Source organism: Vigna umbellata, chromosome 1 (assembly GCF_029865625.1).
Source record: "Vigna umbellata cultivar VRB3 chromosome 1, Vumbellata_1.0, whole genome shotgun sequence".
NCBI lineage: Eukaryota > Viridiplantae > Streptophyta > Magnoliopsida > Fabales > Fabaceae > Vigna > Vigna umbellata.
Genome location: NC_142165.1, coordinates 99535856 through 99677053, shown reverse-complemented (window position 1 = coordinate 99677053; position 141198 = coordinate 99535856). Strand labels below are relative to the sequence as shown.

Genomic DNA, 141198 nt, shown 5'->3' with positions numbered 1-141198 from the left:
TTTATATTTTATTATAATTCTTTTATATTTTATCATTTTGTTTACTTCACAGTGGTTGTAGAGCTAGATTAGTAGGTTATTAGTTATAATAATAACTTTTCATAAGCTTAAAGAATAATTACATAACCTTATTTGGGAGCTTAAAGAATAATTATTATGTTTTACAACATTATTGTCATATTTTAATAATTGCATTTCTTTTGAATATATATATATATATATATATATATATATATATATATATATATATATAAAAACATTTTCTTAAATAATTTATACACTGAATTTTGTAAATCCATATTAATGTATATGGATATTTGGTTTGGTGGTGGTAAACAAAAGGTAAAGTAAAAGTTTTCAAATTTGACTGAAAAAAATTATAAATAAGATTATTTGACTTTTCTCTTATTTTTTTATTTATTTTCAAATAAACTATTATACATGTGGAGTACATATATATGCAAAAAAATGGACATAGGTACAAAGGCAGGAGTTGTCCCATTTGTAAATATGACTGTAGTTAAAGCTTCAGTTTCTTTTTTTCACAGATAATATTTTATAAAATAGTAATATTTTTTAAATTTACAAAATTTATAGTGTAGAATTATTAAATAAAATAAATTCAAATAAGATTATTTGACTTTTCTCTTATTCTTTTTATTTTCAAATAAACTATTATACATGTAGAGTACATATATATGCAAAAAATGGACATAGGTACAAAGGCAGGAGTTGTCCCATTTGTAAATATCACTGTAGTTAAACCTTCAGTATCTTTTTTTCACAGATAATATTTTATAAAATAGTAATATTTTTTAAATTTACAAAATTTATAGTGTAGAATTATTAAATAAACTAAAGTGGAATAGAGTTTGAAAATTTTAATTTTATTTATTATACTTTATATATTGCTCTTAATTTTACTTATTATTTACAAATACATTTTTTATTTATTTTATTATTATGTATATATTTTTAATTTTTCTATATCCTATTAATTTTCTAAAACTAACTAATCTTAATTTATAGCATAGGGGGAAGGCCAGTCACTTCTTTGGATTTTTTTTATCAGTTATCTTAGATGTTTGAAGATTTAAGAAACATATTTTTGTAGAGTTTTGTGTTTTTCATTTTAGTGTAAAAAAGAAAAATAGAATTTTAAGTTTCTAGCAATGTATGTGGAATTGTCACTTTATCAATGCATTTCTAAATTTACATTCATTTTAATAATAGTAACAAGTCTATACTCCTTTTTAGTGTATATTTTATACACAGGTTTTCCTCAGAATGTTCTTCTGCTCAGCCTGTAACAACTTTACCAGCATGGACTAATCTTTCTCTAATGTTACTCTGGTATTGTTTTTAACTTGTTCAGTTTTCAAATTAGTCTTTCCTTTTCAATCGATTTGATTAATTCCCTTTGTGTCCGACCTATTGGAATTTGCATTCATGGTCATGTTATAATAGTTTTGCTGAATTCAAAACTGGTAATGTCAGATTTCGCATATCATGGCCAGTTTAACCTTAGGCATATCACTTGTAGTCTCAGTATCATCCTTCTTCTTGCTAGACTCTTTTTCAAAATAAACTTTCCACAAGATATCACACACAAACTACACAAAACAAAACCATCTAATTAAGAATGACATCAAATAGGAAAACTATACACAAAAGATGCAGTTCAATATGATAGCATCTTCTTCATTCCTGCCTTTTGCTCTGATGTCAACTTTGCTGGGAATTTGATGTTGAATTTGATTCTAAGATTACCCTTCTTTGAAGGATCTTTTGAAATTGGCATCCCTTCCCTTGGGACAACCTCTTCATAGTTTGGATGAATAACATTGTTAATGGTAATGTTTAGAGCCCTTCCATCCAGTGTTGTAAGATGAACAGTGTAACCCGTAAGAGCTTCTGCAAGTGACACTTTTTGTGTCATAACCAAATCGTTACCATCTCTAGTAAACACTGGGTGAGGTTTCTCATCAATAACAAACACAAGATCAGAAGCAATCATATTTGGAAGCTCATTCCCTTTTTCTGTGAATGTGATCTTTGTCCCCTTCTTCCACCCTGCTTTAATTTCCAAGGTCAATATTTCCTCCACAGGTAAAGTTTTCCTGCAAACAAGAAAAATAATGATAGTCTACATGGTTTATGCTTGATTTCTCTTGTTTTTATCTGATGTTATGATCACATTATTGTGATCATTACCCTGTTTGCCCAACTACCAAATGATTGTGACTTACCAATTATGCAAGCAAACTACCCTTGAGAAGAACACACCCCACACAAATCCCATAACACAAGTATCCATTAACTTTTTTAACATATACCAGACAAAGGTAACCATATCAGAGGTTCTTCACTTATTATTACTACATTTGTAAATTGCAACAATACATAAAGAAGAAGACTTACCCACTTGCATCAGCAATCTCCCTTGAGATCTTCATTTTTTTGGTAGTGCCCTTATAGAGCTCTTCAAGGGTGCAAGGCAACCTCTTCTCTATAGGAGGTGCCTTGCGTGGACCCTGATTCATTGGCCTTCCTTCTGCAAATGGACCAAACATACCATTGCCAAAAACTCCACCGAAGGAACCACCCCTCATGCCATCACCACCACCACCAAATGGGCTTGGGCTTGAAAACCCGAAAAACTCAGAAAAGATGTCATTTGCGTTTCTTGGATTGAACCTGAATGCTGTTGGACCATCCCCAGTCTGGAAGAACGTTGCTCCACCAGCATCTGAAGGTGGTACTTGCCCTTTAAGCCCTTCTTCTCCGTACTGATCATAAATGGCTCTCTTCTGGGGATCACTCAAAACCTTCACCAAACCAATACACCAGCTTAGATTCTATATTAGTAGACAAAACCATTTTGCTCATAAATATGAAAAGTGACATCTATATTACCCTATTTTTTATGTTAGCTAATCCCCCTCAAAAAATAAATCATTCCAATACTCTGGATTTCCATAAACTAAAGTTTAAGAATTCTTTTATAAAAGACAAGGGTGAGAAAAAGCTATTTATTTTTACAGTACACAAAAGATAAATTATCTTATTTAGAAGACTGCAAAAGTTTAACCTAAATAAACAAACTAATCTACAGTCCCTGTTCGAAGAGAACACACATCCATGATCACAAATTGAACAGAGGAAGTTTAAGGAAGGAAAAGATAAGCAACCTCGTAGGCTTCAGATATCTGCTTGAACTTAGTCTCAGCCTCTTTCTTATTGGTTGCATTCTTGTCAGGGTGCCATTTCATTGCAAGCTTTCTGTAAGCTTTCTTCAAATCTTCATCCGTGGCATTCTTGTCGACCTGCAAAATCTTATAGTAGTCCACACCCATACTCCTTCACTCTGGAAACAATGGGGTTTTTGAGAATGACCTTCAAAGTTCAAGCTTCTTAACTATCTTGTTAATGGAATCTGTTATAGGTATCTTCTGCCAAATTGGGTTACATTGAATACAATATTAGAAGAGGATGAGAATGAAAAAGATTATTCTAGAAAGAACCAACAATACCAGAGGAGTGTAGAATCTTCTAGCTTTATAAGCACGTGCCACCTTTAGTTTATTTTCTAATGGACCTACACAAATACTTGCTTATTTTAGTTGTATTAGCCCACTCTAATATAAATTTAATATCACTTCATAAAAATATTGCGTAGTATTTATTAAATCATAAATCCTATTATTAGTAAATAATGGATAAATTTTATGATTTGAAATAATATGTAATAAGGGATTGGGTTAAAATTAAAATACTTCAACTTGGTTGCTGATTTCATGGCAAGGTCAACTGAAGAGGAGCCCACATGGGCCGAGGTTTGACCAAATTCCCAAGCTCACTGTCAACATCATGCTCATTTCACGTCTCGAGCATAAACCAACTTAGGTCCCACAAATCCCATGTTGCAGAGTGATTCCAGCAAGAATAAATAAAGTAAGAGTAATTCCAGAACTATAACCCTTTTCCACGAGATAACTGAACAAGTTATTGAAGACCGAAATCACCAATGCATATCAGGTAGAAGATTATGATCCATGATCACAACTCTATCGCACTCATTTAATATTTCTTTAGATTCAGAACGTTCAAGTTCACATTCATTGCCATGGATTATAAATGCGACACAAATATGCAGATGCAAGGTCCCTTGAGCATCCATCCAGCAAGATAGAAATCAGAAGAAAATAAAATATATTGAGAAATCAAAATATGAGAATTAAAGATGTATATCAAAAATTTCAAAATCATTTTTGTTTTCATCTCAAACAAGCAGATCAGCGTAACTTCAAGAAACTGGACGTGAACTATACTAATGACAAACTCATTTAAACTAAATAAAAATATGAGCAAGGACATCTATAACTATCAATGACAGGTAAATGAACAAAATCGATTTCATTTAGTGTACACAGTACTAGAAAAAATGACACTGCATTATTTTTCTTCAGATCCCTTAGGCAACATACGCCTCTCTGTTACATTGTGGAGATTTTCTTCATGTTTAAATACTTGCTGTCGGTAGAAACCATGCATACGATCAAAAAGCCGCTTCTTCAATGACTCAAAAGCCAGATCGAATCTTTCTAGTTGCTCCATGGCATTTGCATTATACAAGAACAATCCATAGTACAGATCAAAACTATCTCCAGCAGTATTTTCCACCAAACTCAACAATGTCTCGTAACCCTTTGTGTCAATTGGCGTTGCCTCCAACGTTAGTTTTTCTAAAAATCTTCCAGTAGTATGCGTGATAAATTGTGATCCAGCAGCATGCCAGTCATGTTCTGCACATGACATTTCAACCATTCGGCATCCTTCACTAGAAAAAATGTCCAGAAACAGATCACATCGTGAAGTTCTTGATTCATCTGCTCCTATTCTAACCTTATCATAAACAAAAGCAAGACCGTTCCACCCGTTTTTTCCACTCTCTGGCCCGAACATAGGATGCGTGCAGAGAATATCAAAATCATGTGACAAATGTTGAAGAAACAAATTTCTAGGAAATTCTTTGACAGAAAGCACATCAACAAATAAAGTATTTCTCTTCAATCTCTGCACAGGCAATGATTTAAGAACTTTCTCCGTGGAAAGGATTGAAGTGCAAAGTAAAATCACTTCTGGATGTTGTTCAAAAAGATCATCAACATTATTAAAATATGAAGCCCCCATTTCCTCAGCCACATGAGAGTAGTCCGATCTAGAGTATGCTAACACTTGATGACCATGACGCACAATAGCTTTTGCAAGAAACTGACCAAAGTTGCCGAAGCCAATAATTGCAATCTTGAGCTTTGCGCTGCCTTCAGATTGGCTTGAAATATTTGGCTTGAATTTGTTGAGTTCGGTAACATCACCAGATCTGATGATTAGCATAAAACGTAAATATAAATTAGACTTGATAGACTAACCCCAAATAAAACAAAAATAGTGACAACTTCAATCTTTCCAAAAAATGGTCATTATTTATCATCAATTGCATGCAAAAACAGTCTCTGACCCTGTTCCATCAGGTAAACATTAAGCCAATTCAAAACCAAAGAAAACAAAAATCAAAGAAAGCAAAATTTCTCTTACATCCCCGAATATAAAATTACAAAATCCAAATTCAAGCCCCCTTAATGTCCTAACCAACATTGAGATTTGGGTAAAATAGTTTATACATTGTGTCATTTAATCACACTATCATTCAATAACAAATTATCATATATAGTAAGTTTAGCTTTTTTTTTTCAGAACCATCATGAAAGTCAACCATGATTTTAACCTAGCAATGCATAAACATTAAAAACGAGGTTACAATAAACCTTTAAACAAATATACACCTAAGTTCTTTGGAGATGAGTGATAGTACTGGTGCAAATCCATTTAGAGCATTCATTGAGTTGTCTGCAGACTGACTTGAATAATTTGTCTGGCATTTGTCAAGTTTAGCAACATCATCGGATCTGAAGATTAGCATAGGATTTAACTATAAATTAGACTTGATCGGAAAGACCAAATATAGTAACAATCTCAATCCTCCCTACAAATGGTCATTATTTATTATCAATTTCAAAACAAAAAAAAAAAAAAATAGCAGAAACCATAGCAACAAAGCTAACCTGCCCTTAGATCCCCCGATAAATGAACCAAACTCATGTCCCAATAATGTACTAAACAACACCATAATTCAATCACACATCATATTTGTTAACTCTTACCATAACCATCTTAAAAGTCAAGTCATATGTATCATGATCATCTTAAAATTACCATGATCTGTGATTGCAAAACATTGCAAACAAACGAGGCATATAAATTATAGTATGTCTTTGAAAAACAAAGGAACACCTGTGTTCTTTGGAGGGTAGTGACAGCGTAGGTACCGATCCATTTTGACCCTTCTTGAGCAGTTTATACCCATAGTCATCTGGTAAACTATGCCCCTTTCCAATCCCAGCATTATCAAACAGCTGCTCCCTCACAACACCGTGCAACCGCCCCATTAGCTGTTTCCGCAAATCCTCGAACGCGAAATCTAACCGCTCCAACATCTCCAGCGAATTCTTATTAAACATAAACAACCCGTAGTAGAGATCAAAACTATCTCCAGCAGTGTTCTCCACCAAATTGATCAAAGTCTCGTAACCTTTGGTGTTAATCGGAGTGGACTCCAACATCAGCATCTCCAAAACCCTCCCAACGGTGTGCGTGATGAACTGCGACTCCGCGGCGAACATATCGTGATCGGCGCAACACATTTCCACCATTCGGCACCCTTCCCTTGCGAAGATGTTGAGGAACTTCTCGCACCGTTCGATTCGGCTGTTGTCGTCGCCTATTCGAACCTTCTCGAAGACGAAGGGGAGGCCGGTCCACGCGCGAGGGGCGCTTTGTGGACCGAACATTGGGTGCGTGCATAGGATATCGAAATCGGAGGGGAGCGCGTGAAGCAAGAGGTTTTTGGGGAACTCCTTGACGGAAAGAACGTCGACGAAGAGTGTACTGCGTTTGAGGCTGTGGAGTGGGAGAGTGTGGAGCACGAGCTGTGTTGAGATGATGGAGGAGCAGAGGAGGATGACTTCGGGGTGCTCCTCGCAGAGGTCATGCGGGTTGTGGAAAAACGTGACGCCGAGTTTGCGGGCCTCGTCGGTGTAATCGGAACGGGAATGGGCCAGTACGGTGTGGCCCTGCCGGACGAGGGTTCGGGCCAGGAACTGGCCGAAGTTGCCGAAGCCCACGATGGCGATCTTCAGCCTCTGGGCGTCGTGGAACTGTTGGGCCACTCTGGACTCGTAGTCAAAGGGCTGGGCCGCATCGATGGCGCGAATGCGGAGGGGCCTGTGGACGCGAACGCGTGAAGAGAACGCACTGGAAGAGGAGAATGGAAGAGCGTTAGGTTTGAGATTTCGGCGAGTAGTTGTTGAAGGCAATGAAGTTGACGGCTTAAGTGATGACGACGCCTGAAAGGTTGAAACAGCCACCATTGTTTATGGGAATGAATCCACGGGAAGAGATACCAACCTTAAAATTTAGCGGCGACAAGTGGCTCTCGACCACCACCTTAAAAGTTATGTCTTTTTTTTTTTAATGTTATGCACATGGTGCACATTTGTTAGCTTATGAGAAACAAACATTAATTTTGTGTAGAACTTTAAAGAACATCCCTAGCTAGTGTATTTAAAATGTATAATTATGTTAAATATTCATATCAAGAGACATTTTCGTAATTATTTTTCTTTAATATGACCTTAATGAAAAAAAAATGTTTCAATTTTTACTTCTTAATTAAAAAGATTTTACATTTTTTAGTTTCTAAATAAATACTCATTCTTTTTTGTCCTTTTAATAAAGCGCAGTTAACTTTCTTTACTTTATTTAATAATTACCAGATTGACTAAAACTTAAATCAAATATATTTGTCTATTATATATTTTTAAAATAAAACTTAAGAAAACTAAACAAAATGAGAATCAAAGGTAACTTCTAAAATATTATATATCGAAAAATACTTTAATAATTATACATCATATGAATACTAACATTATATTTTACTATTTAAAAAATAATAATGAATTATTTTACATTAGACTTATATATGTTTCAGTCTTCTTAAAATGAACAACTTTGTTCTCATTGCAGAGACTATTCTATTGGTTTATTCATTTTAAAGTTAATTATTTTGTTATCTTAATGAGACTTATTAACCATTTATGTGTGAAGTAATTGGTCAAATGATCATATAACAAGGAAAGCATCTAATACCTTTGAAAATAATTTAAAACATACAAGTAACTATCATTTATTTTTTAAAATAAAAGTAAACAAAAAATAATGATTTTAAATTTGAAGGGACCAATTCTTTTTTCTTGGAAACTATACAAATTATGTATGTATGTATATATTGAAAGGATTATAATACTTTGCAATTTAATTTAATATAAAAGTATATATATATATATATATATATATATATATATATATTAATATTATTATAAAGAGAGAGTGTGTGGTAGAACTTCAAAAATATTTGAAAAAGCGATATAATTAAAAATATTTTTATTTATGTATTAATTTTTACATATAAAAAAGTTTGAAAGGGCAAGGCCTTCTCAACTCCGGGTCCATCATTATATAAATCATAATATTTTAATTCAATTATTAATAAAATATTATGCATATACATAATTTTTTATTTAATATTTAATAATATATGTATATATTAAAAGATATAGGAAAATGATAGTTTAAGATTTTAAGTAGATACGATTAGATGTAGTGAATTCTATTTTATTGAACATTGTGGTTAATATAAACAATATAAAATGGGAATTTCAATCTTTTAAGATACTTATTTACAATTAATTAATGGAAAATGATCTTAAAATATTTTTCTTCAATTATTTATTTATTTATTTTTGTATACATGATTTGTTTTTAGCCTTTTTTTTATAAAACTTAACTACTATACAATAGTTTTATATATTTATTATTTAATTTTATTCAACTCTTAAATATTATTATAGATATTGTAATAATTATTATTATCATATTTATTATAAAAAATTAGGTTTGAAATACAAATGTTTTTATTAATTACTATTTTAACTTATTGAAATTTTTAATGCAGAAGTTGCTTTTATTTTTCATTCACAATTATTCAAAATTATTAATCAGGACCTTCAATTTTTTTACCTAAAATATAATATTTTTATACAAGAATATTTGGGAACTTTCTTATAAGACAAAAATATTGTTATGATGAATAAATACAAAAGAATATATTTTCAATTTGAATAAGAGTTCACTTTTTGTCACCACAATTTTAGCACCCCCACCCAATTGGTATCCTAATTCTAACATTTTATCCTTCTCATCTTCATCTTTTACATTCTTAATAATTCCACATCAAAGTTATAAATCACTTGATTTTTCACTTTTAAGTGATAATTTGAGCTTAATAATTCCACCATAAATCACCTTAATTTTAACCTATTAATCCAATTTTTAATCCAATTTAGCAACAGAAACTCAATTATACTGATTTTTTATTTGAAAAAAATCATTTATTTGAAAAAGTCCAACATAATTATGAACTATGATTAAATCTATTTTTAAATATTGAATTTATTGGAAAAGTTGAATTATTCATTATGAAAAAATTATTGAAAACAATATATAATTAATGTACATAAATAATTTATTTTGTTTAATCACTTCCAAACTTATCACATTCTCAAAATATGATAAATCAAGTAACAAAATCGTAGCGCCAAGTGGGTTTCATAAACAAAATTGTTTGTTGTCAAAAGCACCTGATGAACAATTGTTTGCAGGACAGTCATTGGGTTGGCATGAGCTAATTTTGCAACCATCCGACCCAGCTGCTTCAAATTTTCCTTTGCCAGCCTTTTCAAAATACGTCTAGTGTCCAACTGTACAGAAAGAGTAAAGAAAATGAGAATAACAAAGAATCAAGCCATGAACATTGGACGTAAATTTGTAATAGGTCATGTGTTTGACACTGGTTTAATATCTCCAGTCACTGACAAAGTTCCAAATATGCTGTCTCGTGGTCCAGTTCAAAAACCTTCGGAAGAAAGTTATGACATTTCTGTCATGTGACTCTATGGTATAAGTTATCCGTATGCAAGATAACATCTTCAAGGGTATCCCATTTGGCCTCACTTCAAGGGTATCTCATTTTTGTTGGTTTGAAGTCCTCTCCCTCTTCGATATCCAACTGAACCCAATTTCACATTGAACAAAACATTAATTGGACAAACAACAGATGAAACTACAACTCAATTTACAAATTATCAGAGAAAGAAATTAATCCGATCACTGTATGAATAAAATGAGAAAGTACTAGCATAGGTATATAATAATTTACCTTGGGAGCTTGAAAAACTCGTGTTTCAACTTTAGTAAAGCCAATACTGTTAGACATACAGAGCATATGTTCAGAACCATTATTGCTTCGACAAAAAATACCTGTACATCAAAATAATAAGAATCAAGCATCAACCAACCACAATTTAACAGCCTCTTGTCATAGATATATATTAACAACACCAATTGCATCTTCATGATAATCGAACCACAATGACAAGTAGTGAAATATCTGAAACAAAGGACATCTATACCTTAAGGTTTTCCTTCCGTTTGTGCATCAAATCCTCTTCTTGAAACATGATTTTCCATGAAATTTGTAAAATAATTGATTCATAATTTTGACAAAAATATTTATAGAGCAAAAGCATGTAAGCAAAATTTAAAAATAAAACATCAACAACAACAAAACCATCTAGCAAAAGCAAAAATAACTTCAAGAAGAAATATGAACTCAAGTCCCACTATAACTATTTCCTAAGCTTTATGACCTAAGTCATAAGTCCTAGTACTCCTATACCCTAACCTTACTTTGACCAAAGCCTTTAACGTTCACTAAGCCCTCCTATGTCCTCTGTCTTATGCCCAATGTACTATTTCCTATCCTCTCTGCACTATGCCCTATACCCTCTGCCCTCTGTCCTATGCCCTATGCCCTATGCCCTATGACTACTAGACTTGATGGAATAGTTTGTCTTGGGGAGCTCATACGCGCATCAATGCCAATGATCAGGGTAGGAGCATCAGAAACAAATTGGACGGAAAGAAAACCTTCTCTTGGTAATATTGAATTCAATCCATCAAACTGCACCATTAATAAAGACAACGATAAGATCAAGAATCTTCCATCAAAAACAACAAATACAAAAAATTATACAACTAATTAAATATAATATCGTACCTTAACATTGATCTTCATCCAAACATTTGATAAATATTGATCGTTGATAGTTAATGGTAGAGGCAACACTCGACAATAGTCCCTATTTCAGCAAGTACCTTATTCTTTAAAGAACCCAATCAAGTTTAGTTAATTTTTAACAATAATGAATTTGAAATTTTTATTTTATGCAAAAGATAAATAAAATAACTCACCAATTCTTTCTGTCAAGAAAGAGAAATACAACGAATTGCAGAATCCAAGAAACTTTAGCATCCACGAGGCACACTCTGAGATTAGGTGGAACATATTTATTGCAAAGATCTTCACAAGGTGTTTAAATCACTTGTAAGAAAAATAATAGAAAAACATAGCAAGATTATTATGGTTCAAATCACCTTAAATTTTGAAACTTACAATTGTTTTAATTTCACTGCACTTGAAAAGATCTCCTACAAATCCTTGTGTAGCACATCAGGCAGAAGACATAAGCTCTATCTTTGTTTGATTGAATAGGGTTCGGAAAACAAGTCAGGTTGATAACAAAACTGATCATTTCTAAATAAGAACACCGAAATTTGGATTAGAAGTTCCACCTCCCATTTCTTGGTTTGAAGTTCTCCCCTCTCCGATCTCCAACTGAACATAGTTTCACATTGAACAAAACATTAATTGGACAAACAACAGATGAAACTATAACTCAGTTTACAACTTATCTTAAAGAAAGAAATTATGTCAAACAGTGCATGATAAAAATGTGAAAGTACTAAAATAAGTATATAATAATTTACCTCGAAAGCTTGTAAAACTTGTGTTTCTACTTGAGTATAGCCATTACTGTTAAACATAAGTAGCATATGTTAAAAACCATAATTGCTTCGACAAACGAATGCCTGTAATGTCAGAATAATAAGAATCAAGCATCAACCACCCACAATTTAAGACCCTGTTGGCATAGAATGATATTAAGAACACTAATTGCATCATGATGATAATCGAACGATAATGGCAAGTAATGAAATATCCGACACAAAGGACATCTTTACCTTAAAGTTTTGGTTCTGTTTGTGCATCAAATCCTCTTCTCGAAATCCTTGTGCAGCACATCAGGCAGAAGACATAAGTTTTATCTTTGTTTGATTGAATACGGTTCGGAAAACAAGTCAGGTTGATAACAAAACTGATAATTTCTAAATAACAACACCGAAATTTAGATAAGAAGTTCCACCTCCCGTTTCTTGGTTTGAATTTCTCCCATCTCCGATCTCCAACTGAACATAATTTCACATTCAACAAAACATTAATTGGACAAACAACAAATGAAACTATAACTCAGTTTAAAACTTATCTTAAAGAAAGAAATGAAGCCAAACAGTGCATGAGAAAAATGTGAAAGTACTAACATAAGAATATAATAATTTACCTTGGAAGCTTGTAAAACTTGTGTTTCTACTTGAGTATAGCTATTACTGTTAAACATAAGTAGCATATGTTAAAAACCCTAATTGCTTTGACAAACGAATGCCTGTAATGTCAGAATAATAAGAATCAAGCATCAAGCATCAACCACCCACAATTTAAGACCATGTTGTCATAGAATGATATTAAGAACACTAACTGCATCATGATGATAATCAAACGATAATGGCAAGTAGTGAAATATCCGAAGCAAAGGACATCTTTACCTTAAAGTTTTGGTTTTGTTTGTGCATCAAATCCTCTTCTTGAAACATGATTTTCCATTTCGATGAAATCTGTAAAATATTTGATCCATAGATTTTGACAGAAATATTTATAGAGCAAAAATGTGTAAGTAATTTTAATAATAAAACAACAGCAAAACAATCTAGCAAAAGAATAATAACTTCGAGAAGAAATTTGAACTCAAGTCCCACTATAAATAAGTCCTAAGGTTTATGACCCAAGTCATAAGTCCTAGTACTCTAAAGCCTATACCCTAACCTTACTTTGACCTAAGCCTCTAATGTCAACTAAGCTCTCCCTATGTCCTATGACCTATGCCTTAGCCCTATATACTACGTTCTATGAACTATTCCCTATGTCCTATACCTTAAGCCCTATGTATTTTGTCCTATACCCTATGCACTATGTCCTATGCCTTGTGCACTATAACCACTACACTTGAAGGAATACTTTCTCCTGGGGAGTGCAAAGAGGAATCAATGCCAATGATCATTGTAGTAGCATCAAAAACAGATAGGACTGAAAGAAAATATCTTCTTGGTAATATTGAATTTAATCCTCCAAGCTGCACCATTAGTAAAGACAACGATAAGACAAAGAATCTTCCATCATAAACAACAAATACATCATATACAACAAATTATACAGCTAATCAAATATAAAATCGTACCTTAACATTGATCTTCAACGAAATATTTGTCAAATATTGATCGTTGACGGTTAATAGTGCAGCCAAGCACTAGCTAACAGTTCCCATTTCAGCAAGTGCCTTATTCTTCAACAATCCCAATCAAGTTTAGTTACTTTTCAACAATAATGAACTTGAACAATTTCGCTATGTGAAAGATAAATAAAATAACTCACCAATTCTTTCTGTCAAGAAAGAGAGATACAACGAATTGCAGAATCCAAGAAACTTTAGCATCCACGAGGCGCACTCTGAGATTAGGTGGAACATATTTATTGCAAAGATCTTCAGAAGGTGTTTAAATCACTTGTAAGAAAAATAATAGAAAAATATAGCAAGATTATTATGGTTTAGATCAGCTTGAATTTTGAAACTTACAATTGTTTTAATTTCACTGCACTCGAAAAGATCTCCTACAAATCCTTGTCCAGCACATCAGGCAGAAGACATAAGCTCTATCTTTGTTTGATTGAATAGGGTTCGGAAAACAAGTCAGGTTGATAACAAACCTGATAATTTCTAAATAAGAAAACTGACAATTAGATAACAAGTTCCACCTCCCGTTTCTTGGTTTGAAGTTCTCTCCTCTCCGATCTCCAACTGAACATAATTTCACATTGAACAAAACATTAATTGGACAAAAAATAGATGAAACTATAACTCAATTTACAACTTATCTTAAAGAAAGAAATGATACCAAACAGTGCATGAGAAAAATGTGAAAGTACTAAAATAAGTATATAATAATTTACCTTGGAAGCTTGTAAAACTTGTGTTTCTACTTGAGTATAGCCATTACTGTTAAACATACGGAGCATATGTTCAGAACCATAATTGTTTCGACAAAAAAATGCCTATAATATAGAATGGTAAGAATCAGGCATCAACCACCCACAATTTAAGACCCTGTTGTCATAGAATGATATTAAGAACACTAATTGCATCATGATCATAATCGAACGACAATAGCAAGTAGTGAAATATGAGAAACAAAGGACATCTTTACCTTAAAGTTTTGGTTTTGTTTGTGCATCAAATCCTCTTCTTGAAACATGTTTTCCATTTCGATGAAATCTGTAAAATATTTTATCCATAGATTTTGATAGATATTTTTATAGAGCTAAGACATGTAAGTAATTTTAAAAATAAAACAACAGCAAAACAATCTAGCAAAAGCAATAATAACTTCGAGAAGAAATATGAACTCAAGTCCTCTATAACTAAGTCGTAAGGTTTATGACCTAAGTCATAAGTCCTAGTACTCTAAGGCCTATACCCTAACCTTACTTTGACCTAAGCCTCTACGTCCACTAAGCCCTCCCTATGTTCTATGCTCTATGCCCTAGCCTTATACACTACGTTCTATGAACTAGTCCGTTTGTCCTATACCTTATGCCCAATGTACTTTGTCCTATGCACTATATGCTATAACCACTACACTTGAAGGAATACTTTCTCCTGGGGAGCCCACAGAGGAATCAACACCAATGATCATTGTAGGAGCATCGGAAACAGATAGGACTGAAAGAAAATCTCTTCTTGGTAATATTGAATTCAATCCTCCAAGCTGCACCACTAATAAAGAGTATGATAAGACAAAGAATCTTGCATCATAAACAATAAATACATCATACACAACAAATTATACAACTAATCAAATATAAAATTGTACCTTAACATTGATCTTCAACGAAATATTTGTTAAATATTGATCGTTGACAGTTAATAGTGCAGCCAAGCACTAGCTAACAGTTCCCATCTCAGCAAGTGCCTTATTCTTCAACAATCCCAATCAAGTTTAGTTACTTTTCAACAATAATGAACTTGAACAATTTCGTTATGTGAAAGATAAATAAAATAACTCACCAATTCTTTCTGTCAAGAAAGAGAAATACAACGAACTGCAGAATCCAAGAAACTTTAGCATCCAGGAGGCCCACTATGAGATTAGGTGGAACATATTTATTGCAAAGATCTTCACAAGGTGTTTAAATCACTTGTAAGAAAAATAATAGAAAAAGATAGCAAGATTATTATGGTTCAAATCACCTTAAATTTTGGAACTTACAATTGTTTTAATTTCACTGCACTTGAAAAGATCTACAAATCCTTGTGTAGCACATCAGGCAGAAGACATAAGCTCTATCTTTGTTTGATTGAATAGGGTTTGGAAAACAAGTCAGGTTGATAACAAAACTGATCATTTCTAAATAAGAACACCGAAATTTAGATAAGAAGTTCCACCTCCAGTTTCTTGGTTTGAAGTTCTCCCCTCTCCGATCTCCAACTGAACATAGTTTCACATTGAACAAAACATTAATTGGACAAACAACAGATGAAACTATAACTCAGTTTACAACTTATCTTAAAGAAAGAAATGATGTCAAACAGTGCATGAGAAAAATGTGAAAGTACTGAAATAAGTATATAATAATTTACCTTGGAAGCTTGTAAAACTTGTGTTTCTAGTTGAGTATAGCCATTACTGTTAAACATACGAAGCATATGTTCAGAACCATAATTGCTTCGACAAAAAAATGCCTGTAATATCAGAATAATAAGAATCAATCATCAACCACCCACAATTGAAGAATTGTTGTCATAGAATGATATTAAGAACACTAATTGCATCATGATGATAATCAAACGACAATGGCAAGTAATGAAATATCCGACACAAAGGACATCTTTACCTTAGAGTTTTGGTTCTGTTTGTGCATCAAATCCTTTTCTCGAAAACTGATGTTCCATTTCGATGAAATCTGTAAAATATTTGATCCATAGATTTTGACAGAAATATTTATAGAGCTAAAACATGTAAGTAATTTTAAAAAAAAAATAACTCACTAATTTTTTCGATCAAGTAAGAGAGAGACAACGAATTGAAAAATACAAGAAAGTTTAGCATCCACAAGGTACAATACTTTCCCCACTCTTAGAAGAGGTAGAATATATTTATTGCAAAGATCTTCACAAGGTGTTTAAATCACATGTAAGAAAACAAATAGAAAAACATAAAAACATTATTATGGTCTAAGTCAACTTGAATTTTGAAACTTACAATAGTTTTCGTTGCACTACACTTGAAAAGATCTACAAATCCTTGTGCATCACATCAGAAAACCTAATCTCCATCTTTGTTTGATTGAATAGGGTTCGGAGAACGAGTCAGGTCGATAACAAAATTGATAATTCCTAGATAAGAACACCAAAATTTAGATAAGAAGTTTAATTACACATCTTATTTGTGAGGTTCCACCTCTCATTTTTCTTGGTTTGAAGTCCTCTCCCTCTTTGATCTCCAACTGAACACAATTCCACATTGAACAAAACATTAATTAGACAAACAGAGGAAATTACAACTTAGTTCACAACTTATCATAGAGAAAGAAATTAATTCGATCAGTGTATGAATAAAATGAGAAAGTACTACCATAAGTATATAACAATTTACCTTGGAAGCTTGAAAAACTCGTGTTTCTACTTTTGTAAAGCCAATACTATTAGACATACAGAGCATATGTTCAAAACCATAATTGCTTCGACAAAAAATACCTGTAATATCAGAATAATAAGAATCAAGCATCAACCACCCACAATTTAACAGCGTGTTGTCATAGAATTAGATCAAGAACACTAATTGAATCTTGATGATAATTGAACGACAATGGCAAGTAGTGAAATATATAAAACAAAGGACATCTTTACTTTAAAGATTTGGTTCTGTTTGTGCATCAAATCCTCTTCTTGAAACATGATTTTCCATTTCAAAGAAATCTGTAAAAAACTTGATTCATAAATTTTTACAAAAATATTTATAGAGCCAAAACAAGTAATTTTAAAAGTAAAACCTCAACAACAACAAAACCATCTGGCAGAAGCAAAAAATAACTTCGAGAAGAAATTTGAACTCAAGTCCCACTGTAACAAAGTCCTTTGCTTTATGACCTAAGTCATAAGTCAGGTTTAAAAAACATAAGCTTTATCTCTGTTTGATTGAATAGGGTTCGGAAAACAAGTTAGGTTGATAACAAAACTGATAATTTCTAAATAAGAACACCAAAATTTAGATAGGAAGTTCCACCTCCCATTTCTTGGTTTGAAGTTCTCCCCTCTCCGATCTCCAACTGAACATAATTTCACATTGAACAAAACATTAATTGGACAAACAACATATGAAACTACAACTCAGTTTACAACTTATCTTAAAGAAAGAAATTAATCCGAAAAGTGCATGAGAAAAATGAGAAAGTACTAAAATAAGTATATAATAATTTACCTTGGAAGCTTGTAAAACTTGTGTTTCTACTTGAGTATAGCCATTACTGTTAAACATACGGAGCATATGTTCAGAACCATAATTGCTTCGACAAAAAATGTCTGTAATAACAGAATAATAAGAATCAAGCATCAACCACCCACAATTTAAGACCCTGTTGTCATAGAATGATATTAAGAACACCAATTCCTTCTTGATGATAATCAAACGACAATGGCAAGTAGTGAAATATTTGAAACAGAGGACATCTTTACCTTAAAGTTTTGGTTCTGTTTGTGCATCAAATCCTCTTCTTGAAACATGATTTTCAATTGCAATGAATCTGTAAAATATTTTATTCATAAATTTTGACAGAAATATTTAGAGAGCCAAAACATTAAAGCAATTTTAAAAATAAAACTACAACAACAACAACAAAACCATCTATCAGAAGCAATTATATTTTGAGAACAAATTTGAACTTAAGTCCTGTTATAACTAAGTCCTAAGCTTTATGGCCTAAGTCATAAGTTGTAGTACTAAGTCCTAAATCCTAACCTCACTTTGACCTAAGCATTTAACGTCCATTAAGCCCTCCCTATGACTTATTCCCTTTGCCTTATGTACCACGTTCTATGCCCTATGTCCTGTGCACTATGCCCTAGACTCTATGCACTATGTCCTATGCATTAGCACCTATGCTTTATGCTCTATGCACTATGTACTATGTCGTATGCCTTGTACCCTATGACTACTACAATTGAAAGAATAGTTTGTTCTCAGGAGCCCACGGACGCATCAATGCCAATGATCAGGGTAGGAGCATTAGAAATATATTGGACGGAAAGAAAATCTTTTGTTGGTAATATTGAACTCAATCCTCCAAGCTGCAACTCATAGAAAATATCCTAAAAATTCCAGATATTGGTGACTATGATTATACCAGCTTTGTATAACCCTCAGAGAAGGTTGAATTTGGTTTGCTGATAGAGAAGTCGGGTATTAACTCTGACCCGAAATCAGCAGAACAAATTAATTGAATAGAATTGAATTGAAATTCAAGGTGATACATGATTATTGATGTTTGATGCAAGCAACATAAAGTACCAAATACATATAAACTTAAGATCAACTATGTCGGTGCATTTTATGCAATTAGATGCCTTACTTGCACCTATATATATATGGCTTTTCCTTATTGCTCTCCTCAGCTGGGTTATGAGAATTTTGATCAAGTCAGCCTCCCCCAAGAATTCTTCCTACAAATGCACAACACATATAAATAATATTTTGCAAATGCAAGAAACTTAAGTTACCAATGCACTAAATATTTTCTGCCTACGCTCATTTTCTCACAAACTAAACAGAAGCCATAACTGGAACCATTTCAGAAGATACGTGGAGCCAACCTCACAACGTTCTTGAAGTAGCCTAACTGGAACCATTTCAGATTCCACAAGCCATCTTGCATGAAGAAATGAAAATCTTAAAATCAATAGTAAATTATAAAGGAAAGAAAGACATAATGTTTACTCCAAAAAGATGAAAATTTACAAATTAAGGTTTATATCAAATAAAGTATACAAGACCAGCTTGATGAGACAGTAACACATAATTACAATAAATGGGTTTACTACAAATAATACAGTAATAAATCATCGGTCACTAGAAATTGAAACAGTATTCATTGTCTCCCTCCAATCACAAATGACACGGTGATAATACATATAAAGAGAGAAAAAGACTCCACAAGAAGACGATCTTGTTGTTGATACAAGAGATACTGAGGATTGAAAAAAAGGGAGGCAGTGTGGTATCAGTGATATGAACGGTGGGATTGAAGAATCATCCAAGAAGTGTCCAAGATTCAAACCTTGGACGGTGCCAAAGAAGAAAATTATCTTATGAAGAGAAAAGGCATTTTTTTTTAATGCAATGGCGGTATCAGTGATATAAGACATTTCATATTGTTAAATGTAGCTATTTTTTTTTAAATGTATATATAATATGTAAATATGTATAGAATTATTAGTTATGGCGTCTTTTTAAAAATTTAGAAGGAAAATGATAATGAATACACATATTGGAAATCAAATAATATATATAAAAAAAATAAGAAATATGAGAGGAAAAAAATGAAACAAAAAAACATATAATTAAAGTTATTTAATTGTTTAAACTAGAAAAGAAACATGATAAAAAGTTCATCAATAAATTACCGATAAGAATCCATTAACAAACATGGGAAAGAATGGTAATGTAATAAATTAAGTCTCTTTAATAAAGTAAAGAATTAAATTTTTTAAATAACAGAAAAAGTATAAAAGGAGGAAAATCATATTAATATGTTAAAGAAATACCCACTTCTCACTTTTTAAAAGAAATGTCTTATATCAGATAATTATTTCTTCCTCTCTCCATTTTTCTTTTTTATCTAAAACTGTGCTTCTGTCGATATATTGTATCGACGGATAAATTTGTGGGCAATTTGCTCAAGCATTTGAAGATGATTACAAACGATGATTTTTGAAAAAAAAAAGTGATTTTTATCTCTGCATGTTAAAGGAGAACCAAGGTGATTTACTGTTAATGTTCATGTAAAATGAAAAGAACATGTTGCCCTATTTATTTATGGGTTTTGGAAAGAAGAAGAAAAGTAAGGGGGATTGATTTTGTCCATCATAGAATCGATTATGCCAGAAGAAAAAGGCCTTAATCAATTCTATTGCATTTTCAATAAACTAGAATCGATTTTGTGTTACTGAAATCGATTCTGGATAAATATAAAGAAAAATAATTCTGGATGTGTTTCTTAGACAATAGAATCAACTATGGTAGTGTTGGAATCTATTATAAGTGTGTTTGTGATGGTTTGGAATTGAGTATAGAAAAGTCCGTCTTAATTTAATTCTATTATCTTGGACGTAGAGAATTATTATAACATGACAAGTTATGCAAGTGTGGGCCAATGGATTAACTGACCTTCACTGAATTGGGAACTAATCCCTTGTATAATGCTCCAAATCCTTCATGTTGCAAAGTTTTTCTGAATGCACCCACCATGCCGGTAAGCCACATGCAAGCCTTGTTGTCACACTTAACTCAGAGTTTGGCCAACAGTTCAACCAGTCTTTCAGAGACTCGTATACGGAAAAATTAAGACCCACATTTGGTATTTGCAGACACAAGCATGATATGTTCATGCAAAAACGAAATGGGATATCTCAAAGGGCAGTCTTATTACCACCAATTCACTCTTAGCATAACCTGCCACAACTAAAAAGACATGGTTCCAACAAAATGGAACACTATGATCAGAGGCCAGTATTTAAATTTTAGATTATAGGGTCTGTTCATTGTAAACCTAGTCAAATGAGATAATAAAATATCTTGTAATAAAGATGTGACCTAGTGTATTGCTGGATTTTGCTTTTCATAGCTGAAAAGTGAAAAGTCTTGATTTCTAAAAGTGCTGCCATGCTGGATTTCATTTTCATCATATAAAGTTTCTTGTTTCAGGTTCTTATCATTGATTGTATTATCAGAGGGGCTATAGGGATTCAACCTCAGAGTATTCGTTGATTCAACACTTGTGTGATATTTTGCAGGTGCAAAACTACTGGTAAGGATTTCCCATGTAATTCTCTAAACTCTGGAGTTTGCTTATTTGATCTCCTTACATACTACTCTAAATAGATGCCATTAAGACAACTCATTTTTCATGTTCTCTAGGAATTTGAATCCATTTTTTTGAATCTCCATTTTCTATGTAGTGATTTATGCTACTCTTTGTTGCTTCTGTCTCCTCTTTTCCTTGTCAGGTGTGCCTTATCTTTAAACCATGGGGTGTTTTTCTTCAAAAGTGATAGCAAGATCAATTAGTTTCCATGAAGAGAGAAAGAAGAGATCACAGAGAGCAAGTAATGGCATTCCACTGTTGGAAGATCTAATAATCTCCTCTGGTGGCAGTGATCAGTACCTAGCTCTTGTCTGTGCAGCTAACACAGTATCCAACAATCTTAGTTCTAACACATCCTCAAAACTTTTCAAGAATCAAGTGTTATTTACTTACAAGTAATGGCCTTCTTCCCTTAAGACTGTTGAAAGAATCAAGTGTTTTACTTTTCAAGATGCTTCTGTCTACATAAGCATTGAAAATTTAAGCAAGTGATTCAACGAACCAACTCCATCTTTCCACAGATAACACTTCTAGAAGCTAATCCAAATAAACCAAAATTCAAAAACAACTTTCTTTACAATACCTGAACGGTTAGCCTTCGTCGTACCATGTCCATTGGATAAGTGGCAGACATGGCAATGATTCCCGCACAAGCTCCAGCTCCAAGACGCAGGATGGGAGTGAGTTGAGCTTCTTCTGCCAAAAAAAAATGATGGTTTGAGGAATGAAATCAACAATCAACCACAAAGCATGATCAAATGATGAATTGAGCTTCTTAAGACTGTTTTTAGTTTGATCTGTTACTTTCCTTTTCTTTATATACTCTCTTGTATTCTCCGTTTTCATAATAAAAAAATCACAGACGTTTTCATTGCCTTTCTCCCTAGCTTTTCTCTCTGGTTTTTCCTTTTTCCTGTTTTGCCATTTCATAATCCTATGATGGTATCAGATGAAAAACTCATTGACTTACGAAGCTACTTTTTTTCTTCGCTACTATTTATTCCTCCTCTTTCACAATTTCTTTATTAATATAAGCAACAACCTATTATAAGGAGTCTAGGACTGTTTCTGTGCTATATTTGACCATCTAAGACAAATAGTGTTTTGGAGAAGTGTTTTGGTTGTACCATTTCCAGGTTGCTGCTCATAAAGCCATAAAATACCCCTGCATTAGTATTAGCACAATTAGAGATATTAAGGCTGATATTGAATTAACAAAAGTAAAACAGATTAATGAAATAGAATTCAGAAAACAAATGTGGAGAACATACTTCAAAGCTTGCTCATAGCTAAAGAACTTTACAGCTGAATTTGGGACAATACGAGCACAGTTAGTTCCGTTTGCTTTATACAATCCTCTAAAACCCTCAGTTTGTTTATCAGCAATTAAAGACAATTTGTTTATCAGCAATTAAAGAAACCATCTATATACTTCTTACTCCTTCGTCATTTATTTTTCACCATTAACTAATGTAATAAACCATCCACACAGTCGCTCTCGTGCAATAAAGAAACAGCTTTTTAATTAGAAAAAGAAAAAGAGCCTATGAGACTAGACATGATATACAAGAAAAAATTATGATTGCAACATTAATAAGTAGGATTTAGTTGTAATAAATTTAATGGCAATAACCTGCAGCAGAATTTTCAATCTCTAAATACATTATGCTTCACTATGTAAGCAGATCAAAAGTCAAAACGCATTTGACACATGCCTAATAGTACAAGGCAAAATTATTTGATTATTTTGAATATTAATTTATAGTATCTACCCATAATATGCATTATCTTGTTTTGTTATATTTTTCACAAATAGTCAAATACCAAATAAATTTAGTAGTAGTCAAATACCAAATAAATATGTTATCTTTATCATCAACCATTTTATCTAACACGTTTCGATTTCTTTGCAATCTTTGTATCTCTATCTTTGCTGATTATTTTTATATAACAAAGTTGAACTCTTTCTTTTTTTCTCATGCAACAAGATTTGACAGTTTTTATACAAATATCTGATTTTTTTTCTGGCTTATTGAAATGTCACACAATGTTCGTCATATATAAGATGACATGCAAGAAAGAAAACAAGAAACATGCAAGAAAGAAAACAAGAAACATGCAAGAAAGAAAACAAGAAACTTCAGATTGAATCATCATAGCATAGCGATTTAAAGAGTTTGAACATGCATGATTAAGAAGTAAGGGCATCACTTCATTCTAAAAGCAATGAAAAAATAAATAAAAGAAGTAATGCAGAGTGAAACTCACACTCGTCCGGCGACTCCACCGACGATGAGAGACTTGCAGATGTTGAGAAGCCGGTAGGTTTGGCAGCCTCACCGGCAGGCTTTGCTTCGAAAGTCATAGCTTTGGTAAGAGATCGATTTTGAACAGAATGAGAAGAGGAAGAAAAATAAACGGTAACAGAATCGGTAGGAAAATTTCCTCCTTAAAGGGTTTCGCTTTCGCAAAGCTTCTATCATATATATATATATATATATATATATATATATATATATATATATGAAGAAGAAAAATAAACGGTAACAGAATCGGTAGGAAAATTTCCTCCTTAAAGGGTTTCGCTTTCGCAAAGCTTCTATCATATATATATATATATATATATATATATATATATATATATATATATATATATATATTCATGTGCGCGTATACGTAACATTTCTATTTATTTATTTATTTTAGTTGAGTTTTATAACAATATTGTGAACATAATAAATGTATTCAATGTTTAACTCGCTTGTTGTTTAAGTACATTATATATACTTACTAATGTGTCTCAATGTGGTGGTTATCATATTTTTGTTAGATATCTTTTAATTTTTTTATCATACTATATCCACACTTTATTATTATTATTATTATTATTATTAGGGTTAAATATATTTTGAGTATCTTAACTATCAAGGAATTTTGGGTTTAGTCTTTATTCAAAAGTTTTGTTCATTTTAGTCATCTTAGTTTTGAAACTCTTATAATTAGTTCTTAAAATTTAACGGAGTTAACTTTAGTTTGATGTGGCAAACGGCAAGCCCACGTCTGATGCCAGCTTCACTTGTATGTGTGTGTCACGTTGCTTTTTTTTTTTTTAAATGTCACCAACCCAGAACCGCCTACCTTCTCCAAACTCCAAAAACCCTAATCCTCCTCTGTCGTCAGCTATGCCATCGCAAGGTCGCCATCGCAAGGTCGCCATTGCCAAAAAGCTGCCATCAACACCACGAATCCTTCAAGCTCACATTGAACCACCACCACCATGAGCAACCATTCGCTGCCGTCGCGAGTCTCTACAGCCTCCATCATCAGATCGCGCAAGCAACCCCCAAGTTGCCGCGAATTCAGAGCGCGAGCATCCTCCTGCGTGAGCCATCCTTCATCGTCCTTCACCCAGAGCTCCTTCTTCGCGTCGCAACCTATAAAAAGCCACCAACATCATAAAAAAATCAGTCAGCCATCAAGCCACAATATGAAAAACATGCTGGTTAAACGGGTGCGCGTTAACAGATATTCATGAACCAATCCACAGAACAAACACTTTAAACATCAATAAAATCAGAACATAATTTCCTCACATTCAGAATCAGACAAATAGATCCTTTTAACAGATAAAACCAAAACAGTTCCTCCACTTGACACATAACAGCACAAGTACATCACAACATAACCAAAACACAACAAGATAATTAACCAGCCAAGACCTCAGACTGCACCAGAAAGGTGAACCCCATCCCATATTATCCAAGAACAAAACCTTAAGACCAATTTTAGCAAGAAGAGATACCATATATCTACATCCCTAGCAAAGCTACATGCAAAGTAGGATCCAATTAGTGAAGCAGAACAGTCTAGGAACACCAACAAGACAAGAATAAACCAAAAAACACAAAAAAAAAATCAAAGAAGAAAAGCACAGGGTTGAACTTAAAAGACCAAGAGAAGAGTAAAGTAAAAAGGTCAAATTTGCCGGCAAAAATGGGGAAGCATATTTTGGAGATGATCCTGAGAGATTGTGAGAGAATTGTATAAAAAATGGATCTTGAAGAGGAAAAGTGGAATCTGAAGCAGATCGGAAGGAGAGACTTTATCAGCAGTGGAGACTTTATCGGAGGCAGTGGTCGAAGCTGCTCCATTGAAGGGTAGTAAAAGAGAAAGAAAAAAAGAGAAACGTGGCAAGGAAAACTGGCATCATACGTGGGCTCGTCATTTGCCACATCATACAAAAGTTAACGTCGTTCAATTTTGAGGACTAACTATAAAAGTTTCAAAACTAAGAGGACTAAAATGAACAAAACTTTCAAATAGGGACTAAATCCAAAATCGCTTGATAGTTAAGGGACTAAAAACATATTTAACCCTTATTATTATTATAAGTTTAATTATTTTCATAATTCCTATTTATGTTGCGTTTTTTTAAATAGATTTTTTTTCTCAATTAGATTCCTAAAAGTACAAAATCAGTGGAATTGGGTCTCTGTCGTTAAATTGGGTTAACGATGTTAAAAATTAAGCTGAGTTGTCACTATGATGTAGAATCATTAATTGATGTGTGCAGGTTACGTGGAATATGTGTAATTAAAAAATGAAAAAGAAATGTTTCTAAGAATAGAATTAGGGGATCACAAAATTAAGGTTCATATAAACGAAATTAGGGTTCGTCATCTTCAACATTTTCCCCAAATTACAAACCTTAGTGATTCTACCTACAATTCTATTTCGATTGCTTGATTTCTTTTTGCTGGTTTGATGCTCAGGGAAGAAGATGAAGCTCACGATGAAGGGAATTGATTTCGCAGGTTAGCGATTGGGTTTGGAAGCGCGATGGCAGCGCGATTCGAAGGGGTTTTGGTTGGTTCTGTGTTTGACTTTCCTTGTAGGTTTTGGTTCAAGATGAATGCGTGACGGCAACCTCATGGTGAGGGAAGAAGAAGCAACTTGCAATACGCGTTTGAACAAGATGAAGGGTTGAGGCCTCTATGCGAAGAAGATTATGCAATCTGGGTGCTTCTGCGTTTTGGATGCTTATGAGTTTCTAGATTGAAGGAGATTGACTTGAGTTTCTACAGGTCTAAAATTTGGGATTTGCGCGAGAAGGGAGAAGAGAACTCATCCAGTGATAATGCAATTGAGGGTTCTGAATTGGAGATTTTTCTAAATTTTTGCAGGTTCATACTCGTTGTAGAGCTCTCGTGGTGCTTGCGATTTTGGTTGCTTCATGACGTGAGGATGAAGAGAATACGAACCTACAGTGATGGTGCACGGACCTTGGCTGGCCATAATGGTTCTGTTGTTGCTTCGCGGGTTTTTGTGATTGTGCGAGGAAGACAAACATGATTTTGCGATAGTGGTAGTTGTATAGCGGCGCATGGAGACTATGGTGGTGTTTTTCGTTGGTTGCCACGGACTGCTAGGGTTTCTGATTTGGGGAAAGGTTGAAGATGATGATGTGACATAATGGAGTGACAACTCAGCTTAATGATTCCATCTCACAGTTACAAATCACCTTAATTTTAACTTCGTTAACCCAATTTAAGGATCCAATTGCACTCATTTTTCATCTTTAGGAATCTAATTAAGGGAAAAAAAGGATCTATTTGAAGGGACTATTAGAATAATTAAACGAGTAATTAATTTATTAAGCATCTAAACGTAAAGTTCATCACTAATCATTTGTAACATTAGAATATTAAATTTAACGTGAACGTATAATAAAAATTGCTAAGGGTTTTTATTAAAATTCACGTATCACTCTAGAAAAACGGATAGAAAAGATGCTTAGTCTATACACGATATTTTATCCGTGGGAGTTGATTCCAATGGTAGCTTCCATCAAAGAAAATGTAAGATTTGAATAAGTTATCAAAGAGAGAAAGCATTGCGTTTTTTGTTTTCTGAGATAAGCTATCCTTGTTTTAAAAGAAAAAGTGGCTTTACAGAAATTATGACGATGCATGAGAATTTAGAATATGATTGTTCGAATGATAATGATACAACAAGATTAATAATAAGATTTATTGATGATGTAATGCAACTCAAATAAGATAGTCCTTAAATTAGAAAACAAATTCACCTAAGTGGGATGTGTTTGCTTGAACAATGTCTTTGTGATATAGTGACCTTTTATAAGTACATGATAAGATATCCAAGACCATATTGTAGATCCAAGACTTCTAATATTAACCACGATACTCATTGTTGAAAAAATAATAATAATATTTTACATATTTTAGTAATGATTTCGTCCTATTAACACATTAAATGATGAAAAGCTAAAAGAATATATATATTATACTACCAAACAATTAACACGTAATGTTGTTATAAGAGAAGTGGATGAAGTATCTTGACACATAATGTTAAGAATAATTTCTTTTCTGTATGACATGCTATATATGAATATTCTAAAAAGTGTGTTGAGTATAATAAATTATAATGTTTTATAAAAGTATAATTGATGATTCCTATATTTTAATAAAAGTGATTTAATTATAATTTATTTAAAATGTGTGTGTGTGTATATATATATATATATATATATATATATATATATATATATATATATATATATATCATTATTATTTTTAAATAATTAGTTTGCCTAATAAATATAATTAAATTGATAGGGAATCAAATGTTATCAGGCGAAAGAATGGAGATTCATGAAAGTGAACTTGAATTACAATATAACTCAAAAGGTTGAATGTCTTCCCTATGAAACTCAAATTCAAACTTCCATTACTCTGTTTGAGTTGTATCACTCATTTTGAATTACAATATAGCGGCCATTACATATCGTTGACTTTCAAGTTCACAAAGGAACGAAAGAAATATAAATAAAAAGAAAATAAAAAGGTAATAAATAAATAAATGAACAAAATAAGCTGTTTTGTTAGAAAAAATAGAAAAAAAATGTGAATAGCTGTTTGTTGTTAATATAATAAAAAAGCCACAGGCGAAAAGCTACAGTAGATTGTTAAGACAGATTAATTATTTATTTTACTACAAATAATTGATTGTGTTGGAATTTTATACTTTTCATTGTGTGAAAATTAGACTTTATGTAAAGGAATATATGTAATACTTAACATATTAAATCAATATTAATTTTTTAATTAAAAATGTGAATAATTATTTTTAAATTTTAATTAAAAAAGGCATATGTCCCTGTCGCATTTTCCTACTCGAACATAACAAATTAGGTTAATCGGAGGATTAGTAAAAATTAAGTGATTTTATTGAGGTTAATGTAAATAAAGCCTTACAGGAATTAAAATAATATAAGAAAAATGATACTTTTATATACATAATTCTTTTACAATCATTTGATATTATCTTTCTTTATATTTATTTTTTTTAAAATTATAAATATTTATTTTTTTTATGTTTACTTTTATTAAATATGTTAAATGAATGTTAATGTATGTTATGCTACTCTTACTCGTGATATAAACTATAAAATAGTCCTTAAATCAAATATTAAGTCATGCAATACAAATACATAAGTCTTTTACTCCTAATATAAACTATAAAATAGTCATGCAATACAAATACAGAAGTCGAGATCGAAAGATATAAAAGCTTTAAGACAATAAATAAAAAATATTGAACAGAAAAAGTATAAGATGAACAAGAAAATTTAATTAAAACTTAACTAAAAATAAAAAGAAAAATTGAAAGAAATCTCATATAAATTTATTGAGATTATAAAATATAGTTATTGAGTTCACTCCCCTTTTACCGTAATGAAACACTTGGTGGGAATAGTGGCGAAACTTTCGGAGAAGGAAGTGAAGCTTTCAGAATGCTAATTAGAATTATTTTATCAACTTGTTTATTCCCAATCAAAATAAAATATTTCTTATGGATTATTAAATTCTACACGTGCCATTTTTTGTGATAATACTCTTCTGACCATAAAATAATTTAATTTGAAATTTTATAATTATTCGATAATAAAAAGGATTTTCAAATTGTAACTTGTAAGATCTCAGTTTTATAAAAATAAATTCCAGTGAGTGAAGGGTAGAAAATCTATAAATAAAATATTTGAATTTTAAAAATATATTCTTATCAGATTATATTTATGAAGAGAAAGTAAGTTGATGATCAAATTTGACTCATTAAGTTCTTAATATAAGTGTAAAAAATCTCTCTCTAGTAAGGATAGTATCTCTTTTTTTGTGTTTTATAAAGGTAAAATAATGTTAGGATTAGGTTTGATATTTTGAGGTTTACCAATAGTTAGATAAGATTTGTTATCTAGTTAAGGGGTTTAATTGTTACCATCAAAAAATTCTAACCATAATAAAATAAAATGTTGGTGTTTCTATCTAATATAATAGATATACTAAAAAGTAAAATCCAATAAAAAAAATTTAATTTTTTATTTTATTTTAGAGCCGTTCAAACCTATTTTTTTTAAACAATATTATAATTAATTTTGACAATTTAATATTATGATTATTATTTGTGATAGATATATTAATAATACCATATTAATAATATTATTACTGTATATTTAAAATAAGTATCATTTTGTAAGGACCTGAAAAATGGGTCAAGAGCAGTTGGGCCTTATGTTGAGGCAGCCAGACCCGTAAAACTAAGGACATCATGACTTTAGAAGGGACCTTTCAAAATATGAGTTTATTAGTCAACTTTCCCTTCTCTCTCTAGAACTCTTATTTTCCCTAACCTTGCTCTGCCTTCTCTCTATCATTCCCTCACATTCAGTCATTGCATGTTGGATTAGGTGGTGCTCAAGTGATCGCGGCGCAGTGAGCTTCGCAACCATCCGATTAGATTTTCCTTCTTTAGCGAGGTTTGGTCGGGTCCTTGCTATGTGAGGCACTGTTAGAGCATTCTAGTGGGCTGTACTGCTCAACTCCAAGGTAAGGAGAGCTAGATATTGTTTTCAATTTGCTTGCAGTATTTGTATGTATGTTAAATTCCTTAATGAAGGAGAGCTAGATATTGTTTTCAATTTGCTTGCAGTATTTGTATGTATGTTAAATTCCTTAATGAGTGTGCTGTTTGGTTTGCTTGTTTAAGCTCTAAAGTAAGTGGGTCATACATGTTGATGCGTGTGATGTATGAAATTGTAGCATGAGGTCTGTAAACTGAATTGGTTGAATCTAGCTGCTGTAATTGGGTGTGTTGGAAGTGCTTGGAGTGATAAATCTTTTATAGCTTGAATGAAATGGAATGTTAAGTGAAATTATGGAGTTTTAGAGCAAATTGGGGGAAGTGAGGTAGTGATTTTGGGCATTTGGGGCCTAAAGCGCAATTGGGTTGTTGGGGCAGTCTTAGCTAGTGTATTGTGACTTGTTTGAGTCACTAAATTGATCAAAATAGGTGCAAAGAAGTAGGATTGGGTTTTGGATCCCTAAGTTGGGAAAATTGGTGTTTTAGAGTTGAAATTGAGTCTTAATCACTTTCAAATGGTAGTAGGAATGCTTAGAATCATTTAGATAAGTTTAATTAAGTATAAAACAAGAATTAAAGGTGTCAGAAGTTAGTAAAAATGGTTAGGAATGGTTATGTTAGGTGTTGTTCATAATTGTGCAGAAATTCTGTAGAATTATGCAGTTTCACCGAAAGTGAACTGATAACCGTTCGACCATGCGCTGTTGAGCGTTCGGTCTTAGTGGGTAGTCTTGGTAGTGTTTGGTCTTAGTGCTCGGTCTTAAGTAGCATTCGGTCTTAGTTTCGGTCTTAGGTAGTGTTCGGTCTTGATAGTGCTCGGTCTCAGGTAGCGTTCGGTCTCTTCGGTAGCGTTTGGTCTTGATAGTGCTCGGTCTGAAGTAGCATTCGGTCTTAGTGCTCGGTCTTAAGTAGCGTTCGGTCTTAGTGCTCGGTCTTAGGTAGCGTTCGGTCTTGATAGTGCTCGGTCTCAGGTAGCGTTCGGTCTCTTCGGTAGCGTTCGGTCTCTCAAGTAGCTTTCAGTCGTAGTAGCGTTCGGTCTTAGTGGGTGGTCTTAAGTAGCGTTCGGTCTTAGTGGGTGGTCTTGGTAGCGTTCGGTCTTAGTGGATGACCTTAAATAGTGTTCGACCACTTCTTCAGTCTTACCTTTTATGGACCGTTCGGTCCTGTCCTTTGGGAAGTGAGATACCGTTCGGTCTCCACCATTCACAGGGTGTTCGGTCCTGCTCATTATGTGTTGATGTTTTTCGTTCGGCCTATATTCCTATTTATTCCAGTATGCTATTTTACTTAATTGTTTCAGTTACTTTAAGGACTTATGTGTGCATTATCATGTTGGTGTTAAAGTGAAAAGTATCAGTATTGGAAGTAATTCCGTGATCCTCAAGGGGGGATACATGGTGGTGCCCTCAGTGTTTAGAATGATTTGCATGGTAGCTCAGTCTTGGGGGTTATCCTGAAACTACAATGGTCAATCATTCTCAAGTAGAGAGGATTGAATCATGTCGTGAGTAGTAGCAGGAGGTCCTAATCTTGGGTGCTTCCAGTATGGCCCAAGGTGAGTGATAACAGACTAACCTCGTGAGTGTGGTAGGGTGAAACCCATTGGCAATGGCTTTGCAAAGCAGTAGAGGCCACCACGAGTGCATGACCCGCCATAGCTCGGCAATCATTCTAAGTTCGGACGAGTCAAGTTTAAGTGCAACAAATCATGTGGGTGTAGTGTATTGTATCTGTCTTTGCTTGCATATTACTTGTGACAGCTATAACATGATTTTTATATCTAGCTCACCCTTGCTTGTGTGTTTGTGTTTGCTCGGGTATGTTTTTCTTTTGCAATGATCATCCACTTGGATGTGAGCAGAGGCAGATGAGGTGCCTCTAGAGCAGGCTTTGGAGGAAGACGATGTTGCTGCTTAGTCTCCTTAGGATTCTCTTAGTATTTCTTGTATTTTGAATTATTGTTTAGTTGTTGAGGATTTCCCTGTGATTCCTATCCTTTTGAAATACTCTATTTGCGTTTAAGTTTTAAATTATGTCTCATTCTGGGATGACGGTAAGTTTAACTATCTTATTTACAGTTTACTCTAAATGTTCTTTTTTATATAAATGTGGACTCACTATATTATATGCTTCTATATAATCTGGGATGTTACACGTTTTAATTAGAACATAGTGTTAAAAATATAAAAGGGAAATATTAAAGTTTTAAATAAAAAAATGGTATTAATTCATTATGTAATTGAATTCAAATCTTATTATATTCTAAAATGAACAAAATATCGAATATATATAGTAATAAATTCTAACTATATGATTGAATAAACTTGAAATCCGAATAATTTACTATTTCAAATATATACAGAATAAAAATAAATAGTTACAAGCAACACTTACAAGCTAATTACACTCTTCTTTTTAATGTGATATATAAGATTTCTTTTTAAAGATGATGGTCTGAATTTAATTAAAAGAAAATTTTGTTATCCAATTGAGTGGGTAAGTTTGGAGAGATGGTTGAGGTGTTGACCTTCCATTCATCTTCTTCTCCTTGACCACCTTAACCGACAAATAATTGCAGTCGGATCAGGGCAAATCCGGTATTTTATCTTTGGTTGAGGGGTTTCAGGCACTCTGCAATGCAAAGATAGACACTCTTTTATCGGAGTCATTGTCCACTCACAACTGCTTCCTTATTTAAAACTCAAAAAAATTGAAAAGAAAATGTTTACATGAAAAATAAACACAATGAAAAAATTAAATTCAAATAAGAGAATGGATAACACATTATTTTATCAGTGACAGATTCATTAGAGAAACAAATGAATTGCAAGATATGTGAGTGGTGGTGGAGAGAAAATCATGAAAAATTAAATTTTAAATGTAATTCAATTTTATAAAATTATAAAGTGATTATATACTCAAAATTTATTTCTACTTAAAGATGAGGTATCTAATTAGGATAATGATACTTTGATAACATTTTAATATCATCTACGTGTCATTCTGTTATTGGTTCATGTTGGTGTTTATGATTATTATTATTATTGATTGTGGAGTGATTTTGGACCAATCACAGAATGACACGTAAATGGTGTTAAAATATTGTCAAAAAGATGTTATCAAAGTATCATTATCCATGATGAGGCATCCAGTATATCTTTCTTAATAAAATTGTATAGGTTTTTCACAAATCTTAAATATACTGGTCTGATAATGAAAAATGTAATAAATTTAATAAATAATAAATTTGAGATGATTTTGAATAAAAAATAGATCTTAAGTCCATATCAATTTTGAAAAAATTAACAAGTAAAATGATATTTTAAATAAAAATGAAACTTAAGTCTCAATCAATTTTATAAAATTAACTTTTAATTTGTAAAATAATATTAACATTCGCTTATATTATATAAATTTATATTATTTGGAACAAAAATTAATCTGAGATGTTGAGAAATAGTTTAAGGCTAGAAATTTTTGAACTTACTGTAAGGCAGAGATGTGAATATGTGAAAAGTCCATGTTGGTTGAACTGCCTTGGACTCCCATCGTTGGACTGACTGGGGAAGCAAGAGGCTGATTGATGGCAAGCACTCTACAGTTAAAGTAGTTAGCTACGTTGTTATGGACCATTGACAAGCTGTGAAATATGAACACACAAAGAGTGAAAATTTTGACTGTACAAAGTTAGACAGAAACAAGTAAAATTCAATGAATCAGTTTGATTAAGACACAAATCTATCTTTTTCCTATTGGGATAACATTATTATGTTTTCAAAACATTAAATTAACCAAACACATGTTTTAGCAGATTACAAGGAATGCTAAATTACTGCTGCTGCATTGCAAAGACAAGGATAACTTCTGAACACTGTTTCATGTTTCAACTTTGGTGCTGCTATTGTGGGCAAGGCCAATCCAGAAGTGGAGCCCAAATGCTTTTGGCATTTTTTTATCACCATTAAGGAGGCACATGGAAGTGCCAATGTTTTCAGTGACCAATTTCTGAAGCTCACTGGCAACAACAGCATGATCCTTTCATGTTCAGCAGAAATCCAGATTAGATAATCAACCCAGGTCCCACAAACCCATGTGTAAAGTGATCCCAGAAAGCATAAAAAAGAATACTTTTACCAAAACCAGAACCAGAAAACAAGTAATCACAGAGTAAAATCCACAGTTCCTTTGATCACAACCTTCACAAATACTACAGAGTTATCATCAGTATCATTCATAAAGACAGGGATGTCGTCATCAATATTCAATACCCTTCACCCCAACTACTGAATGAAGTTCGGAGTTACAATTCCACATGGAATTGTGTTGAAAGCTGAAATATTTATCACGGGATTTACCTGTAAAGAAAACTATGATCATGAAGTCCAACCACTAGCATGGAAGCTCCGAGCTCACGCACCGTGGCCACAATTTTCATTCCCTCCCGGTTATCTTCCGTGACAACAATCTCAACCTTTGTCTGTAACACAATCCTAAGATTATAGCACATACCCATTTGAACAAGCAAAATCTGTCAAAATAAATGAAACAAAAATGGTAGTGCTATACTACTGGTAACAAAGCCAGAAGAGACAATAAGAAGAAGGGTTGTTACATTGGAGAAGTTGTTGTAAATGTCTTGTTGGAAGGAAAGTGCTAACTGGAAGCCCTTGAGGCGAAGAAGACGAGCTTTGTTTTTTGTTTTGGATCTTGTTAAAGGGTAGACATGGAGGAGTGTGATTATGTCGCCATAGCGAATGATGTTGTGAAGTGCCCATTGTAGTGCAGTTCTAGCTGCATCCACATCTTCCACCACCACAGCAATGTTCCTCACATCCATTCTCTCTTCTTTTTCTCTTTCTTCTCTTTATTTATATCATTATTAACTCAAGGATAAACTTCTCTCTCTGTAACGAAGAGATGATTTCTGTTTGCATAGTTGTAGCCAACTTTTGATTGACTTCAAATTTATTAGCCCACAACTCCACAAGCCAAAACACACGTTGGTTTGTCTATGCTACCTTAAGCTTCTGCCATAATAAATGGGGAAAAGAAAAGGAAAAGGAAAAAGATAAAAAGTGGTTGCCTTATTAATTAGCGTACAGTCAATTTCACAGGAAGAAAATTTATGTCCATATAGACAGACACACACCTAGACGGAAAGAACTTGCTTCATGTTCCCATGTGTTTGAGTTTTTGGTTTGCTTTGCTTTCTAATTCATGGTTTAACACAAGCTATTTAAGACGCAGAGATACTAGATTTTCTCACAAATTGTGATTTGAAACAACACAGACTCATAAATAAATGAAATATGGACCACATTCGCCCACGCCAATTAAGAGCCATTTCACCTCAATTAAATGAAATATTCGATTACCAAAAAATAACTTGTGTATTTTAAGCTTCCTTGTAAAAAACACTCCATTGCGTTTGTGATATAAAAATATTATAAATTAGGAAGTGGTATTAGGTTGGTTTGAACGGTAAACACATAAATAATGCTCTTAATTAGTTAGTATGTCATATAAAGTATCACGAGAGTGTAATACAAAGGATGATGTATGAGAAATGTATATGTTTGGCATGGCATTGAGAATGCTTGTGGCGTGGTTTGTTGTGGTTGTACTGGTATTCATTCATCTTCCATGAAGTCACAGTGATTAACAATTAATAGAGGTGATGTCAACGTGAATGTTAATTTATGTACGTAAATGCTTGTTGATGGAATTAAATTGCTTGTCATTCATCTACCAAAGCATCATTCCTTTGTCCTTTTCTTATATTGCTACAGTAACATTTTCTAAACAATAAAAAATGGCGGTTTCTACGTAAGAAAAGGAAATAGAAAACGGAAGAAGCGATAAATAATTTGACGGAAAAAGATAATCATAAATTTGTGTAAAAATTATGAGTTAAATAACTTTTTGTGTCCCACAACTGCTTCAAATTTTAAATTTTAACTTTCGTTCAAATATTTAAACAATTGTGTCCGGCCATTAATTTTTAGTCATGAATCTTGAATGATAAAATGAGAAGGGGAAAGTCAAATTACATAGTAACCACTAAAAAGTTGTCATGTTGCACATCATAAAGTAAGGTTGACATTTCACACCATACGAAACTAAGAGTGAGACATATGTTGGTCTTATAATAAGTGTGTTTCGCTAGTACCTTCGACCGTAGAAAATTGTAATTAAAAACTTAATGAAAATGCACATAGCAAACTCTGTGTAAGGAAACCTGCGACCTTGACAATGCACAAGTTCACGTAATTCCATAAACAACACTAACCCCATCCCTATATCACAGATATGAAGTGGAAACTTACCATTTAAACTTCAAATGCGTAAGCATAACCGTGAAGCCTCTCTAAATCACAACCACGTTTTGGAACCAACTTATAGTGGCTTTAAATAATGGTGTATAAATACCATTTCGAGATATACGGCACCATGAGAAAAAAAGTTGTCAAAATCTTACTACTTTTATTTCATCAATATATAATCAGCAATTATTTAATCAAAAAGGTTAAGAGGCCCTTGGAAGAAGGATGTCTTAATTGAAATGCCTCCGGCTGCACCTTTGGCCCAAAAGAAACTATTCCTCCAAGATAAAAAAAGCAGAGAAATTGACATTCTTCATCCCAATGCATAGTCAGGAAGGCTGAGATTCAATATTCTCCCTAATTCTAAATTGCACACAGAAACTAAAAATCGCCCAAACCAAGGGTTTCATGCAGAAAAATATGTCTGCTAAATAATTCCCAACTTTGTGGTAAAAAATAAAAACATAATTACAAAATTGAAAATTCTTCATGTTAACTTTCGAGCATCTAGGTTAGTAATAGCCAACAGCTTTCAGATTATTTTGTTGTGTATCTTGCTCAACATCACTGCCTTCGCCTAAAAATACAACGCGACCTGAAAGGAAATGGTATTGCATCAAGGCCTTTGGCAAGGAATTACAGATTCTCAAGCAATCTTGTGTCACATGCCAAACATTATTTTAATCATAAGCTACCTAAAAAATCTTTAGCCTCTGACTGACAATCCATGGAATGGGAAACATATCATGACAACATCTATGTTGCAATGGCATACGGAGGAAGAACAGATAAATATGGAGAGTAGATCAATCATGGGTATAATAAACTAATGTTAAAACTATAAGATTTATGTAGGGAAGGGGGAAAAGGAAGAACTTTTAATCACGAAATATTACATTCATGTAGCATGTAATGATGTTAAAAAATACTAACCGAATGGTCATTATTTATACTAATATATAAGTCAAGTGCGAGTATTCGCCAAAGGCCACTAATATAACAGGATCATTGACATAATTAAACAAGAAAGAAAATCAGAAATTATAATGAAATCAGGATGGTGGTAACCACTCCCAAGGGTGAGTCCAAACCAGATGACCAATAGATTTCAATTCCATAATATTCCCAAGATACATAGTGAAGATATTATACTAAGACATTCTAACAACTAATTCCTCTTTTGTATTTAAAATGTGCAAGATCAACAGGGACCAGGGGACACACACATTGAATCATGAAGCCGAGCATCACTTACTCAATTTAAGAAGGTTAAGTTATGCAAGACTCGATAATCTAACTTATAGAGGTCGACAAACTCATGATTTTAAGGTAGGAAGAAATTGAGTAAAAAAAAAAGGGACTAAGATTTATTAAAAAGAAGCATTTGAACTTCGAAATTATATCCAGGCCATTTTACATTTTATGTTAGAAAGAAACAACTAACCAAGTAACATGACATTATAGTAGAATGCTAAATATAATAGAATGTCAGAAAAGCAAGCCGTCTCTGATCAGCAAGAGCCATGGGACAGAAAAAGACAGACAACGCAAGCAGCATTTTCTCACTTCATAAATAATTCAACTTCACAAAAATAAGACTTGAAGACCCTAGTTCTTACAAGAAAATTGGACAAAACAATAAAAGCACAGACAAGAGCAAATCCAGAGCTAGAAACAACACCAACAGAGCCATCCAAAACATCCAACAGTACCGATCAAATTAACATAAGTAGAAGGAAGAGTTACCGTTCCGACGAACAGCAACTTCTCGAATTCGCCGGGCAAGTCCACTGATCGGGTCAGTGAAGACTTTGGTCTCGAGGTTCCCCTCTACATAGAGCATCGAACTGCAACAACAAGCACCGTCAGTAATGTGCAGTGATTCGTTGATCAAAAGAGTGACACGTGAGCGAGACTAACCCGGGAACAACGTGTTTGGTGACAAGAGTTCCCAATCTCTGAGGATAAATGGAAACACGATGCCACTGAATAGCGGAACGATTGGCATAATCCCTAGGGTTCTCGTTCTCAAGCGGCCTCCGATTGTTGCGAATCCCTCCGGTACCGACGGAGAGAAGAGTGACGACGGTGCCACTCTTGAGCGTCTTCTGGAACGGTACCTGCCCCGCCTTCCCAACCAGTATGGCCTACACAACAAACCCAACTAAAATTGAAATTGAATTGGACAATGCGTGGTGTTAATTGTGAAATTGGATTGGGAATAGGAATACTCTGTAGATGCCAATGTCGAGGCCGTTCTCTAAGGGGCGATCGGCGGCGATCCTTTGCTCTCCTTGGGCGGGGTCGGGGGACGGTGAGTCGGGTGGTGAGTCGGGTGGTGAGTCAGCCTCGTCCGCGTCGGAAACGAGATCGGTGGAGAAGTGTAGTGGAAGGAGGTGGTGATAGGTGTTAGGGGTTCGAAGCAGAGAACGATAGAGGGTCCTTGAGAGCGTGACCATGGAAGTCGACATTTTCTTTGTAATGGTTACTCCTGCTGCTCGCTTCTAAAACCCTAGTAGCTTCACACCAAAACCTTTGTTAATTTTTATGAAAGTTTTCTTTCAACATTTCTTTTATTTTTATCTCTCTTTCGCATCATTTCTTATATGTAATAATGATGGACAGAACTAAATATAAAAGGAGTAGTTTATATTGTATGAATTGTTATATGTATATCATTACTTTTTTTTAATCATGCTATGGATAAGAAATATTTATTCACTTTTTATCTATTAGATATTATTTTTATTAACACTTTTCGTATAAATCTAGTCCATTCCAAAATTCATTTTCACATTTTTTACACGCATGCTTAGTAATGATTTTTAATAAGAACAATTTCATTTTTTTAGAAAAAATATATTCCTAGATATTACATATGTACGTTGTAAATCTAAATATAATTTGTTCTTTTCATCAAAATCTATGTCATTACCACTTTAAACAATATAATAAATATAATATGTATTAGTTTTTAGAAAAAAAAAATGTTTTGACTAAGAATTAGTATTTTTCACTTTTTTTTCTTTTAGAAATTTGAATAAAAATCATTCTCTAAATCTTACTTCATTCTCGAATTCCATAATTCGGTCAAGAAAATTAAAATGGTTTCCTGTTTTTTTAAAGATTATTCAATATATTTATTAATTCAAGTATGACATTTAATTACAATAAAAAAATAACTCCTCAATAGAAAAAAAAATTAATAATTCAAAAACAAATTCACATCTTTATTCAAATTGTATATTACAAAGAAGTAGTTATAAATTGTAAACCAAAATGTTACAAATACTCTATTACAAAAATTTGATAATCTGCATGATTGAAAAATAACTAAAACTAAATAGGATGGAATAAAACATTATAAAAAAAGTCTAACTCAACATCCCACCTACAATTTTCACATGAGTTTTTAATATTATGATCATCATCTTCAGTATCCACTATTTTCCAAGATTGACACTTCTTCATACTCCAACCATTGCATTGTCTCTCCAAGCATAAAGGAGTTGAATTGCGCACCAGTGTTCCATAAGGTTTTCTCCATAGGTTACCCAACAAAGTTACTACCTTATTTCTACACTTTACAACACACTTGACATTTCTCAGAAATTGCATATACTCAACTCCTTCTTTTCTTAAATCACTGTCATATGAACATAATAAGATCAAACCATATACATATTTTGCTTCAAGATAACCCTTTTTGGCAGCCATTTTTAAGTCATTAATACCTTTTTCAATATTTCCCTTATATTTGATTATTTCTCTTAATCCTTCCCTATACAAAGCTTCAATATTTCCACCTTCCTTACAACTTTGCATGAAAATATCATATGCCCTTGCTTTTTCTTTACATGACCATGAAATCAAAGAAAATTTTTCTAAAGAAATTTGTTGCCACATATAATTGTCTTTTGTGGCATGCAAAAAATCTCTACAACATACTTTTATGTTGTAATGATCAATGCAAGATTCAGAACTTACCTTTGCAACCACATTAAGCAATAAGTCTGTGGGAAGTGATTTGATTGGAAATAATGTAGATTTTTCCTCTTCAATGTGTTGTCTTTTGTTGTCTCTATGAAGTGATTCTTCCATTACAATCAAATGAGCAGACTCATTACTTTCATGGCATTGTCTCTTGTTGGACTTTGTCTTCTTCATCGATTTTGAAGTTGTCATGTTTACTTGATATTGAGATTCAAAATAAAAAATGGTATGATAGTGAATGAATGAATATGTTTCATTGTGGGTTATATATATAAAAAGTTTAAAAGATTCATACAAAATATTTTGTATATCAATCAAATATGATAAATATATATTAAATATCAATTTTTATTGATTTTGTAAATGATTATAATTTTATTTTATCTTATCTTATCTAATATAATAATATAATAATGAGTGTGATGGTTAAAAAAAAGATAAGTTCGTTTTAAAAATAATAAAAGATATGAATATTACTTTGTCAAACATAAAAAAATATTATTTGATTTAAAAGTAGGCTAATGGTTTATTTTAAAACGAATAAAGATGTGAAAAGATATAAATTTTATATGTATAACACTAGTCAAAATAATAGATATTGATATCTATTTAATCTTATTTACCATATTAATCTGTTTTATAATATTTATCTTATTAGTTCTAAAAATAATAAATAGATAATGTAATATATTTTAACCCCATTTACCGCGTTGATCTATATCAATATCATGTTATTAATTCTGAATATAATAAATAAATCTTTTTTGTGTACTTTTTTCTTTACCAATTGATATTCTATTACATTTATTTTATTGATTCTAAATATGATAAATTAATATTTTATTTTATGTTATTGTGTCTCACTGTCTATATTATCTTATTTGTCGATTTAATTTTATAAATATCATGTTTTGATTCAAACAAACAATAAATAAATATTTCTAAGTATTTTTCCATTATGATTTTAATTATTTATTTACTCTGAGTATGATAAATAGATAATTTATCTTTAATTGAATTTGTATATTAATCGATTTTGCAATTTATTTTATCTTGTCTGCCCATTAAATCTTTCGCCAGATAAATAATTTTTGTGATTTTTATTTATTACGGATTTAGTATTTTATTAATATATATTTTATTGAATCTGATACAATAAATGAATATTTGTCCTATTATTCAATTTAATCTTATTAATTGTGAGGATGATTATTGTTTCTAACCATATATTTTATCCAATTTATCAGTTTCATCTTTTATCAATATTATCTCAACGATATTTGAAAGTGTGAAATGAGTGTTTCTATTAATTTTATAATATTTGTAATTTAATATTTATCATTGTTGATGATGATAATTTTATTATACTATTAGATGGTATATTTTTTTTATTCTATCTTATTTTAAGAGGTTAACTTAAATATTTATTTAAATTTTAATTATATATATTATATTATTTTTGTATGTGACATGTAATGAACGAAACGTTAAAGAAACTATATATATATATATATATATATATATATATATATATATATATAATGTAACTTATATGAAAGAGGAAAAAACAATACTGGTGTGAAATAATGACGTATAAAGTTATTTTAAATGAATAATTAGTTTTTTTTTTAATTTCTGTGTAAATAATAGAATAATAATTTTGATACCAAAATATGAAAAATTAAAAGAGTTATTTACGGTAAACTAAAAATATGTAATAAATATCAAAATTTATAATATAATACTTTTTAAAAATAAAATTTAAATCATATTATTTCTAAATAATATATATATATATATATATATATATATATATATATATTCTTAATTTTAATTATATGTCTTATTTGAAATTAACATATACTTTTTATTTTATATATCTTTATTTATCATATGAAAATAAAATAATTAAATATATGACTTATTCTACAAAACAAATCATTCTAAAGATTTATAACGTAATTATACCAAGTCAAAGGTGGATGGTTTATTTTTTTCATCTCCGTAAGTTATTTTATTATCACGTTTTAGTTTTTTCTTCTTTCTTTTTCCGTTCTCTGTTTTAATTTTATGAATGGATATATTTCATTTTAAAATTTTAATAGTGACTTAAAAATATTATCAAATATAAAATAAAAAGAATCGAGTATATGTTCTTATAAATACTAATTTAATTATATTAACATTGTTAGATTGACTAAAATAAATAAATAAATATTTCTATGCATTTTTATATTAATCTCTAATTTAATATTTTTTAGTAATACTATCTTTTTTACAGCGATCATGATAGCCAGAGATTTTATCTATCGAAACATGATAATAGATCTTGCTATGTATTTAATTTTATTGACCAGAATAATCTTTTAATAATATTATATTAGTTATGGAAATAACAAATTGATCATGTTACTTAATTTAACTTATTTATACAATATTATTTTATAGATTTTTTTAATATGATAAATAACTTTTTCATAATATTTTTCCCTTCACTAAATTAATATTTCATTGTATTTATTTTATTGATTCTAAATATGATTAACAGATATTTTATTTTATTTTACACCATCTATATTATCATTTACCGCTTTAATTTCATAAATATTGACTCTTTGATTCTCGCAAGTAATAAAGGAATACTTTAGGTATTTTTATAAATAAATATTTATTGGTCAATATAATATTTTTACCAATTTGTTTTCTTGAATCTAAATAGGCTTAATTTTACTCCAATTTGTTTGAAAAATTCAATATGATACATAAATTTTAATTAGTGCAATTAAATATTTTAGTTTTTAAAAATGATCTAATGATGCATTTTTTTATAGAAGGTGTTAAGATTCATAGTATTTTATATTTGTTTTATCATTTTTCTTAATCTATTATGTGTGGTGTAACATTTCATTTCTAATAGTTTTAATATTATTATGAAAACATCACATATTCAATAAGTAAAAATAGTTAATTCAAAATAAAACATATAAAATATGTTATCTAATCATGACCATAACAACAAATTTTATATACAACAACACTCTAACACTAAGAGTTTCTAACTTTATCAAAATACTAGCATGATTCAATTTATCCTATGCTTCTCTTCCAAGATCCATCAAACTTGCAATTATTTTGATGATTACATTGAGTCCAAACCATTACTTCTTTAACAACTTCTCTACATGTTTCTTCTACTTCATACACTCAGAAAAAAATATTTGATTAGGAACCATTGACATTGGTTCTACTTTAGACACCAAGACAATATTGAACGTCACTGCTCATAGGTGGTAATTCTACCAACAACAATCACGTGCTTCTATTCTTCACCTTTCTTTGTCAAACATCTCTGATTCACATAAAACTTGCCCACATCTTTTAGTTTAATCCATATTTGATGCATAACTACTAGTTCACCCTTTTGAAACAAGGAACATCTTAGGAAGATCGAAAGATTGAAATCCACTAGAATGAGATTGGAGAACTACCAATCCACTCTTGATATAGACTTTGATCCCGAATCCTTTGATCACCACAAGACATGTCACACATTCAAGAAATCTTCACTTGGTCACAACTATAGAAAAACCATCCACTCAACTTAAAACCCTCTTCAAGAATCAACCTCTTCAACTTTATCTTATCTAGCATACAAACTCTGCCTCTAAACCTCAGCACACCATCTAACCCCATCCTTAACACTCTGGCCTGAAGTGTATCAATCAACCTCACTATACTTTGTAGCTTAGGTTACTACATTTAATGAAATAAGTTCCAAATTTCTTGTGCAACTCCAAGTCTCTTAACTTCTCAACCCATTCAAGCTCTCTGATCATTTGTGATAACCACTTCAACAACTACTATTCCATCTGTGTTAGTATTAGAAAGTGGGTTTTAAGCCTAACTCAACCCTACAAAATCGGCTTGTAAGGTGAGGTTTGCACCTCACTTATATATTATAATTTGGCCTTATCTCTAGTCGATGTGGGACTTCCAACACACCCCCTTCACGCCGAGGTATAGACATCTCGTGTGTGATAGTAGAAATTGGGCGGTCCGATAACGGTCCAATAGCGGGTGGAATAGAAGAATACAATGCCCACTTAGAACTCGCTAGGATAGGCTTCAACCACGACTCCAAACTCACTAGCATAACTTTTCCATCTATGTTAGTATTAGAAAGTGGGTTTTAAGCCTAACTCAACCCTACAAAATCGGCTTGTAAGGTGAGGTTTGCACCTCACTTATATATTATAATTTGGCCTTATCTCTAGTCGATGTGGGACTTCCAACACACCCCCTTCACGCCGAGGTATAGACATCTCGTGTGTGATAGTAGAAATTGGGCGGTCCGATAACGGTCCAATAGCGGGTGGAATAGAAGAATACAATGCCCACTTAGAACTCGCTAGGATAGGCTTCAACCACGGCTCTGATACCATACATCTCGTGTGTGATAGTAGAAATTGGGCGGTCCGATAACGGTCCAATAGCGGGTGGAATAGAAGAATACAATGCCCACTTAGAACTCGCTAGGATAGGCTTCAACCACGGCTCTGATACCATATTAGAAAGTGGGTTTTTAAGCCTAACTCAACCCCACAAAACCGGCTTGTAAAGTGAGGTTTGCACCTCACTTATATATTATAATTTGGCCTTATCTATAGTCGATGTGGGACTTCCAACACACCCCCTTCACGCCAAGGTATAGACATCTCGTGCGTGATAGTAGAAATTGGGTGGTCCGATAACGGCCCGATAGCGGGTGGAATAGAAGAATACAATGCTCACTTAGAACTCGCTACGATAGGTTTCAACCATGGCTCTGATATCATATTAGAAAGTGGATTTTAAGCCTAACTCAACCCTACAAAAAAATGTGATGTATCCATATTATATTTTGATGGAGATGGCACACCATTGAGGTGCCCACCATGTACGCAGTTCGGGAAGTGTAGATTCATGTAGATTACCCCAAATTTCTGTTTCTTGGAGTGGTAAGCAGTAACTATAATGCTTGTCCAACTACCAATACTCACCCTCATATCTGAGGATAAATTCGGCTAGAAGTTAAAAATGTGTGGAGAAAAAATCCACTTAGAGAATGTTTAGGGTAACACTAACAATTTTGGCATAATGGGAAAAAAAGATTGACTTTACAGCTGTCTCAGTTTAATTTTGATATCTTATTGGTTTGAATTCCAATTATTAAAATTAAACTGTCAGGTTTTGAGCATAAAATATACATATAGTGAATTCAATGTAAACACATATATGCACATTAACAATTATAAGGATGCATAGACTGAAAACTTTCATGTTTTCTTCAATGAGATGCATTCCCAGTTTCCCACTAAAATTTGATAAGTTTAACTTGCTGCAATTCTTTTAATTATTGGTCCTTGTAAATTTCTGTTGTTTGTGCATTTTCTGAACAACTAACTACTGACTCTGGACCAATTTGCTCTAATATTCTACCTACTTGCAGTTGTTGAATTAAACTATATTAATATGCTGGAGTATTTTGACAGAACTGATCTTAAATTTACTCCTAATTATTAATGGTGCTCACTCAGCCATCACTCCGAAAACAAAGAATGTGTTTTTTGAATGTTTTAAATACAATGGTAGAGTAGTGAGTTTGTTGTATGTTTTTCTATTTGCATTTTGTAAGCAAGGTAATTGTTTTAGATGATGATACTGTCATATTTTCTTAGGTAACAGCCTTCTCAGAATATTGTGCAAACAAATGTCATTGAACTAGTTGAAGAGATTACTTCTGATGGCAAGTCAAACATATACCATGATTTATCTGTCTACAATATGGAAGTTTCTCTATCTTACATTACTGGATTGATTATTTTTCTGCTTCATATTGAATGACATGTTCATGCACTTGCTATTAACAACTTTACTGTATGATTCAAAATTATTTGGGATGCTTCTAGTTGCTGATTATGAATGTCTATTTTTGTAGCAATGTTACTTGATTATTTGAATTCTCGGTTATAATAGAAGTGCTTTCAACATTGTTGTCATTTTGGCTCGATTCCTGATCTTGGCGTGAAATTTGGTAAATTTGTGCTTCATAATAGAAAATGAGTAATTAAATGATTTGTTAAAAGTAAGGTATAATTAAAGGTGAAGCTTCCAACAGGTTTTGACGTCATAAATTTCTTTTTCTTGGTACTTTTGTGTCCATATTTTATTTTTATGTTCTAAAGATAATTTTTTTTCATGTGAGACATGCACATAAGAATAAAAAACTCAAGCAAGATAGAATGTTTACTTGTATTCAGGCTGGGCAAACTAGTCTTATGCCTGACATTTTGAAAACTGTCGCTCACAACAAGGATCATCCAAAGCCTATAAAGGTATTATTTTCAGTTTTTCCTTTGGGTGTTTGATGTTTCTATCATAAATATTTACCAGCATATTTTCTTTTTTTGATTTAGTTATATATTTTCAAATCTACATTTTATTCTGTATTGTAAATTATGGTCCATATCATCATGTTATTTTAACATTGATACCATTCGATGACCAGAGATATAACTTTGGGCATGCCCTGTTAATGTGAATGTATTTAGAGAAATTAATCTGTTATATTTGTGATATCATTTTAAAGAAAACAGCAATAATAATTTAGGCTTCTCAAACTTATTTAGTTACCACTTAACATTTTCAACACATATATAGTATATAACTACGGGAAATTCAGTCCAATTAAATTTGTAGGTAATTTTAAGATTCTGAAATTGACACATATACAGGAGTAATTATATAGTGGGTAAAACACGCAGCGTCCAGCCCAACTAGATTGATGAAAATGACAAGTTCACATACTCTTCATGATACCTACAAATTCTTCAATGTCGTCTAAGTTCTTATTTGAGAGTCCTGGAAACATGAATAATCAATTAAAGAACATAATAGAGTTTAACTAGCAGAAGTTGATGCATGTTGCACTACAATGAATTAAATTTTGGCTACCTTTAGCAGAATGTACAGCAGATAGATCCATTTCTGTGCTATAGATCCTTTTTGTTTTCATTTGGTCAGTCTCTTCAATCATGCTGGAGTTTAGCTTTCCCAACTTCATTCTAAGTTCTGAGGCAGTGGTCACAATCTCTGCAGCAATCAATGGTTTGTATAAAGATCTGTCAACTCAGACGCTTAATATGATTCAACTATGTTTGACAATAATTCAACCAGAAATTGCATTTTTGTTGCCATCATATGAGAACAATATAGGACACCGGAAAATGTTGTTAGCATTATTTGGCAGGACCTTAACATCCCAATCCATAGGCACCAATGATGGTGCCCCTAAATAATTGGTGTGGTTTTTAAGTACAAAGAACTAAAGTAACCCTTCTTACAACTGTTTTGTCAAATTCCTATCAGATAAAAAACGACGTATAAAAAAAATCAGAATAAAATGACCAATACGATCATGAACGTACATCATTTAATAAAATGACCAAGGTATGCAACTGTAAAAGAAAAAAGAATAAATAATGGGAAATGCCGTTTCTGAGGATCCGTAAAAGGGATTTTCATAATAATTAAATCACGTTCTATCTGAATTGTACATGACCTAAGAATTCAATGTTCTTGTAGTTCACTAACTGCAAATCAAAAGCAATATGCAGGTGTTGAAACAGATGCCGTTTAGAAATGGAGTATCACCTGCTTGATTAAAATGGAAAGCATAATTTTGCTATAAAAAAATAGTTCAGCGGGATTGAATTGTGAATACTGATGGTCAAGATATGAGCAAAAAGACAAGGAGCTCTTTAATTACCCTGAAACAACTCATTCATAGAGTTTTGCTCATATAACTGTACTGCTTCATTGATATATCCAGCATTGACAGTAGACTTTCTTTCTAATAGTTGAACTTCTTGATTAAGCATTTCAGAATCCTTCGCCACCTGACAGCATAATCATTACCAAGACAAATCCAACAATAATCAATTCTGAAAAAAGAAAGAATTTAGCAATCACCATTCTCATTACCTCAGTTAATTTTTCTCTCAAAGAATCTAACTGAGCATCTATATCTGGATCAAAAGGAGCACCTGGATCATGACCACTCTCAGTTGATTCATCCTGGAAGTACACATTCTATCATGGTCAGACAATCAACCAAGAATGAAAATTTATACTAAGGAAGCAATAAACCAGCACATATATTTTCTACGTATGACTTAGGGTTTAGATGTCAGGTTTTCTGGTATGCACTTCAAAGGACACATCCACCATACCCAGAGCATCATATATAACATTAACAACGAAATAGTAATGTTATAAAGGCCAATACGCGCAAATAAAAAATGAATTAATACTTAACTTGAGTTAAAAAAGAATGCTTAAAAACAGTAATTGCAGCAGAAGATACCGTGTTTGGCAAACGAAAACCTCGGGGGAGAGAAAAACAGTGACGGATGATGTAATTCTCCCAAGCACCAAGCTGTTTGTCCAAAACAGATTGAACCCTCTGACGAATGCAATCAACACCCTTTCACAACACAACAGTAACACAATAAGATCCATTACCCTAATTTTTGTATCCAACGCAATAAGAGAAAGAGAGAGAGACCCTTTTCAGATCTTGGGACTTTTGGGTGCCTTCGATGTTCAACTTCGTGGATGCGTCCCTGCAATTGAAGCTCACGTTGCATAATTTCCAGAATTATATTTCAAAAAAGTAATAGAAAAAAAAAGGAAAAGAGTGTTACTGATAGAAAAAATCGAAAGCTTCATCGAGAACATCGTCCACGTTGTTGAGAACTTCGTTACAGAAGAGTTGTGGGTTCAGATTGAGAGCATCAAACACCGCTTCACTCTCACTCCCTTCCATTCCCGCCAAATTCCCCATTTCCCTTTCAAAAACTCTTCGCTACTTCAACTAGTCTCTCACCCTCGCATAGCGGGGTCTTTTTTTTTTTTATTTCTTTTAGAAAAATAATATAGTTTTATTATAATCATATATAATATATAGATATGTTATATAAATAAAAAGTTGAATCATGTAAAAAATTTAAATAGTTATGTTATCTTATGATAATGTATATTAAAATAATAATAATAAATAAATATGCACATGACGGTAATGATAGTAAACACTCTTGTACGGTGCATTATATGTGAAAAATAAGATGTAAAGATAAATTAACAACAACAAAAAAGGGTAAGTAATTGAAATATGACGGTAGTAAATAAAAGTATAATGTATATAAAAAATAAAATTATAAGCTATATTATGAAATAAGAATGATTCTACGCAAATTAATAATAATATAAATATACAGATAACAATAATTATAGTAAGCACTCCATAAATTGTATATGAAAATAAGATGTGAAGATAAATTAACATAAGAAAAGTGCAAGTAATTGAAATATGATCCACGTACATAAAAAATAAAATTACAATGTAAATATATTTTAAAAGAGGTTAAAACTTTCTCATATTTATATTGGAATCTTAATTTGGTCACAAAGATTAAGTAGTCTCAATTAGATTTTTTTAAATATGTAATAAATAGACCATTTTCATCAATTCAACTTAAACCGGTGTGAAGTGCCGGTGTGAAGTCTTGATGAATTGATATTTGACTGACGTGTTTAATCCACCTTTTTACATGTCATCTCCTTAACCTCTTATCCCTTTCTCCATCTCTATGTATTTATTGCTCTGTAACATTCTCATCATCTCCTCCCACTAACCTTTGTCATCTTTAAAGACCACTGACAATTTCAAATAAAGAAGACACCAAAATTTAGATCCGTCCAAATCCATTGAAAGCCCTTCCCAATCAACTTGAACCATGGTTGCCAAAATGACTAGACGTTGGTCCTTTAAACCTTCCTGTTTCACTGGAATTCCATGGCTAGATCTTTCTCCAGTCCCAGGTCATTTGTATTAATGGAAAGCTTGACCATGTTACAATGTTACCAAAAATGTATAAGAAGAAAAGATTGCTAGAAAAATGATTTCTGAATAAGTTAATACATTAGTCATCTTATCAAATGAAATAGTGAAAAAGTAGTTCACAAAAATAAAATGAAAATTAACATAAAACACAATTATAGATGAAATGAGAACTAATTTTAAAAAAAAGTAATGATTGCTTAAATTAAAAAATGTTGTTTTTCATTTAACTCTCTGATCTTTCTTTATATCAAAGTTTAAAATATAAAAGTATAATAAAGTTATAAAAAGGCAACCAAAAGTACTTAGTGTCCAACACACATTAGACATGATTAGACTATTCATTATGTGTTTTTAATGTTGTTTTCTAATTTTAGAATTACAATCTCATTCACATAACTTCTTATATCCACTATATCGAAACCTTTAATGCAAAACTCCAATTCTAATTAAAATCATCTTAGAAAACTCTTTAGAATATGTTCTTAAGCGCTCTATTTCGGGAGAGGTTTTGCATTGAGTGTCAATTTGAGCACTAATGTAGATTTTTTTGATTTTTTAATCTTTTGTTTGATTGAAGTGTTTTGCTATAAGTTTAATGTATGTTTATTATGAAATTTTTTGGTTTCATGGGTTATAGCATGACTTTGATTATGAATGGTGAATGTTTTGAAAGGAATTTCGAAAGGAAGTTTCTTGTAATGGTTTCAATAGTGTATGTATTAATGTAAGGATTTCGTATTTGAAGTTAGCTTAATGCTCTAATAACAATCCAATCTCAAGTAGAGAAGAGTGAGGTATGTGGTGAGAGAAACAAAAGGTCTTAGTTTAAGGGTTTTATCTTGGCCTAAAACATTAACAAACTAACCTTATATGTGATAGGATGAAATCAAATGGCAATAGCTCTACAGAGTAATAGAGGTCACCTCAAGTAAATAAATTGTTAGAGTCTGATATCAATGCATGTATCTGGATGGTCAAGTATAAAATGAATGCCTTAGGATTGGTTGATATAAATTTGTATAAGTGTTATATGTATGCTCTTTTAGTAAATTAGCTTACCCTTCTATCTTTGTTTGTTTATCTCTGTTTGTTTGTTTGTTTGTCTTATTGTTTGCAATGATTACCTTAATATTGTGAGCAAATAAATGTCTCTATTAATCAAAAACAAAATAGAAATGATGTTGAAGCATATATTAGGATGTTAATTTTATGTTCATAAGACTCTATTATATATATATATATATATATATATATATATATATATATATATATATATATATATATATATATATATATTATATTATATCTTATTTGGATAACTATAATAATTATTGAATGATTACTATGGTAGTTAAATATTACTAAAATCATATTTAAATTTTTACTCTTTAAATAAAATAAAATTTAATTAATGATTATTGAAGTGAGAATTCATTTAATATCATAATTAACTATAAGCTTATTAAATGACATTTAGGACTCTTAAATTAAACTAACTTTTATTTATTGTATTTAAATTTTTAAATTAATAAGTATTCATGGTTAATTCTGAAAAAATATATTATTAATTTAAATTTTTTAAGTGGTAAATCAATTATTAATAACGTGTCAACAAACATTAATAAAAACTAATTATATTTTTAACTTACGTAACCATGATATGGAAATTCTGTCATGATTCTAAAAGTATATCATGTCACCAATGTTGAAACCTTACATAATATGAATCTTTTAAATACGTCTTTAATGAATTATTGAGTGGGATCATTATTATTTTTGCTTAATTAATAATTTGATTTCAGGTGTTAACATGTAAGATATAATTACATCAAATGCAAATTAATTATCGTCAGTATATTATATTATCTTTACTTTTTAATTATTTTAAGTTTTAAAATATTAGGTATGCATTGTCAATTAAAAAAACATGTATTCTTATTTTAAATAATTTTAAGCGGCCAACCAATTTGTAATAATTATTATGAAAATTAATAAAATGTTTTGAATCTGGACAACGCAAAGTCTTTGCATTCTCGCTGTCGAGCTGTAGTTTTAAAATCTCACTGTCTTAAAATATTATTATTATTATTATCAAATTTAATTTAGTTTAATTTGTTGAAAAGATATAATAAGCTTTTAATTTTATTTAACTAAATAGTTGTATTGAGCGGTTAAAATGTTAATATACGAATAAAATATTTCAATGTGAGGGTTCATAATACTTCGAATAGAAATTAATAAACTATTTTTGTGCACATAAAAACGGTGTATAAAACAACTATAGAAAAGAGTTTAATTGCTTATTTTATTTTTTAGTCCCAAAAAAAAAACTTACTAATCCAGTCTTATATACATGTTATTTTTAAGGCTTAATTACCTACTTAGTCCCCATGTTAAGAGGTGAATTGCTGTTTAGTACCCGGTTTTAAAAGTGTAGACATTAGGTCCCAAAGTTGTGAAAATTGTATCAATTGAGTCCCTTCCGTTAAGTGGATAATAACGGAGTTAACTTTTGTCTCACGTGGCAAAGGAATCTGCGTTTTTTATTCTCTCTCTTCTGCCTTTTCCTGAAATCTCTCTAACTTTTTCTCTCTTTTCCTTTACCTTTGACCCCAGTTATTTTTTTATTCTCTCTCTTTTTAACTAACGTTCTGATACATCATCTTTATTGGGATTCTGGACTTGTTGCTTTTGATTCACTGGCATGAAGTTCCTTGGCTTTAATTCTAATGGGTCTTCTCAAGTTTCGTTCTTTATTTTTTTTAATTGATTTGACACAATTTGGTTTTGACTTCCTGTTCTGTTTGCAATGTGAGATAAGTTCAGAGGATTTGTGCAGAGAAGTGGAATGTGGAAAGGGAACTTGCAAGCCTTCTAAGAATGACACTATATTGTTTGAATGCGATTGCGATCCAGGTTGGAGGCAAACTCTTTCTGCGTTTGATGGGAAAATTGACATATTTGCAACTGGGCCCAGAGAAGTTGAGGTGGAAGTTTTTGATGTGACTCCAGCAATGGAAGAGGGCGCTGTAGATTCACCCTTATAAATTCTTCAGAACGTGAGCACTGGTCCAAGATGAATACTATAATGCCAGGGTCACCACTTGCGCCGCTTCTTTTGCAGATCAGAGATATAGTAAAAAAACTGATACCAATTTATAAGAATCTTGAGCAAACAGTCACAAAAAATAGCTATTGTAGTTAGAGAGAGAGAGAGAGAGCACACGTCGTATGAAATCGGATCCTAACACTCTTCATCACAGTTAAAGATGGGATTCCCAAGTGTCATTCTTTTTCTGCTTCTGCAAAGTCTTTCGGCCACAAGTGATTTGTTATCTCCTCTGATCTCTCCATTATCTGGTTTGTGAACGTCACCCTTTGTTATTTGATTGGATTGGATTTCTTTATTGGGATTCTGGACTTGTTGCTTTTGATTCACTGGTAATACTAACACCCTTATTTTCATTTGTGGTAAAATTTGAAGATACCTTGATGGGAAAAGAAGAAGAAGAAGAAGGGGTCAAAGATGTCTCACGAAGAGAGAGGGTCAAAATCGCACGAACAACGTAGCAATCTAACACTTGGATACATGATGTATCAGAACGTTAGTTAAAAAGAGAGAGAATAAAAAAATAACTGGGGTCAAAGGTAAAGGAAAAGAGAGAAAAAGTTAGAGAGATTTCAGGAAAAGGCAGAAGAGAGAGAATAAAAAACGCAGATTCCTTTGCCACGTGAGACAAAAGTTAACTCCGTTATTATCCACTTAACGGAAGGGACTCAATTGATACAATTTTCACAACTTTGGGACCTAATGTCTACACTTTTAAAACCGGGTACTAAACAGCAATTCACCTCTTAACATGGGGACTAAGTAGGTAATTAAGCCTATTTTTAATTCCTTTTGTTACTTAACTATATTTTAAATTACTTTAATTCTTACAATTAGGATTAAAATATTGAAAAAAAAATATGTATAAGAAATCGAATAAAACATTTTTAAATAATTGCAAAACTCTTAACTCTTCATATTTAAATTTAAGAGTAATAAAAACAGAAATGATATCTGGGAAGCGAAAAGCAAAAAAAAAAAAAAATGCGTGCATATTTTCGGTGCCTCTTTGGCAAATTTCTTTCTGAACGTCAAAAGGGACCCACGTAAATTGGTGTGCCTAAAATTATAACGTGAAACAAATGAACGGCTGCCAGACAACGGAGCTATTTGAATCTTCTTATCCATGAAATCTCATCAGTATCCCTTACTCTATCTATTCTTCTTCCTTGCTTCGTTTTTTTTCCCTTAATCTCATGATCTCCCTATAAATGAAGTGAAGAGCTGATGCAGACATTAACATAAACCAATTGTCAAGTATTGCAAATACAATAACGCAGAAATGCTACAAAGAGTAGTGCGATACTCCGCCCAACCATTCAATCCTCCAACTCGCACGACACCACCATCACTTTCGCCAATTCAATTAATACCCACTTCTCCCTCTTTCCCAATCCTCAAACAGCAATGCAGATTATCACGTAGAGAGCTCACAATCTTCAGCAACTCTTGCTTGCTACTTCTCTTGGGTACTCAGGCAGTGGATGGATCCAGCGCAAGAGCAGAAGCAGCAGTTGCAAACACAAACAACAGTGATCAACCAGAAGGGAATGTGGTTTTTGTAGAAGAGCATGCTGCTAACACAAGCAGCACTGCTCAACCAGAAGAGAATCGTGATTTAGCAGAAGATGTTGCTAACACAAGTGACACTGCTCAACCAGAAGAGAATCGTGTTTTAGCAGAAGATGTTGCTGACCAGCAGGCAGAAAATTTGAATTTAGCAGAAGAAAATGTTACTAAAACAAGCAACAGTGACCAACCAGAAGACGATCTGACTACCACTCCTAGCTGCACCGAAAGAAAAACTACCAAACAAGTATTTTTAGACATATCTATTGATGGCGAACCTGCTGGTCGCATTACCATAGGACTTTATGGAGATGAAGTCCCTGCAGGAGTGGACAGGTTTAGTAAGATTGCGAGTGGAGCCGCTGGTATTAGCTACAGAAGAAAAGAGTTTGTCAAAATCATGCCCAATTATGTTCAACATAGCGGCCTTAGATCCTATGGGGTGGATGCTGAATTTTCTTCGAAGACAGGTAGCAACTTGGGAGCTAATAGTCTGGTTCAGGAATGGGAGAGGGAGTATGATAAATGTCCTGGGACTAAAAACGTGACTGGAAGTGTTGGCATTATTGTGAGAAACCCGTCAAAACCACCGCCAAAGATGAAGCTGGTTGCAAAGAAAGGGAAGCTTGAGATTGATCAAGAAGAAGTAGGTATTGATCCCAATGGTACAGAATTTGTCATAGTTACAAAGGACTCACCAGAATTGGATACATCGTCTCTGGTAATTGGAAGAGTGATAGGAGGCATGGAGGTTGTGCAGAGGATCGGTCAGGTTCAAACGGTACAGGAGAATACGGGATCTCCATATTTTAGGTGAGTCAACCAGACAATATTTATTGAATCGTGTATGATGGACTTGGTCTTGAGGCACCCATTCTTTGTTTTCTTCCCTATATCTCTTTGCTGCTATGTACAATTGAACATGTTCCTATGATAATTATTGCAAGTATACTGATATTATTATTACAGGGTGGCAAAGCTGATAGGAGACAAGAGAGCTGTTGTAGCAGAAAGAGGATTCAACCGCCCTTATTCTAAGGTCATTGTTACAAACTGTGGTTTGATGCAGTAAGACAAAATTGTATTATTCAATCCCTTCTATAGGTGATTTCCAGGGAATGTATAAGAAGACATGTCACATTCTATAATAATCACCACTGTCATCCAACCCTATGTAATGTCTGTCATTTGTATTACAAACGATGGGGGAAAATATTACAGCAGCTCGGTTCCAAATGACAAACTAATCGTCAATAACAGTTATCGAGGGTGCAACAGATTACCTGCTTTTGTTAAGATATATCAGTTAAAAAAAAATTATACCTTTGATACAACAAATACAAGGCTTTTAAATAGAATAGCATACCAAGAAAAAAAATGACAGTATACACATCTAGATCGAGGGAACTGTTCTTGAATTAGCACTTCTCTTATGCCCTGGGTCCTGGGTCCAAGAAATTAAGTATTTTGCCCTATAATATGAGTGGACTTCATTCTCTTCGTTGGTGGAGACATGAAAAGCTTTCTAATTGAACCCACAGGATCATCCACCTGCATGTACACACATGCTATATGTAAAGACAGTGAATCTCCCTAAGTAACCATTCCACAGTCAAGTAGGCATATTCAGATGTTTATAGACCATGAAAAGAACAGTTTGATGCAACTTGCAACAGTGTTGGCCAACAAACCACAGTAAAATAGAGACAATATGAAAGACTGTAATTTCAGACTGTCAGGCTTACTGTCTTTTTTACAACAGTATTGGCAATTATTCACATTCTGCACGCTTATATAAATTACTAATTTGAACTACAGTGTAACCTTGGGATCTTGTTGAATAATTTAAATCTATAGATTTAGGGTTTTGGTTCTTGTTCAAAGCCTGTTAAATAATCGATTGAATTGTGTTAGAATAAGACAGGGTCCTTCCAAACACTTAGGTCCATGATGTTGCTATCTGCCAATTCACTATAATATATATTAGTCATCCAATAATTAAATAATAGTCCTAATAGCAGCAATAAATACCTTAACAATGGGAAGAGATGAGGGAGATCTATTTGGTGAATGCGGCAACTGATTTTTCTGATGATACAGAGCAGATAATGTCTGTTTCCACCCAGGTTCCCCGCCATTTATTGATGCAATCCAGGGGCAGAAGTGTCTGTGCTGCCGGATTGGATCAAATTCCATAGCTTTATCAGAAAGTGCTGGGTTCTTAGATTTCTCTGGAAAGCAAAGGGATGAAGATGCATAAACTTTCTATTTCTCTAACAAATTAACCATAATGACAAGTGAACTAGACATTGTCATGCAGAACAGAAAAGATACAATTGTCAGAATATATTTCACTCGGCAATTCATATACAAACATTCAACGTTAATGAGTTATCAATGAACCATATCATAGAGCTTACCTAAACTAGAAGGTACATCTTCACTATCAATATTGTCTTCTCTGTCACTACCAACTACGCCATCTGAAGTCTTACGTGAAACAGAAAGTGCTTCGCCTTCAGTGGAGTCTTTCTGTACAGCAATATTTTAGTTAATGTGGATTTCCAAACAACTAGTCATGGAAAAACTACTTATGATCAAGCATTTTGTTAAGTCTTACTAATTGTGAATACAGGAAAGATAATAACTATGCAATAATTTGTATCTATAATTGTCATAAGTTACTATCTGTCAATTTGACAAGTAAAAATCTCTAACCTGAGAACTACTACAATATCCTGCAGCTGAACTATTCAATTTATCAGTATCTGTGTGTTCAGGCATCTTATCCTTAAGAGAAAATGATTGTACTGCATTATGGGTGCCCACAATAATATCTGAATCACAGATCCTTGCTTGAGAACCAGTTTCATAATCTGCTGTCTCCCTGGTTTCAGATGTCAGGGGAACAAGTTGTCCAATAGAAGCATTAATGATATTGCCAGTTTCCTCCTGTAAATTTGATTCATCACCACCTTTGTTAACAAAAGCATGATCCCTAAAATTAGAATCATAAGAAAGACGAGCCCATAAATTCTGACCAATAACAGGCAGAGATATTATTGCTTTAAAGTTTTGCTTTGTTGGGGGAGGACCCCCTGCAATTGTCATATTTAGACTTGAAGAAGTATCTTTTGATGAAATTGTAACATCAGGCACGGCACCCTGTCTATCTTCAAGATCATCTGTATTCAGTAAATTGTGGACCGCAAAAGCACTTTCACCATTCACTTCAGCATATCCCACTAGTCTGAATGATTCCACTGGCCGAGGAATTGTACAGAATGCCCACAATCCAATAGTGGCCCCACATAGGGTGCAATCCAATACTGCAGAATTGGGATCCACTTGTTGTTCCCCAATAGAAACCATAGAACTTTCATCCGTTTTATTTTCATCAGTGCGAGCAGAATGAATCGCAAGAGTAGTTGCATTTTTAAGAGACTGCTCTGATATATCCTTACACTCAACTACATAAGGTAGAGGACGAAGTTTCCAACCAGATAAACTTATAAGCTTTTGGGCCTGCAAAACTTAAAAGCATCAGTAATCATTATTTAATGGAGAAAATAAAGAAATGCTAATATATACACTAAGATGTTATCCTGAAAAAAAAAAGGTAGAGAGATAATGAAAATATATTGATACGAGAGACCAATCATAAAATCCATTTAGCCATTTAATAATAAAAAATCAGGATAAACCATTTATGTTATGCTGAAAAATGAAGAACATATATATGGAGCAGACAGATACATACAATCACCAGTGAAGTTTCAACCTTAATTGTGATTGTTAAACTCATGAGTTTAATTTTAAATTTGCGTGTTATATAATTCTACGAGTGAAAAAATGTGCTAACTTGAACACAAATCATTTTCGTTTGACTCGGTGACTTTGAACAAATTCAGTCAGAACCATTCAAAATAGTGAGTTTAAGAGCCCAAAGTGAATCACTCGAGCTAAATGTTAAACTCCCCCCACCCCCATTTCGTCACTCCAAGCACACACACAGCCAATATGACAGCACTCCATGTCTTTTTTACATTTTGTTAGCATCTAAGCCTCTGAAAAAACTCCACACATATGATCATGCCTCCAATCAACCTGACTGATTTGCAAACTGAGCCTCAAATGAGTTTGCTTCGACCTGAAAGGACTGTATAGCAGTGCATGATCATCCTCTAACAACTCCAATGACCTGCATAAAACAAAGCACCAATTTCTTGTGTGCAAGAACAAGGCATCACTTGATTAAACGTCTCAGGCTGTGAAAGTATACCCCATTGTGACTTATATGCTGTGTCTAAGCTCCAAAATAGCATGATCCAGCAGTGACAGTTGCCATTTTGTGGGTTTTGTTTTAACTATTTTTTGTCAGAATTTTCCATGCACATAAGCATAAATTGTATGTATTGTCAGTCCCCATTTTACATAATTTCTGAAATTGGTGGGTCAAGGTCTAACCAGCATTACTGCTTCCGCGCCCATTTCCAAAAGTAGCAAAAAAATGCCCCTAGAAAAAGATTTCTTGATATTATTTTTGTATTATGTGAACAGTACAAGTTTTCAAGTCTACAAACCGGCAAGAACTTTTCATAATTCATGAGTTTGACAATCTTGGTTCTAATTCGTTTGCAAATGAATCACAGTTCAAAACAGGTTCAGTTTTGGCAAGCATCAACTGATAAAGCAGCACCTAAGCCAAAAATACATGAAGAATCTCTCTTAAAAATGTTAATTAAGTGCATAAGCCGGTAAGCAGATATAGAAAATTCTATCTAGCAAACAAGTGCTGTGTTCACTCAGCATCAAAGAAATGGACACAAAAACAAGACCAATATCAGATCACATACACTAATTCGAGAAAGAGTTGTCATACTAATACAGAAAACGAGATTTTTGAACTTACTAGAAAACCAGTTATTACCTGATAATACAATTTCAGTTCCTCCTGACTATTAAAATCCACACTCCCAGAATTTTCAGTAGATCCATATCCACACTCCAGCATCAAAGATTTCCCAAGAAAGTCTTCCAGAAGTGGACTTTGGCTTTGAATGTAGGCTATAGCAGAAGATGAAATTCGTGGAAGAGCTGATAGTTGCAAGAGTGCAAAACAGTGTTCTCTGAAATTTTCAACTAGTATCTCTGGAGTTGTAGGAGGAAATCGTGCCAGTGTTTCACTGCAGGCATTATCAATCCATGGGCAAAGTAATTTATGTCCATTATCCAACTTTAAGCTAAATACTAATGCCGCCTTCTCCACTGAACAGAAGACATTCTAGTTAGAAAACTCATATCATTGAATGATGTTATTGTAATATAATAACTCAGAAGAACAGAATACCCTGTTGCTGATTCCAAGATGCTGGTGTAGAGAAAAGAAGACGTGCTCCACATGCTTCGCAGGCTATGGTGTCAATATCCACATTGATCCAACCTCTACTAGCACAATTTACTGCACTCACTACCTGAAATGAAAATATCAGAAATAAAATCGTATGCCATAAAATTTGGGGGGAAAAAGATTGGAGAAAGATGACAAAGGAGGTTGGCAGTAGACCAAATTTTATTAAATATACAACCAATTCATTTCTTGACAAAGGGAAGTCATGAACCATGAGACGAGAGGCTTTCTTTATAGAAGTAGATGATATTCTTTGCAAGATATTGATAATGAACGATACGTTTTTCTTCAACAGGACTGTCATTCTTAATTAAAAGCAAACAACCTAGCAGAAAGCCAAATAGAACTAGTTTTGAGGTTCAGTAGAACAAACCTATCTTAAACAGCTTATCTATAAAGGACTGACAAATCATATAAGCCATCCATCGCCTTCTTCGTACTTACACTAGCAAAAAAGTGTTACTTTTAAAAATTCCTTCATAGTTTAAAAATAGACTGAATGGAGCAAAATTGCCCATTAGCCAAATGTTTGGTATTTTTCCCAATCCCTTTACCTTCCTCAAGCGTTGTTTCCAGTTTGAAATATGTATCTGCCTCGTATATTTTTGTTGCAACGCATGAACACCCACACACTATACTAAAAGCGTTGAAATATAACCATGACACTAAGATGGCGGTACCGCATTAATTCAAGCACAAAAATTGATTCACTAAAGGTGTGTTTAGGAGCCAAATTTTGAAGGGGAAAGAAGTGCAATTTTTTTATTTTCAATATATATATTATCAAATTTTATAATATATTAAAATGACAGATTAACATAAACTTATTGCAATGACCCTTTATTTTCACAACCTTGTTTTTCACTGCAAAACCCCAGTCCCAAACAAGCCCTTATCAGTAGGGAGAAAAGGGAGAATATAGACAGCAAGAAATGACCTTTGGTTTAGCAAACCATGACATAGATTTGAATGTAGATAGTCTCCTCATAAAGTCACCACGATCCCACGGTCGGCAGAGTGGTCCCTGCAGTGCCGTGGACGCCGCCGAGGAGGACTGCTGTCCCTCAGCAACATCCCCCCTCCGATTCAACTCAATCCCCCCTGACGGGTAAGGACGTTTCTTACTCCCCGATAACTGCACTCCAGACGAACTGCAAACACAAACACAAACACATTATTTATCCCTACCAATCCCTTTTTCCCACAAAAATTTTGATTACAGAAAACAATGATAGAGCCAATGTTTAGCACGTGCTGAAAAAGCAGACACGCTCAACACTTGAAATAAAATTCCACAGCAAAGAAATCAACAGAACTAGCAAGATGAAACACTGGGAACTAGTAACTAGAATCTAGCAAACTACACAATGTTAATATAATGAGGGTATATATAGATGTTTATCGTGATTCGTATCATGTTATTCTGAAATTTCATGGATTGCAAAGTGAGAAAAAGATCGAAGAGAGAACCTGGAGGAGGAAGGGGGTTTGGGAGGATGGAATAGCTTGTCCATGATGGAATGGAATCTCTTTTCAGAATCTTGCACCATTTTTATGTTATTTCTTCAATTCAGATTTCAAAACAAAAGATTAGAGCATCAAAGCAAACGCAAACGCAAACCTAAACGAGCGTTTCAGTTTCAGTTTGGGATCATTTCCGCTGGCCTGAACAGCGGCCACGGCGATTTCCGAACTCGCCTTCACCTGCGTCAAATTTAAAGGACCTGTTTGGATTGTGGCTCTCCTCCAATAGCAACTGTACGTATCATGAAGGTTGGATTCGCTTCACACAAATAATGCTAGGCCTATTCTTTGGGTTGGGCTCACTTTATTTTATTCTAACTCGTAACTTTCAAAATTTTATCATATGTTTTTTTTTACTTTGTTAAGTTAAAATTTATTACATTTTAATTTGTATGTTAGCTTTTAATTTAATACATATTTATTATATAAGTTATTTATTTTTATATATTTTAAAAAAAAATTGAGATATGATTTAAAAAATTAGATTTAAGGTTAAAAAAATTTGATGTTATCATATAAACAGTAAAAAAAGAGGAATATGAAAAAAAAAACAACAAAAAACAAAGTTACCGGAACCCAAAAAAAATAGAATTTTAATATAATTTGTCTTCTATATATAATTTTAATACGCTTTCTATTACCGACATGTCAGGTTTTTAAAATATAAAAATTAAACTACAGGAGAAAAAACTAAAAGAACTAATTTTAACTCCATTGATTGAATGAGTGAGTAAATTGTAACAAGTGATTTGATATTTGTTGAATGTATATAAATAAAAGAAATGACAGCAAATATAAATGATGATGATAATGTGTCAAAATATGTTATATATTACTTCAATCAAATTCTGTTACTTAGTAGATATAATATTTAATTTATTTTTGTTTTTCTCTTTTTAATGAGGAAATTGTAGCATAATCATACTTATCTATGTTTTTACATATTAAGAGAAATTAATTATATCATATTGTTTTTGGTAAATTTATGTCTTAATCTTTTTTTATCTTATCATAAAACATATAAATAAAGGAGTAAAAAATAATACAAGAATCACTTGTTCTTATTTGGTTATTACTCTATTTTTCCTTAATAAAATGTTGGATTGGGTATCAAAATAACATAACCATGTTAGAAAGAATAAGTAAATCTACAACCTTTTATATATATATATATAAACCGATTTTAAAATATGTTTAACATATTTTTTTAAATTTTATTTTTTAATTTAAAAATTAATAAATATTTAATTTAATTAAATATTTTAATATAATTTGATATATACTAATATTTTAGTATTGTAAAATATATTTTATTCGACTAAAAGAAGCAAAAGATATTTTTAAAAAGCTAAAACAAAAAATGCAAAAAGAAAATTAAAAAATTAAAAAGATATAAATATATTAACAAATTTTCAAATCCATTTAATATAATTTTTATTTTTTATTTTTTAATTTAAAATTTAATAAATATTTAGTTTCACTTAATATTTCAATATAATTTAATATATTTTAATATTTTTAAGATATTGTATTTGTGACATCCCAATATATAGCAGATATATATGCAAAGACATCACCAATTTATAATATTAGAAAGCAGTTAAGAGATGTACTTAAAGCATTATAGATTACAGTCTTTCAGAATTTACTAAGAAATTAAAACTTCAAGCAATAGAGTATTCCAAAATATGTCCAGAATTTGAAACTTAAAACATAACAAGGTTCTTCAAAATGACATAAGAGAACTAAGAATTCCTAGTGACTCTAAACTGCAGCATCATCTTCATTTCTCTCCAATGTTACCTCCAAAGAAACCTCATCTTTCTCTGCTCACATCCAAGTGGATGATCATTGCAAAAGAAAACACATACAAAAAAGCACACAAACAAGCAAAGGTGAGCTAATTATATAAAAGCATGCATCATATCAAACACATAACATACAAGAGTTAACTTAAATCAAAGTAGTTTAAGGCATACATCCTAGCATGTTATCTTCTAGACTTGACTCGTCCGGACTTTAGAATGATAGTCGAGCTATGGCGGGTCCTGCACTCGTTGTGACTTATGAAACTTGGGTTCCCCATCCTGCCACACTCACGAGGTTATCCTGTTCCGGGCCTTGAGGCATACTGGAAGCCCCCAAGACTAAGACCTCCTGCTACTCCTCACCACATGGATTAATCCCTCTACTTGAGTATGATTAGCCATTGGAGTTTCAGAATGACCCCAATACTGAGCTCCTACTTTCATTCTAAAACACTAAGGATCTCACCAAGAGATCCTACACAGATGGAACTTGATTTACAACTTGGATCATACTTTCATCACTTTATAATCATATACTTTCTGCCACAATCAACATATACACAATCTCAACAATATACATTACTCACCACCCACAAATTATAAAAATAACATCTTCACAATTGAATCTAAGTTAATCAATACCAAGAATCAAACAACTCCAACTAACCCATAACAGCTCATAAAATACATCAATTTATACATACCTACAAGTAATTGTGTTTGTTTGTATCAAGTACAAGCAAATTTCTAACAAAATTAAGAAGAGTAATAAAATACTCTCATGATGGAAGAAGATAAATTTTGCTATAAGGTTCTTTGGACTGAAAAATATTGACGTTATCTATCAATAATTGATTGACAAAGTATTCACTGACTTCATTAGTAGCAGGTATACGTGGATGACATTAGTTTCTTGTCTCGTTTAATCATCCTAAACATTTAAGGACGGTACTCGATAAGGTATGCCTTCACAACATGAGACTTAATCTTGAAAATTGTTTTTTCAGGGTGGGTGGGGACAAATTCTTGAGATTCATGATAATCCATAAAGGAATAGAGGTCAACTTAGACAAGTGTGAGGTCATATTCGACATGAGAAGCCCAAACAATTTGATTGAGGTTCAAAGTTTAAATGAAAAATAGATAACCCTTTTAAGTTTCTTAGTGTGCTTGGTGTATAAGGCAAAACCTCTATTCAAGTTGTTAAAAGGGGCCTATACATGTTGTTGGATTAAGGAATGTGAGAAATTGTTTCAAAAGAAGAAGAAGGAGATAGCCACACTTCGAATTTTGAGTAGTCCACTAGGTACCCCTTTGGCATTATATATGTTAGTATATGGTATAGTCATACACTCGGTCCTCATCATGGAGGAAGGCAAGGCAATACCCTATGTACTTCACAAGTCAAACCTTTTTAACCAAGTGAAGAATGATACCAAACTAGAGTGAAGCTAATTCTAGCTCTCGTCTTCTCAGTTTGGAGATTTCGATATTACTTTCGAAGCTTTAATACATGTGTTTGAATAAACTATCCTATAAAGCAAATTTTGAAAAAATCCAAGCTCGTTGGTCGGATGACAACTTAGTCGGTTGAACTCTTTGAGTTTGGACACACTTATCAAGTTCGTGGACCAATGAAGACACAATTCTTGGCCGAATTTCTAATACAGCTCCCAATAACAGGAGAAAGCCACGATAGGTGGTTGTTAAGTGTAAGTGGCTCATCAAATAAAAAAGTAAGTGAACCTTAAGCGATATTTGTAGAATAATAAATTTTGTTCACTTTTAGTATATGAAATAATCAAGAAGAGTATGAGGCATTTATGGTTGACCTCCATCTTGCCCACAAGCTCAAAATAAAGAAGTTTCAATGTTGAAGTGACTCTTAACTTATCACTAGTCAAATAAAGGGAGAATACCAAGCTAAAGAAACTTTACTATAGAAATACTACTACTTGGCTAAGGAACTCATTGAAAGGTTTAAAGAGTTCTAGATTCACCATGTTCCCCGAGAAGAAAATAATCAAAGCAAAATATTATCCAAATTGGCTAGCATAAAAAGGTTGATAAGGACTCTAATCCAGAAAACGCTTTCAACCTGAAGTTGGAACCAGGAAGAAGTAGTCTGGAACTTGGTTGTCACACCCAATTGGACGACTCCCACCATCAGGTACTTAACATCGGACACGATATCTATAAACCCAACTGAAGCTAAAACCAAAAGAAGGCAAGCATCCTTTTATACTTTCCAATCATCTCCTCAAATGTCTTCACTCATAACAAACACATTATATACTCTTCAAATACCTTGACTCATAACAAGTACATTATATGTTGACAGAAATGCATAAAGGAATCAATGACATGACTCATGAGCCAAGTGCATGACCACCCAAATGCTTAAGGTTGATTACTACTAGCCTACCTTAAATAATTAGTTGTATAATTGTATTTATCGATGTCTTAAACTTAAGATTTGATTATGAACAATATTAAATACTTAAATTTTTTTTATAATAGTTAAATTTAGATAAAACTATCTTAATAAATAATATTTACAATCCATAAAAAATATATGTAAACAAGGAGAAAACCATATTTATTAATTGTTTTCTCTCTATTTTCACTATTGAATCAAATTATTTTGTATTTTATATTTAATATATTTGTGTTATGTGAAATGGGTAAAATAAGTTAAGCATAGAAAAAAAATGTAATATTGAGAAATAATTGAAGAAAATTAGATAATAAAATTATTTTTCATATAACTGTTCAACATTTGTAAGTTTTCTATTTCATTAAATTTTTGTGGTCTATTATGTTCTCAAAATTTAAAACTTTTCGTCTTTAACTTAGATATTTTGTTAATTATGCAATGTGACGTAATATTTTGTACGAGAAACAATGACATGAAATCTCCTAAAAAATTTAGTGTATTTAACTAAAATTGCTTTTAAATTTAATCACAATTACAAAATTATATAATATAAAATAAAATATATATAAAATTATAAATTATAAAATTACAAAAATAAAAAATTAAGAAATTACAATATTATGAAATTAGAAGGTTATAAAATTATGAAATAACAAATTATAAAATAAAAAAATATAAAATTAGATAATTATAAAACTATAAAATTAAAACTATCAAATCATAAATATATAAAATTATAAGTTTGTAAGTTATAAATTTATAAATTAGCTATCACTTTGGTAAAAAGAATATTTAGAAAAAAAAATATACACAAGAAAAATTATAAGGTTAAAATAATAATAAAAATTCCATGAAAAATTCATGACTATTTTTGAAAGTAAAAAGTCTTATTTAAAAGTACAAATAAAAAAATTGTTTATATATGTTTAAAATATTTAAAATTCGACCAAACTTAAATTAAGTTAAGCTAGAATATTATTATTTTAAGTCCGTGTAAAATATTTAAAATTGGACCGAACTTAAATTAAGTTAGAATGTTATTGTTTTAAGTTAGTCCAAACGAGTGTAGTTTAAGTCAAGTCCAAAGTTAGAATGAAACAAGTCTATATTAGGTTAAGTTGAGTTAAATTCATGTCAAATCAAATTTTATTGAATTGGAGTTGAACTTACTCAAGTTAGATCAAGTTGAGTTAGACCTATTTTGAGTAAAATTTGTTTAAACTCATGGTAAACCAAGTTCATATAAGATAAAGGTAGAAAAACAAATTGACCCAACCCATTTTGGCCTCACTGACCATTGGTCTACCAAAAAGTGACCTATCCATCGTAATTAAATGAATTATAATTTGTAATTCGTCTTGCCAAGAACTAATATGTTATTATATATATATATATATATATATATATATATATATATATATATATATATATATATATATAAAGCATATTTAATAATATAAATAATTTATAAGTTTTTAATTGATTAATTAATATTTTTAATTAGATAAATTAACATAGTCATTGTTTACCTGCTAAATTATTCTATTATAATTAGTAATTGAATCTTATTTATAAATTTTAATGATTTAAGTTACAATACTATTACATATTTACATCTTAAAATAATATAATATTGAAAATTTAATATTTTAAATTATTTTTACTTTACATTTTAATTAGAAAGAGAGGTTAGTTTGTATCGTCTCACATTTGGTACGTAAATTTAATAAATATATGAGTCATGTTAAAACGGATTGATGAATTGAAAATTTCATTTTGACATGTTTCGATTTGGACAAACTAGTAAATCAACACACTAGCCATGATATGCTTTATCATTCCTAATATCATAATACATCTCGTTAAGTTAAGACAAAATAATCAAAATCAAATTTAGGTCGAATAATATTGAGTTGGGTTTAACTCAAATTACATTGAATTGAGTGAGTTCAATAAGTTCGTTTGGCCTTAATCTTACATTTAAGTTACAAACAATAAAAACAATTTATAAAGATTAATTTTTAATTTAAAATATTTTAATAACTCGTTTAGTTCTAAAAAGTATTTAAAAATTAATAAATATTTTCTTAAGTTAAAGGCGCTTTAATCTAACCATAATCCATATAACTTTAGCAGTTTAACCTTTTTTTTTTAACTGACTCAATTAGGAGATCAACAAAAGAAACATATTTTAAGAGTGGCATGATGATATACAAGACATAAGTGAAATTGCCATTTAGCATTTGTTTTTTGTTCCCTTAATTCCCAACGACCACACTTTTTCAACAATATAATTTCTCATTAAACCAGGCCCTACCCTTTTGCATGTACTTTCAAAACCAAGCTTCTGAAATGAAAATTGATGTCTGGGTAGAGTAGAGAGACCTTAGTCTTGGATGAAGGAATATTGAAAAGGACTTTGGACGGTGACTGAGCTGGCTATAGCTTACAGCTGCATGCAGTTCTGAGTGAGGTGTAGCCAATTTCTGTTTTAGCCCTGTCCTATGCCCTAGGGTGGTCCAAACTTTTCTTTGCAATTGCAACCTTACTTCCATAATTATTGTTATTTGATAATACCAATGAGTAACCAAAATAGAACTTGCTTAGGTTACTTTTCATTTCCTAGTAAGCAATGACAACTTGTCCCAATTTTATCATTTCTGAACAGGAATGAGTTGCTAGAAAAGGAAAAAGAAAATCTTCACTCAAAAAAGAAAAAAGTCAAATGTGGGGTGATTGTAACACTTACTTTTAACCTTTTGAAACTACCTTACAGAATCAAAACCATTAAACATGCTTCCATGTGAGAAACATAACACAATACTTCATAATAATTACTACTTGATAATAGTAGATTGTTGTAATTTGGTGTAAATAGTGTCCATGTATATTGCATATGTGCATGTGACTGATACTCGTGTTTCAGAAGAAGAGTTAAAAACAAGGTACACAACCCAGTTCAACCTTACCCCACTCTAATATTCTGTTTTCAGACATCTCTAGCACCATCCTTGTACAAATTCTTAGAATATGAGTTTATATTTAAATCTCCAAAACACTTCTTTAAGAATTCAACAATAATATGTATCTAGATATTTGTAGATGGTAACAAAGTTTATTAAATGAGTTTTAATACAAATGTTAAAACTTATGCAGAAAATTTAAATATTGAAGTTCTGATTGAGTCACTTGGGCAATGAATGAGAAGGTACCATTATCAGTCTGGCCGTAGTGAGAGAGAGTTGAAAAACTGATATTGATTGAAGTTTATAAATGAGGTGCTTGGAAGTTTGTCCTTCTTTTCTTTCAACCTTTGATATATAAGAACTCAGTTCCGTAGCAAAAGGAGTAGAAGGAAATTATTATAATGTATGATTAGTTGGCTTTTCATATCAGAAAAGCACATGCATTTTGCACTGTAGGCTGAAGAGTTGAACTTCTTAGCTATGAACCTCTTAATTGCCAACTTGTTTGGTGGACCTTCCTCTAGGAAATTTCATGCCCAGAAGCTAGGTAGTAACTGTAATTGGGTGAAATTACTTTTTCATTAGAACATGTGCTAATAGTTTGGGATAGCTCTTGGTTCAATCACTTTTTCTGCAAAGTAAAAAAACCCCTCTTAATTGCATACACACTTATGCATATATTTTCATTTTATAGTCTCATTTTCAGTCCATTATTGTGATTGCTTTTACTTTCTTTTCTTCCTTGGGAAGTTTTACTAACAAATATATGCTTCGTTTTAGACCCTTCGTTCTCTGTTGCACTGGCACTGAACGTTTTAGTCAGCACTCTGTTGCTGTTTCTGTTTTCTTGCATGTTATTGCTAGTACCATCTTGTGATCCACCCCATATTATACTTAGATTGGCCATGAGTTTTTCCTGTTCCGTTCCTTGAAACTACATATTTTCTTGAGTGGCATTTTCTGCCTTGATACTGAGAATGGCTATGAGATTTTTATCATGGAAGTGCAACTTTGTTCTTTGTTTTCTGTTCATCATTTTGTGTTGTAAGGGCAAAGACTCTTCATTGACAACAATGAAGAAAAAAGAGAAGGAGGTCATATACTCTGTTATTCAACTGTTTGTGGGAAAGTGGTGGAACGGTTCATATCTTTATCCAGATCCTTGTGGATGGACTCCTATACAGGTTTGAAATCTTGAACTTTCAAAGCAAAAAGATCAATTGGATAATGTTTATACCATTGTTTGCTTCCTTTTTCTGTCTGAATCACTTCCAATGTTCAATGGAACAGTACTGTCTTAATTCCAAACTGTTACCACTAAAACAAAGGCTGTGTTTCTATTCAGTGCTCTGACAACTTTAAACTTGAATATTTTGGATTATGTGCAGGGAGTTTCCTGTGAGCAATATGATGATGGCTTCTGGTATGTGACTACTGTAAACTTTGGACCAGTTTTTGACAACTCTCACATGTGCAGCCGTGATGCCAAATTCCCTCAACAACTGTTCAATCTGAAGCACCTAAAAGTCCTCTCTCTGTCAAGTTGCTTCCTTTCCCCTACCAAAAATCCTGTTAAGCTCCCTCTTTCAAACTGGGACAAGTTCTCACACAGTTTGGAATCTTTAACACTTAGATCAAACCCTGGTCTTGTTGGAACCATTCCATCAGCAATTGGCAGCCTCAGGAAGCTTCAATCTTTGGTACTGCTGGAAAATGGACTAATAGGTAAACTACCACCAAGTATTAGTAATTTGGTCAGGTTGAGGCAACTAGTCCTTGCAGGAAACTATTTGGTGGGTGAGGTTCCAGACAACTATGGAGGGCTTTCTGAGCTTTTAATATTTGATGCAAGCAGGAACAATCTATCAGGAGTTTTGCCATCAACACTTGGATCTTTGGATTCACTTCTAAAGCTTGATTTGAGTAACAACATGCTTGAGGGAAAGTTGCCAAAGCAGCTGGGAAGGCTAAAGAATCTTACTTTACTTGATATCAGCCATAACAAACTCAGAGGTGGATTGGCTGAGACTCTCAAAGAACTTGCTTTCATAAAGCATTTAGTTTTGTCCAACAACCCTTTAGGGGGTGATCTCTCAGGAGTCAAGTGGGAAAATTTCCTAAACACAGAAACCTTGGATCTTTCTAACATAGGTTTGGAAGGGAGTGTCCCAGAGTCCATGGAAAAAATGAAAAGGCTTAGATTTCTGGACCTCAGCAACAATAATCTCTCTGGAAATGTTTCAAGAAGTTTGGAAAATCTGACATGTCTTGGAGCTCTTCATGTAAATGGAAACAACTTGACTGGGAGACTTGACTTCTCAGAGAGGTTTTACATGAAAATGGGAATGCGCTTTGCTGCTTGGAATAATGCAAATCTCTGTTACATTGTCAAATCAAAGCACCAAGTGCCTTATGGAGTAAAACCTTGTGTGCAGAACATTACTATATCTGAAGGGTTTTCAACTGTCAAAATAACTGAAGGGAATCACGAAGATTCCTCTGTAGTGGCCTCTTTGGGAGGCTCAGGTTTTTATGGACTTTGGTGGGTTTTCACTGTAAATGGAGTTCTTAATGTTTTCCTGTGGAACATGTTATCTTAGTTCATCAGAGAAAGAAGTAGCTACAATTAACACTGATGTCATCTCTTGCCAAACAAATTTATGACCTCTAATTTCTAATACCTGCATTATGAATTTATGATGGCCCAGAAAATGTACATTCATATTTCCCTAATCAGCATATCTTCACACTCTTAAGTCGAAACTCTCACGCATATTTGATTTAACAACGAACATGCATTCTCCCGAGTTTTTCTTTCTTTTCTGATACGAAAGTAGCTATTTTCATGTTTTGCTGATGTTTTTTTCGTTAACTATATTTTTAATGTTATATAACTTAATTCATAGAGAAAACAAAAAGAAAAAACCTTAATTATAATTTATATCTCTGTATTTAATCAGCTAATTACTCTCAACAACCTTGATCTCCACAAAAAAACAGTTGAGACCAAGTCAAAGAACATTGTTACCCTTTGCTAACAAAGCTCACCCACGACCCCTAGAACGTGCTCCTCAATCCTCTCCCTCTCCCTTGTTAACTGACTTCATTTTTCAACTTTAGGTCTCTTTTTAAGTCCAACGTGACCAACCCTACTATTATAAGAAGAACACTTTCACTCTTTGGCAGCAAGAAAGCACACACTACACTAACGAGAGCATCTTGAAATCCGAATATGGCTGTTCCCTTCAAAGCCTCATACCCACTTTTCCTTTGCTTGATTCTTTTCTGTGGCGTCAATTGCACTGAGTTTGAAGTTGGTGGTCATGGAGGTTGGGTTGTCCCGAAGACAAATGATGATGCTCAAATGTTCAATCAATGGGCATCCCAAAACAGATTCAAGATTGACGACAATCTTCGTAAGTAACACTCCTTAACAACATAAATATGTAACATGCAACAACCATTTAATTTTCTGCATAGTCAGATACATTTCTATGGTTATATTTTGTGTTTAGCAGCAAATGGGTGTGCGTGAATTATTTTCCATTCAAATGTGTTGAAAGAAGCACATGATAACATGGAGTGTTTTTTGTTGTTGAACTTTTGGAATTGTCATAGTTTTCAAGTACGAGAAAGACTCAGTTATGGAGGTGACTGAAGAAGAATATGAAAAATGTCTATCACCTCATCCCCTCTTTTTCTCCAACAATGGTGAGACTGTGTTCAAGTTTGACAGAGCAGGCTTGTTCTACTTCATCAGTGGTGTTCGTGGTCACTGTGACAGAGGGCAGAAGATGATCATCAAGGTCTTGGATATTGAAGCAAGTCCCTCACCCCAATATGCAAATGGCACTGCACCAAAGCCACATTCAAAAAGTGGAGTTGCTGAACTTACTCCCATGAGGATCATGACAGAGTCCACAGTTTTTGTTATGTCAACCTTCTTCCTTCAGCTTTATGTTTGATTCTTATGTGTTATCACAGTCCTAGGTTTATGAGTAGCAGTTTCTTTATTGTTTTCGTCATGTGTTAGTGTTGGAAGGATTGGACTTTGTTATTTGTTAATGTTTGTAAAGGTTATCATGTTTTCCTTTCTCATTTGGTAAAGATTATTCCTATGACTCAACGTGATTGCATTTATCATGAGATCCTTATTTTGGTTTACTTCAGTCGAAAATGATGCTTCTTTCATACTGAATGATGATAACGTGAACTAGTATTGGTTCTCTTTTCAATAAAAGAAAGCAGTATAAGGGCTTTTTTTTACCTGAAGGCCAATAACTTAGATTAAAGTTCCATTTCATGAATAAATAATGTAAAAATAGAGAAAATAGGTTATGCATTTTTACATTGTCATTAATCAGTAATAGTTTTTTACTCGTTAACAGTATAATATAAAAAACATTAGACTCCATCCAAGTGATGAGTTGTTTTGTAAATAAAACTCTCAAAAAACATATTTTAGAAGCGAAGTGATGTTATAGCAATAGTTACATAGAAATAGATGAATATTTGCATCCCTCCGTTTTTGCTGTTTATTTTGTTTACAAATTTTATCGTTGTGGTCATTTGAGTTTTGCTTTCAAAAGGTGATGCAAAGGAAAAAATTAATATGATTGTTAACGTTTAATTATGGTTTGAAAATGTTGATCGGGCATCATCAATGAATCTACCTCTAACTTATAATCATTTTTATTATTTTTAATTTTATAACTTGAATAAAAAATATTCCTTTATACCTTAGCAAATAATATTTTAAAATATTTCATGCTTTCTAATGTACTGTATAGAAGCTATCTTTGAACACAACTTATAAAAAAATGTATTTTAATTTTAATTTTTTATTTAACAAGTTTAAACTGTAATTAATTGTGGCGTAATCAATAGTTTTTTTGCTATATGGCATAATCAATATTTCAAAAAGTAATTATAGATATAATTACTTATTTCAAAAAAAATCATACTTAAGCTTGTATCAAAAAGGGTTTGCAGATGTCTCATATACACAATCTTGGTTAACTTCAACGAATTTGATTCATCGATAATTGTTGCTTTAATTTTATAACTCTTTTGCCAAGAGAGGTGAAAGTTATTACACCATCAGCACTACACGTGTTCAATAATTTAGTAACATAGGCCAAGTGAATTTTGGTCCATTCAATAAAAAAAATCACGTTAAGAATCAAACAAAAACTCAATTGATATTTGAGTATACAAGTTTGGAAATGATACTTCAAATTATCTTTCCTATATTTTCCTCTTGAACTCGATGTTAACTAAAAATAAAAAAGTGAACTGATTCAGATCTTCTGAAGTAGTTCTTCCAATGTCCAATAAAAAAAACTAATTTGTAATAATTAAAAATTACTTAATATAATTTAACTGTCTTGATTTAAAAAGTAAATGAATTTCTTAAACTGTCTTATTTCATTGGAATTTGATGTAAAACATAAGTCATTAGAAGTAAAATTTCAATTAAATAAAATAAAAGCAATTACAACCTGCTTATATTTGAAACAGCATCAAAGAATTTTTTTTTCTTATTTTGAGACTGAAAGAAGTACAGATTACCATAACTAAAATAAACATTGGTTGGACTCTGCTTTTAGCATTATTCCTTACTCTTCAAAATCTAATTGTGATAATTAATGAAAAAAATTTCATGAACATTACAGTTTAAGAATGCCCCTACAAATTTTAAGCTGAATAACTAATGGCTTCAATAATCTAGTAATTTACAACACATTACATCTGTGACAAAATTTCAGGTATATGCAAAAATTGTGGGTGTGGCAAGAAGATGCAAAGAAACCCACAGTATAAAGCAGCATGTCCACTGCTAGTGCCTCACAAACTGCCGCTTGTCATCTGCATTTCTCTTTCCATAAGGATTGTTGTCGCTGAATCCGTGTCTACTTCCATCAACTTTACGCATTTTCTTCCTTTGCTTACTGCTGTTTATGTTCAGTGTAACGTTTGGTGGATTTGAGAAACAAAACGAAGTTGCAACGGCCTGCTCAAGTACCAAAATTGGTGATTATCATAATGTATGATTCATGCTATACTATTCAATTAATATGAATTATAAGTAATAACTCTTTCTTTTCCCATTTAATCTGCACCTCATTATCAAGAAAAGGTTATCAAAACCATTAAGTTTCTCAGTTTAGAGTATGTCTAACATGATATGATATGTCCTTTAACCTTTCAAGCTTCCTGTGGATCTATATGCTCCTTCCTTAACTATTAATGTTTCAGTAATTTATTACCAGCCATCTATTTCAATATGCCCATTTTCCCCCCTATCCTCAAAATGAAAGGAAAAGATAAGAATAGTAACATGATTTAAAATGCAGGTGCAATAGCAGTGCACGATTTGCATATAAATAAAGGGTGTTACCTAGATCAACTTAAGATAATGCATCCCGTACAAGTTCATATTCATGTAGTTCTAAATAACATGAAAGATAGTACGAAAATACAAAAGGTAACATAAAGTGACAGCTGTACCTGAAAATCAAGACGGTGAACATTGAATATATCCTTCATGGAATGTGAATTATAAGCTAATATGTATGATCTATAGGCCTCTTTCGCCATCTTGTTCAAATAAAAATTGTTGACAACCAAATTCTCCTGTGTTATCAGGACAATCCTTGGTAAGATTGCAGTTGATTAACGTATAAAACACATTTTAAATAAGTATAAGGAAAGATACGTACCAGGTGAGATTGTACGTTTGCAACTTTCTTTTCATCATATGCATACTCTTTAACAGGGACCTTAGCTGCCTGAAATTGGGCATAAATATAAAATTATTATTATTATTAGGGAAAACTGGGTATAATTATTTAATTATTTACCAAAATGGGCTTAGAGTCTTGGGGCCTGGCCAGGGAGACTAGCAACCACTGTTTCCCACTTACATTATATTCTAGGCATGAAAGTCAGAGGGTTTCCTGGAGGAATATATTTTGAAATCCTACTTTTTTGGATAAGTACATGCATAAACTAGAATCCTCAACTAAATTATAATTCAGCATCAGCCCGCTTACCAATCCATACTGTTAAATGAGAAAAACTAACCTTCAGGTAGCGGAGAAATTGCAATTCTTCAGGAATTAGGAAAAGCAAAGCATTTCCTTTTCCACCTTCACCGCGAGCTGTTCTACCGACCCTGTGGATATATTCCTGGTAGCATTACAAATAAACAATGTCATGCTGTACACCAAACATATGAAATTGCTATGACTCAAATGAAAGCTACCTTAGGTTCATCAGGTGGATCATACTGCACAATCCAGTCCTACAACACAAATAAGGAGAAAAACAAACACAAATTTTATATATTTAATGGTTTTCAATTAACAGAACAGAATGCTGCATAAATAAGCACAGAAAGCATATCAAAGATATTAATTTACAAAGACAATCTAACTGGACAGAATTTTCACCGATAGCATTGTCATTGCTTCCGTTAGTGAGATAAAATTATTTCTCGTACCTAGTTATTATACTAAGTCAATGGTTTAGAGGATTGTCATTGGACATGCAGGTATATCATGGGCATTGATGGCTTGACATGATTTACACATTGACTCTGATTTTATACTGTTTTATGAAGAAAATTTGTCTATCTTTGTGTACTTTTCTATTTATTTCTTGAAGGTGTATTATGTTGCCTCAATTTATTTTAGCTCGTCATTGGATTGACGCTGATTGATTGCACGTCGCTGGGGAGGGTTTGGGGTGAGGGGAACATTTTTCAATCAAGAAATACTCATGCAAGTTAATAAGGAAAATGAATATACCACAGCAGGTATGTCAAGTCCACGAGCAGCAACATCAGTACATAGTAAGATTCCCTTTTCTGCTTTGCAAAAATCAAAAAAGGTAGTTGTCCGGGTCTGCTGCTTTTGCTTTCCATGAATACTTGAGCAATTCAATTGAATGAGATTAAGAATGTCTGTGTGGAATTTGACAGAGTTGCATGAAGAGAAAAAGACCATCACTTTTTTTGACTGGTGTCTCTTCAAAAAGGAATAGAGAACAATAAAGCGCTTGGCACAAGGTACAACAACATAACCCTGAAGCAACCCTTCGTTGGTGACCTGCACTTGCAAAGGGGTAATGATGATTATAATAATAACTACTATAAACAGAATTCAGTTATTAAGAAAAGGTTGAGACACGTTACCTTGTTTCTCCCGTCATCCACATCAATATAGACCGGAGTAGTCTGAAATGACAAACGGGCAAGATCCTCGACCTGTATTTTAAGGGGGACACACATTTCCTTATTTTACTTTGAAGTAAACCATATATTATTGAGCATCGGAATTCTAGTATATCAAATAAATAGGAAAAAGAAATAGGGAGAACTACACATCCATTATCAAGTAATGTACCGAATATCAAATCCTAGTGTATCCAAGTATATGTATGTAAAAAACATTAAATATTGAAAACAATTAAATTAGGATATTATCTCAAAGAAATAGATGAAGGATGGAAAATGAAGAACAAACCTTCTTTGTTTGTGTAGCGGAAAATAAAGCTGTTTGCCTACTCTGTTGAAAGAGAAACAGATTAATTGGTCAAACTTTCGGATATTAGCTAAAAGACATACAAAATATAAACTTATAGATGCCCTGCATAAAAATGAGCAAGATGATAAGACGTACTTAGAACTATCAGAAAATAAAATTTATAAGTTGAGGCAAAAACACCAGTAGTTGTTGGCGGCGTATCCAGTTAAGTGCAAGCGTCTTCTTACATTCAAAGTTAATAGATTCCTAGGCAGAATGCATAATTTTACTTTTCCTCTATGATACGAGAAAGAAGGTATTTGCAAACTTATAATTGTCTATGTCCTTTTTTATAGGTGTTTCTCCAGCTAAACAATCCAATACAAATGGAAAATGAGAGAGGAATAGTAGCAATTTCAGGACACCATATATTCATAGGTTCATGCATATGGAAGGGAGAGGAAAAGGGGAAATAAGTTCTGTATACCTTTGGAAGGATCTTAATAATCTGTTTCATTTCCTCCTCAAAGTTTGCTTCTAAGATTCTGTCAGCTTCATCAATCATGAGGCACTGCCGAGTCATTCAGAAATATAGAGTAAGTGAACAGCCTGAGTGTAAGCTTACACGTGCACGTAACATCTACTAGAACTCCAAATATTTGAAAAGTTCAAGAACATTCAATCCATAATGGAAAACAGAAAAGCTCCTAACATCAAAATTTGTTTATAATATTTATCACTGAATAGAGAGGGATTCATGAACTGAAGGTGACTTTATTTTCTTCCTGTTTTCTCCCACAAAAGAACACATTAACTGAACACGTGACAACAGCAATCGTAAAGACATATAAATAATGTTAGAAAGTTACACAAACATAGAATATCAACCAAAATGCAAGTTGAATAGAGTCTCAAATGAAATAATATTGATATTCTGTAACCAAACAGACGGTGAGAAAGGACCCTAACGAGGGTCCTTTAAACACTAAAATGGATATTATACTAGAAATTATATGATTAATGATGACCATTGAACACTGAGAAACATTTTGAATAACAATCCCCCATAGGCATGATTAATCAATACGATTTAAGTATTTACAATCAAACATGAACATTTCTGGTACTAAAAGGCACAAGCAATTGCATGAAAATCCACAACTTACCTTCAAGTTTTTGTATATGAATCCTTTTGTGTTTTGAAGATGATCTAGAAGACGACCAGGAGTTCCTACCAATAGATTAATCCCTTTGGCTAGGCGTTCAGCTTCAAGTTTTCTAGTTGAACCTCCAATAACCAACCCAAGAGTTTGTGAATGATACTTGAGAAGCTCCTTGGCCACAGCATGTGTCTAATTGAAACCGTGAATCAAGAAATAAGGAAAACTATTCAATCAAACTGCAAACTAAAACAGCAAAGAAGCACCTATAATGAGCAAATAAGCAGGAATTCAATACCTGTATTGCAAGCTCTCTTGTTGGGCATATAACAACAACACCAGCTCCGTTACGAGGTGTAAACTTAACATTGTACAACAGCTCCACAGCAGGAATTAAGAAGGCCAGAGTTTTTCCAGAACCAGTCCTTGCAGCACCAAGCACGTCTTTTCCAATCAAGAGAGGTGGAATCGCTCTCGCTTGAATCTGCATTCATTATTTATAATCAACTCTACTGTTTTACACATAAATGAAAAAAAAAAACATAAAAAGGTCGTATGCAGAATATAACCCAAAACAAAGCTTTGTCTAATAATTTCTAGGATTATGGAAGATGATAAATTAAGAACCATTCAAAATTCAGCACAAACCATAGCATTACCTGAGTCATGTGCTGGAATCCCATATCCATGATGGCCTTATAGGTAGGTTCAGACAATCCCAGAGTTTCAAATGACTCGGAGCTCATAATACCAGACCCACCATTGTTCTTCACCTTTCTCTCTTCCACTTCACTTTCCCCTTCCACTTTCTTCTTCTTATTCTTCTTCCTCGAGGATTCTCCGTCGCTATCTGCGTCATTCACATTCTCCACTTCTTCTAGACGCTCCTCGATAGCAATATCTCGAGGTCGTTTTTTCTCGCGCTTCTTCTTATTCTTCTTATGATTGTTCTTTGTTTCGTCCATAGGCGAGGCTTGAAGGTTGTCTTCCGCTTCCGCCATTATCAAATTTGGCACACCTCAACCCTAATCGCTAGTTGAATATCTTCTTCCTCCTTCTTCTCCCCCTTGTTAAACCCTACGCTCGCACGCTTCATGTGCACGTGAGCGATGGGGTAGAGGGTCAATAGCTGGATGAATTGGGCTATATGGGTTTCAATTAGGCCCAAATGTTAAACTTTTTCTTTCTAGATTCCCATTAGGGCTAGATGCACTAATACAAACTCAAAAAGACTAAAATACCCTTTTTCGTGAATTCCGGCATTCTCGTTCTGAAAAATTTGTTGAAAAGATATTAAATGTTTTAAAAAAACTTGTTATGTAATGTATTTCATGTGTTATAGAAAGCTTGTTTTAAATAGGTTTAATCATTTAGAACATTCTTATTTATGTAGGGTTTTTTCAATTAGGTCCTCGTATTGTAAAATCTCTTAATTAAGTCCCTCAATGTGAAAAATTGGATCAATTTAGGGCTTGCTGTTAATTTGAGTGGACTGTGTTAAAAAATGTTATGCGTGGCAAAGTGACATTACCAAGTTTTATTGACGTGGCACACATTGATCGCTGAGCTGGCTTTCTTTTATTTACATATTTAAAAAATTTCAATGAAAATCAAAACGCAACGTTTTTATTTCATTGCATTATATTCGTCTTACCGACAATGTTTTCCTTTCTCTCCTCTACTCCAATTCGTCCTGCAAGGAGAAGAGGGCTTCTGCGTTTCGTGCGGGGACAAATGGCAGTGACGATGACAGCGTGGAGAGAGTGCGACCCGACAGCGTCTTCGTATTCTCCGGGTAGATCATGATGATGCGTTGTTCGTTCCTTTCTTTCTCATTTCCCCGTCCTGGGTTCTGTTTGGGGTTTTCTCACAGGGAAGGAGAGACGAGTTTTAAGGGGCTCAAGCACGACGTTTCGCAACGCGAGGATCTCACCCTTCAGCGTCTTCGCGGCGAAGGGAGAACGTGTTTAGGCTCGCGATCTGGGGGTTGCTTTTGTTTTCTTTTCTGTAGATTGGAACGCAAATTGGAGTTCTTCTTTTGCAACATTGGGGTTAGGGTTTCTAAAATTGTGAATTTGGGGTTTTGGATCCCGCGATTTAGGGTTTTGTCTGTTCTATGATTTCGGGGGTTTCAAATTGGAATCTGAGTTTGATTTATGGGAATTTCTTGTGTTCTTGATGTTTCGTTTTGGGTTCTTCCTTTCTGCATTGTTTTTTTTTCGCATTGTTGTTCTGGGTTCCCGTGGTGGTTGAGGATGGTTGTTCTGGGTTCTTGCGGTGGTTGATGATGGTTGTGCGAGTGGCGCTGATGGGTGCGGCCATGCCACGGGTGTTGTGTTTTTTTTGCAACGTTGCGTTTTGATTTCATTCAAGTTTTTTAAATATGTAAATAAAAGAAAGCCAACTCACATACCAATGTGTGCCACGTCAGTAAAACTTAGTAATATCACCCTGCCACGCACAACATTTTTTAACGCGGTCCACCCAAACTAACGGCAAGCCCTAAATTGATCCAATTTTTCACATTCAGGGACCTAATTGAGATATTTTACAATACAAGGACCTAATTGAGAAAACCCTACAGAAATAGGGATGTTCTAAATGATTAAACCTTTTAAATATTATGTTTTGAAAATACTATTCTGAAAATCATGTTCCAAAATTTTTGAAAAGCTTGTTATGGAAATTTTTTAAAACATAATTTAGAAGATACTCTTATAAAACGTAAAATATCCAAATAAAATTTATTGACATGTGGAAAGAAATGCCTACTCTTGCTAATATTGGATCAACTGTGATCTTTAATTTAAATCGTATTTAATTTCACAAGATTTAAAATTTATCTCAAACTTACAAAAGTAATTCATCAAAATAAAATTTGCATTTACTTATTATATATAGGTTTAAACCCTCGGATTATCCTCATATTTGTTGGGAAATCTCAAGTGGGTTATCGCTTTTTAAACTATCAAAATTTGGTCAATATATTTGTAAAATTGAGCTAATTTTGTCATCTCCGTTAAGTTTTGATAGACAGTGTTAAATTGTGATGACGTGGTGCACACTTATTTGCTGATGTAGCAGTGTTATATTACGTGAAATTTTTTTAGGTGAACAGTTTATGTGATGACACAAAATTCTCCTTACTTTTCTTCTTCTGCTCCTTCTTGGGAGACCACCACAAACAACTCCTCCTCCGAGGATGCGAAGGATAAAGGGAGCCGAAAAGACCGCAAATGAGAGTGCTTTTTGGTTCTGAGGTTTTCTTCTTATAAACTTCCAATGTGTTTTTCTCTTTCTTTCTCCATAGTTTTTTTTTTCTTTATAAACTTTTGCAATTGGTTTGGCAACTGAATTTTCATTTGTTAATCAAATTATTAATAAATGAAAAAAAAGAAGAAAAAAAAAAGGGTGGGAAGGCATAACTAGATAACGAACATGCCCTCTATTCTTATTCTCAGTGTGCCTCCCCTTAAATCTTAAGATTTGCCAGCTGGGTCGTCTTCAATCAGTGGGTTTCGAGGGAATCTCGATTGAAGTTTTGATCTTTCTTCAATTGGGTCTGCCTTTGGATCTTTGATCATCTAAATTTTTTGTGGGTTTTTTTTTTCAGGATATTCTTAGCCTTTGATTCACTACTTGATGATTGTTGATGAAGGATCCGACAACAGGTAGAGCCAGAGGATTTGGTTTTGTTGTTTTTTTCGATCCTACTATCGCTGAAATAGTCATAAAAGAGAAGCACAACATTGACGGAAGGATGGTAATTCTTGTTATTTCCCCTCTCTTAAGTCTAAAACTTGCATTTTGAGATGGTTTACTTTTTGAATTATGAAACATCGGAAAGTAGCATTTTTTTTCCTATCGAAATGTACCCTGATTAGCTAAATTTGGTTGGTGGGAAGGATTTGAGGTTGCGGAAACGAGTTTCGAGGTGGGAAGGGAGGACGAAGTTGGTGATTCCGGCGCAGTTGATGGCAGAGAGTTGGTCCATGCATCCTGGGCAGTGAAATAATTTATTCTATGGCAGACGTCGGAGATGCAGCGGAAGCCGTTTCCCAACAATGCCGGATCAGCGCCGGATTGTCCTCCGAGAGCCGCCATAGATGCTGCTGAAGGTAGTTGTGCCGAGAAGCCTCTCCCCGTCATGTGTTGATGACGTCGAAATCCACTATCGGCGACCTCATAAAGACGGTGCTACAACAATACATACGTGAAGGAAAGATGAAGACGATGAAGGATGATGAAGACTTTGAATCCCTAACATTTCCATTTAAATTTTGTGTCATCTCATAAATTGTTAAAAAAAAATAAAAAAATCACGTAATATAACACTGCTACATCAATAAATAAGTGTACACCATGTCGTCACAATTTAACACGGTCTATCAAAACTTAAGGGAAAAAAATTGATAATCCACTTAAAATTTCTTAATAAATAAGAGGATGATTCGAGAGTTTAAACGTTATATCTTATATTTAATGTAACTTTGTTTCTAGTTTATCAATGAATTATTGTTTTCTATTTAACTCGCGTCTTGCAGATGAAATAAAACACATATCTAAAATGAACAGTAGTGTGTTACAGATAGATCTTTAATGATTGACATTGAAAAGAATAAGGAGACATGATTGAGCAGAACACTAGAGCAACCTTGGAAGAAAACACTAAAATGGAAACATCATGATGAAGAAATACTGTTACAAGCACACACACAAACTATCACAATCCAATTTCCATAGTTAATGTCATTGCATGAAGACAATAAGCTGAATTTGGTCACTGCTGCACTCCATTAACGCCGGAAGCCGCCGGAAGGAAAAACAAAAAAGGAAAAAAGATTCAAAATAGTGTTGTGCAATGAATGCTCCCAGAAATTTAAATTGATGGATGTTCAAATAATTCTTTAGTAAAAATAATTCTGTTTCTACTACAATAAATAATTTTATATAGTTTACGTTTCTACTATATTCAATAGTTATATATAAAGATGAAACTTTTTCAATAAATCAAATATCTCACTCATTCATCGATTAAAAAGGAAGAATTTATCAGTAAAGTAGTTTAAAATCAATAATTGTGTATGGTCTGCATTATTATTAGCATTCTTAACATGCATTGAAGTGTTTATTTATTAACTAGTAAGAAACTTTGTACTGGTTTAAGTTTGGTTCTCTTACTGTAAAAGAACCTGGAGTAAGAAAAAAATATTTTTTTAGACTAAATTATCTTTTATTTTTTAGAAGATTAACTTAATTTGTCGTGTTTTTAAAAGAAGTTAAAATTTTCATTTTATTAGTTTGGAATTAATTTTATGGATAAATTAAATGTTAATAGCTGAAAACTGTTATAAAATAATTTTTTAAAATCTTTGGTAGGACTTACCATTGGATTTTTACAATTAAAAAAAATTAAAAAAATTATAACTGTTTACATAATTAAATCCTTATTTTTGTTAATAGATGACGAGTTATCATATTTATATGAGACTAATAACTTGATGTACATTGAGTTCATTTTCTTTATGAATTACTTTGAAAGTGTAAAGAATATGTTAAGATATGAATACTTAGACAATATAAAATTAAAAAGTCTTTTTTAATACTTAAGTTTTTACAATAATTTTTAATGAGTAGTGACTGGGATATAAACAATACTTATCAAGAATATTGCAAAGATAATTTATCAAAGCAATTAAAATTTATTTTTGTTGACTGTACTTAAAATTATAACTTGACAATAATAATAATTGACACAGTTGAATTTAATAATCTTAATTGTATTTAATGAATAATTTTATTGTTTAAATTAATGTTTTATAATTGATATTAATACTGATTTTAGAATTAAGAAATAGTATTTTATTTATTATATAATAATTTTTATGATCATCGTTTATTTATATACGTTCGGCTAAATTGTATTGACATTATAATAATTTTCAACCAGTGTCAAACCTGTTAAAACTAAAACCCACAAAATAATTTTAAATAATTTTAAATTTTTATAAATATATATCTAAAAATTACGAGTTATAAAGAGACAAGAGTCAAGTGTGTATAAAACTAGTACTAACAATAAATAAATAAAAAGTGAATATAATTTAAATATACAAAATTTTAAGTAAATTCCTAATCGGTTTGTTTAAAGACAAACAAAACTTCATTTATACTGCAGAATCAAATTGTATAAGAAGAAGCAAGATGCCAATTTTTTATTTTTTGTTTTTTTCTTTAACATTCTTATTTTTTGTTTTTTATTTTATTTGTCCACGAATTTTTTTTGAACTTATTATTAATATAAAGCAATGAATATTATGCATATATTTTAGATAACTTTTAACGATATAGAAAATAGCATGATCAATAGAAAATATTCTTAAGTATATCTTATAAAAGTATTTTCTAAGTTTTCACCCATATTCTTTCAAATTGAGAAGTTTCTAATACTCATCTTTTTTAAGTTGAATAAATAAGTGTGCTTGCAAAAAGATACACAGTCAAATTAATATATATATATATATATATATATATATATATATATATATATATATATATATATATATAATTCATACATTATATAGGAATCTAATTATTTTAAAAAATTATTTAATAAATTATAACTTTTTTTTGTTTTTCACATTTTTCATTACTGTAAATATATATATAATATAATTAAATTCAGTAAATATATAATATAATGTAATTAAATTAAAAAAGAAGCAATCACGAATAATGTAAATTAAATTTTCTATTTTAAAATATTCAATAAAAAAAATATTAAATAATTGAAAAATATTAATATTTTTTGTAATTAATTTTTATGTATTAATAATGCTCTACTCCTTTTAGAATTCGTTTACTTTAGAGTTCTGAAAATGTCAAAAACAATTTTAATTAATTTCTAAATTGTTATAATTATATAATAAAATTATATTAAATTATATACAATTAAAAAAATAAAGTACAGTGAAATATAAAAAATAGAAATAATTTTTTTATTTTTATTTAAAATATTGCAATTATAATTAGACAGAAAAAATGCTTTTAATTTTTATGAGTTGTTAGAAAATGCAAACTAAAAAGTTATAAAAGTAAAAACAAGTTTGAAAAAGGGTGTATAGAATACATTGAATTGAAAAAAATGTAATAATTAGATCAAATTAAACAAGTATAATCTTTAATTTTAATATATATATATATATATATATATATATATATATATCAATTAACAATTTAAATATTTATTATGTTTGTGCAATTAAATTTAGTTATTCTTTAACAGTGCCAAATTTATTTAAATATAAAATAAAATAGATAAATTTGAATGATTGAATATATGTATGTAAGCATTTAATAAGTAGAATTTGTCAATAATTCTTCATACCAGACAGACTTTTAAGAATCTAATTTCATGAATTTTTGATTTTTTGAATTGGTAACTGTGAAAACTTAACAAAACTATATCTAGTACCTGCTTACAAAATTATATTTGAATAAAAATAGTTTACTAACCTTTTTAACATATCTTCATTAACTAGACCATTTTCATACATTTATATAATAAAAATGGTCTCATATAGTAAATTTCATTCAATAACAAAATATGTTAAAAAAATGTAAGGACAAGGTTTCATCTAAAGCATGCAGAGGACATTATTTATTTATTTTAAATCAGTTTAAGTAATGATATTACCAAAAGGATACATGTATACATATTTTAAAATTTAATCACATATTTTGCTTGCCTTTGAAGTTCATACATTATGATTTTATGTGGCCAAAAGACACTGCAAAAGAGATTGAAAGTGAGTAAAGAACAATACTATAATGAACTTCTTTATTTATAGGTTTAAACCCTCCCTTGGTCCTCAAGTTTGTATGAAAATCTCAGTTGGGTCCTCAAGTTTTTTCCTGTCTCAATTGGGTCATATTTTTTGTAAAAGTGAGCACATTTTGCCATAACCGTTAAGTGGTGTGAGACGACGTTAAATTTTTGTGAGCTGGATTTTTTCATTTACTGACGTGGCATTGTGCATTAAAATTGAAAGGCCACGTGGTGATGTTTTGACTAGAACCAGATCTTCTCCTCCCTCCCCTCTGCTTCCTTCCATCGGCGCCACCCAGCTGCAACCTGTTCACCTTCCATGGCTTTGGGAACACTACCAATCCCCGGATTAGAAGGAGCGAGAGAGTTCATTTCTGAGTCAGATGGACAAAATGCCAACAAAGGCAAATCAGTTGTAGTAGGTGCCGTCCCTAATAAAGTAGAAATTACTGAAAGCATTGATTCAGAAGGAGAAGAAGAGTTGAATGGTGGAAACTTGTCATCAGAGGGAGCAGAAGAGGAGTTTAGTTCTGCATTGGAAGAAGATACCAATAATTATAAATCAGCTCCAGTCGGTGAAAGCCTTGAAGTGAAAATCACTGAAATCAATAGAGCAGAGGAGTTAAATGATGGAAAATTGTTTGGGGAAGCAGAACATACACCGGATGGAGAAGATTCCAAAAACAATCCATCAGTTATAGACGGTGGAAAACCTGAAGTGGGCACTACAGATTCAGTGACACGAGATTTTTTCAACTTTCTTCAATCCTCTTTTGCACAGTGTTCTTTCCTTTCAATGATTTTTTGTTAGATCTGCTTCTTAATAGACACTAAAAAGCACTGCAATATTTAACATGTAAGTTTTGGGACATTGCAGGTGCTGGGGTTTGGATCCAAGAGCAAGTACAGGTTTGGGAAAGTGGCCATCCAACTCAAGCTTGTGGAGGGTGACAAGAGCCATTACTGTCGTCTACCTAATTCATTTCATCTCGTGAATCTGCATACGTCTAATTTATTCTTGCATTTATTAATTGTCTCTGTCACTGTCGCTGTCTCCGTTCTTGAGCCTCGTTCTAATCCGGGGATTGGTAGTGTTCCCAAAGCCATGGAAGGTGAACAGGTTGCAGCTGGGTGGCGCCGATGGAAGGAAGCAGAGGGGAGGGAGGAGAAGATCTGGTTCTAGTCAAAACATCACCACGTGGCCTTTCAATTTTAATGCACAATGCCACGTCAGTAAATGAAAAAATCCAGCTCACAAAAATTTAACGCCGTCTCACACCACTTAACGGTTATGGCAAAATGTGCTCACTTTTACAAAAAATATGACCCAATTGAGACAGAAAAAAACTTGAGGACCCAACTGAGATTTTCATACAAACTTGAGGACCAAGGGAGGGTTTAAACCTTATTTATACTATGAAGTCTTTTCCAAAGAATTATGTTTTTTCTTGGAGTTAGGAGAAATTTTTATTATTTAAATTTGTATTTAATTTTTAAATAATGAGTTGCAAGATAAAGTATAAAGTGTTCATGAAAAATAAACAAATTTTATAAAATTGTCTTATTTATCTTTTATAATATTCTTGAAAATATATTTTAATTAATTTCACACAAATAAATTGATACTATTATTTATATTTTGGAATTTATACAACATTTGATATTAAATTGGTCATTTATGAGGAACATGAGATTCTCGTGCATTGGAAATTTCGAAAAGGACCACACCAAACCGAATAGGTAACCGTTTTGATGACCTGACATTTGACCGTTACATTATTCGTTTTTTAAATTATAATTCAAATCTCTTACTCTTTCACTCTATAAAAAAAATGTCAACCCTAACTATTCTACATACCAATTTAATGCCATTTTTTGAATATAGCTAATATTAGTATCAAAATATTAAATAAATGTTTGAAGTTTTCTAAAATTAACTCACTTATTTATTTGAACCTACATTGGTGTTTAAGAATTGGCTTCAAAAGTTAATTTTAGAAACTTAAATGAAATTAAAACATTTTAAAAAAATCATTTAACCTTTTAGCTCTAAAAATTAATAAGATAATAAAATCAAATTCAAAATTAAATTTAAAAATTATTCTTACTCAACCCAATCTCATCTCTCTGGATCGTCCATTTCCCTCTCAAATCAACGTCTCAGATTCTTCCAAAATCAAATTCCAAATCCCATTCAACAGAACACTATTCCTCTTCTGTTTTCTTCTTCTTCTTTGTACTGAGTGAGCTTAATTTCTCCAGTACTGTTGCGAATCTGAGTCGTTCCGACCACGTATGTGTAAGTAGTGACGAAAATCCGAGAATGCCGGTTTCAACACGGTCTCAGATGAGCGGGGAAGCGGAACCGAACCCATCGACTGCGACACGGCTGAGAAACCCGCACCATGGGCTGAAGGAGAAGCTTAGAACGCTGACCCTTTTGTACGAGCAGCAGAAGCAAGCCTCGGTGTCTCTCAAGAACGCATCTTTCAGGTTCCCTGAGAAGACAGTCATGCGAGAGAACGCAATGCCCAACACCGTCGTCACAAGAACCTTTGTGCTCCCCCAACCTCCCTCAAATGACGATGACGCCAAGGAAAACGCCATCATAGGCGCAGATCGCATTGTGGGGTTTTCGTGTCCCAGAAAAACGACAACAGATAATAATGTTTCCGTTACTTGTTCTGCCACGGTGGCGCGGAAGCTCTCGATGCAGGAACCAGAGAGAGTGGATGCGGTTTCAGAGAAGCAAGGGAAAGTGGGAAGCAGGATAATGGTTTTCGTGAGATTGAGACCTATGAATAAGAAAGAGAAGGAATCGGGTTCACGGTGCTGCGTCAGAGTTGTTAATCGCCGTGACGTTTACCTCACAGAATTTGCCAACGAAAACGATTATCTCAGACTTAATAGGCTTCGAGGACGCCACTTTACCTTCGATGCTGCGTTTCCAGACTCTGCTTCTCAGCAAGAAGTCTATTCCACATCGTGAGTTCTAACCGTTCTTTTTTTTTTATTTGTTTATGTTTGCTATTTTTTAGACTTGTTTTTGCAACATGGTACCATGAAACTGAAGTGCATAATTTTATGTAAGAACCTTGTTCATTTCTTATTGTAAGTACTTGTAGAAAATTTTCTCTAAACAAGTTCATATTATCACTGAAAATGTGTGTATGAAAAATTGTTTACAACCACGTCAATTAACTAGTGTAGCGTTGTTTTAGCTTAATAAAGTATCTTGAGTTTGTGTTTTGTTCGAGTTTAGGGAATGTAATATTTGATATCTCAAATTGGAATTAAATTTTGTTTCCTAGGGTGGTTCTGGTGTTTGTTTGAGTTTTGAGTATGCACTATTAAATATCTCGAATTGGAAGGAAGCCTTTGTTTCCTATGGTCCTACTCAGCTTAAATAGAATCTCTCACTGAGGATAGTTGTGGTGTATACAAAACAACACATTTTTTACCACAAGGTTGTTTATACAACTTACTTCATACTTTCATTTCAGAGTTAGGGAACGTTGAATTTGATTTTTTTTTTCAGGACATCAGAGCTTGTTGAAGCGGTTTTGCAAGGGAGGAATGGGTCGGTTTTTTGTTATGGTGCAACAGGAGCTGGGAAGACTTACACAATGCTTGGGACGGTGGAGAATCCTGGGGTTATGGTTTTGGCTATTAAGGATCTTTTCAATAAAATCAGGCAGCGGAGTTGTGATGGAAACCATCTGGTTCATCTGTCCTATCTTGAGGTTTATAATGAAACTGTTAGGGATTTGCTTTCACCTGGGAGACCTCTAGTTCTTAGAGAAGATAAACAGGTGCCATTTTTAAGTTCTCCATGTTGGGTTGTTGATATGTTCAATTCATGACTTTTGAAAGAATTTAGATAGTTCTTGCCACTGCCTGGGTTAGTCTGTTTACAGTTTAGTATCTACTAGTATTATGTGATAACTTTATGATGGGGGATAACATTGAAAGGTCGTGTTCGCTTTGTGTTTGAATTCTATTTGAAAGATAGCTGATTATACTTTGCTCAAATTGTGTTGTGTAGGGGATTGTGGCAGCAGGTCTTACACAGTATAGAGCGTATTCAACAGATGAAGTAATGTTCTTATCTATCCTTTCTGGATAAACTTTAGACCTCTGTTTCAAGTTAGAATCGAACCTTTGTTTTTAGCATAATTAACTTTTCTTTTATCCTGTTGCTTCAGGTGATGGCATTGCTTCAACAAGGAAATCAGAACCGAACCACAGAACCAACTCGTGCAAATGAAACATCTTCCCGTTCCCATGCAATTTTGCAGGTAATCCGTCATGATTTTTGAGGAAAAAGTGAAGAATCCATTTAATGTTTGGATAGCACAAGTGCACAACCTTAAGTATTTTTTATTCTACTTTTCAACTAAAATTAGTTTTTTTACCTAATGTAATCTGTGACAGGTTACTCATACTAACCTAATCCACTTTATTTTGTTATATCTAGGTCGTGGTGGAATACCGAGTTAGAGATGCCGCAATGAATGTTATTAACCGAGTGGGTAAGCTCTCATTAATTGATCTTGCAGGGTCTGAGAGAGCTCTCGCTACGGATCAGAGAACACTTAGATCTCTTGAGGGGGCCAATATAAACCGGTCTCTTCTTGCACTAAGCAGCTGTATTAATGCTCTAGTTGAAGGCAAGAAACATATCCCATACAGAAACTCAAAACTCACTCAGCTTCTCAAGGATTCACTAGGAGGAGCTTGTAACACAGTCATGATTGCAAACATAAGTCCAAGTAACTTCTCATTTGGTGAAACTCAGAATACAGTTCATTGGGCTGATAGAGCCAAGGAGATTCGACTGAAGGTTGAACCCTCAACCCTTGCAAACTAGTGATCATCCAAATGCTGAGAAATAAACGTGATATTTTTGTGATGAATTTGAATAATGTAATCTGTTATGTATGGACACAGGTAAACGATGCAAATGAGGATCAATTGCCAGTGCCTGAGATAGCATCTGACCAAACCAAGCTGGTACTTGAGCTACAAAAGGAGAATCGTGAGTTAAGAATACAACTAACACAACATCAGCAGAAGATGTTGACTCTCGAAGCACAATCCTTAGCTTCGCATTCCTCCCCAACACCACCTTCAGCCGAACATCTTTCCACTCCAACTTCTGCCCAACCAGTTGAAAAACGAAGGAGTAGATCCTCTTTCTTGGCTGGAACTTGTTTCACTCCAGAAACCAAGAAGAAGGGAGCTGAACTAGCCATCAAGACACTTCAACGAACTGTAAAAACACTAGAGGCAGAGGTAGAGAGAATGAAGAAGGATCACAAATTGCAGCTAAAGCAAAAAGATGATATTATCCGAGAGCTTTCACAAAACGGTGGTAGACAAACATTAACAGCTGGGGAAGCGGGAAAGGGAGTGGTGACCAGGGCTAGCCTACGGCCAAAGGAACAAAACAATAGTGAGGTAAAGAGTCCAAGTCAACGTTTTAGATCACCAGCACCCACTGCCAAGAAACGAACGTTTTGGGACATAACAACAAATAATAGTCCATCAGTTACCACATTAAATGGTAGAAAAACTAGAAGTCATGTCCTTGCTGAACCTACGGCTCCTCCTCCATCCATGCTTCTCCAGGTACTGTCCTATTCTGTATCTTATGCCGATGACTTCATTAGAATTATTTTGATTAATACTAGGGTTTAACCAACACAAAAATTACAATAAACCTTGTACCTCTTGAAGTCCCAAGAATGTGATTTGATTGATTACAGAAGTGTTCAAATTTGTTTATGTCAAGATTATGATTTTCCCCTACTCTATACAAACTTGTTTGTTGAGTAGAGAAGGATCTTGACATTATATTGATATTATATTATAGGATTTGAGGGTAATAAACTAATTTTAACACAATGAGTTCAGTAATCAATATTATTAGTCCAAATTAACGCAGAAAATCCCAACCAACTTATCCTTGTTTCTTGTTTGTTTCAGCCTGGTTTTGCTCGTCAAAAAGCCAATATTTAAGTGATTTTTATGGGCCAGTGCAAAAGGAAATTGCCAGAGCACAGTGAAGTACAATATTATATTGAGAGATCATTGCACGATTATATGTTTCCTCTCCTTTATGACCATCTTTTTATGTACTTGAAGGACGATTGAGCAGTCAGCTGCAGACTTCAGCATTCTTTTACATGCTTTTTCATTCACAACCTCCATCTCCCCACACCAATTTCATTATTGCAGGCTATTAAAGCTAATGGAGAAAACTCCAAAATCTCCAATCATACATGTACAATTCATTGTTTTTTCAATCTAGACGCACCTATATTCTTGTACGAATTTGTCTATGGGCTGGTGATGCTCCTTAAATGAATTTGTTTAGGCTTCATGTTTCCATGTTCTTCTGCCTTGGAGCTTTTCGGTCGACTCTTGTGAAGGTGAGTTGACATCTCACATCGGTAGGGTCTCCATATGGTTGAAGTATCTTGTAATGATTTGGGCAATTACATCCTTTTCAACTAGTTTTTTAAAGTTGAATGTGTACAAAATTTGCTCTCAGATTATTATTATAATGAAAAAGGATGAAGATGTAAAACTTGTATGGGATGTGTTAATCTTACCTTTATGAAACCTTACCATCAAATCCCCAATGTATTATTTGTTAATACAAAACATAAATAGACACCCTTTTAAAACATAAACATTAATTCAACATTTCTTTAAAAGTAGTTTTCCTTGCAAAGTTTTTCTTTCATTAAATGTTAATAATAAAATAGTATATTAAATGTCACGTCATCAGTTGTTTTTTCTTCTTGGATGTATGAATACCAACAAATTCTTTACAAATTATAAAAAAAAAAAACGTGTTCTCACTTTATATCAAACTAAAACAGTTTACGAGGAATTCTCACATATGAACAGTATTAAATTCTGACATCTCACGTAAAAACACGTAATTTTATATTAGGTTTGTGTGGAAAAAAAAGTATTATTTAATTTAGAAGAAATAACGGATTACTATTAAAAAAAATGAGTAAAATATAGAAAACATTCTTAAACTTGTTACCTTATGTTTTTGGTTGAAGCTAACATAAAACCTCTTATACACACTTTCTCTTACCTCAATAGCGTGAAATCTCTTATTGTATTTCCAAATAACTTTAGAGAAAGTATTTTATTTTATTTGAAAAAAATAAAATAAAAAGTCAGATACAAAAGTTTTATACTATTCATCAATTAAAACTTAGTGTGAAAAATAAAATATAATTTAATAAATAAAGCATAATTTTTTTTATATTTATATTCAAAGATTATTATATTTCAAAAGAAAAAAAAAATGTTTCTCTTCTTTGTGTCAAACAGAATATAATGTGAGTAATATCCTAACACATTCTACTTTTTTTCCTACAGATGAGTAAAATCATTATATCGAGGAATATAATGTGAGTAATTTCCTAATACATTCAACTTATATATTGTATGGAATAAGAAGAAAAATTATGTTCAGAAAAAGAATGAAGATGAGAACTTGTATGACAAAATGAAAAACTCAAATAAAATAAAATAAAAACAGTGTTTTTTATAAAATACATATTTCACTGATTTCGTGTTATGAAATACAAGGATTTCCAAGTCCCACTTGGCTCCATCTCATATACAGCAATGATATTACAAAACGATTATGATGTTACGGTCGGATATTAACAGTATTTGCATACATTATTAAGATTTAATAATCTAATCATGTTTAAAAATAATAATGAAGGGATGATAAACAAGAAAGGGAAGTTAGATAAAACCAAGGTGCATTTATGGCTCATACGTCCTTCAAAGGGATTGGGTTGGTGATCGGTAAAGGCAATTAGTTAGGAGCAGACAATATAATAGATATTAGATAAGTTAGCCTCACTTTCATAATCCAAAAAGGACAGTGGGCTCAATTTCTTCTATCAAAACAATACATTTTAAAAAATTATATATATATATATATATATATATATATATAAGGATTTTGCAATTTTCTAGCATAAATTAGGTTAATATGACTTTATTTATTTTTCCCACAGAGAAAACACTTCTGAAAAAACTTATAACAATATGTTCAACTAACTTAACTATAAATACATTCGCTCATCTAATTCTGCTACACAAACTTACCATAATCAATGCTGGAATGTGTGCAGATAGAAATGTTTTAATAGTGAATCCTACTTCTGAAGAAAAAAATATCCCCAAAAATTAAATGAAAGAGAGAAAGAAAGAGAACACTAACATTCACTAATATAATTCTGCTACACAAACTTGTCCTATGATGTTGCGAAAATTTGAGGTTATTAGATTAATGATGTTGCGAAATATGGTACTAATCAAGTAGACCCCAAAACAGCACATATATAACCTGCAGAAAAATACATGGTACTGCCCCTGAAGGCATAATTTGAGGTGGTTGTTTTCCTAGGTACCATGTAAGTGTACGTGTGACCCTTTTGCTCACTTGATTTACATCAAGTGGTACCTATGATCCCTTAGTTTGTCACTCAAATTCAAACCTGGTAGGAGAAAAGTCTCTCCTGCCTGATCAAAAGAAAGCACACACATCAAATCAATCTGAAGTGATTCGTCAATTATAATCTGTCTATTTAACATGCAGCCCCACTTTTGTACACCGGGCAGATCATACATACTTTCACTTGTCATATTGTGATAAATTAGTTAGCCATTAAACTTATAATTGCTTCGCCTGCATGTCCTACAACAACAAATGTAAAAGACCAAACAGTTGGATTTTGTAATGACCTGTGGTTATGTACACAAAATCTTAACAAATTCTTCTAATCTCCAGTACTGTTTCTTTTCAATGTGTTTGGTGCATCAGTTTGAACAATAATAATGTAAATCAGTGGTTCAACTTTATGTGAAGCCACTGCCTTTTATATCTTTGGAAGAATGATGAGTAGATGATTAAAATAACTAAAAGGACTTTGGTTTCGGTGAAAGACTTGTTGAGAGATTTATTTTGTCCTAGCTGTAAGCCATATATGTTCTTCATCTTCAATCTTTTCTCTCAAAGTTACAGGGAAATAGTAGGGATTTTCTAAAGCCTGAAAACTAGGAAGGGAAAGGCAAAAGGAGTTATCACTATTATGATGAAACTGTCCGGGTAAATGATTTTCCTTTGGGGATTAAATAAAAAGAAACACTCTCTCATAATGAATAAAGATTCAAGTTCTCACACAAAAATGTCTATATTTAGTGCTAAACTTATCTCAAATAAGATTGCTATTCAATAATCCACGTGAGAACAAAAAAAGAGCATAAAGAATAGTGGTCTCAAATGTTGACAGTAGTAGGCTATAGTCTAAGGCTAGCGACTAAAGCTGCACAAATTACTATGAAAACAACCTGGTGAGTATGTTTCAGATTTGAATTAGGCCAACAAAAAGAAAAGCAGTCAACAAGAGGGAAAGCAAATGATCGAGTGTATAAACAAAGGAAAAAAGTGAGAAAAAGATGGGGTCTGCTGTCAGATTGTTAGTATCAGAATATAAATTTTATTTTTTTTCTTTTCTTATTTTGCTTTTGATGACTTCTATGATTAGGCTTAGACATTAAGAAAATTTCTTGGGATCACTTCGCAAACAAAATTGTGCATAAAAAGCAATCATTGGAACAACATTAACTTTTTAGACCACATACTGAAATTGTGTTGGGTTGAAAGAACATGCTGATAAAGAATCCAAACTAAACAGGGAAAGAAGAGCATAAGGAAACAAATGAAAGGGCACTCAAACCAAATAATAATGAAGTTATCATCCAAGAAGGAGAGAGGGGAGGAAGTGATATCCTCGTAAATAATCTTCCTCTGTCTCTAAGCAAACCAGATATCTTTTACAGAATTTGAAAGCGTAGAACTGACATAACAGTTTCTAGTAAAACGTTAAACCAGCTAGAGTAGTAATGGTTTGTGAAATTTAATTTTAGAAGTCCAAGAAACCTTCAACCATGGGACCAAGTTAATCATCAAGCAAAGAAGCACACAAGTAAAAAAATTGAAAAAAGGGAGCGTGAAGGAGCACAGTACAAAAAAGGGAAGCCATCAAGTGGAATCAAATAAAACAACACTGCACAACGAAATTGGAAAAGCTAATAAACCAAATAAAAATGAGAAGACAATGATGATTTGCATTAACCTTCGCCTCATATCACTAATTAAAGGATTGGAAAGGAAACTATACATATACACCTTTCATGACCCACCCCACCATCACCCTGTAAAGTATTGGTAACCCACAATTAATTTCCCCCTTTCTGCCTTTACCCTACCCGCCTATCCTAACCAAAAAAAACTGAAACCCCACTTCTTCTTCCTGGTGGAAGAAGAGGGGGAATAGGAGAAAAAAAAAACAGAGAGAACTAAGTGACCATTTTCATGATTGAGGAGCTAAACAGGTACTATAGGAATAGCCTAGTGTTTAACATCCAGAAAGAAGAAACTAAAAGGGAAAGAAAGTTAAGTATGATAACTGAAAGGGCCGGTCGTAGTAGTTACTAGTAACTAGACTCTAAGCAAATAAATACTGAGCTCAGGTGCTCCATTGCTGTCAGGATTCATCATGTAGAAAGCCTCAGAGTCTCTGGACCCAACAATTCTCTCAAACCTAGCCCTCATGTACATCACCTCCCCATCACCTCCATCACTGTTATTAGTCACTGGCAGAACACCTGCACCCATTGAAATTGGTTCCACGGCCTTCAGGATTTCCCAGTCTTTCGCTCCACATTCTCTTCTGGTGGCAAAGCCACACTTTTTGCCGTTGCAGTAGGTCCTCCACACGGACTCCTGAAGCAACCTCAAACTCTTCTTCTCTGACTCTTTGTCCTTGTCGCATTCCAGGGCGATTCGGACCAGCCCAGAAGCCATTTCACGAACCAAACCGGTTATGGGTGTTGCAAGCTCGATGAGGAAAGCGGGTTGGGAAGTTGGGTCCTTCTGGAAGGCGAAGTGGACATGGCCGCGACGGTAGCCGAAGAGGGTGCCGACCACTCGAGAACCGAGGCCAAAGGGAAGGTTGGAGCGGTTCTTGCCGAACACGGTGAGGACGGAGCGGAGCCTTGAGATTGCCACGGCCTGAAGCTTTCTTCTTTGGGAAGTCGTTGCAGGGCCTGGGAGTGGAAGACCCTTGTCATCTTGTTCTTGTTCGTCTTTTCCCTTTGTGTTTGCGTCTTCCTCTATGATTTTGGACATTGTTTCAGAGGAGGGGACTTGGATGTCTTCATTTCCAACCTTGTTGGTCCAATGGAAATGCCTCTTGGAGGATGAGTCTTGAGGTTGAGGGGTTGAGGTTGTATCCATGACTGGTGTCTTAATATGAGAAGGAAGAACAAGCTTTAAAGGAAGGTCAGATAGTAGAGAGAGGGAGGGAGACAGAGAGACGGAGAGAGTATGAATCTGGTTTCTTCTTTTTACTGTTGGGGATAGATATGTTGGGCTTTTAGGTTTATTTAATTGTTTCTTTGTTATTCTAGCCATCTCCCCCTTTCATATAGTGAGTGCAAGAGAATCCTGACAAAAGAAACATAACCAGTCCCACCAGCTGATATAGGAAATCAGAAAGAGACTGGGATAGAGTGCGCTTCAAATAGAAAAGAAAGGAATCTAAGGAGACAATGTGTTTGTTATTTCACTTTCTTGTGGGGTAGCGAAGGAAGAGAGAGAGGCTTGCGCCCTGTGCCATTGTGCTCGACTAAACTCTTTTGACTTGATGCCCAAAACGGTAAAAAGGATTAAAAAACCTAAAGCAAGAACAAACAAAACACAAAGCCATCACTGTTGAAACTCGACATGCACTTAGCACACTCTTCTGCACCGTTTATGTCTTCTAGTGCAAAGGCGCACCATGGTGACATCAGGTTAACCATTACTGAATTCTCGTGGCTCATGTTGGCTACAGACACTACATTACACGTATCTGCGAACTGACACCTCGTTCTAGGTTAGTCCCCTAAGCACTCAATCCTATCGCATTGTCGTGAAAATTTAACATTTAAGGTTTAGCTATACATAATTAGACTTTGGCTATTAGTTCTACAGTTCATGAGGGGGTTAATTACACGAGAATTTGATGAGATAAAGAAAAAGAATGACAGGGAGACCACGGTTATTGTATTAATCACAACTAAGCGTGACTGAAATGATATGACTCCGTTTACGGCAGCATTTCGAGTTTGCAAGATTTCCCATACTAATCAAGGCAACAAATAAACCAAACACCATTGCTCCTACATATTTGATGATTTGTTACAATCTAATAAATTTAGTAGCCATTGTCAGAATTGAGCTAGGAGTTGTTAGTATACGGAAGATACAAAATGTAAATTAAATAATTACATGCAATGCTAAATGGGGAGGAGGCATTTCATGATCTCTCACTAATTACATTGACTTACAAATATGGATTCATCGATAGAATACAAATGGAGAGCTCATATCCACATATGCCAGCAAACTAGTGAATGGTTTTTGTACACAATATTAGAAGCACAGACATGAATCAGGGTGCTTGCCTATGCTTCCATAAAGATCCTAAAGTCAGCTATCTAAACTTTGGTCAGTATCTGGCTGCTTGGAAGTAATGCCTCCACCGTTCATCCTAGCACGTGCCTCCGCAAACATCCTTTGCTGCTCTGCTAATGCTTCTTCCTCGGTCATCTCAGCTCCATTGCTCCATTTACCACCCTTTAAAGAGTCCTGCTGGAAGACATTAAAAACAATAACAGAAACAGTTAAATTCATATTTAACAACAATTAACTTTGTTCAAAATTCACTTTCCACATTAACTGATCAGAAAACAGCTTAATTCGTATACAACAGCAATCAACTGGTCCAAAACTCACTTTTCCATACTAATCAACAATACAGGCTCACCAGGCTTCCAATACAAATACAAGGACAACAAAACCTGCTGAAGTTCGTTAAGATAATTTTTTATTTCAACAGCCAACCATGGCACAGACCATCATGCTCTCAACATGTTCTGAAAACACCAGGTGGGAAGGGAAGGTATGTCAGACAAGTCAGATCAGACTACCAGTCTGTTAAGATCTTTCCGGCAAAATTTACCCACATACCATTTCCACATGCCTATCTACCCACGGAATACATTAAATGGACCTATGAAAAGTTTGGGGGCTTCTTGAGAGAAGAACCATCAACGAGGCCAGCAGGTTCTCCCTTAAGATAGTCCCTCTTTCATCTGACCCCAGTTGGAAAATGCAAGTTTAGCTTGCACTAAGATTGTTTGAGATGGAAATATAAACATCGTTCATATATAACACAGCACCCTAGGTTTACATTTTTTATTTTCTAGTGTCCACCCGTGCAGAAATTAAGGTGTTGGACAAGGACTCAAGAAAGTGAATATGCTAAGTTGTATTGTATCGCTCAAGTATTCAACATGCAGATGAGACATTAATATTAATAATTACCATGGTCTCCATTTTGTGTTGTTCATATGCTGCATAAACTTCTTCAATGTACTCACCAAATCCAAGAACCTGGGGAAAGGAGCAAATATATAAACAAAATCAGAAACAGGTATGCAACATGTTTAAAGGATTCGGTGAATCTATGATTTTGGAACACTTGTAACAACAGAATAGAAAATAATTCCTTTTAAAAGAACTGTTCCGTTTCTTTTCAACTAATAAGTCACTCTTAAAGTAAAATATACATGTAAAATATATAGCAGAGAGCATGCATCTTCCTATGATCTATATATTATCAACACTCAGCAGGATACCACTCTCATTTTTCAAGGAAAGAGCAACAGCTACTTTGGGGTTCAGGGTAAGGTAAGAATAATTCTAAATCTTGTTACAGCATCCTCCTCCTTACAAGATGAAGAAAGTACGTTTTTAATGTTTTTAAGATAATAAATGCACTTATTTTTTAACTTAACTCCTTTTTACAAATTATTAGGTGGATGTATCATTACTAGTACTCATAGGGTGATATCTTATGTGTGTGTGGTGGATGGGAGATGATAAGATGGAGTATAGTCATGCTAGCTATTTAAACACTTAGTGTTATAGGTGCCTAGTCAGCATCTGTTGCAACTAACTAGCTGAAGTTATGCCGAGCTGTCAGTTACATATATATACATATATATATATATATATATATATATATATATATATATATATATATATATATAGTTAGTTAGTTAGTTAGCAAAGTTGCATCAAACTAATCAAGTCAGTTATGCTGAGCTGAGTTAATTAGATATAAAAGTCTAGTCAGCAAAGCTTGCAAAACAAGCTACTACTTCTTTATAGATATACGTACCTCAAACAAGTAATCCAATAAAACAATTTCTATTTCTACAAATTCTCTTCTCTTTCTCATTACTGTATTACTCCCTTTAAGAGAACATTTGGTGGGATCAAATAATAAATCTGTAAGACGAGCCCAATCAGCTACCAAGTATTTTAATTTCAAGTGTCAGCAACTTGTGCTCAGTCTCATCATAGACAAGAATGCAATTATTTAACTATTACAGCCATTTTTACCATGAAGACATAAATCCTTGTTTGGATGCAAATTTCGGCCCAGACGAAAGAAAAAATTGTTAATTTTAAATCACTAATCTTCAATCCTTTCAACTCTGCTTCTTTAAACTGAGTAACTAAGGAACCTATATTGAATGAAATCTTCATACCCAAACAAAATACAACCTAAGATAAAGCATGGTGTGAAATGACATAAACATTCAAATATAAAGTAGGAAATATTCACAAGCGAAGCTATAGAAATACAAAATACCTGTAGAGCCTTCAATACATGCTCAGGTGCAATTGTCCGTTTTTCCTCTCTGTTGCAGACTTCATTGGATTCTGACGAGATGAGGTTTATAAACTCTACAATGACAAATTGGTTAACATCTTAATTATTGAGAAAAGTCAACTAAGAATATGAAGCAGAAAATTCTAAAGAGAATTTCAACAAAAAAAGTTTTAGACAATAAAAGAATTGACACACACGTTCAGCATATCCACAATATAGATATAACAATTGTGTCACTTCAACATGAACTATGAAAAAACAGACAGGAAGTTCAAAATAGCTTATCACCAACAATTTTATTACACTACAGATTCTAGTAATTCACAGCTAATATGGTATGATAGGGTTAGGTAACAGCAAATATAGATGAAATGAAGAAGGACCAATCGGTCAGATACTGCAACAAAATGAAGAGTACAAAACGGGGAGAATGAACAGAATACAAACAACACAACAGAACATTGGAAATAGTGCCACAGAATAGGGCAAGGCCAGAAACAGCAGGAAGTGCCACAAGACATCACAACAGGCCACTGTTGGTGCCAAAGAATATTGGTCTGTGTTTCAGAGACACGGGCATATGACTGTTTCCGAGTAGGGTTTCAAATTTTGAACAATGAGGAAAGAAAAAAAACAAAAAAAAAATCTCAAGCAAAGCAGTAGTAGAGGGTATATGGGGTTTTAGAAAACACTAATGCCGCAAATAGCCATGAATGCTGCTGCAGTGGACACCATCCAAGGCATGACAACGAGATGGTACGATGGCTTCAATGGAGGAGACCATAACCTTCTCAGACATCAGAAAAATAAAAATAGTACACGACACTATATCTGATTTCCTAAAACTAAAAGAATTAAGTCAACCAATCAAACACAATATAGTGGGAAGGAAACTATCATTGATTATAAAATTCTGACCTACACAACACTCGATCAATAGATCTTGGGCATCTCTTGCTACACGTACATCTGGGGGCAACATTTCTTTAATAATTTTTGTCATTGTTGCTGCCAAAAAATCAGAGATTCTGTAAGCAATACACAATAATGCATTGCCAATCAAAAAGAAAACATAGATTGACTATCAAGTACCCCAGAAGTTAAAAGAACCAAACATCACTATTCATTATTAATTAGCAACATTTTATCAATTAAACCTGCTCAAAAAACCTTTAATTATCACAGTCGTCTGGTAATTAAATTTTAAATATAGTTGTTTTGATATGAGAACTACTTAAGTTTTAAAGATCAATAAAAACAAAGTAGAAACGCTAGTAAGAAATATTATTATAATAGCAAAACCAAATTCCGTTGGTGAATAACATAATAATACAATCTTCATGAAACTACCATAGGCTTGCTGGGTATCAAATCAGTGCCTTACAGAAAACTGCAAGAAAGCCATTTTCTATAATCAGATATGATAAACAGTATAAAATATATTATTCAGAGTGAGTCAAATAGACATGCTCAGATCTTAATGGAACTTAACTTTTGTTCCAATCCATCCATGTATCTTCATGCGAAATAAAAATAATTAAAAATAATGAAATACATAATTAGTCTCTCTTTGAAACCTGTATACTGAAAATCAACTCTTTTATTAAATTTTATACCACGTTAAACTTTTAACATTACATAAAAAGGAAATTTTAAAAATCATGAATTACCATCGAGATTTCCAGCAAGTATGATAGTGTAATGTTGAATTGCCAATGAACACCATCAATCACAAACACAACTTTTGGAATTAATTATAATCTCACTATGAGTGCAGTTAAGAAAAAAGTTTTATCAAGTGAATTAGGTTGCGGAAAGCTCATACTCAGGCATTTGCAAAGGAAAAATATACATAACGAGATATTGGCCCTAAATGTCACAAAAACCTAGACATATTGCGGACAATTTATCTTTTTTGTTTTTTCTGCAGTCTCCAGAATTCACCTGTGCAAATAACAACCAGTTCCAAAGAACTCGATATGATTATAATAGCTATTGAAAGAGAGGAGAGCGACGGGGAAAACCTTTAGGAAGCGAAGCGTCTTCCTTTGATTTGCCGATTATGTCCATAGGCTCCATGATTCAACCTAGAATCGAACGAAACGAATAATTAGGGCACAGATACATAAACGAACAGGGAAAACAATTACAGATCTGAGATGGAAAACGAAAAGGAGAAGTTACCTATTATCGATAAGGGAGAAGAATCCCAGAAGGCGCGATTGAAGTTCGTAGTTGCGGAGGGAAGAGAAGGTGCGAGAGCGAGGACATGGCTAAGGCTGATATATGAATTTATGATGACAGTTTCACAGGATAAGAGAACCAGTTCTCGCTCGCATCCGATTAGGGCAACCCACACTGCCCCAAACGCGTTTACCAGATGCCTTCACCCACGCGCTTTCCTTCGGCGCGTGGCTTAACATTTTCTGTCTGTTTTTTTTTTACAAATTCATCAATTATCTATAAAATTATCATATCTTTTATTTTAGTTTTCGCTTGATTAAGTTTCATGAATTATTTAAGTATTTTCTCATTATATTTGTTTTAATTATTGAATATTTAAATCTTTATATATTTTAATTAAATTTCTGTTATTTAACTTTTTTGTTATTTTGGTAACATGTATGATATTTTATTCTAATATCTTACTTTCTTCGACATTATGAGATTTTATTATTAAATATTAACTGTAAAATTATTTTATGTTAACTACAACTATTCATATTTTTATTAAACAATAAAATAAAATGCCTAAGATAATAGTTACGCCGATTAAAAAAATTAAACAACATAAATTTTAAAGAGTGGTAGGGGAGTCCAAGTTCTAAGAGAGATATCCTCATTCTTTAAATATCTAGTAAGTTGCAAAAAATAATTATTTAACAAAAACAATAGAAACTAAATTATTTTAAATATACTGAATTTAAACTTAATAATGCTAATATTAAGTTATATAAAATAAAAAATATAATTAATTTTTTTATTAAATATAGAAAATTATGTATCGTAAGAAAAATATTTTTATTTAATTATAAATTGTTATATATAATAAAGTTATTAATATATATTAACTCACTGGAGCACAACAACAACACATGTAGAAACATAAAAAAATGATAATGTAAGATAGCCTTGACCACTTTTGAATCATTTAACATTGGTAGTGCTTGGTTTTAAGTGAGAAATTATGCTAATTACTTTCTGGTGAATTGTGTGATTACCTGTTTTATTTTTACTAAATAATTAAATTATATATGATGATGAAATAAATCATCTTTAAAATCGTCTGGTTAAATAATGTTGTAAAATTGTTTATTTTCTATTCTACTTTATTTTAATTATTATAATTTTAAATTGATATGTTCAACAATTTTAAAAGTTAAGATCACATTATCTATATTTATATATAGGAAATCCCCTCACTTTTATCTTTTACCGTTTTATTTAAATTTAACTATTTTTTTGAATTTAAACACTTTTTAAAATTTAAATATTTTGTTAAATTAAATAAATAAATAATATATACTATAAAATAAATAATATTTACAAAATAAATAAAGTTATATATAATTAAATTATAATTTTTTTTTATTTTTATAATTATAATTTTATTATTTTATTAAATAAATAAATAAACACAGGTCGCCTGGTATATGTTTTCACTAATTTAATTAGAAAACTTATTATCAAAATCTATTAAACTATTTTATATATTGATTTGTCATGTGTCCAAATTTGGAAAAATCTATTCTCATCTCGTTCAAAAGAAAATATATAATTTTTTCACTTTAATAAATTTTTATTTTTAAAACTAATTTATCTTTTTCGGGTATTTTTAGTTTTCTTCTTAACTATATGTATTTATTACTCTTCTTCCTCTATGTGGTCACTTACTCAACTTTCTCTTCATTCTTGTTTTTATTACCTGTTGCTCTTTATTTTCTTCTTACCATTTCCTTCCTGAATCATTTGTATGTGAGGATTGTGGTCACTTTCCATTCGGTAATATCTTTGTTATTGTCTTGGACTTTTTTTGGTATTGTTTCTTTCACTCTATTTTCCATTTTTTTTATCTATTCATAAGCTAATTATAATTTTTAACATTCTATATTCAATATCACGTCATATACACGTAATTTGTAAACATTTAATAATAGAAATATACAATGAGCTAACAAAACAAAATTTAATAAAAGAAGCATAGATACAAGCATTCTATATTTAATATTTGAATTTATACATTGATTTTGACACAAATAGCCTTACAGGTGCCATAAAACATCATACTGAATTGCAACAACGACTCTGACATCACTTAGCTTGGCAAACCGCGCCAAACAAATAGTTTCACCCTAATTTATCATAAAAAAACTCTTACAAATCACACCATGACTTATGACCAACATATATTTTTAGTCAATGCATAACATTAAACTAGTAAGAATTTAATTTTTTTTCCTTAGAAGCACAACCTTCATACAACAAAAAATGTAATAATTTTCATATTATCATTCCATCGCTCCACTCTCATACTCATGACAATATTACAGTTCCATATAACACAATCTTTCCAACAATTCCTTTACAATCATGCCACGTATCCATAACATGTGTGTGTGTTTTACCTTTCATCCATAGACATCTATCATTCATAATATACATTATTTTATTTCAAGATAAATCCAAAAAATGAGAATCTCATTCTTCTCAAGATGACTTTGACTAGAAAAATAGGATGACACACCATGTTGAAAAAGTGGCATCCAACATGACAACCCCTTGAAAAACACTTATTTAAGAGCATTCAGGGGTCCAAAAGTGGCACCCAAACACCCCCTAATCATGGCCACTGCTAAGGGGTTCCCGATGTTGCTACAACAGAGCGCAAAGGGGCAAAGGGGTATCAGATTCCTAAGTCCCTATTTGAGTTTTGATTAAGTAGTTTGACACTTTTAAGACAATTCTCACTTAACAAATCTCCAATTACTTTAAATTTTCACATTCATAATTTAAGCATTGTCAAATTAGCCGTGACTCAAAGATCTCACAAAGGCACCCCATATACATAGTAAAAAGTGAAAGTTTTTATGTTTTTCACAACTTAAAGTTGAATCGAAACATGAGAAAGCATTACCTTAATCAATATTATCAAATTCACCAAACTAAATTCTCATACAAATTATAATACCAACTTGGGCGCATCAAGATAAGATTACATTCAAAATTCAAATACTCATCATTATCAATCATGCTAATATATCAAACAATAAAAAGATCATAGTCATAGAGAATCAATCAACAAAATTTGATCGTGCACTCACAATTTTAGATGTCATAAATCAATAATCAAAACATTAATTTAAGAATAATTACAAATCAACTTCTCTTATTTGAGACAAACTCCCCTTTTCACACAATTGTTCCTTAAAACATTATACTATCAAGATCACATAATCAACAAATCAAAATTGTAATTAGAATGTTAAACATATCATCATGATCAAAGAGCAAGAAATACTTATCAAGAGTAACCTTGAGTCACATACATAATCTAATGCTAACATGCAAACTAAAAGCTAAAATACCTAAAGAGGATAATGCAAAAACTTACTATATTTGACTCCTTGATCGAATTCATTGTGTAAAGTTTATCGCAAAGATCAACCCTATTTCTTTTTATACTTAATGAGATGAAGATTGTAGTCTGAAAAAAAAAAGAGAAGAGATAAAAGATTATATTAAAAAACAATTAGCGAGGTAGTAATTTTATAAAAATTCATTCCCGTTATTAGAAATCTTTATACAATTTAAACATTTTATTATTAAAATATTATAGTGTCTTTTTTAGTAAATATCATCGTTGCTCTTAAGTATTTTTTTAGCATTTCACAATTCTAATATTTTTTTCTTTCATCTAATTGTTGAGTGCTACTTTCTTTATTATGTTTCTTATCTCACAAAATCTTCCTTTTTATTTTACTGCACTACTTGGATAATGTGGATTGCACTCTCAAATTTATAGACTATGTTATGTTTTGTCTTTTTTTTTTTAAGTTATGACTGGTGTTATGTTTTGGAAATTTTTATTGCTGTTGTAACAGTATTTTACCTTTTTTTAGGTTTTGTGTGAATTATGTTATGTTTTTTATATTATGTTTATAATGTAGCCACGGTTATGTAAGTTATGTTATGCTTTGTTTTTTTTTTTAATATATTGTGTTTGTGAGCCATGTTATGTTTAGAGAATTCTATAGATGAATAATTTTCTTTATAAAGTTCCAAATGTTTCAATCGATTTATATAATTTTTATTGTCGAACACATTAGAATCCTAACTTTCCCTTTCTATATATATATATATATATATATATATATATATATATATATATATATATATATATATATATATATATATATATATATATATATATATTGGCCTTACAAGGACAATTTTTTCTTTCATTGACTGACTTTCCTTCCACGTATTCGAACAATAATAAGGAAGTCCTTATATATGGAAATGACAAAAAAATTCATATCTATAAATATTGGTGGATAAAATCTATTATAATTAATTGGTATAGTAAATATTTTAATATTTGTTTATAATTATTAATATCATCCTATTGATATTTATGAGTATCTATTATTTGAAAAAAAAATTTAAGAGTAAGATCTAATTTATATTTTATTAAGTTTAATTTATTTATAATTAAAATTAATTTATATTTTATTAGATTAAATTTAATTAAAATTAAAATTTAATTTTTATTATATTTTATATTTTTTTATAATTTTATTTTAAAAGTTTATAAAATATATCTTTTTAAATAGTTACTAGTATTAATGAATATATGTATGTTTTAAAATATCTATAAATATTTTTTAAATATATATCCAAGTACCGAGTTAATAAACGAATTTTTTTGTATTGTAAATAATGAGTAAACACTTCTATCTAACTTAATCTTACCCGTGTGTCATACTCCTCTCTCTAATTTTCTCTTCCATCTCATAACAAATAAGCATATAAAAACACTTCTCTTCCTCAAAACGAGTTATTCCTACTCGACCCATCACAGCCCAACTAGACTTACTTATTAGCAAGTCGAAAAAGTTTGAACCCAACTCGGTCCATCACAGTGAGTTAAACGCGTTAGCTCATTAATTCATCTAATTACAACTTTTTCTTTTTTTATTAAAAAATAACAAAATTTTTCTAATTCAAATTTAAATAAAGGGAAGAAATTTAAATTGGATTTGTGATCAATATTTTATTCACATATATCACAAAATCTCCTAAACAAATTTTTCAACGACTTCATAGCGATTCAAATTTGTTTCTGCATAAAAATTAAATTAATAAGTATAAATTTGTGGTTTTTCCATGTTATATAATTATTCCATACAAAAACCATTTTACTCGAGTCTTTATCTGAGTATTTTGTAAAATGACTAACCAGGAAAAAAATACTTATTTTTTAAAATTATATGGATTGGATAGCCAACCCGACACATCACAAGTTGAACCTGTGTTCTTAATAGGTTAGGTTCAAAATTAGCCCTATCGAAATTTCAAATTTTTTTTAACCCAACCCGATTCAAACTTAAAGTGATCCGAGTTGACTCAGAAGTTCCAACCCATTTTAACACAAATTCATCTAGTCAAACATAATTATTTAATGTTCTTACTTAAAATAACAAACATAATTTTTTAATTTTAAACCATTCTCTGTTTTTTTTTTTTGTTAAAGTGTGTTATTTACATTAAAGAATACATATATTCTTACGTAAGAAGACAATTTTTTTTAGTTATCTAGAAAGAACTAACAGATTCAATTTTGAAATCCAAAAAATAAAAATAAATAAACTTAAATTTAGAAGAGAAATTATAACTGACAGAAATTTAAAAAAAGGTATAATACCTATTTTGGTTCCAATTTTTGTTGGGAAAATTCGAAATGTTTCCAATTTTTTTTGCTGTTTAATGTAGTTTCAAATAGGCTTAATACCCTATTTTGTCCCCAGTTTCACTCGAAAATGTCAAATTAGTCAATCCTTTAAAAAATGCGTCAATTACGTCCTCACTTAATAAAATTTGCATCAATGAAATCCCTTCCGTTAAATCCGTACAAACGGCGTTAATTATTTTTCTCTCTTATCAAGTAACGTCGTTTGTACGGATTTAACGGAAGGGATTTCATTGATGCAAATTTTATTAAGTGAGGACGTAATTGACGCATTTTTTAAAGGATGGACTAATTTGACATTTTCGAGTGGAACTGGGACAAAATAAGGTATTAAGCCTTTCAAATAATGTAATTTGTGTTCAATTTGGTCCTTTTAGCAAACACCATCTAAATCGTTAACGGCGCGATGTCCACATGTGCAATTACATAGTGAAATTGGCTTACGTGGAGTCCTTTGTGACATTGTCAGTTGGATTTATTATTTTTCAAATTGGGGCTACTACCATCTCACCACAATTGCAAATGGGGATTATCCCTAGACCCATTGAACCACCACCATGTGAACAGTGACAACTTCGGTGCCCCAAGCTATTACAACAAGAAGAAGAAGAATGGGAAACATACATGGCTCATTAACCACCAAGATTTGGGAAGAAGATTGGGAAGCAGACATAACTCATTGACCATCAAGATTGGGAAGAAGATTTGTTAACATCCAACGTCGCTGTGGCTTTCAAAGAACAAAAGCAAAAACAGTAGAATTTGAAAAATAATAAATCCAACTGAGACGCCACAAAGAACTCCATATAAGTCAATTTGATTCTGTAATTGTACATGTAAACATCTTGTCGTTAACGATTTAGACTATGTTTGCTAAAAGGACCAAATTGAACACAAATTATATTATTTTGAATTACATTAAATAAAAAAAAAATTGGGATCATTTCAAATTTTTCCAACCAAAATTAGACCAAAATATGTATTATATCTTTAAAAAACACATTTAATTGTTAAATATAAACTTATATGACAAGAAACTAACATTTCCTCTATCCATCCAAATCGCCGAGGCATGTTACTCTCGCACTTCATGCCAATGGATTTTGCACACCCAAGACAAGCTTCCACAAAACCCTAACTTATTTTTCGCCATTCAATATCAACAAATACGTCTGAAATTGGATTGGGCAATAACAATCTTCCAATTCAACGATTAAGTGGAGACAAATGGAGTCTGACGAAGACGATTTTGTTTTCTATGGAACACCGATAGAGCGTGAGGACGATGTAATCAGTCGCAAGAAGAAGGCCATTGCCGAGTCCTCCGGTCAACTTCGAACTCTCCCAGCTTGGAAGCAAGAGGTAAGCATTTACGCTCCTCACCGAAATTCCGTTACGACGGCGTTGAATTGATTTGGCGTTGGCACTGTTTCCGGAAATTGCTAATGCACATGGCAAAAGACTTAAGGGTTTTTGGTTTTTCTTTTTACCGTCAAATTAGAAAGTGAAGTTGATTATGCCGTTGTATCTACGGTTGGATTGAATGGTCTGATTCTGCCTCTATGTTCATGGAGGAGTTCAGTTTTGTTTCTGATGGCTACTTCCCTAGAGCTATTCGATTAAAGACTATAATTGGTGAAAAAAAGAATTGACTAGAAGCTATTGGAATATGAATATTCCTGTTAATTGTTATTGTATCTTTAGTGACGTTGTTTTGGTTCTATAGTGAGTGTATTCATATTCTGAATTTACATTTCAATATTTTGTATTTGAACCCTATTCAATGAAAGGCGGTTGATTGCTTCTGTAGCTGTGAAATGTGTGGATATATGTGATTTATAATTAAAGTCGGTACTTGGTTTTATTGCTTAAATTCATTAGCAATGACCCTTTTGAAAACGATAATAATTTGGCATTACTTAAGTAATGTTGCCTGTATCTTAACCTCATTACAATTTTGGTTTAACCAACTCCAGGTTAGAGACGAGGAAGGGCGGAGAAGATTCCATGGAGCATTTACAGGAGGCTATTCTGCTGGTTACTATAATACAGTGGGCTCCAAAGAAGGTTTAAGTTCATTATTAATCGTTCTGTCTCAGAATTGAATTTTAAAGCTGGTCGTCTGTTAACTTTATGAATGAATGTGCAGGGTGGGCACCCCAGTCATTTAAATCATCCAGGAAGAACAGAGCAGAATTCAAGGAGCAGAATATACTGAATTTTCTAGATGAAGACGAGAAATCTGTATGTTGAATGATAGATGCCGGTATAGGTTTTTTGTTATGCATAATTTTTAAGATATTTAAATTTATATGTTTCAAAGTCTTCCTATTCACTTCTAAGGCGGTATAGGTGTAGGTACTGAAGGTGTGATATCAAGCAGATCCAGCCTTTTACTCTAGAACCATTTCAAGGCAGATAGATATTTCTGTTATATTTATCAGTTGTACTTAAACTTAAATTTGATATATATTATTCATTGATGATCAATTTCATTGGTGCCTTTTACATGGTTCTACTTTTTTTGTCGTTTTCAATATCTTTTGATGTGAAGCTTTATTAAATTTAAATTAGCATAAATAGATCCATCCACATATCACCTTGGGATTTTGAATATTACAAGCACCCACTTAAAAATGGAAAAAGTTAGAAGCAAATCTTTTGTAGAATACGCAAACCTATTAGATTTGTTATGTTAAAATTCTAAAATTGAGGAAAGTGTGTTCTATTAGAATTTAAGCAAGGAAGTTTCCTTAATTTTAGTTGAAATGGAGCATAGTGGGTGCTATTTTAAATATTTGAAATGCGAGGAGGGCTATGTATTTTCATTAGATATTATGATGTTTCTAGGACAAGAATATAATCTTGTTTGCTTGTCCAGAAGGAATCTGAACTAAAATAATGCTGTAGAAAATGATGATACTATCATTAACATAATCACAACATTTCTTTGATTTGGATGGAACCAGGTAGGTCATTACTTAATTAGTGTTTGGGGGTTCAATCTTTTGGGTAGATTAAGTTTTTTTGTGCTCTAACATGCCCTTTCCATGTATCACAGGAGTTGGAAGGTCGTTTTTTGGGGACTACTTCACAGTTTGATACATTTGGTTTCACAGCTGCCGAAATTGCTCGCAAACAAGCTGAGACGGAACAGAAACAGAGGTTCATTTTATCTCTCTACTTGTTATTATGGTCATTTGATGTAAATATATCAGTTAACTTCTATTTGTGATGTGTTTTTTTTTAGAGTGGATATTGAAATGCTTTTGCTTCTCTATAGCTTTATTGTTTTCATCATTTTTTATCAGCTCTAATGTTTACATCTTAATATGAGGTTTTACAGGAAAACCATTACCAGTCCTCTATTTTTATGTTTTTTTGACAGTTGATTCTCATGTATTCCAAAAATTGTGAGAAATGGGAGATTATTCAGCATCTTTGATGTTTAACCCGTTGTAGATTCGTTTTGGAGAATTCCTTTTATAAATATTCAAGGGACTGGAGAACTTTGTTTCATTATTCAACTTGTGTGTGTTTAATCCCTTTTTTTGTTAACGATTATTCTCTCTTTCTATTATAATCACCTTATACATACTTAACAACCATCACCAAACCTTTTTTCACTAGGTGGAGCCAGCTACTTGGATGAAATGTCACCATAAATTCACTTGTAAATCATGCTTATAGACAGACTATTGACATTTTAATTTTGATTTCATTTTGTCATAAAGAGAGGGCAAACCTTGGTGCGACAGTAAGGTTGCTGCCACCTTCCTATCTGATTGTGATGGATTTACATCCTAGAAACAGCTTGTTTGCCTGCAAGGTTAAAGCTATGTGCATTTATCCTCCTCAGACCCCACTAGGTGGGAATGAGCCTCATGCACTGGAGGAGTAGAAAATAAGGCATGCCAGTTATCTGTGCATATGACTTTTGGCTTTTTTATTTGAATGGTTGTTAGGCTCACCTATATTTTTCTTGGTTCTGAAAATATTAAACAAAAGTTTTACTTTTAAAATTCTTTTCCCTTTGTGGTGGTGATGAGTATAACGTTTGAACTACTGATCCATTGAACTGTGACGCACTGTGATCTTTTGAGTTAAAATAATTTATAAGATTGAAATTAAAATTGATGTGTAATTGTGTCCTTCAAATAGTCTGATTTTCTTTAATAAAAATCCTCCCTTTTATTTTCTTTAATGGAAATCCTCCCTATTTGCATGTCTATAATCGCCATTTTTATAAATCTCAATATGTTAGCGCATCTCCAGCACTGGAGTTCTTATTCCACTTTAAATGGGACTCGTTATGCTACATCATTTTTGAGCCATTCATACCAAATTTTTACATGTTTTGCTCCAATGGGTTGTTCTTATAAGCACTTACACTTATATCTATCTATCTACCTATATATATATATATATATATATATATATATATATATATATATATCTTATTTACATTTCACCTTTTGACAAGTTAAAAATAATGTCATTTTTTCCCAATTTTCTTCTTAAGCACCATTCTTTGTAGAAACAATGTTGCTATAGTTTTAGAAACTCTTGTTGCAACGTAGATTAACTCCATTGCAGTTTCTTATTAGACGCAACTACTTTTTGTTAAGCAACAGGTTAATAACTCTGCTCTGGAGTTGCTCTTACAAAATATGGATGTTTGTAATAAGCTACTATTCTACCCATTATGTAATCTTCAATATTATTAACCTGAATTAGAGTTTTTTCTCCCGAAAGCAAAATGCAGCATTACCGGTTTTTCTTGTTTCTCCATAATTTGCCCCTTTTTATTTTTTGTTTTTGTTTTTTATCTTTCTGATGACAACTCCATGCTTGTTGGTGTTTTTCTTTTTCATTGTAGACCATCCGTAATACCTGGACCTGTACCTGATGAAATAGTTGTTCCGGCCAATGAGTCAATAGGTGTTCCACTCAACTTGAATAGCATTTTCTTTAAAAATATTCTGTTTCTTACATCCTTCACATGTTTTAGGGGTAAAACTTCTCTTAAAGATGGGGTGGAGTCGTGGCCGCACGATCAAGGATTCACATTCTGATGCATTGTATGGTATGATTTCCCATTACCAATTTTTAGCTATTTGTTCGCTTTCTAGTTTATACCTTTTGATACAAGTTCATCCAATATAAGTTATATTGTAAGAAAGGGTTCTTAGGGCTGTATGGTTTGAGAAAACACTTTCTTATTTCTGTTTTACTTTATTTCACTTTTTTAGAACTTTGTATTGGGAACAGTAAAAACAATTATTTTTTATCATTTAAAGATATTATCTTTAGTTTATATTTATCTTTAGTTTGTTTGTTTATATTTCTTATTTGTATTTTGAACTTATCTCATATTTCTTCTATTATAAATAGAGGACCTATGTGTATATAAGGGAGATCAATTCAATATATAATTTTCACCATATTCAACTTGGTATCTGAGGAGGTTTTGTGATCCTTTTCTACTCTGTCTTTGTTGTCGCTGGTGGTTGCCACCACCGGCGCCCCCCTTAAAAATCTCATCTTTTTTGAAATACCTCAACGAGTAATCCTGTCTTTCTCAGCCTCAAGATCAGGTTTAGGTTTGTACCTGGCTTGAACCTTCTCCAGTGTTTCCAACTTTTTCTGATAACAGCTATAAGCTAAACTTCCAGAGTTTGTCTCAATACAATTAGAATGGTATTCGAACCCATGCACTTTCGGACCAATACCTGAAACTGGTGCTTTAGATCAACTGATGCCTAATCATTTTGGCACTCTTATTTGACATTCTCACTGCCTTCCATTCATTTGCACCTAGAATTTAAAAAAAAAAAGACCTAAAGTCTCTTCTTCTAATAGGGAACCCTAGAAAGGCACTTGCCTCCTCCTATACGTGAATAGGCCATTGCCTCCACTGAACTAGCCGTCGCGAGCCGCGGCCCAAGGCTTCACCAACAACATCGATCGCCGCTCTCCACCGCCAACCAGCGTCCGTCGTCGGCCGTTTGTCGTCAGCTGTCTTTGTCTCGTCCACACGCGCCGTCACGCACCTCCTCTCTCCGTCAGATATCGGGTGCGTATTGTTCATGCGCCGCCCATCCCTGGTCGGAAGATCATCGTGCCACTGGTGTTCTGTTTGCCTCACTCTCCTGAGCTTCTTTTGGCCCCTTGGCTTCTTCTCAAGTCCTAACCATCACTTCAATGGCAGTTCCTCTTGCCGTCATCTCCGCCGCTTGTGCCACTGATGCATGGGCACGTAGTCCTACCTCTACTGCTTCTGCTATCTTCTTCTCCATTCTGAAAGGTGCCACTCTTTTACACCTGGAAATTGATTTGCTAAAAAATTGTGAAGAAGGCCTCCAATTCTAAATCTGTAGGGGGCCTTGGCCTTCAATTTTCACTCATGACCAAGACCTTTTTGTCTCTTTTTTCTGCTTCCACCAATGGTTTTCTTCCTTTCCTTGTGCACCACTGATGTGTCTCCACCATCATTCTGTTCAGAATCTTGACCAAAAACGATCGCTCTCGATGCCACTGCGTAACCTCTTCCTTCGATCGTTATTGCTGACTTTCTTCTTGGGCTCGGGTTTAGCCCATACTTCTTGTGATACAGTGCTAAGTATCACCATTTGGGAGTAGTCCAGCAGAAAACCTTTGGACCTCTAATCTGTCTTTGGCTTTTTGATGCAATCTGTCGTCCTTATGCTTTGTAAGCAGCTGTGATGCTCCTGTTGGGTGTCATTTATTTACAAGTCTCCAAGGACAGTTGGTTAACACCAAGGAATTTCAACAACAAAGTCATGGGTTGAAAGTTGCTTAGGGAGGGAGTCTATTTCTAGCGAGATTCAAAATCTTAGTCAACAATTTCACCAACCCTTTGTCATATTTGAGACAAAGTCGTGACAGACAGAAAAGAGACAACTTCTGACTGAGCAAGGCACAAAAAACACTGGAGATACATCAGGAGACGACTTCAAGGCATTGAGACAACCATTTCTGCAAGGGATTGCTTCAAATGTATATGTTTTAGATGACTAGGAGTTGCTAGAATTCTCTTTCGTTGGAATTTGATGTAATGACTTCATTGTGATGTAAACCTGTGCAATATATCGTTGTTCGTTCATATGCTCTTTCTTGAATTTATTTTCATTGTATGGAAATATAATGTTATTTGAATGTTCCTGCTTAACGAAAGTAATTTTGAACATGGACATAGATAGAGCACCTAAGTGATTTGGGATCTAGGGATAGACTCAATAACTTGATCATTCTTAGCATTGGACCTAATGCAAATTGTATGTTAAATTGACTAAGGGATTAGCATTTTGATATAGGAATTTAGAACTAGTTGCTAAGAGATTAGGACTAGTATGCCTTGATGCGAATGTTTGAATAAAATAATGATATGTTGTACAAAGTTTTATTCTCATATGATTAATGAAACCCAATTCCAACGAAGCTTACTTTAAAACTTTAATTCATAATCTTCAACTTCTTGTTCTTCAAATACAATTTTGTTAATATGAAATCAATTGTGATCATCACTAAATTGATCATGATAAACAAATCCAATTAGATAGCGTGACTCAAATTTCCTTGGGAGACGATACTCTTACTTTATTACTTGAGACGATTTTGGTACAGTTGCCAAAGAGCTATCAAGGAGTAAGTAGTACAGGAGTGTGCAACCTTCCTTATTCAGGATATATTAGGAGAAGGGAGGAAGGGAGATGCTTCCATTGTGGGGGAGCTTATATCCAGGGCATAGATGTCTAGAAAAGAATATGAGAATAATAATCATGACAGAAGATGAAGAGGAAGAAGAAATTGGAAGGGAAGAAAAAGAAGAAGATGGTGAAATGGAGCAAAAGCAATTGGAGCTTTTATTATATTTAGCGGGAAGATTGACTCAATCTAATACTATGAAGTTACAAGGTTGGGTGAATGGGAAGAAGGTTTTAATTTTTGATTCACAGTGGAGCTAGCCACAACTTTGTCTCGGATGAATGGGTGACTGAGTGATAACCTTTTGGCAAGTATACCAAATCGTTCCAAGTAATAAAGAGTAAGCTCAGAATATCGTTCTTCCAAAGGAATTGTGTTACGTTATCTAATGAAAATTATTTACCAAAATCAATTGAGTAGCGATGGAAATTTTGATTCATGTCAAATAACATACTGAAATTAAAAAAATATTAAAATTTAAAATTAAAAGTTTAAAGTAAGCTTAGTTGGGATTGAGTTCATGACTAACATTACAGTAACTTTATGAACAATATATTTTGTGTTCACATATTAACATCACTATATCTTGGTTTAATCCCTTAAAACAAGTTCTAAACGTATATATGTTCAATTATTAATTCCTTAAGTAATTAACATAACCTTGCATTAAGATCCGATGTTTATAAATGACCAGAAGAATTGGAACTATTCCTAGCACCGTTCCTTTTGGTTGCTTTTCTTATGTTCATACTCAAATTTACTTCCCAGTACAACTGACTATATAAAATACATCATACTTATGTATAATGACAAGTACAACAAGAAAAGCATATGAACACAAATATATATATTGAACAGGAAGATTACATCAAATGTTAGTCACTACATTCAATTCCCACAAAAGAAAGATTTAGCTACTCCTAATCATCTAGAACATACATAGTTTTGCAATCCCTTGCATACAATGTTGTTTGGATGCCTTAAAGTAGTCTCCTGAAGTCTGCAATCTTTTACGGTTCTTTGCTCTCTGTCAGAAGTTACCAACTTTCCCTCTATTTCCCACTTTAAAAGCCAGTAACTAATTCTCCAAGTGCACAACTCTTCATGCACTAAGCGAATATTCAACTGCATATCTTTAACTGTTCTTTATTCGCTCAACGAGTTGTGCTGGTGCGCTGAGCGAATATAACTCTTTTTAGCTGAGCGATTTAATGCTGGCTTAGCGAGAAACATCTGACAGCACTCCACTTTGATGTATAAATTCCTGTAAAATTATTTCACACTTTCCTACTTCCTATTACAACTTTTTCTATGAGGAAACACATTATTTCATGAATAAATACAAATTTGAGCTAATTAATAAGTCTAAAAACATGTATTTTTCGTACTTATCGTTGAGTTGGGTCTGCCTCATCCTCTTGGATTCCAAAGCTGATATCAGAATATCATATGACTGCCCTGGGAGGACACCCGGGTTCGCACATATCAAAGTGGTATGAAGAAAACAGTATCAGAATTTGTGGCATCCTGTGTGGTCTATCAACAACATAAATATTTGACTTCTTCCCCCATGTTTATTACAACCTCTGCCTATACCGAACACAAGCATAGATTTCATAGCAAGACTTCCTAAGTCTGAAGGGTATGATGCTATCTTAGTGTTGGTAGACAGATTAAGTATGACCACTTTATACCTGTCAAACACCCGTATTCAGCTAGAACTATAGCTGAGATATTTGTAAAGGAGATAGTCAAACTGAATGGAATTCCAACCTCAATCGTCAGCAATTGAGACCCAACCTTCCAAAGCCTCTTTTGGAAGGAGTTATTTAGGTTGCGGGGCACCAAACTCAACATGAGCACAACTTACCACCTTAAATTAGATGGCCAGAATGAAGTTTTGAATAGAAGAATAGAGACCTATCCGGGACGATTTAGCTTTAGCTCAGAGCAACCCAAGTCCTGGACCACATATTTACCTTGGGCAGAATACTGGTACAACGCCAGTTTTTCATGCTTCAGAGTTAAAAATAGTTATAGGTACCGAACAGGTTGAAAAAGAGCTACCCGAAGATCTCCAGGGCAGAGTTTTAGTCTGTTTCCCAGACAAAGTACTGCATAGGAGAACCTCCCAGCAACAGGGAGAAGCTGTGCAACAAGTGTTCATTCAGTGGTAGGAAGGAGGTACTGAGACTGCTACATGGGAAGATGTAGCAACCATGAGAGATCTGTTTCCAGATTTTAACCTTGAGGACAAGGTTATTCCTGCAGCAGTGGGTAATGATAGGATAATAATGACGGTTTATGTTAGGAGGAAAAAGGTTAAGAATTAGGTTGTTGGGTAGGTGGTTAGGAGAAGTTAGACTTTCTACGAAAAGTCTATATATAGGTGTTGGGATCTGTGTGTAAGGGGTCTTTGATTATTTTCTGGATGTTAGTGAGGCTTGTAAACAGGATCTTAGTTGTCCCGTGTGGGAGGGAGCATTGCCCCCTGTATGAGATTGATGTAACAGTGATGAACGTGAATAAGAGCGAGGTCTATTCTGTGTATTTTTGGTGTCTGAATCCTGTCTTTTGATCTCTACGATCAAGAAACGTAACACATTGTCAATTTTTTTTGCAAAGATTATGAGCTATTCAATCTGTTGTATTATTATTTCATATCCAGAATATATACTATTCTAATATAAAATAATATTTTTGTATATATTTTTGTCTGGTTGCTGTCTAATTAACTAGGCTTCCATGTAATGATATCTCAGTTCATGTAATTGTATATTCTGTGCAGATGCCAGAAGACAGGCTCGCAGAGCTTTCTTAGCATTTTCTTCTGATGATCCAAAAGTGAAGGTATCAGAGTCTGAGTCTGTCGAGGGTGATATTGTAAATTTTCCTGAGAAGCCTGTGAATGACGATGCTCAGATTTCTAAGAATACACCGGTGAGAATTTTGTTACTAATCATATAGAAATGTTGTAGGTTTAACATATGATTATCTTCTAATATGCTGGTTGATTGTTTATTTCCTTTCCAATATGGTTCTTTGGGGATTGTGATGTGTTATGTGATTTTGACCCATCTGAAAAGAAGCACCCACAAACAATTGCTTAGTCCTTAGAGTAAATCCTGATGAATTATTAAAATGATTCCTTTGAGGAATGGTGAGGTATGTTTGTGTATAATAATTGTATCTGAGTTTCTTCATGTGTTAGTACAAACTTTCAACAAACATACTTAGTTATTGTGACTCAATTTCTTATTTGTCTTTTAGCTGCTTGTTAGTAGAGATTTGTTATTAATAATATGCATGCCTTATATACATCTTTTCTTTAGGTTTATGTACTCAACCCAAAGCAAGATCTGCATGGATTAGGTTTTGATCCTTACAAGCATGCTCCGGAGTTTAGAGGTAAGCATTTTTCTTCATCTATGATGTGGGATCTAGAAAATTCATATTTAATTGCCTTATCTTCTTTTTTACAGAGAAAAAAAGATCACGCTTAGCCAACAAGGGGGGACTTGGGTTCTCTAGAGATAGTCTTTTTGGTTTGAAGTGTAAGATACTTAAACTCCGAGTATATGAAAAATATCTTTCTCTAAAATGATTTAACTCTCAGCATTCTTTCATCAGCAGGAAAGGCTGCCCCCGGTTTTGGCATTGGAGCTCTGGAGGAGCTTGATGCTGAGGATGAGGATGTGTATGCCACTGGTTAGTAGTTCTGCTCTTTCATGTTAGGAGTAAACATGGTTTAACTTGGGACTTTTTTGGTATTCGTGATAGGATGAAAAAGCCTGATGGCATACAGCTTATTAAAATTTTAATGCTTGGTATTTTTTGTGTCATTGTATATGCTATGATATCTAGACTATTATGTTTTGTATATATTTTTGTCTGGTTGCTGTATTATATGACAGGACCCAAAATAGGATAGAAAAATAGTTACTGCAAAATATCTTAATGAAATTTCCTCTTCCGGGTATAGACAGCAGAAATAATCAGACTGAAATAGTGACGAATTGGAGCAGAGCTCTGATTTACATTTTCAGCACTCACTCTTTGCACCATATTTGCCTGTATAATATTAGTGCATTACAGGTGATGACGATTAGTGAAATCAAAGTATCAAGGGGGAGAAATTGAATCGTTGAATTGCTTTTTTATTGATGATGCAAAATGACATAATTCAAAAGCTATGGCTAGTGGTATTGGGGTGTCTAGGGTTGAATGGAGGACTTTTACTTGAGCTTAAACATCAAATACAATAAAGCCTAATCTCAATCTGAAAGCCCGTATAAGTTTTCATTATTATATTGTATAAGGAGGGTTTAACGGATAAGCTTATACAATATATTACTTTGCGCGGAACAATTACAAATAAAAGTTATACTGTATTAACTTATCGTACCTAGTTTTACTCTTTAGTGATATGTATGTAGAATGCTAGAATTAGTGCTTCCTTCTGAGTATTCACTTTCAGCTTTGCTTTAAATAATGATTGTCTTTCCCATATAGAGGTGTATATGCTTTAATATTTTTGTAAGAGCACAATTTCTTTGAAGTAAGCTTGAGAGTGTAAATTTCTTCTGTAAGAATTACAAAAATGGGCATAATGTTTGCTTCTTTTTTAAGCTTACGAATTCGAAGATGCTGTTCAAGAAGTAGAAGAACCTTCAACATTGAGATTAGAAAACCGGACAAAGAAAGAGCCGAAGGACAAGGGTGATCTGCCTGGTTTCAGAGTTGCATCCAATTCTGACTATAAAATGGAAAGGTTACAAAGCAGTTTATTTCTAAACTATTAACCTGATATGTTTTTTATTGTAAAATTTCTATATTATAAACTTTAATGTTTTACATTTCTATTAACCCTGATTTGGGTTAATAGTAATTCTATGGCCCTGGGATCTATTATCATTATAATACTTGTCTTTTTTATTCTTCGCCTATTTTGTATTTACACGATTGCACATTAAACCATAATTGTATAAACTGAATTTCAGATTTGAGGCTCCTCTGATTCCTAAGGATTTTGTGCCCCACCACAAATTTTCTGGACCACTTGACCTTAACCGCAAGAGCTATGAAGTGACTCCACCGGACACTCCTCCTCCAGAGGATGGCAATTTAAAATTATTAATTGAAGGGGTTGCTAATCTGGTAGCTAAATGTGGAAAATTATATGAGGATTTATCTAGAGAAAAGAATCAATCAAATCCATTGTTTAGTTTTCTTTCTGGAGGAACTGGCCATGAATATTATGCTAGGAAATTGTGGGAGGCACAGCAGAAACACAATGATCAGACTAGTCAGCAATTGGATGGAAAAATGACTCCCGGTGTGAAGAGGCTAACAGCTGAGAGCCGAGGCCAGATCTTAGGGGAAAAACCTCTAGAAAAAAGCTCCGAAGGTCCATCCTCATTTGTTGCTTCGACAGATATTCAACTCCAATTTAATCTTACTGATACATTTACCAAGTCTACATCAGTTGTAAGTAGTCTAATCTTACTACATTAAACTCTAAATTGAAAATATCTCTGTATTGCTTCTAGTAGTGTGGCTGACTTACCAGATTGTGCTTTCAACTCATAATTCCTTTGACATGATTTTTAGACTCCTTTCTGTGGAATCTTAATGACAAGGCACAATGGAACCCGTACCATTAGGCTTGGGGTTGTACCGATTTATCTAAAATAAAAGAAGTTACAATGAGATTTATCCTCCCACTTTCGTAGAGACCTTTGTTCCCAGACTGTCAATAGCCAAAGAGACTTGGGTGTTTACTTATCTTTGTTTCTTTATTTTTGAGCCAGAGTGAGTTGATGAATGTAGAAAAGCCTTTCAAAGATGATCCAGCAAAGCAAGAAAGATTTGAGCAGTTTCTTAAGGAGAAATATAAAGGGGGATTGCGCTCTGCAAGTTCTAGTTTAGCTAGTGATATGTCAGAGGCTGCTCGTGCTCAAGAAAGACTGAGTTTTGAGGCTGCAGCTGAGGCAATAGAAAAAGGACGACAGGGCAGGGGAAGCAAGCCTTTGACTCCATCTGCCGTGGATTTCATCCCAGGTGGTGTCATGCAGTTTACTTCTGGTGAATTAGAGGTATGACTAAAGTGATGTTCCTTCTGTTTCTTTCCCTACATCTTTGCCTGATTTTGTTTGATGTATCCCGGTGCTAACAGCCAAAAAAAGACCTGCAAGCTGATGATATTTTGAGGAAGAAAACTTACCCTAAGAGGGAAGAGTTTCAATGGCGCCCTTCACCTCTTCTGTGCAAACGCTTTGATTTGATTGATCCTTATATGGGGAAGGTACTTCAAGTAGTCTGTTACATTTTGAAGTTATTCTTGCATTGACTTTCATGCTTGATTTGGAAAACTTTTTTCATTTTTTTTCTATGTCGAAGAATGATATTCCTTGCCTTTTTCAGCCACCACCTGCTCCACGGATTAGGAGTAAAATGGATTCCTTGATTTTTACATCAGATTCAGTCAAAGGTATCAAAGTGGACGACCCTGTTACATCAATAAAAGACATCTCACCTTTGCAACAATATACTGTTGAGGACATAGCCAAAAGTATTACTGAAAATGAAATTGAAGGGGACGTGGAAGTTGAAAATATTGAAAGGCCAGTTGACCTGTACAAGGTAACACCCAATTTCTCACCCTTTCCGACCATCCTACTTAAAATTAATACTTTCACATGAAATCATTTCGTCCTTTACAAAGCATGTTTACATGTTTTTATATGCCCTTTTTGTCTGTGCATATTATCTTGGGGTAACTTCTGATGACAATACTTATTTAATTTAGTTTGAGTCTTGGAACTAAGCATGAGTCCCAGGAGTGGAAATCTAAATTAACGAATGCTCATTTATCACTTGTATATATTATATGATGTTGCACAAGGCAACCTATAACAAATTCTTGTATCGCAGGCTATTTTCTCCGATGATTCAGATGATGAAAGGGGAGATTCTGGTATTGGGAGAGTGGATAATCAAGAAAAGAAAGCTGAAGTAGCTAATACAGCTTTGAGCCGATTGATTGCCGGTGATTTTCTGGAATCATTGGGCAAGGAACTAGGAATTGAGGTTCCTCCTGATATGCCTTACCCCAAACAGAAGTCTAAGAACATTGCACCTCAGAAAGAACTTGTTAATGAAGATACAAAAATTGAAACCCTCGACAGTAAAAATAATGACCAGATATCCTTAAATCATGATTTGCTATATGATCAGCAAATTTCTCAGGAGGGTGGTCTATCAAAAAGTGTCACTATTCATGGAAATAACCATGAGAACAGTAATGTGAAAACCAAGGGAGTCAGTACCATGAACTATAAACCCGACAGATCTGAGCTGAATATTAATGATGTAAGGAAAATTAAATCGCCTCTAGTCCCCAACCATGACTATAGCAGCAATTCAGAAGAAGAAAAAAGCAGAAAGCGATCTAGTAGGAAAAAATATGATCAGTACAGGAAGCTTAAAACCCCTGTAACACACCGCCGAAATTATAGTAGCAGTTCTTCATTAGAAGAGGAAAAGAGCAGAAAACGTTCTAGACATCATGGACATAAGAGGCGTGATGCAGGAAGTGATTCATCCAGTGATGACGAAAGAAGAGATAGGCACAGTTCAAGGTCAAAAGAAAAGAAAGGTTCTTCCCGAGAAAAAAGCAGAAGTGAAAAACACTCAAAACACCGCAAACACAGAAAGCATGAATCTCCAAATAGACACTCTCGTTATAGCAGTGAGAAGGACAATTCACGTTCCAGAAGTGAGAAAAAACGGAGGGAATGAGCGAGACTTGTTTCCTTTGTTTTGGACAACTTTTTGGAATTATGTTGGTGGATCATTGCTGTGTTAGAAGATATTACTAGGTTTTGGGAGTGATGGTGCTTTGATACACCCTATGGATTTCATCTGTTTTGCAAGTCTCTTGCATATGCTTCACTGGTTTCAAGTATGCTGCTTATTTATTATCCCCACCTTACCTTTATTGGATGTGAAGAAATGGAATTGGCACCTCATCATATGTACTAAATATTAGAGACTCTTTAATCGAAAAAGAAAAAGAACTAAATTGGAAGTTGAGGCAGTGCTTAAGTCCTGAGGTCTACAGTGATGCATTCATTTTATAACTTGGTTAACCACAAAATAAGTGTTTTATCTCTAAATTTCCAAATGTTAACAACTTTTCTTTAACAATTTTTTTATAACAGGACGTCGTCACTTTATTGATTTGCTTAAATTTTATTTTAGAAAAATATTTGAAACGAATACAATATACGTTATTAAAAAATTGTTAAAAAAACTTTTTTCTTTCCAAATATATCTAAAATTGCAAGAGAACCATTCGAAGTCCCCAAGATAAACACTTCGTTAGTGAGTGGATTGAAAATTGGCGCATCCAAATATTAGTCAGATAATGTAATACGTTGGTTAATTTAACATCAACGCTGCTGTTGGTTAATTTTGATATTCAAATTTTTTATACTTATTTCACATTTACGTTTTTATCTTTCAATCTCTCTTTTTATTTACAGATATAAAAATTCATTTATTAATAATTATTTTACTTCCTAAAACTGAATTGTCAAGTGGTTCTTTAGTGTCAAAAAAAATATTTTTCATGTATTATTTTTAAGCCTTTTACAATACAATTAAAAATTCATCTTTTAATTTTTAATAGATAAATAGAGTATTTTATTAAGGTTAAAATTGTTCCGATTTAATGTTTACTTGACCTTAAGTGAGAGAGTATTTAAATGTGTTGAGAATCGTCATGGATTTTTAACTTATATAATAAAGAACGTTTTGGAAATCAACAACTTATTACAAAAACACCTCTTCGGCAGCAACCTTATCAAACCTAAAAAAACAAATTTATATTAATAGCCACCACCACAACTTGCTTCCTCCACCACCCCATTCCCCTTTTACCCTTTTCTTTATTTTTTAATTTCTATTTTACCCTTATTAAAATTTTAGGGTTAATATTACTTAAAATCTCACGTACATTTATTCTCTTTATCATTTTTTCCTCTTTCTCTTTATTATTTTTTTCAGGTTGTCTCTCATGTTCCACTTCTTCTCTTTTATAGAATTGTAACGTGAGAGTGTGGTGGATTTTGTGTTTAATAAGATTGAAAGTGGGGAAAGCAATTCATCTTCAGCCGTGACTATGGTGGTGCTTCAAGGTGCTGGTTCAAAGGCGTGAGAGGCCGTGAAGGTGCGTAATAAAACCCTAAAATATAAACCGTATAATCTTTAAACGAATGTGAGCATCCGTCAACGAATGTCAACATCCCTTTAAGGGAAAACGGATGTTGACATCCGTTTTCCCTTAAATGGATGCTCACATCCGTTTAAAGATTACAGTTTTTATTTTACAGTTTTTTCTATTAATTTTGAAGATATTTAAATAATATAATTTATATTTTTTGATATATTATTTTTGAATATATTTTGATGTATTTTAATAATGTATTTTTGAGGATCTTTATTCTTATTAGTATCCATATTTAGATTTTTTTTTATTTTGCACGTTATATATAGTTAGGGTTTTTGTATAATATATATTTTTATATATGACTTTTTGTATTCTTTAATAATTTTATAATTATATAAAAAGTTATTTATTAGTTTAATTATAAAAGTAAATAATTAGGATTAAAAAGGAAAAAGGTTATTTTTGTAATTATAAAAGGTTAGTTTTGTAATTAAAAAATATATAATAGAATTGGGGAGGTGGAGGGAGAAAATGTGGTGGTGGAGGGAGTAACACCCATAGATCTAATGGAACAAGAACTTTTAATATATCACCAATAACTTTAGCCTACTTCACTATTTACAAGGCTTACAAAAATCCAATTTAGTTTGTCATAAACCCTAGGCGAACAGCAAATTTCACTGTCAATTAAAAATTATACTGCATTCATTCTTATTTTGAAGCAATGCTCAGATTTCATTTATGAAAATCAGAATTACATATTTTAACTTCTACAAAGTGTTAAAAGCATGTGGACATCATGAAACTAAATTGGGCTTCTTTCACGTAATAGTTGTCCCTGTAATTTAAGGGTTTTTCTTTTTACACTTCCACAATTACTAACTGAACCAACGCAATAACAGTAACAAGACTAAAATGTCCTTTACTACTATTAAGAAGACAGAAAGAACGTTCGAGAGAAAGAAAAGGAGAAGAAAAATATTCTGGAAAGCTCTTTCCAAAAATTATTTAATACGAGGGTGTCTGAAAAAATTATTCTGAAAGATATCATATATGTTTTAAAAAAAATGTTCTGATAAAATCCTATTTTGGAAAATTTATTCCATAATGTATTTCCCGTATTCTAAAAAGCTTGATTAGAAAAATTCTTCCAAAAATATTATTTTGGAGACTCGAAAAAGTTTGTTCCAAAAAAATTTCAACATGTATAATCTAAAAATTACTTTTACAAAGAGTAGACAGTTATTTTAAAATTTTGGAGGGGTGCGCTAAAGAATTTAGGGGTGCAGAAAATAAAAGCCTTTTCGAAAGTATCTATAATTTCATGCTCCACCTACATGCATCGATGGGAATATATTATTAGTTCTCTTCTTTAAAAAATATTAAAATAAAGGTTATTTTTTACAAGATGAAAATAAATTATTTATCTATAATTTAATATAAACATTTTTTTCATATTAGCTTATTTAGCTTAAAAAATAATTTATTATTTTATTTTTTTGAAATAATTTATTTGCAAATCGTTCAATAACTGCGGCTTTGACGTGAAGGGTAAACGATAATCAAAGGTTGTAATCCTTTGAATATGATTTCAAAATACAATTGAAATCATTAACGCGTGTGTAATCTTCAAACATATGACAACCATTTTGTAAATTTCAACTGCCAAATTATGTTTAAAGTAAAGATACTCTAATACTATTATTTAATTAATACTATTATTTAATTAATACATTTTTAATAACTATGTTAACATTTTCAGTAACTATCTTAACAACTATACATATCATGATTTCTCGTTAGTTGAAAATAGAAAATAAACTTCTTTAAGATAAGTATTACTAAGAATAATTGGTTTAAAATAATAGGAATAAATTTAATGGTCAATAGTTATTACATTTTTTAACAATTTATTATTTTTATCATCGCCTCCGTTTAAATTCCCATTATGGAACTCTCATTTTGAATTATTTATATACTTACTTTTGGTATGTTTCTTTATAAAAATATAATTACTATTGTTTTAGTGATTTGCTGTCACTTTATCTTTAATTTTTTTTATATCAATTTCATGCTTTTGAAAATCGATAACATATAAAGGAAGTCAATCAAATGAAAATTTCTTTGATATTAATTTTTTGTTTTTGAAAGTCGATCACATAAAAGGAAGTCCATGAAATGAAACAAAGAACAGAAATTTCCTAAACTTTGCAAAGTTTCAATGTTAGCATTAAGCTTTTCTAAAAAAATATATATATTAAAATTTGAGGGTTAGTAAATAATTTTCAGCCTTTCAGAGTTGAAATTTGTATCGGTATACTGAGAATTGAAATTTGGTGTTGAGCATGGAACTAATATTTTTTAAATTAAGCATTTTATTTTGTATATATCATTTTCAGAAATTAAGAAAACATTGATTGACCAGTATTTTAACATGCATATTATATTTTATATAATTGAAATTCATCGTAAGTAAATATATTTTAAAATATAAAGTATTGTTTAAGCTTAACTAAATTTAAAATTCTCTGTAAATTTATATATTTTCAATTAAGTTTTTATTAAGAAAAGTTTTGTTTATATTTTTTAATTAAATATCAGTGGTTTAATTTTTTCGTTAATTAAGTAGCATGAAGTGTTAGGATATTGGTCGTTTTATTTTTAACACAGGTAACAAATAATAGATATAACGATCCAAAATAACAATGATATTATTTAGTTAAATGAAAAAATGAACTATATATACTAAATTAATAAATATTAGAGATTGTGAGAAACTTGAAATTTGATTAAGTTAATTAATAAGAGTATATTAATAAAAGAATATATATAATAGATAATGTGTGTAAATAATAATAAAAGACAAATAATATAAAATACGTTGAAATGGGATATCTTGATTAAACAATTTTGTGAATTGCTATAAATTTTTGAAATATTCGTGTTAAAATACTTATAAATAAATAAATAAAATAATAAGAATGTCCTCAATAGTCAACCTGAATTCGTCTAGACGGAGGAAGAAATGACTGTTTAAAAATTTAAAGTCCTCCTTTCCAACTTCAGATAGAAATAGTTGAATAAAGTAAATTAAAATACATAAATAATTTAAACAATTTGTTTAAAATATTAAGAGGAATTTTTAGTTTTTTCTTGCAGAAATAATTATATCATAAAAATCATTAGAAGAGTCCAAAGTCTATATAAACAAAAGAAAAAAAAAATCAAAATATATACACAAATACTTATATTATATTTATTTTTGAAACTAATAAAAACTTAATAACCACACCACTACTTTCCTCAAAATATTTCAAATTATACCATATTATCATAAAACATTTTCATAACATCCGCGTAGGTACCACTAGTACAATTATCAAACATTGTTTAAAATTATAATTTGACCGTAAAATGATATAAAATGTCGAATGACTTTTAAATTCGACGTCAAAAGTTAGTGCATTTAATAAAAATTTGAACGAAAGATTGAAAATTCATTCACTTTATCTTACTGCGCGATACTGTCTTCTCTTCTCAAACTTTTCTTGAACGAAGTTTTACGAGCATCACATGTAATTTTTCTTTCATTTGATACAAATGCATGTTAATTAATTACTTTAGGTATGATTTTTGTTTGTTTTAACAAATTATTTTCGTCTCTTGTCCTCCATAGACGCATTATGTTTTCTCTCTCATTGTAACGAAACGAACCCACCTTTTGAAAGTTAATTTTCGTTTTGAAGAACTTATTTGTTATTTTTTTGTTGAACTTGTTTGTTGTTGGTTATTATTGTTTGCATGATGCTCCACCATAATTCATGTTTTATAAAATACAGTAAAAAACTGAAACTTGTTATTTTTTTTTGTTTTTCAGGTCTCGTAAAATTGTAAAAAAGGATCACAATTAATTAAAAAAAACAAAAAAAATTAATTAACGTCGAATTTTTTAAATTTGATATAAATTTAACGTCGTCTGATATGATGTCGTTCGCAAATTCGCCGTTAAAAGCCCAAAATATTATATGTTGTATGCAATTTTTGTACTAGTGTACACACTTTAAAATTTAACTATATTTATAATCTTTAAAAAAAACATATATTTCCACAATTTAAAGTTACCATAATTTTATGTATAATATATTTTGTCACTAATCATTCTTTTTCTATAATATGAATGGTATATAATTAAAAGATATATAAGTAATTATTGAATATTAAAATAATAACACAAATACTCACAACTAAAATAAAATAAAATATGAAAATAAAAGAAACAAATAGATAATGGACAAAAAGTGTAATTTTATTAAAGAAAAAAAATAATCTTTTTTTTGAAAAAAAAAAACAAATACAATGAAAGCTCAAAGAAAAGACTAATATTATCTCGGAGAATCTAATCTTCTTTTTTAACAAATACAATGAAAGCTCAAAGAAAAGACTAATATTATCTCGGAGAATCTAATCTTCTTTTTTAATTTTTCTCTCCAGCAATAAAACAAAAATAATAAAAAGAAAGAGACTTTGTAACGTGTTCTTAAAGAATAAACTTCTTTTATAACATCAAAAGTAAGTTTCAAGGTAATTCTTACTTAAAAATTTTGATGAAATTAATCAAATATTCTCACTATACCTCTTACGTTAAGTACAATAATCTAAATATTGTAACGAACACTAACGATGAAAAAAATCAAATCTCTTGTACAGACACCTACACACTCGCTTTAAATCATACAAAAATTTATTCAACTTATAAACCAAATTTTTGTTCTTTAACATCTTTTAGTTAAACATCACTACATTCTTGTTAACAATAACTTTCTTTCAATAATATTTTGACCAAATTTTTATAACATATATTTATTTGTCTTTTAACAAAAATATTTTAATAAATAAAACAATTTATCGTCGTATTAACTTGGACAAATAATATTTTTTAAAGAAAAATGTGTCGCAATCTACATTTGTGAAGCATCCCTTCCCACTCAAAGTAAAGGAAATTACCGGTTTGTTGATGGAGGAAGACCTTCTCTTTGAAAATTCTAAGTCTTTTATTTATTTTCCTTTTTAAACTTTTTTCCCCATAGATTATAACTCAACTATTTCTGAAAATGTATATTTAATTATTCTTTATCTATTATACTTTTTAATTTTAATATTTATTTTATTTATTTAATTTTAAATAATTTTTATCTCTTAAACTCGATTTTTGTCTATGATAATATTCACACAGCATCAATGTATAACATGATATTGAATTTTCATTATAAGTTTTTTAATTTTATTTAAGATTTATAATTTCATGCTGACTATTTCCTCTATATTCATGATGGATGCTTCCGTTGATTTGGGAGCCTCCATTGGGTTGAAAAATAGATAAGAGGTTTAATTTGAATCATTCTTATGCCAGCCACTTTCCACAAATCAAAGAACAGGTCAAACACTATGCATAATTGTGTTTTTTTTTTCTTCTAGAGAACTGGATAACTTTGTTTTGAAACCGAGTAAACTTATTCTATTGAAAATAAATAAATTAAAAATATTTAAAAAAATCATCTTTATTTTAAATTTAATTTTAATAAAGTTAATTTATAAGATGAGATCTGTATCTATTAATATTTTATAAATCTGTGAAGTTTAAATTTAATTAAATCTTAATAATTTAAATTGTAAAATAAAATTTTGATTAATTATATACTATAAATTTTATAAATTGGTCTTGGATCTCCGGTACGAAACACTGATCTTTTATTTTCTCTTACGAGATCTTTAAATAAACTTCTCGAAATTTAATTATATACTATAAATTTAATAAACTTCTCGAAAACCTCACTCATTATGGTTTACGAGATCTTTAAATGCGCCAACACCGCAGGACATTGCATGTGTATATAGTAACATCTGAAAGAAAATCTATGATTTCCATAAATACTCATATAACACGTAAAAAATATTTATGAAAATTGGTATATTTATCTCTCTATATACTAGTAAAAATATATAATGTTTTTTTTAAAGAAAATAATATATGTAAGAACAAAACATGTGACTAATTTATTTGCACGAACAAATTAATACAAATATAAAGCACGAAAAATTCAGAAAAATTAGAGCAACCTACTCGAGTTGTTTGTGACTAAAACAATAATAATATAAGGTTGGTTTGAACCGTAAAAGCGATTATTAATTGAAGCTATTTAAAAATAGGTTAAAAAGTAATTAGAGAAATTGATTTTACAGGTTTAAATTCTGATTATCTAAAAGTGGAATAAATGAAGGAAAGAATTAAATTTTGGAAGTTGTGTGTGATGTTAAGTATTGCAATGTTCATTAATTTGAATTGATTGGAATGCAATTAATAATAGAAAAATGATACTTGAACAACCATTTTTGACAACATTTAGACACGCGCACACATGTCTAAATTTGAGTGGTCCAATTGGAAAAATTAAATGAAAATGGACCACTCAAATTTAGACACGTGTGCGCATATCTAAATGTTGTCAAAAATGGTTGTTCAAGTGTCATTTTCCTTAATAATATTAAGAATTAATTAGCTTTTTGTGCTTTGTGGCAGTCACCATTGAAGTGTGACAGTATTCAATTCAATTTGCTCAATTAAATTTGCCTGTTACCACTGCACAAACTTCTGCATCCTACCTTACAACCGACAAAAGGTTGGTGGAGTTAGGATTCTTGTTTTTTTTTTAATGAAAATTTAAGTCAGATAAGGTTATAAATATGGGAAGTCGTGGTATTTAAAATGTTTAGATTAAATTTATTTATATTAAATTTCTCAAATTCAAAAGTAATATCATGGTTCAGTGAGGTGAATACTATATATGAAGTAAAATTATAATCTTTTGACTCAAATTTAATGCAAATTAATTCAACTATAATTTAAATTTTGAATAAAAATAAATTTTTACATAAAAATATAATATGAAAATTATATAAAGAAAAATATAAATTGTATTTTAAAATTTTAAATAGAACATGATACTTTAAGTTTGTATAACTTTCAAATAACTCAATATATTAAGAAAAATAGGGGTGAGTATCGGTTAAGTTTGATTGAATTCAGACCCAACTGATAAATCTAGTATGATTCAAATTTTATAATTTAAAATTTATATATATTCAACTATTTAATATATATGTTTATCACGTTTGAGTTTTTCTTGTATGGTAATTCAGTCTGATTTTTTATATTACATATTTATATTTTATTAAATGTTTTTAATGAAAAAATTATTTTTGATTTGAATAAATAACATAAATATAGTATATTTTAATTAAAAATTATCTTTAATTTTAGTAATGATTATTGTGATTTTATATAATTTATTATTACATTTTAATATAAGAATGTTATGTTAAAAATATAATTTTAAATTTTAAATGTGTGTGTGTAATTTTAAAATTTTAATTTATTATCCGAAAATGATTGTCATTAAATTTTATTTATTATTTTATTTATTTTTTAATACAATCTAAGTACTCAACTTTTGTATCGTATAAAATATTAACCGAGTGGTTACAAACAACCAACCGGATATTCAGGTAATCTGTTTATATCTTATTCTGTTTATATTTTATTGGGCTTATATCAGCTTAAGATCCATGAGGTAAATTATAAATACAAAGCCAGGGCCAAAGGCCAGGGACGTTTTCACTTACGCATCATTCACTAAATACTCAACCAAGAGCCGAGGCTCTTCAAATCACACGCCTAACTTGAGCGTCGGAGTACCTTTTGCAGGTACATCCACCCCCGTCCAAAAGGAGACCGATCGGCTTGCGCCAACACCGATCGACCAGCAGCTGGAGTTTGGAGGCGAGCGAGCAGCCCCGACACATCAACAGGTTAGTCTCTCGGTCCCCAAAACTTTCCACCGAAACATTTTGGCGCCCACCGTGGGGCCGAGCGGCAAACCCAAATGGTGACCACGAGGAGCATGGAGGAAGAACAACAGACCAGAGATTTGATAGCGCAGATGCAGGCGCAAATACAGGCACAAGCCAGAACCATACAAGCACAGACGCACGCACAACAAGAGATGCAACGAAGGCACGCAGAAGAAATTGCAATGTTGAGAGCAGAGCGCGGTCGTGCCGAACAGTCCGCGCAGCACTCGGAGTCTACAGCCGATCGGGGTAACAACCGACACAATGATAACGCTGGAAGTCGTACTCAGCAGCCATCTCGGCATACTGACCCGAACGATCGGGGAAGAAGGGAACCATCCCCCTTACGAACCGATCGGCCCTCCAGTCTGCTCCCTTTCACTGCGGTCATCATGCAAACTCCAATGCCAGAAAGGAACCCTCCTGTATTGGATAAGTATGATGGCTCGACAGATCCCGACAATCATCTCAGGATTTTCACCAATGCAATGGTGTTCTACACGGACAGTGATCCGGTTATGTGCAGAGCCTTCTCCTTATCACTCAAGGACGAAGCATTAGAGTGGTATAACACTCTTCCCCCAAACACAGTGGATTGCTTCGCCACTGTGGAAAACCTTTTTAAAAGGCAATACGCCTCCAATCGTAATCAGGAGGTAACGCCAGCGGAATTGGTAAATACTAAACAGGAAAAGGGAGAAACTTTGAAGGCCTTTATGAAAAGGTATATGGAAACTGCACGACGAGTCAAAGAGGTAAGTCAATCTTTTATCATCACCAATTTGCCTTCCTGTCTAAAACCAGGGTACTTTGCTGAGAAATTGTATGCACGACCGCCAAAAACAATGGAGGAGCTCCAAGAACGGATAGCCGAATTCATCCGCATGGAGGACATGCGAATTTCACAACGAAAGCGACAACAAGAAACTGAGGCAAGTGGAGGGAGGAAGGACGGTAAACGACCGTTCGGCAATAATGGTAAAAGCGGGGAGCTTTCCCGAACATTTAAATTTAATCACTATACACCCCTCAACACACCTAGGGCAAAAGTTCTTGAAGAAGCTCTAAACGCTGAACTTCTCACACTCCAAACGAAGCCATCTCCAAGATACGCAGATGAAAGGAAGAGTTGTCATTTCCACCAGAATCGGGGGCATACCACAGAAGAATGCATTACGCTGAAAAACGAAATAGAACGTCTCATTCGGGCAGGACACCTCCGTAATTACATACAAGAAACAAGAAGAAGTCCCGAACGAGCGTATCGGAAGAACGAACGCAGGCGAGACTATAGTCGCAGTCCTGCTCGTCATCGTGAACGATCGGTTCGCGGAGTTATAAACTGAAGATAGCAATCCAAATCTCTATTTAATGTCATCTTTAAATTTTTGATTTAGACTTTTGTTATTAAACTTTCGTTGTGCAATGAATAAAACCGAGCAATTCACGCTCGGTCATCGGTTACCAATGTCGATCAAGAATTTCAACCAACAGAGGTAAAACCCTCTCAAAGCCGAACGGCAAAGCCCGTTCCCTAGGAAGCACTCCTAGGTCGAAGACCGAGCGGTAAATCCCCCTCGGGAGAGAGGTAAAGCCCTCTCAACGACGAACGGTAAATTCCGTTCACTAGGAAGCACTCCTAGCTCAAAGCAGAGGTAAAACCCTCTCTAAGCCGAACGGTAAAGCCTGTTCCCTAGGAAGCACTCCTAGGTCGAAGACCGAGCGGTAAATCCCCCTCGGAAGAGAGGTAAAGTCCTCTCAAAGACGAACGGTAAATCCCGTTCACTAGGAAACAATCCTAGCTCAAAACAGAGGTAAAACCCTCTCAAAGCCGAACGGTAAAGCCCGTTCCCTAGGAAGCACTCCTAGGTCGAAGACCGAGCGGTAAATCCCCCTCGGGAGAGAGGTAAAGCCCTCTCAACGACGAACGGTAAATTCCGTTCACTAGGAAGCACTCCTAGCTCAAAGCAGAGGTAAAACCCTCTCTAAGCCGAACGGTAAAGCCCGTTCCCTAGGAAGCACTCCTAGGTCGAAGACCGAGCGGTAAATCCCCCTCGGAAGAGAGGTAAAGTCCCCTCAAAGACGAACGGTAAATCCCGTTCACTAGGAAACAATCCTAGCTCAAAACAGAGGTAAAACCCTCTCAAAGCCGAACGGTAAAGCCCGTTCCCTAGGAAGCACTCCTAGGTCGAAGACCGAGCGGTAAATCCCTCTCGGGAGAGAGGTAAAGCCCTCTCAAAGACGAACGGTAAGTCCTGGGTTAAAGTTGAAGGTCGAGAGGTAAACCCCTCTCGGTAAAAGTGGAAGGTCGAGCGGTAAATCCCTCTCGGTGAATGTCGAAGGTCGAGAGGTAAATCCCTCTCGGTTAAAGTTGAAGGTCGAGAGGTAAACCCCTCTCGGTAAAAGTGGAAGGTCGAGCGGTAAATCCCTCTCGGTGAATGTCGAAGGTCGAGAGGTAAATCCCTCTCGGTTAAAGTTGAAGGTCGAGAGGTAAACCCCTCTCAGTTAAAGTCGAAGGTCGAGAGGTAAATCCCTCTCGGTTAAGGTTGAAGGTCGAGAGGTAAATCCCTCTCGGTTAAAGTTGAGAGTCGAGAGGTAAATCCCTCTCGGTTAATGTAGAAGGTCGAGAGGTAAAGCCCTCTCGGTTAATGTCGAAGACCGAGAGGTAAATTCCTCTCGGTTCCTATTGAAGGACGAGCGGTAAATTCCACTCGGTTACTGTCGAAGGTCGAGAGGTAAAACCCTCTCGACAAATGTCGAAGACCGAGCGGTAAATTCCGCTCGGTTACTATTGAAGGTCGAGCGGTAAAATGCTTTCAGTTCCGCCAACGCAGCCTCCCTCAAACTCATCAGTCCTATAGTTAACCACGGCTAAAGCCGACCGCTTAACTCGGACTTGGGGGGCATGTATCGTATAAAATATTAACCGAGTGGTTACAAACAACCAACCGGATATTCAGGTAATCTGTTTATATCTTATTCTGTTTATATTTTATTGGGCTTATATCAGCTTAAGATCCATGAGGTAAATTATAAATACAAAGCCAGGGCCAAAGGCCAGGGACGTTTTCACTTACGCATCATTCACTAAATACTCAACCAAGAGCCGAGGCTCTTCAAATCACACGCCTAACTTGAGCGTCGGAGTACCTTTTGCAGGTACATCCACCCCCGTCCAAAAGGAGACCGATCGGCTTGCGCCAACACCGATCGACCAGCAGCTAGAGTTTGGAGGCGAGCGAGCAGCCCCGACACATCAACAGGTTAGTCTCTCGGTCCCCAAAACTTTCCACCGAAACAACTTTATTTTGGATTTGTGGTTAACTAGATTTTTTTTCTCTCAACCTTAATAAAAACATAGCAGCCGATGAAATCAATAAATTTAGGACGGCGTACAACATATTCTAAGAAACCATTAAAAATATGATTTTGTAACGGTTTTCGGTTGAAGAAGCACTACTAATTAATTGCTTCTTTTAACATAATTAATTGAAACTAGTTGAATCCGTGAACTATAAAAACAACAAATACATTTTATTTTATATAATTAACATTTCACCTTAATTAATACCCTTACTAAATGAACCTACCTTTTTACTAATTATTTAAAACTAGCTTTTCATGTCAGCATACGCTGCTGTTAATTCAAAATTTCAATTAGATGAATAACATGTTATAGAGATAGAATATTAAATTTAATCAAATAAAAACATAAAAAACACACACACATGAATGAATGAATATATATATATATATATATATATATATATATATATATATATATTTTTTTTTTTCTTCTAAGATTATAATTACAGGGACTTTTTATTATCAATACTGAGGATATTTTTCCACGTAATCTAATTATTTTTATTGAAATTTCTTACTAAGAGTTTTTTTATCTCTCATTTTATTTTAAATTAAATTAAATAATTAGTTTTTACGACAGCTTTAGTTTTCTCTTCTTTCTTGACAGTTAGAAGTTTACTTTTAAACATAAAAATCACAATTTTGTCACAATTAATTTAAACAAATATACTTCCTCGCCTCCCTTCTGCTGGTTTGATCCATTTATTGAGTGTTCTCTTTGAAAATCACTTTATATCTGAATAATAACATTGAAACATATATCTAAGATTATCAAACTTTTGTAATCATGAAAATTTCTTTTAAATGCATAAAATTTCAACCATGTTACTTTATTTGAAAGGTTTGTTATTGCTAACGATCAGATTTTTGTCAGAGAAAACTTAATTTGAGAATCTTTCTAGATTTTAGTTAATAAATGTCTTACTCACGTGATTTAAGTACGCCATATTGATACACTGACACAAGTAATAAATAACTAATCTTTTAAACATATTACCAAAATGGTAAGAAGATTTTTATATAAAAAAAATTATTTAGACCAGTTTCATAATTTTTTCACAAATTATTTTAAAAAGTATTATTGATTATGTTTTTATTCATTATTATGTTTTCTCACTATTTTATAGAATGTGTTATTATCGGATTAGCATAAATCTTCTGACAAATGACAAGACATAAGTATATTGAAATTTTTGTTTTTCCTCTTTGAATGCTGAAATACAGTGTATATTTATAAAGTTTTTGTAAAATTCATGTGATAAAACTGATAATAAAATACAATGTCAATAATATAGTGACTTACTTAAATATATAATAATAATGTAATACCTCACCGCAAATAATGATAATAATATTGTGGTATAATAAAACTAAAGAGATTTACATATATGTGAGTATTTGCTTCTAATAGACGTGTTTTTGAAATATTTAATAATTGTTCCAAGGTGATGTAATGTTGCACTGTATTCTTCGACATATCTATTAGGTTGGTACAAAATTTATAAATATTTTTTTATATTTTTAATTTTAGATTTATAATTTTGAGTCCTGAATTCTTTTTACTCATTTCTTAATTTTTAAGTATCTACAATTTAGTTAAATTGTAATTTAAAAATTTATTGAACGTGAAATAAATTATATTTTAGCAATTTTCCTAATTGTTATCTTAATTTTGCGAGAGAGTCACTAATATTACACATTTTTTATTAATATTATTATGTCATATCAATTTTTTTACTAAATAACATATCCGAAAATTTGAATCCATGAGAAAAGTTAAGATTACAAAACAAGTTAAATTAAGTGATCAAGTTGGCTTGATATTTTTAATTTATCAGTTTGGTTAAACCATTACACATGATCTATTAATTTAATAGACTGTTTTGTCATCTCTTTTAAATTAGAAATTAAAATAAATAAAATAATCTAAAAGATTAATATTTTATTATATTTAGAAGATGTAAACATGTAATAATAATATAAATTAAATTATTGTTATTTACAAATTAAATTAAATTTATTAATATTTGTTCAGTATAGCAAAAAATTATGTATGAGATTAATTTTTCTTGTGTTGAATATACATATAAAATATTGTCTGAGAAGATAAATACAAATAAAAAAGAATAATAGAAACTATGTGTTAAACAAAAAATACAAATAAGAAATAATAATAAACAAACTAAAGATAAAAGATAAATATTTAAGGATATTTATATAAAATATTTAATTATTTAATATATCTAAAATATAAAAAATTTGTAAATACGACATAAAAGACAAAATATCAAATCAGAATATTGAACAACAAATCTAGGAGTTTGTTTCATATAAATTTTTTCTTGCAAATTTATGTTGAAAAAATGGATTGTTGACATCTGGTGGATAATGAAACCATTGTTGATTATAAATATACTGACAAAAGTCATTTTTGCAGTTAGAGAAAAAATATATATGGATGGATCAAACTCACTGGTAATAAAAGAGATGTCAGAAAAGAAAATAATGAAAAAAGTCATGGGTGAAAATGAGAGACAAACCTTAAAAATCCAAGATTCTTTAATCAATTCACCTGAAAAAGAATAAAAAAAATGATCTCGATACTCTGAATAACTATTTCAGAACAAATGAGACGTGCGATCACGCATAAAAGGAGACAAAACGCACTACAATGCATGATAAAAAGAAAAATATCCATAACTTCCAAAAAAAAGTATACATACAAACTTCGATAAAGACATAGTTGAAAATATAGTAATCGTTTAACTAAGAACATGAAATAAATTAATATATAAAATATGTATTATTTCGATATTTAATAAAATTATTAATTAATTGAAATTTAAAGTATAGTGATTAAATAAATTTTTTAATATATATATATATATAATATATATATATATATTTATATATGTATATGTATGTACAATACAAGTAATTTAGAAAATCTGTTATATTAGGCAAGACAAAGTTTGTAACCTATAGCACTCTATTTCAGATGACAACCACT

At 32.5% G+C, this 141198-nt stretch overlaps 15 protein-coding genes across 68 annotated transcripts; 5 read left to right on the top strand and 10 right to left on the bottom strand.

Moving 5' to 3' along the window:
• Nucleotides 1-1456: 1456 nt before the first annotated feature.
• Nucleotides 1457-3516, bottom strand: LOC124837152 (uncharacterized). The gene is made up of 3 exons (XM_047312447.2): nt 3192-3516; nt 2422-2828; nt 1457-2120 (listed from the first exon to the last, which is right to left on the bottom strand). Exons 1-3 carry the CDS (start codon nt 3354-3356, stop codon nt 1682-1684), a joined length of 1011 nt encoding a protein of 336 aa, XP_047168403.1. The 5' UTR covers nt 3357-3516; the 3' UTR covers nt 1457-1681.
• Nucleotides 3517-4390: 874 nt separating this feature from the next.
• On the bottom strand, nt 4391-7608 carry LOC124837147 (arogenate dehydrogenase). Of its 2 annotated transcripts, XM_047312440.2 has the most exons (3): nt 6355-7607; nt 5847-5969; nt 4391-5383 (listed from the first exon to the last, which is right to left on the bottom strand). In XM_047312440.2, the coding sequence occupies exons 1-3, from the start codon at nt 7488-7490 to the stop codon at nt 4456-4458; spliced, it is 2187 nt and encodes a 728-aa protein (XP_047168396.1). In that variant the 5' UTR covers nt 7491-7607; the 3' UTR covers nt 4391-4455. The 2 variants fall into 2 exon arrangements, with proteins under 2 accessions (XP_047168396.1, XP_047168397.1); XM_047312441.2 differs by lacking the exon at nt 5847-5969 and having other exon boundaries at nt 6355-7608.
• A 2057-nt stretch (nt 7609-9665) lies between these two features.
• Nucleotides 9666-24059, bottom strand: LOC124837154 (uncharacterized). 48 transcript variants are annotated; one of them, XM_088105134.1, is made up of 36 exons: nt 23873-24059; nt 22732-22769; nt 22188-22300; nt 21998-22065; nt 20908-21201; nt 19335-19389; nt 19094-19184; nt 18201-18268; nt 17947-18047; nt 17752-17794; nt 17122-17222; nt 16904-16972; nt 16729-16802; nt 16361-16429; nt 16107-16208; nt 15912-15954; nt 15736-15813; nt 15534-15642; nt 15340-15444; nt 14674-15242; nt 14420-14465; nt 14046-14267; nt 13844-13918; nt 13650-13754; nt 12961-13544; nt 12699-12744; nt 12504-12546; nt 12322-12405; nt 12067-12112; nt 11872-11914; nt 11693-11773; nt 11491-11599; nt 11297-11400; nt 10650-11200; nt 10397-10497; nt 9666-10246 (listed from the first exon to the last, which is right to left on the bottom strand). In XM_088105134.1, exons 1-3 carry the CDS (start codon nt 23967-23969, stop codon nt 22196-22198), a joined length of 240 nt encoding a protein of 79 aa, XP_087961260.1. In that variant the 5' UTR covers nt 23970-24059; the 3' UTR covers nt 9666-10246; nt 10397-10497; nt 10650-11200; nt 11297-11400; nt 11491-11599; nt 11693-11773; nt 11872-11914; nt 12067-12112; nt 12322-12405; nt 12504-12546; nt 12699-12744; nt 12961-13544; nt 13650-13754; nt 13844-13918; nt 14046-14267; nt 14420-14465; nt 14674-15242; nt 15340-15444; nt 15534-15642; nt 15736-15813; nt 15912-15954; nt 16107-16208; nt 16361-16429; nt 16729-16802; nt 16904-16972; nt 17122-17222; nt 17752-17794; nt 17947-18047; nt 18201-18268; nt 19094-19184; nt 19335-19389; nt 20908-21201; nt 21998-22065; nt 22188-22195. The 48 variants fall into 48 exon arrangements, 46 of the variants coding, with proteins under 46 accessions (XP_087961260.1, XP_087961216.1, XP_087961255.1 ...); XR_015783835.1 differs by lacking the exon at nt 21998-22065 and having other exon boundaries at nt 17947-17992; nt 19100-19184; XM_088105090.1 differs by lacking the exon at nt 19335-19389.
• Nucleotides 24060-32922: 8863 nt separating this feature from the next.
• On the bottom strand, nt 32923-35737 carry LOC124837153 (uncharacterized). 2 transcript variants are annotated; one of them, XM_088115433.1, is made up of 4 exons: nt 35160-35737; nt 34903-35075; nt 34035-34187; nt 32923-33178 (listed from the first exon to the last, which is right to left on the bottom strand). In XM_088115433.1, the coding sequence occupies exons 1-4, from the start codon at nt 35382-35384 to the stop codon at nt 33082-33084; spliced, it is 648 nt and encodes a 215-aa protein (XP_087971559.1). In that variant the 5' UTR covers nt 35385-35737; the 3' UTR covers nt 32923-33081. The 2 variants fall into 2 exon arrangements, with proteins under 2 accessions (XP_087971559.1, XP_047168405.1); XM_047312449.2 differs by having other exon boundaries at nt 34903-35024.
• Nucleotides 35738-37104: 1367 nt separating this feature from the next.
• Nucleotides 37105-39437, bottom strand: LOC124837157 (Nucleic acid-binding, OB-fold-like protein). Its single transcript, XM_047312452.2, has 4 exons — nt 39102-39437; nt 38791-39017; nt 38617-38717; nt 37105-37465 (listed from the first exon to the last, which is right to left on the bottom strand). Exons 1-4 carry the CDS (start codon nt 39339-39341, stop codon nt 37383-37385), a joined length of 651 nt encoding a protein of 216 aa, XP_047168408.2. The 5' UTR covers nt 39342-39437; the 3' UTR covers nt 37105-37382.
• Nucleotides 39438-47570: 8133 nt separating this feature from the next.
• Nucleotides 47571-49814, bottom strand: LOC148206962 (protein MIS12 homolog). Its single transcript, XM_088115431.1, has 7 exons — nt 49608-49814; nt 49469-49526; nt 49268-49387; nt 48886-48978; nt 48671-48800; nt 47857-47994; nt 47571-47763 (listed from the first exon to the last, which is right to left on the bottom strand). Exons 1-7 carry the CDS (start codon nt 49745-49747, stop codon nt 47702-47704), a joined length of 741 nt encoding a protein of 246 aa, XP_087971557.1. The 5' UTR covers nt 49748-49814; the 3' UTR covers nt 47571-47701.
• Nucleotides 49815-55005: 5191 nt separating this feature from the next.
• Nucleotides 55006-56768, top strand: LOC148206961 (Cyclophilin-like peptidyl-prolyl cis-trans isomerase family protein). Its single transcript, XM_088105087.1, has 2 exons — nt 55006-56297; nt 56454-56768. Exons 1-2 carry the CDS (start codon nt 55198-55200, stop codon nt 56554-56556), a joined length of 1203 nt encoding a protein of 400 aa, XP_087961213.1. The 5' UTR covers nt 55006-55197; the 3' UTR covers nt 56557-56768.
• LOC124834967 (C3HC zinc finger-like protein) lies at nt 56648-62662 on the bottom strand. 2 transcript variants are annotated; one of them, XR_007028532.2, is made up of 9 exons: nt 62365-62662; nt 61832-62045; nt 60835-60958; nt 60415-60752; nt 58203-59009; nt 57905-58016; nt 57516-57715; nt 56851-57035; nt 56648-56767 (listed from the first exon to the last, which is right to left on the bottom strand). XR_007028532.2 is itself a non-coding variant. In XM_047309806.2 (8 exons), exons 1-8 carry the CDS (start codon nt 62442-62444, stop codon nt 56943-56945), a joined length of 1968 nt encoding a protein of 655 aa, XP_047165762.1. In that variant the 5' UTR covers nt 62445-62662; the 3' UTR covers nt 56648-56942. The 2 variants fall into 2 exon arrangements, 1 of the variants encoding a protein (XP_047165762.1); XM_047309806.2 differs by having other exon boundaries at nt 56648-57035.
• A 7576-nt stretch (nt 62663-70238) lies between these two features.
• LOC124834963 (uncharacterized) lies at nt 70239-72299 on the top strand. Its single transcript, XM_047309801.2, has 2 exons — nt 70239-70813; nt 71018-72299. Exons 1-2 carry the CDS (start codon nt 70607-70609, stop codon nt 72227-72229), a joined length of 1419 nt encoding a protein of 472 aa, XP_047165757.1. The 5' UTR covers nt 70239-70606; the 3' UTR covers nt 72230-72299.
• A 522-nt stretch (nt 72300-72821) lies between these two features.
• On the top strand, nt 72822-73673 carry LOC124834964 (early nodulin-like protein 6). The gene is made up of 2 exons (XM_047309803.2): nt 72822-73045; nt 73248-73673. The coding sequence occupies exons 1-2, from the start codon at nt 72862-72864 to the stop codon at nt 73592-73594; spliced, it is 531 nt and encodes a 176-aa protein (XP_047165759.2). The 5' UTR covers nt 72822-72861; the 3' UTR covers nt 73595-73673.
• A 1548-nt stretch (nt 73674-75221) lies between these two features.
• LOC124834970 (P-loop containing nucleoside triphosphate hydrolases superfamily protein) lies at nt 75222-80424 on the bottom strand. The gene is made up of 12 exons (XM_047309810.2): nt 79977-80424; nt 79616-79801; nt 79324-79509; nt 78645-78728; nt 78158-78199; nt 77827-77898; nt 77441-77740; nt 76897-76935; nt 76716-76820; nt 76352-76420; nt 76140-76265; nt 75222-75642 (listed from the first exon to the last, which is right to left on the bottom strand). Exons 1-12 carry the CDS (start codon nt 80316-80318, stop codon nt 75469-75471), a joined length of 1725 nt encoding a protein of 574 aa, XP_047165766.2. The 5' UTR covers nt 80319-80424; the 3' UTR covers nt 75222-75468.
• An 8876-nt stretch (nt 80425-89300) lies between these two features.
• LOC124834974 (ATP binding microtubule motor family protein) lies at nt 89301-93729 on the top strand. The gene is made up of 7 exons (XM_047309817.2): nt 89301-90130; nt 90684-90957; nt 91191-91241; nt 91351-91443; nt 91623-91988; nt 92096-92776; nt 93134-93729. The coding sequence occupies exons 1-7, from the start codon at nt 89469-89471 to the stop codon at nt 93164-93166; spliced, it is 2160 nt and encodes a 719-aa protein (XP_047165773.2). The 5' UTR covers nt 89301-89468; the 3' UTR covers nt 93167-93729.
• A 3575-nt stretch (nt 93730-97304) lies between these two features.
• LOC124834973 (MIZU-KUSSEI-like protein (Protein of unknown function, DUF617)) lies at nt 97305-98751 on the bottom strand. Its single transcript, XM_047309816.2, has one exon. It carries the CDS (start codon nt 98670-98672, stop codon nt 97698-97700), a length of 975 nt encoding a protein of 324 aa, XP_047165772.1. The 5' UTR covers nt 98673-98751; the 3' UTR covers nt 97305-97697.
• Nucleotides 98752-99401: 650 nt separating this feature from the next.
• Nucleotides 99402-104334, bottom strand: NF-YB13 (nuclear factor Y, subunit B13). 3 transcript variants are annotated; one of them, XM_088105086.1, is made up of 7 exons: nt 104170-104331; nt 104010-104072; nt 103336-103375; nt 102904-102993; nt 101965-102059; nt 100629-100697; nt 99402-99893 (listed from the first exon to the last, which is right to left on the bottom strand). In XM_088105086.1, exons 4-7 carry the CDS (start codon nt 102986-102988, stop codon nt 99732-99734), a joined length of 411 nt encoding a protein of 136 aa, XP_087961212.1. In that variant the 5' UTR covers nt 102989-102993; nt 103336-103375; nt 104010-104072; nt 104170-104331; the 3' UTR covers nt 99402-99731. The 3 variants fall into 3 exon arrangements, with proteins under 3 accessions (XP_087961212.1, XP_087961211.1, XP_087961210.1); XM_088105085.1 differs by lacking the exon at nt 103336-103375 and having other exon boundaries at nt 99402-99890; nt 104170-104334; XM_088105084.1 differs by lacking the exon at nt 103336-103375 and having other exon boundaries at nt 104170-104328.
• Nucleotides 104335-111002: 6668 nt separating this feature from the next.
• On the top strand, nt 111003-125788 carry TGH (SWAP (Suppressor-of-White-APricot)/surp domain-containing protein). Of its 2 annotated transcripts, XM_047309807.2 has the most exons (16): nt 111003-111316; nt 111931-112021; nt 112104-112198; nt 113016-113119; nt 114834-114895; nt 114966-115040; nt 120471-120622; nt 121015-121090; nt 121165-121236; nt 121313-121390; nt 122312-122453; nt 122683-123169; nt 123493-123777; nt 123858-123986; nt 124106-124324; nt 124616-125788. In XM_047309807.2, exons 1-16 carry the CDS (start codon nt 111182-111184, stop codon nt 125480-125482), a joined length of 3069 nt encoding a protein of 1022 aa, XP_047165763.1. In that variant the 5' UTR covers nt 111003-111181; the 3' UTR covers nt 125483-125788. The 2 variants fall into 2 exon arrangements, with proteins under 2 accessions (XP_047165763.1, XP_047165764.1); XM_047309808.2 differs by lacking the exons at nt 111003-111316; nt 111931-112021 and having other exon boundaries at nt 112104-112220.
• The last annotated feature ends 15410 nt before the right edge of the window (nt 125789-141198 follow it).

What these genes read in the sequence shown, in the direction of transcription:
- LOC124834964 (XM_047309803.2), top strand. Translation starts at nt 72,862, where the DNA reads ATGGCTGTTCCCTTCAAAGCCTCATACCCACTTTTCCTTTGCTTGATT. An exon ending in CAAGATTGACGACAATCTTC is followed by an intron (nt 73,046 to 73,247) that starts GTAAGTAACACT and finishes GAATTGTCATAG; the next exon opens with TTTTCAAGTACGAGAAAGAC.
- LOC124834967 (XM_047309806.2), bottom strand. Translation starts at nt 62,444, where the DNA reads ATGGTGCAAGATTCTGAAAAGAGATTCCATTCCATCATGGACAAGCTA. An exon ending in AACTGAAATTGTATTATCAG is followed by an intron (nt 59,010 to 60,414) that starts GTAATAACTGGT and finishes TAAGTTTTGCAG; the next exon opens with GCCCAAAAGCTTATAAGTTT. An exon ending in CATCTCTTCCCATTGTTAAG is followed by an intron (nt 57,036 to 57,515) that starts GTATTTATTGCT and finishes GTGTACATGCAG; the next exon opens with GTGGATGATCCTGTGGGTTC.
- LOC124837157 (XM_047312452.2), bottom strand. Translation starts at nt 39,341, where the DNA reads ATGTCGACTTCCATGGTCACGCTCTCAAGGACCCTCTATCGTTCTCTG. An exon ending in TCGACATTGGCATCTACAGA is followed by an intron (nt 39,018 to 39,101) that starts GTATTCCTATTC and finishes TTTGTTGTGTAG; the next exon opens with GCCATACTGGTTGGGAAGGC. An exon ending in ACCAAACACGTTGTTCCCGG is followed by an intron (nt 38,718 to 38,790) that starts GTTAGTCTCGCT and finishes TTGTTGTTGCAG; the next exon opens with TTCGATGCTCTATGTAGAGG.
- LOC148206961 (XM_088105087.1), top strand. Translation starts at nt 55,198, where the DNA reads ATGCTACAAAGAGTAGTGCGATACTCCGCCCAACCATTCAATCCTCCA. An exon ending in ACGGGATCTCCATATTTTAG is followed by an intron (nt 56,298 to 56,453) that starts GTGAGTCAACCA and finishes TTATTATTACAG; the next exon opens with GGTGGCAAAGCTGATAGGAG.
- LOC124837152 (XM_047312447.2), bottom strand. Translation starts at nt 3,356, where the DNA reads ATGGGTGTGGACTACTATAAGATTTTGCAGGTCGACAAGAATGCCACG. An exon ending in AGATATCTGAAGCCTACGAG is followed by an intron (nt 2,829 to 3,191) that starts GTTGCTTATCTT and finishes GGTTTGGTGAAG; the next exon opens with GTTTTGAGTGATCCCCAGAA. An exon ending in GAGATTGCTGATGCAAGTGG is followed by an intron (nt 2,121 to 2,421) that starts GTAAGTCTTCTT and finishes TCTTGTTTGCAG; the next exon opens with GAAAACTTTACCTGTGGAGG.
- LOC148206962 (XM_088115431.1), bottom strand. Translation starts at nt 49,747, where the DNA reads ATGGGGAATTTGGCGGGAATGGAAGGGAGTGAGAGTGAAGCGGTGTTT. An exon ending in TGAGAGAAAAATTAACTGAG is followed by an intron (nt 48,801 to 48,885) that starts GTAATGAGAATG and finishes TTATGCTGTCAG; the next exon opens with GTGGCGAAGGATTCTGAAAT. An exon ending in TATGAATGAGTTGTTTCAGG is followed by an intron (nt 47,995 to 48,670) that starts GTAATTAAAGAG and finishes TGATTGCTGCAG; the next exon opens with AGATTGTGACCACTGCCTCA.
- LOC124834970 (XM_047309810.2), bottom strand. Translation starts at nt 80,318, where the DNA reads ATGGCGGAAGCGGAAGACAACCTTCAAGCCTCGCCTATGGACGAAACA. An exon ending in CCGCTACACAAACAAAGAAG is followed by an intron (nt 77,899 to 78,157) that starts GTTTGTTCTTCA and finishes CTTAAAATACAG; the next exon opens with GTCGAGGATCTTGCCCGTTT. An exon ending in TGGATGACGGGAGAAACAAG is followed by an intron (nt 77,741 to 77,826) that starts GTAACGTGTCTC and finishes TTGCAAGTGCAG; the next exon opens with GTCACCAACGAAGGGTTGCT.
- LOC124837154 (XM_088105090.1), bottom strand. Translation starts at nt 21,003, where the DNA reads ATGTGGCTTACCGGCATGGTGGGTGCATTCAGAAAAACTTTGCAACAT. An exon ending in CCATATATATATAGGTGCAA is followed by an intron (nt 18,269 to 19,093) that starts GTAAGGCATCTA and finishes AATATTTTACAG; the next exon opens with ATTCATTGCAATTGAAAATC. An exon ending in AACAGAACCAAAACTTTAAG is followed by an intron (nt 18,048 to 18,200) that starts GTAAAGATGTCC and finishes CTGTTATTACAG; the next exon opens with ACATTTTTTGTCGAAGCAAT.
- LOC124837147 (XM_047312440.2), bottom strand. Translation starts at nt 7,490, where the DNA reads ATGGTGGCTGTTTCAACCTTTCAGGCGTCGTCATCACTTAAGCCGTCA. An exon ending in CTACCCTCCAAAGAACACAG is followed by an intron (nt 5,970 to 6,354) that starts GTGTTCCTTTGT and finishes GCTAATCTTCAG; the next exon opens with ATCCGATGATGTTGCTAAAC. An exon ending in CTCATCTCCAAAGAACTTAG is followed by an intron (nt 5,384 to 5,846) that starts GTGTATATTTGT and finishes GCTAATCATCAG; the next exon opens with ATCTGGTGATGTTACCGAAC.
- LOC124837153 (XM_088115433.1), bottom strand. Translation starts at nt 35,384, where the DNA reads ATGGATGTGAGGAACATTGCTGTGGTGGTGGAAGATGTGGATGCAGCT. An exon ending in GATCATAGTTTTCTTTACAG is followed by an intron (nt 34,188 to 34,902) that starts GTAAATCCCGTG and finishes CATATTTCACAG; the next exon opens with CTTGTCAATGGTCCATAACA. An exon ending in ATTCACATCTCTGCCTTACA is followed by an intron (nt 33,179 to 34,034) that starts GTAAGTTCAAAA and finishes TTTGCATTGCAG; the next exon opens with AGTGCCTGAAACCCCTCAAC.
- NF-YB13 (XM_088105084.1), bottom strand. Translation starts at nt 104,064, where the DNA reads ATGGAGCCTATGGACATAATCGGCAAATCAAAGGAAGACGCTTCGCTT. An exon ending in ATTGATCGAGTGTTGTGTAG is followed by an intron (nt 102,060 to 102,903) that starts GTCAGAATTTTA and finishes TTGTCATTGTAG; the next exon opens with AGTTTATAAACCTCATCTCG. An exon ending in AACACAAAATGGAGACCATG is followed by an intron (nt 99,894 to 100,628) that starts GTAATTATTAAT and finishes AATGTCTTCCAG; the next exon opens with CAGGACTCTTTAAAGGGTGG.
- LOC124834973 (XM_047309816.2), bottom strand. Translation starts at nt 98,672, where the DNA reads ATGGCTAGAATAACAAAGAAACAATTAAATAAACCTAAAAGCCCAACA.
- LOC124834963 (XM_047309801.2), top strand. Translation starts at nt 70,607, where the DNA reads ATGGCTATGAGATTTTTATCATGGAAGTGCAACTTTGTTCTTTGTTTT. An exon ending in GTGGATGGACTCCTATACAG is followed by an intron (nt 70,814 to 71,017) that starts GTTTGAAATCTT and finishes GATTATGTGCAG; the next exon opens with GGAGTTTCCTGTGAGCAATA.
- TGH (XM_047309807.2), top strand. Translation starts at nt 111,182, where the DNA reads ATGGAGTCTGACGAAGACGATTTTGTTTTCTATGGAACACCGATAGAG. An exon ending in TCCGGCCAATGAGTCAATAG is followed by an intron (nt 114,896 to 114,965) that starts GTGTTCCACTCA and finishes CACATGTTTTAG; the next exon opens with GGGTAAAACTTCTCTTAAAG. An exon ending in TAGTCTTTTTGGTTTGAAGT is followed by an intron (nt 121,237 to 121,312) that starts GTAAGATACTTA and finishes TTCTTTCATCAG; the next exon opens with CAGGAAAGGCTGCCCCCGGT.
- LOC124834974 (XM_047309817.2), top strand. Translation starts at nt 89,469, where the DNA reads ATGCCGGTTTCAACACGGTCTCAGATGAGCGGGGAAGCGGAACCGAAC. An exon ending in TTCTTAGAGAAGATAAACAG is followed by an intron (nt 90,958 to 91,190) that starts GTGCCATTTTTA and finishes TGTGTTGTGTAG; the next exon opens with GGGATTGTGGCAGCAGGTCT. An exon ending in CTCCATCCATGCTTCTCCAG is followed by an intron (nt 92,777 to 93,133) that starts GTACTGTCCTAT and finishes TGTTTGTTTCAG; the next exon opens with CCTGGTTTTGCTCGTCAAAA.